Source organism: Curcuma longa, chromosome 1 (assembly GCF_044706935.1).
Source record: "Curcuma longa cultivar G26 ecotype Majalengka, Jawa Barat chromosome 1, ITB_CL_G26_1.1, whole genome shotgun sequence".
In the NCBI taxonomy this organism is placed as follows: domain Eukaryota; kingdom Viridiplantae; phylum Streptophyta; class Magnoliopsida; order Zingiberales; family Zingiberaceae; genus Curcuma; species Curcuma longa.
In genome coordinates, this window is record NC_133861.1 from 12,586,340 (window position 1) to 12,721,036 (window position 134,697).

General features: G+C 39.6%; 23 protein-coding genes, 1 non-coding gene and 3 pseudogenes across 42 annotated transcripts; 13 read left to right on the plus strand and 14 right to left on the minus strand.

Moving 5' to 3' along the window:
* Positions 1–2,290, minus strand: part of LOC141837947 (AP2-like ethylene-responsive transcription factor ANT) — a 2,867-nt pseudogene extending 577 nt beyond the window's left edge.
* A 14,621-nt stretch (positions 2,291–16,911) lies between these two features.
* Positions 16,912–26,593, plus strand: LOC141833669 (uncharacterized). The gene is made up of 5 exons (XM_074721159.1): positions 16,912–17,109; positions 17,299–18,525; positions 19,408–19,793; positions 25,665–25,725; positions 25,828–26,593. The coding sequence occupies exons 2-5, from the start codon at positions 17,377–17,379 to the stop codon at positions 26,362–26,364; spliced, it is 2,133 nt and encodes a 710-aa protein (XP_074577260.1). The 5' UTR covers positions 16,912–17,109; positions 17,299–17,376; the 3' UTR covers positions 26,365–26,593.
* A 1,861-nt stretch (positions 26,594–28,454) lies between these two features.
* On the minus strand, positions 28,455–29,015 carry LOC141813035 (uncharacterized). Its single transcript, XM_074700948.1, has one exon. The coding sequence runs from the start codon at positions 28,971–28,973 to the stop codon at positions 28,455–28,457; it is 519 nt and encodes a 172-aa protein (XP_074557049.1). The 5' UTR covers positions 28,974–29,015.
* A 2,220-nt stretch (positions 29,016–31,235) lies between these two features.
* Positions 31,236–35,063, minus strand: LOC141837043 (lysine histidine transporter-like 8). Its single transcript, XM_074724525.1, has 5 exons — positions 34,618–35,063; positions 33,464–33,597; positions 32,260–32,687; positions 31,964–32,095; positions 31,236–31,859 (listed from the first exon to the last, which is right to left on the minus strand). Exons 1-5 carry the CDS (start codon positions 35,046–35,048, stop codon positions 31,374–31,376), a joined length of 1,611 nt encoding a protein of 536 aa, XP_074580626.1. The 5' UTR covers positions 35,049–35,063; the 3' UTR covers positions 31,236–31,373.
* Positions 35,064–37,763: 2,700 nt separating this feature from the next.
* LOC141845187 (protein STRICTOSIDINE SYNTHASE-LIKE 3-like) lies at positions 37,764–40,153 on the plus strand. The gene is made up of 4 exons (XM_074733245.1): positions 37,764–38,119; positions 38,227–38,502; positions 39,352–39,516; positions 39,599–40,153. Exons 1-4 carry the CDS (start codon positions 37,788–37,790, stop codon positions 39,990–39,992), a joined length of 1,167 nt encoding a protein of 388 aa, XP_074589346.1. The 5' UTR covers positions 37,764–37,787; the 3' UTR covers positions 39,993–40,153.
* A 637-nt stretch (positions 40,154–40,790) lies between these two features.
* Positions 40,791–50,206, plus strand: LOC141833465 (uncharacterized). Of its 6 annotated transcripts, XM_074720951.1 has the most exons (13): positions 40,791–41,002; positions 41,080–41,130; positions 41,501–41,567; positions 42,528–42,779; positions 43,315–43,436; positions 46,159–46,267; positions 46,369–46,408; positions 47,009–47,098; positions 47,192–47,291; positions 47,834–47,964; positions 48,592–48,694; positions 49,188–49,594; positions 49,710–50,206. In XM_074720951.1, the coding sequence occupies exons 4-13, from the start codon at positions 42,641–42,643 to the stop codon at positions 49,963–49,965; spliced, it is 1,497 nt and encodes a 498-aa protein (XP_074577052.1). In that variant the 5' UTR covers positions 40,791–41,002; positions 41,080–41,130; positions 41,501–41,567; positions 42,528–42,640; the 3' UTR covers positions 49,966–50,206. The 6 variants fall into 6 exon arrangements, with proteins under 6 accessions (XP_074577052.1, XP_074577030.1, XP_074577038.1 ...); XM_074720929.1 differs by lacking the exon at positions 41,501–41,567; XM_074720944.1 differs by lacking the exon at positions 40,791–41,002 and having other exon boundaries at positions 41,013–41,130.
* A 3,930-nt stretch (positions 50,207–54,136) lies between these two features.
* Positions 54,137–56,706, minus strand: LOC141847122 (transcription factor bHLH30-like). Its single transcript, XM_074735106.1, has 2 exons — positions 55,933–56,706; positions 54,137–54,793 (listed from the first exon to the last, which is right to left on the minus strand). The coding sequence occupies exons 1-2, from the start codon at positions 56,455–56,457 to the stop codon at positions 54,272–54,274; spliced, it is 1,047 nt and encodes a 348-aa protein (XP_074591207.1). The 5' UTR covers positions 56,458–56,706; the 3' UTR covers positions 54,137–54,271.
* Positions 56,707–60,328: 3,622 nt separating this feature from the next.
* Positions 60,329–65,131, plus strand: LOC141836084 (bZIP transcription factor 46-like). Of its 2 annotated transcripts, none has more exons than XM_074723496.1 (5): positions 60,329–60,425; positions 60,690–61,737; positions 62,985–63,056; positions 63,621–63,650; positions 64,925–65,131. In XM_074723496.1, the coding sequence occupies exons 2-5, from the start codon at positions 60,721–60,723 to the stop codon at positions 64,997–64,999; spliced, it is 1,194 nt and encodes a 397-aa protein (XP_074579597.1). In that variant the 5' UTR covers positions 60,329–60,425; positions 60,690–60,720; the 3' UTR covers positions 65,000–65,131. The 2 variants fall into 2 exon arrangements, with proteins under 2 accessions (XP_074579597.1, XP_074579603.1); XM_074723502.1 differs by adding an exon at positions 64,271–64,333 and having other exon boundaries at positions 60,329–61,737; positions 64,925–65,009.
* Positions 65,132–66,153: 1,022 nt separating this feature from the next.
* Positions 66,154–67,516, plus strand: LOC141840460 (sterol carrier protein 2-like). Of its 3 annotated transcripts, none has more exons than XM_074728466.1 (5): positions 66,154–66,538; positions 66,634–66,694; positions 66,793–66,892; positions 67,004–67,099; positions 67,150–67,516. In XM_074728466.1, exons 1-4 carry the CDS (start codon positions 66,416–66,418, stop codon positions 67,083–67,085), a joined length of 366 nt encoding a protein of 121 aa, XP_074584567.1. In that variant the 5' UTR covers positions 66,154–66,415; the 3' UTR covers positions 67,086–67,099; positions 67,150–67,516. The 3 variants fall into 3 exon arrangements, with proteins under 3 accessions (XP_074584567.1, XP_074584552.1, XP_074584559.1); XM_074728458.1 differs by having other exon boundaries at positions 66,155–66,538; positions 67,004–67,086; positions 67,150–67,514; XM_074728451.1 differs by having other exon boundaries at positions 67,004–67,516.
* A 1,386-nt stretch (positions 67,517–68,902) lies between these two features.
* Positions 68,903–73,768, plus strand: LOC141840438 (protein WEAK CHLOROPLAST MOVEMENT UNDER BLUE LIGHT 1-like). Of its 3 annotated transcripts, none has more exons than XM_074728440.1 (3): positions 68,903–69,181; positions 70,766–71,197; positions 71,801–73,768. In XM_074728440.1, the coding sequence occupies exons 2-3, from the start codon at positions 70,766–70,768 to the stop codon at positions 73,616–73,618; spliced, it is 2,250 nt and encodes a 749-aa protein (XP_074584541.1). In that variant the 5' UTR covers positions 68,903–69,181; the 3' UTR covers positions 73,619–73,768. The 3 variants fall into 3 exon arrangements, with proteins under 3 accessions (XP_074584541.1, XP_074584533.1, XP_074584525.1); XM_074728432.1 differs by lacking the exon at positions 68,903–69,181 and adding an exon at positions 69,698–69,908; XM_074728424.1 differs by lacking the exon at positions 68,903–69,181 and having other exon boundaries at positions 70,643–71,197.
* A 344-nt stretch (positions 73,769–74,112) lies between these two features.
* On the minus strand, positions 74,113–76,688 carry LOC141843621 (galactoside 2-alpha-L-fucosyltransferase-like). The gene is made up of 2 exons (XM_074731672.1): positions 76,318–76,688; positions 74,113–75,652 (listed from the first exon to the last, which is right to left on the minus strand). The coding sequence occupies exons 1-2, from the start codon at positions 76,547–76,549 to the stop codon at positions 74,196–74,198; spliced, it is 1,689 nt and encodes a 562-aa protein (XP_074587773.1). The 5' UTR covers positions 76,550–76,688; the 3' UTR covers positions 74,113–74,195.
* A 675-nt stretch (positions 76,689–77,363) lies between these two features.
* LOC141837233 (putative 4-hydroxy-tetrahydrodipicolinate reductase 1, chloroplastic) lies at positions 77,364–81,782 on the plus strand. Of its 3 annotated transcripts, XM_074724688.1 has the most exons (10): positions 77,365–77,516; positions 77,599–77,717; positions 78,173–78,380; positions 78,623–78,860; positions 79,245–79,378; positions 79,479–79,553; positions 80,328–80,429; positions 81,195–81,304; positions 81,395–81,482; positions 81,561–81,782. In XM_074724688.1, the coding sequence occupies exons 3-10, from the start codon at positions 78,201–78,203 to the stop codon at positions 81,627–81,629; spliced, it is 996 nt and encodes a 331-aa protein (XP_074580789.1). In that variant the 5' UTR covers positions 77,365–77,516; positions 77,599–77,717; positions 78,173–78,200; the 3' UTR covers positions 81,630–81,782. The 3 variants fall into 3 exon arrangements, with proteins under 3 accessions (XP_074580783.1, XP_074580789.1, XP_074580776.1); XM_074724682.1 differs by having other exon boundaries at positions 77,364–77,717; positions 78,161–78,380; XM_074724675.1 differs by having other exon boundaries at positions 77,365–77,717.
* Positions 81,783–82,072: 290 nt separating this feature from the next.
* Positions 82,073–83,244, minus strand: LOC141844944 (E3 ubiquitin-protein ligase ATL31-like; annotated as a pseudogene).
* Positions 83,245–85,667: 2,423 nt separating this feature from the next.
* LOC141812832 (uncharacterized) lies at positions 85,668–86,438 on the plus strand (annotated as a pseudogene).
* A 1,913-nt stretch (positions 86,439–88,351) lies between these two features.
* On the minus strand, positions 88,352–91,438 carry LOC141836063 (F-box protein FBW2-like). Of its 3 annotated transcripts, none has more exons than XM_074723472.1 (3): positions 91,378–91,438; positions 89,990–90,330; positions 88,352–89,198 (listed from the first exon to the last, which is right to left on the minus strand). In XM_074723472.1, exons 2-3 carry the CDS (start codon positions 90,295–90,297, stop codon positions 88,526–88,528), a joined length of 981 nt encoding a protein of 326 aa, XP_074579573.1. In that variant the 5' UTR covers positions 90,298–90,330; positions 91,378–91,438; the 3' UTR covers positions 88,352–88,525. The 3 variants fall into 3 exon arrangements, with proteins under 3 accessions (XP_074579573.1, XP_074579588.1, XP_074579580.1); XM_074723487.1 differs by lacking the exon at positions 91,378–91,438 and adding an exon at positions 91,336–91,354; XM_074723479.1 differs by lacking the exon at positions 91,378–91,438 and adding an exon at positions 91,117–91,309.
* Positions 91,439–95,231: 3,793 nt separating this feature from the next.
* On the minus strand, positions 95,232–96,275 carry LOC141834148 (protein PHOSPHATE-INDUCED 1-like). Its single transcript, XM_074721605.1, has one exon. The coding sequence runs from the start codon at positions 96,251–96,253 to the stop codon at positions 95,318–95,320; it is 936 nt and encodes a 311-aa protein (XP_074577706.1). The 5' UTR covers positions 96,254–96,275; the 3' UTR covers positions 95,232–95,317.
* Positions 96,276–98,655: 2,380 nt separating this feature from the next.
* LOC141833088 (protein PHOSPHATE-INDUCED 1-like) lies at positions 98,656–99,792 on the plus strand. The gene has a single exon (XM_074720487.1). It carries the CDS (start codon positions 98,761–98,763, stop codon positions 99,685–99,687), a length of 927 nt encoding a protein of 308 aa, XP_074576588.1. The 5' UTR covers positions 98,656–98,760; the 3' UTR covers positions 99,688–99,792.
* Positions 99,793–100,429: 637 nt separating this feature from the next.
* On the plus strand, positions 100,430–100,832 carry LOC141824415 (EPIDERMAL PATTERNING FACTOR-like protein 1). The gene is made up of 2 exons (XM_074711702.1): positions 100,430–100,531; positions 100,614–100,832. Exons 1-2 carry the CDS (start codon positions 100,430–100,432, stop codon positions 100,830–100,832), a joined length of 321 nt encoding a protein of 106 aa, XP_074567803.1.
* A 185-nt stretch (positions 100,833–101,017) lies between these two features.
* Positions 101,018–104,820, minus strand: LOC141835673 (putative protein phosphatase 2C 41). 3 transcript variants are annotated; one of them, XM_074723059.1, is made up of 5 exons: positions 104,603–104,820; positions 103,662–103,901; positions 103,298–103,574; positions 101,450–101,604; positions 101,018–101,367 (listed from the first exon to the last, which is right to left on the minus strand). In XM_074723059.1, exons 1-5 carry the CDS (start codon positions 104,789–104,791, stop codon positions 101,227–101,229), a joined length of 1,002 nt encoding a protein of 333 aa, XP_074579160.1. In that variant the 5' UTR covers positions 104,792–104,820; the 3' UTR covers positions 101,018–101,226. The 3 variants fall into 3 exon arrangements, with proteins under 3 accessions (XP_074579160.1, XP_074579146.1, XP_074579153.1); XM_074723045.1 differs by lacking the exon at positions 104,603–104,820 and adding an exon at positions 104,243–104,479; XM_074723052.1 differs by lacking the exon at positions 104,603–104,820 and adding an exon at positions 104,243–104,479 and having other exon boundaries at positions 101,018–101,378.
* Positions 104,821–107,849: 3,029 nt separating this feature from the next.
* Positions 107,850–109,225, plus strand: LOC141822282 (transcription factor MYB93-like). The gene is made up of 3 exons (XM_074709724.1): positions 107,850–108,047; positions 108,134–108,263; positions 108,367–109,225. Exons 1-3 carry the CDS (start codon positions 107,915–107,917, stop codon positions 109,049–109,051), a joined length of 948 nt encoding a protein of 315 aa, XP_074565825.1. The 5' UTR covers positions 107,850–107,914; the 3' UTR covers positions 109,052–109,225.
* Positions 109,226–112,010: 2,785 nt separating this feature from the next.
* On the plus strand, positions 112,011–112,083 carry TRNAR-ACG (transfer RNA arginine (anticodon ACG)). The gene has a single exon. It is a non-coding gene; the product is annotated as a tRNA-Arg (tRNA).
* A 212-nt stretch (positions 112,084–112,295) lies between these two features.
* Positions 112,296–113,420, plus strand: LOC141824425 (succinate dehydrogenase [ubiquinone] iron-sulfur subunit 2, mitochondrial). Its single transcript, XM_074711712.1, has 4 exons — positions 112,296–112,562; positions 112,633–112,871; positions 112,949–113,161; positions 113,258–113,420. The coding sequence occupies exons 1-4, from the start codon at positions 112,296–112,298 to the stop codon at positions 113,418–113,420; spliced, it is 882 nt and encodes a 293-aa protein (XP_074567813.1).
* A 686-nt stretch (positions 113,421–114,106) lies between these two features.
* LOC141822291 (PLAT domain-containing protein 3-like) lies at positions 114,107–115,086 on the minus strand. Its single transcript, XM_074709736.1, has 2 exons — positions 114,899–115,086; positions 114,107–114,802 (listed from the first exon to the last, which is right to left on the minus strand). Exons 1-2 carry the CDS (start codon positions 115,001–115,003, stop codon positions 114,323–114,325), a joined length of 585 nt encoding a protein of 194 aa, XP_074565837.1. The 5' UTR covers positions 115,004–115,086; the 3' UTR covers positions 114,107–114,322.
* Positions 115,087–115,522: 436 nt separating this feature from the next.
* Positions 115,523–120,713, minus strand: LOC141821197 (uncharacterized). 3 transcript variants are annotated; one of them, XR_012601204.1, is made up of 5 exons: positions 120,394–120,713; positions 120,165–120,291; positions 116,758–116,920; positions 116,189–116,531; positions 115,523–116,102 (listed from the first exon to the last, which is right to left on the minus strand). XR_012601204.1 is itself a non-coding variant. In XM_074708602.1 (5 exons), the coding sequence occupies exons 1-4, from the start codon at positions 120,646–120,648 to the stop codon at positions 116,309–116,311; spliced, it is 768 nt and encodes a 255-aa protein (XP_074564703.1). In that variant the 5' UTR covers positions 120,649–120,713; the 3' UTR covers positions 115,523–116,102; positions 116,299–116,308. The 3 variants fall into 3 exon arrangements, 2 of the variants coding, with proteins under 2 accessions (XP_074564703.1, XP_074564692.1); XM_074708602.1 differs by having other exon boundaries at positions 116,299–116,531; XM_074708591.1 differs by lacking the exon at positions 115,523–116,102 and having other exon boundaries at positions 116,146–116,531.
* Positions 120,714–123,673: 2,960 nt separating this feature from the next.
* LOC141821189 (putative trehalose-phosphate phosphatase 6) lies at positions 123,674–125,738 on the minus strand. Its single transcript, XM_074708580.1, has 11 exons — positions 125,505–125,738; positions 125,277–125,417; positions 125,108–125,179; positions 124,947–125,042; positions 124,798–124,854; positions 124,625–124,726; positions 124,444–124,521; positions 124,269–124,338; positions 124,068–124,138; positions 123,883–123,975; positions 123,674–123,742 (listed from the first exon to the last, which is right to left on the minus strand). Exons 1-11 carry the CDS (start codon positions 125,736–125,738, stop codon positions 123,674–123,676), a joined length of 1,083 nt encoding a protein of 360 aa, XP_074564681.1.
* Positions 125,739–129,752: 4,014 nt separating this feature from the next.
* Positions 129,753–130,848, minus strand: LOC141843648 (chlorophyll a-b binding protein CP24 10A, chloroplastic-like). Its single transcript, XM_074731706.1, has 2 exons — positions 130,568–130,848; positions 129,753–130,476 (listed from the first exon to the last, which is right to left on the minus strand). The coding sequence occupies exons 1-2, from the start codon at positions 130,789–130,791 to the stop codon at positions 129,927–129,929; spliced, it is 774 nt and encodes a 257-aa protein (XP_074587807.1). The 5' UTR covers positions 130,792–130,848; the 3' UTR covers positions 129,753–129,926.
* Positions 130,849–131,680: 832 nt separating this feature from the next.
* LOC141824434 (chaperone protein dnaJ 20, chloroplastic-like) lies at positions 131,681–132,124 on the minus strand. Its single transcript, XM_074711724.1, has one exon. The coding sequence runs from the start codon at positions 132,122–132,124 to the stop codon at positions 131,681–131,683; it is 444 nt and encodes a 147-aa protein (XP_074567825.1).
* Positions 132,125–134,697: the final 2,573 nt, after the last annotated feature.

The following is a 134,697-nucleotide window of genomic DNA, read 5'->3' on the forward strand; positions in this document are numbered from 1 at the left end:
TATTGCAGCAATATCATATGCTTCAGCTGCTTCCTCCTGAGTACCTGTGAGTTCATAGATTCTATGAGAATTATGAATGCTTTATGGCATTGCAGCAAGTATTCACTTTGGAATTTAGCTAATAAACCAAGACTCACTATGCATGACTAACTTAAGAATAATTGCACCTGGATAATGTCAGGTTTGAGTAGTACAAGAACAATAAAATTTGTTGATGCCACTTATAAAAGTTAATAAAGGATCTTATATATCAAGTTTTTTAGGAATCTTACTGAAGGTTCCTAGATAAAGATCTTTGTTTCCAGCAACTCTACCAATTCGAGCTTGCCATCTTCCATGTTGGTGATGCCTGTAGAAAAAATCTAAAAATTACCAGACGATCTAAAGATTCTTGAACTAATTCGAGAATCTGACTTTTATGAAAGATCACCTTGTTACTCCACGGTAAATCGAAGCTCCACGCGAAAAACCACTGCTTTTCCTGCAACCGTACATTGGCCCAGGAAAAAAATGAACATTATAAATAGTAAACAACTATTGAACAGAAATCTAGGTGAATTTTACCTTCTTAAGTGGGCAACATGCTCTTGCCTGCTCATGTTCTTCATTTCAACCAGTTCTTCCTGATAGCTTTCCAACTGCACATCAAACCACAAGTACGGAACTGTGTTAGCAATCCAAGCATGCATGGAAAAGATCTTTAGGTTGAAGGATCATACATACAGGGAAGTTAATATGCGTCGATGGTCCCCAATACTTCAATGCCGCCAAGTCATAAGATCTTGCAGCTTTCTCCTCCGTGTCATACCCCCCTGAAGGAAGCAAAACTCGATGCTAGGTGATAATATTATGGAACAAAAAATTGGACCAGAAGCAATATTTTGTTTGAGTTCAAGATACCTACCGAGATATACTGCACGAGGGCATAATCGATATCGCCACGCGTAAAAATCACAAACCAAGAACCATGGAGTTGTTAGTGATGACTACCTAAAAAACTTGGCAGTAATATTGAATATGAGAGTTGCACTTATAATATATTCATGTTTTCTACTAACCTTGTCTTCCTTTTCTTGTCTGGCCTTCTTTCTTGCAGCTATTGTCCCAAAGATGTGCTTCATATCTCCCAGTCCATCTATGCCTGATGCATGGATAGTCACATAAACATGACATTTATATCATACTTTGTCTCTTGAACTGAAATCATGAAAACTCAAAAGATTATAAGATATGCACTATTGAGTACTGACCTAGTAACACCTCTATACTGAGAGGTTCTCTGCCCAAATGTATCAATGGACTTCCGGTGGACTGTCTGCTTCTGGCATCCTTTACCAGGCCTTAACTTCTTTTTTGCATCAAGGACAATGCGGTCAGTTGTTGAAGACTCTGGCAGTGGAGCCATGAAGCAATTACTTGACTGAGAACCAGGGCTCATGGACAAGCTCAGGGATTGCAACTCCCCGAAACCAACCACATCTATAGACCTACGGCCAATCCCCCCTTCCTCGGCCAGCCCATTGTTGCAAGCTGTATAGCTTCTAGGCACCCAACTTTTGAAGCTCGGAAGGTCACCATGTTCCACCATGGCTCCCACCTCCAGCGGTCCCTGATACATCTCATGTTCTGGTATCCCAGAGCACATCCCTTCGGGTTGCAAGAACAGTTGGTGTTGCACTACTGGAATCTGCTGTCCATGGAGGGTGCTGTCGGCGTGTGAATTTTGGTAGTAGTAGAGGCTGTCCAAGCTCAAAGCCATTGCTTCCCTTTCAAAGTTGCCGTAGTGGTGATGGGCCCCCGTGTTTGGTCCGCCTCCCAAGAAGTCTTCGAGTTTCCGGGTTGGAGACGGGAGGATTCCTTCACGACATGAAGTAAACGGAAAAGAATCTGTCAAGTACTTTTGGCAACGATGTTGTATTTGAGTTTAGCGGGAAGGAGAGCCAACCAACGAAATAGAAAGAAGGATTTGAAACATACCTGAGTGTTGTGATCTGGGGATGGCTTCCATGACGCCAAGAGAGCCATCAGATTTCAGTGGCATGACAGGCAACTGAGAGTAAAGCCCTGCGGCCTCTCCTTCCCCTCCATAGCAGAGTCCAGATGTGGGAGATTGAAAGAAACTGCATGGGACTGCAGAAGAAGAGACCCAAGCTGTGGCAGTCGGTTGAGACTGGTGGTGATGATGGTTTTCATGATTCTGATGGTGATGTGGCGACTCCGAAGAAACCTCCATGTTCATATGAGAAGAGAGGGAGAAACCAAGCCAGTTGCTATTGTTCATGGAGTTCATCTTCGACTATCGCCGCTGCTTATCACTGACTTTAGGAAGAAGAGGTGGGTAATTTACCTCTCTTCTATACATCACTAAAATAGACAAATAGCTAGCCCAACCATCGTCTTCGCCAAGGTATGTAGTTGCAGGAGAAAGCTAGACACTGAAGGAGAATACTACCACAAGCACAAGGCCCTTCGATCTAAAGTAATAGGAAGGAAGTCTTCTAGGCAAGAAATCTGGATCAATACAAGACCTTGCCGCACTCCATAGGGATCTGTGTCGCGATTAGCTGGTAGCTTGCTTCCCACCTCTCTGCTTTTCTTAACATCCTTAAACCATGCTAAAAACCTTCGTTAAGAAAGACGGGCAGAATGCTGCGAGCATTACACCCACAAGCAACAAGATAGGCGTTGCAGCAACCATTAATAAGGATATTGAAGACACTGCCTTTCGAAATGGCTAAATGCGTGTTAGCTACGAACCGAGGAGGAGGTTACTAATTGGTAGCTAAAGCAAGGTTGCACCTTACACAGTTTGGTGTACATGAGAAGGATTGACAGGGGAGAGCGAGGACAACTGTCCAACCAGTCGCTTTAGCCCAGTACGAGCGTCTACCATAATCTGCAGTGCAATCCAGAGCCCCTCATTAATTGATTAAATATACTATTGTGTTACTGTTCATATTTTATTATTTATCTACAATAAATAGAGATCGTTTTTTGTACAATTATATTGGTTCGACCCATACCCGAGAGTAAGAAAATAATACTCCTTACTAGCTACTTATACTTACATCACATGTGACTTTAATACGTATTTTAAAGTGCTAAGTGTGTAGTCAACATCTGGTCCCAGCCAAAGTGGGATAAGTGGTGGTTTATGACAACCTTGATATATTCCAGGAATGATGGGAAGAAAAAAAGCACAAAGGGCAAAAAGAACCCCATACGCTATCATAAATGTACTTGATCTCTATGATATAATATAGTTTCTTAAGAGGCATGGTTATGCTGTTAATTGGCTTGCAATAAACTTCTTACTGACACCAAAAATATGCTTATAATTATGATCACAACAAGACTAGGAGTAAACTAATCAATCTAATAGTAGTAGTACCGTGACATAATCATGCTTATGATTGTGATTTCTTTTCAATTAATTAATATTCGAACTGTTGGATCCTTGTCGTGCTGCTGCTGACATTAATCATCAAAATCATTGTCCAGTAAATAGTAGAGTGGCTCCGCTTAAGAATTGTAGTAGCCACATGAATTTTGAACCTTCCAAGCAGTAAGTTGTCATGGTCCATGAAGCTTCTATATAAAATTTTATAACATAGAGCAATCAGTAGCGTTCTTATCTCCTCAGCATATATCCTAATGGATTTCTTGGGCCCTGGACTATATATATGTTAGATGGTGATGTTATCATGCTAAGGAGATCACATATTGCTTCTATCAAGGCTTTTCTCTGCTGTGCATGCAGAGGTATGCATGGCTTTCATGGAGACAGATTTTCCAGCAACAATGATTCGGTAACAAAAGAGCATGCATGTGGAATGGAATGAAGATAGAGATTGGGAAAGGAATGAGGAGTGGAGGAGAAGGATTGAGTTCCAACGTAAAGAAATCAACATCCCTGATCCTTGTTCCTGACTCTTTTCTTATCATCGTAATCATGAGTGCATCCACCAACTATATCAAACCCACAGCACGCACTTTTGCTCGGTATGATGCCTCCTAAATGGTGGCAACGTCCGCATCATTTCATGATCCTCTTCCTCTCACTTTCATCAATTTCACTTTAGTTACTGGGTCCAAATCTGCGTTCCTCCAAATGATGGAAGTCAAAGTATATAAACATATATACCGTGGAAAAACAGTGCAACAGCTTTGGGAAAGAAAGAGCAGAGAAAAAGACGCAGGCGACCATTAAAGCTCCTAGTTCAAATCAAAGAAAGGGTTTTAAGAAACATACAAACCGATAAACGCCTGTATCTCAGTAATGCTTTACGAGCAAATCCAAATGTTTCACGTTAAATAGGTAGGCAAGGATATAGATTGTGTATGAATAATTCCTGCATCCACACACACAGGTATGATTACTTTTCTTTAAGAAAGAAAAAACGTGTGTGGTTACTATTAGTACACGCAACTATGCACAGAGAGACAGAGAGTGAGGGTACAAATAATGCTAATTCCTTTTCAGTGGTTACAGTGATGAAGATTTCAACAGCCAAAGACCTCGAGGCTCGAGCAAACTAGAGTCAGGCATCTTTTGAATGCCAAACTTTCCGTTCGACCTACCAAAATGTAATTTAGTTCGATAATTCCATCTGTAAGCTACTTGGCCGAAGTTGTTAGTTCTGGTTTCCCTTAAACTTGACAAGCCAAAACAATCTTTAGCTTTCATGAGATAAGCATTTGCCTCTCAAAAAGGCTTAACACTTTCTTCGTTGAATGGAACGTTTATTTGGGCCAGCAGGTTAATGTCCAAGCACTGCTGGGAACCGAGAATATTTGGTACATTGCCTCAGATAAAGGAATAAATTCAATTGAAAGTGGAACACTGGGTGTTCAGATACAAAGAACAGTAATGCAAAGCAATGCCAGTTAATGCTTAAAAGACAAAGGTCAGCGTTGAAGTATAATATCATAAAAGAAGAATCCGTGTGAATTCCATCAGTCGGCGAAAAAGGAGAATTTGTCCCCCTTCATGTAATTTATAGTACAATTTAGTACCAAGATAGTTTTGGCCTCTGGAGTCTGGAGGTACAGGACAGCAGGATTACAGCATAAATAGAATTTATTCATAGAGCGCACCTTTTGAGACCGTTGTTATACGGTCAGAGGGAGGGGGTGGAAGGGGAACCAATATATATACGTGTCAGAGTAAGTCATTGAGTCAAAAGTTCAATAGTTGGAGGTCAAAGTAGGTACTAGATTTCTTCCGACTCGGACCGTCCAACTCCCTCAGACCGCTAGACTCGGGCCGTCTACCCTCTCCGATTCAACCCATCAAACTCACTCGCCGCCAACCTCTTCAGCTCGGGCATTCGCCTATGTGATTTACTGTATCATTTTTCTAAAAAACATGAGTAACATGGTCATTTTATCCTGGAAGTGTGAGTAATGTGGCAGTTTTATCTCAGATGTGGGCAATGTAGCTATTTTATCCCGAGAATCACGGACAACGTAGCTATAAATCTTGATTCTCTCGAAGATGTGGATGTTGGCATGGGTAACATAAGGGCATTGCTACAACCCTTTAAAAGGTCACTTGCTCATGTAGATGTAAGTATGCGTACATAAGCATCCAAACTCCCTTTACTATTCCATTACCTACTATACTTTTCTTTGGCTTTTGTGCTAATTTGAGCATCAAAATAGTCCCATGGAGTCCAACCTGAATGCTTATTCAAATATTTGATTGAGTGTTGCAGACATCTCAGGTGTTCTGTTTTTCATCAAAACCTTTGACATCTACCTCTCAGCAGTTGTCTTTCGTTGACTGACTTGATCGTGATCTTAGATAGGAATAAATTGACGTCATCTATAAAAAATGATTAGCACTGAGACATTGAGATAATGGAACTTGAGAGAATTGGCGATGGTCCTAATTTTGCATGAGATGTAGCTCATGGTGAGACTATTACCATGACTAAGGAAGAGTTTCAAATATTGATCGATTAGGTGGTACAATAGATTCTTTTGCACCCTTTGCCAACTTCAAGGCCACGTTATTATAATACTTTGCCTGTAGCAAGCGGTACAATTTGACGTCTCTCAACTTGTTCGTCTTGAACTAGACAGCTAAGGAGAGCCTAACAGATTCTATACATCAATCTAAAAAAATTGCCTTGGACGTGTCCTCAGACAACTCTAAAGTATTTATCAGTGCTTTTTCTCAAGGTTTACAAGAAGTACATCTTCCAATCTTTGATAAAGAAGTATCTGACCAATTTTGGCCTTCTTTTGGGTCGTGCATAGAAGCATATTACAGTGGAGGAAGCCCAAGCCCTAAGAAAGAAGAAAGTTATGGCACCGACATCAATGTTGGCTCGATCCGAGTGCAAAGCCCATCTGCCAACTATCCCAATGCAAGGATCAAATTTTCTACTTCATTCCAAATTTGGTTTACACTATCTAAGGTTTACAAAAAGAAGCATAAACAAAACAAAGCTAGTCAAAGTCTGCCTGATCCCCCTGAAGCATATCATCACAAACCTTTCGCACGCTCATAAAGCCTAGGGGAAGGTCAGTTGAGATGTGCTCGGCTTCTTGGATCTGACGGACAGCTCCATCAGAATCGTACTTGATCATTTTGAGTACGCGGTTGTGAAGTAAATCATAGATCTCTTCCCTCTTGGTTGCCCAACGTGCCTCTTCTCAACTCGATAGGGTTCAAGCTTTGCTTCATTGCCCTTAGCTTGCCCTTCTTTGCTTCCAACTCAACCTTCAAGACCTCCAATTCCACCCTCTGAGTCTTGGACTGGACCCACTTCTTGTTTAACACAATCCTTGTCGCCTCCAACTCCGCCTTCTGAGTTTCCAACTCAGCCTCTGTCGTCACTAATGTAGTTGAGACCTTCTTTTCCAAGTTAGAGTTTTGAGTCTATATAAATCGTTATCTAGTTAATGTTAGAGAGAAGTTTTGGTTTAATAGATAATATTTTTCAACAATATCATTTATTTTTTTATCTCTTATTTTTTTCTGAATCAATAAGTTTTAGAAGATTATTTTTAATGTTAGTAGTCGATTAAAGAATTCAATATTATCTGTAGAATAATCGTTATCCGGTTCTACATCACAATTGTATTTTATTTTTATTAAAAAAAATTACAAGAGGAAAGCCAAAAATACAGGTCGAGCAATACTTTCGAAAGGCAATACTATTTAGTGTGGTGTTTACGTTTACACGAGGAACAGTAAATCTAAACAAAATCCAAGCAACCCCTAAAAGAATTGCGGATTGCCTAATTTGTGTGTGTGAGAGAGAGACAAGTAGCTCCAGCTCCCATATTGCACTTTAAGTAGCTCCAGCTCGCAATTAAAGTTCTCATTACAGTCTCTCGCTCGACTGACCTCTCTGGCTAGCTTCTGCACCCGATCGAGCATCTTTCTGAGCCGAAGCATTGCATCTATCTATCTATCTATCTCTTTGTTATAAATGTGAAATTATGCGTGAGATGTCAATGTCCAAGAGCAACTGTCAACTGTTCAGATCATCCTCTACACTTGTGTTTCCTACGACTCATTAGTCCATAAAAGCAAAGATACATTGGTCATTTCATCATTAGTTTTACTTTACCCGGACTATAGCCCGGGTGCTCCACGGCGAAACAGTTTAAATTTACGTAAGAAATTTTTTTTTTAAAGAAAATATAAGAGCCAGTCCGGGTAAAATAACAGAGCTCGTCGGCATAGCCCACCGTCGGAGATCATTTCACCCGGGCTGGCTCCGCCATTCCTTGGCGCTCCTCCCCTGCTGAGGGATCCTCTATAGTTAGGTGGGAAAGAGGATACACAGTATTACTGGCGGGTCCCTTCCTGCTGCATTTCCCCATCAAAAGGATGAGCGGAGATAATAAAGCCATTCATTAAGAGAAGTAGACAAATCAACAAACTGATCGAACTTCTGCGTCAAGGGGTATCTCTACAGTGGCGGGGCTGCTGCGTCTGGCTTCTTCACATCAGTCCGCTTTATTCGGATTTGGGGTCCTAGTAAAAGTCCAAAAGGATTTGTGCATGCTTCCGCATTTCCATCCGTTTCTTTGCGATTAAAGAAGCCTGAGTTGAGGACAGTGCCTCTTTCAGCCCTGCTATTCTGCCAAAGCTATAAAGAAATGTATACTTTGCCATCTTTCTCTTTTCCAATTTCTCAAATACAAATATAAAATACTAGAGATGCAAAGTATTTGTAAGCCAGGACAGGTTGAGGATAGAGATTCTAAGTTGTGATGTAGGTGGGACTGGAAGAGTCAAAGTAGATAGGATACTGGGATGCGACGATCTAATGAGATACAATTCATAACAGTATGTGACAAAAACGACTAAAGACTTCTCCCCACCGTTTCTCTTCCTCGCGAGGAAATGAGGAAGAAGAATACACATCATCGAGCCACTATGACTGCCCAGTCTTCAGGAGATTGATACAACGCAATTTCCATCTTTATGTAGTGTCATTTCCAACGGAGATACGATGCCATACAACGCAAATTAATTTATTGCAAAGTGAAGCACGTGAAACCTCTCCTCCTTGATGAGGCACTGTCATGCATGAAAACGAGCAGACAACAACTACTTTGAAGAATCCTTCAATTTGCCCAGGTCAGTCAGTCAGACTAATGTCCTCAAAGATTTGAATGGAACTATTTTCATGGATGTTGTGCCTGGGTTCCACCAGTCAAGAAGTCATCAGACCCTAAACTAGAGGTGTAAAAGGTGTTTTGCTCCGGTGGAACAGCTCAGTAGAAACCACACTGAGCATGGTTCAGGATAAACCATATTATCTCGGGACCAGCAAGACTCAAGCACTACGATAAACTATCTCGTGCTTGGCCTGCATTCCACGGTCCAATTTTATGCCGAGCCGAAAGTGTTAGAGTTAAAATTACTTTTGGGAAGAAAGTCTGTCACGCTATCAATTGTTATGCAACGCCGAGCAACAGAAAATAAAATACAATACAGATGCCAATAAAGCATATATAATTAGTCGATGATGTATAATTAATAAAGTGATATATACTCAGACCTTGTAGGTCAGTCGTTTGCAATCTGGATTGACAGAATGACTGCTATGGTCCATAGCTTCCGAGCTATCGTCTCAAACACAGTCTGGATGCGAAGGGAATCTCCCGTGGCGACCTGCTCAAGGCTACGCAGTCCGCTCACTACACATCCAAGCTTTTACTCTCTTGTTTCTGCATCTCTGTCATTCCAGAGACATAGCAGTACCTAGACCACCCTGGGCGCCTGAAATTAAACCTCTTGCTTCATCGGTAAGAGAATTTATACATGCTGAAATTGCCCAGGCAAATATGGGTGTAATCTAACCTAGTAGAATAAATAAAGAGTTTTGGAACGGTTCAGTTCCGTTTAGTTCGGTTTTAAAATGTCTCGTTTAAAAATTAAACAAGTTTAGTTTGAACTTGATTCAAAAATGATTCGTTTAAAAAATAAACAAGTTTAATTAGTTCAAATTGACTCATTAATATATATATATAAACGGATATGTTCGCGAGTTCATAAATTAGGTACTGTTAAGTTTGAGCTTAGTTTGATAATATTTTTAAATTCAAAATCAGACTAGAGTTCATTCGTTAACTTAATTAAACAAACTTGAATGAATATTTTTTCAAATCAAAATCTGAATAATTTGCGAACGACTTGACTCATTTACTCCCCTAGCGACAACTACGGACTAAATGGTGCAGTATATATAGGACCACTGCTGAACTGAACCAGTTGCAGATTCACCATGGATCTACTTCGAAGAGCTCTAGTCTGGAACCGTAACATTATCAACATTTTCTTGTGTCCTTTACTACCTACTAAGCCTGCAAAGCTTGGCTCCAAAGTGTTAGGCAGAGTTGTTGGTGTGGGGGATATCGTTGGGCTTCAAAGTGCCCAGCCCAATCCTATCACTTCAAAGTGCCCAGCCCAATCCTATCGCTTGTTTGACAAACACAATTCCAACTCACTTGACAATGTAAAACTTATCTGAGTGTTTAAAAAAAAAGAAAAAAAAATTATTAGTATAATATTATATATTAATGGCATATCAGATAGTTTCCCTTTTTCTTTGCTTTCCACTCCTGCTTACTAGTTGATATTCATGAAGCAAGTGTTCTTAAATTATTGATTAGCTTCTAATCCGAAGACAATAGGGTCGAAGAAAAAGGCACTAGCACTACAATGGCCATAAATGATTGCCTTGCGGCTCGGAAAATCCCTCTTTTAGATATTTGTTTTGTCGCTTGCCCTTGCGATTACGATATGAAAGCATGAGCAGACCACTAATTTCCCGTATCCATCAATAACAGCGAATTAATTAACCCCAAAAAAAAGAGAAATAGTTCGAGAAATATACTCTTCAAGCCTGCCAGGTGCCAAAGTCTCGGGTCTCGGTTGCCTCCCCCAATAATTCCAAGCAGAGACGGATGTTTTCCTCGAACAACGCCACACCAGAATGAAGCAATCTCCACGCAATCCACTGTAGTAACTAAAATAGATTCTTTCGATTCACGGCTGCGACAATTTTGGTCCCAACTCTTTAAAGCCATAAAGTTCAATCTCTGCAGCCATCCGGCCAATCGCATTTGCAACTTGCCCTGCGGCCTCATCCTTTTACGGTCACCGGATTGGCTGCAGCAGCCGTCGATTTGACAGTAAGTCGAATTGCTGTCAGAGAGCTCGTATCCCAACAGTGGCCGAGGTCGCTGTCTTCCTCGCCGCCGTGGGACCATCGACACACCACCGCTGTGGATCCTCCTCCACCCACCCGCACCTGGTGGGGATCCACTAACTGATCGTATATGCACGTAGCCATCCCCATCACCTGAGCATTCATTTAGTCCCTGCCTTTCTTTCATCTACCGCATTAAACCAATGCCCATTCTCGTCGCCCAGCTCGGCGGTTAAAAGAAGAAAACTACATGACGGATCACAGAGCTAGTGAATGCTGTACTCATGGCGCCGGTTTGGTCCTTCCCTTCCCCTGTTCACATGTAACAGTAGCTGTCGTTCGTGCCATGCAAATTACGGCCGGTGAGGCGGTGAGTTTGAGATTCCCACCGCCAGTCACGTCGGATTCAGGCGAGGACAGGTTCAAAAGGGACAGCACGCGAAGAAGATAACACGCCGGAATCCGACAAGGCCATGAGCATTCTCACCTCAGCGGAGTTTCAGAAAAAAAAAAGGGCCTCAATTTGCCACTGGAAAAGGACAATACGGCGGGCCCGCTGTCCTAATGGCGCCGGAGCAGAACAGCTGCCAAAAAACGAGTCAAGCGGTGGCGGCCACCGTCGGGGCGCCAAGAATGGTGGTGTCCGGGAAGGTGGACCACGGCCGGACCACCCGGGGCACGTGGACGCGGGGCCAGGGCTGTCGCCTCAGAGCAGCGAGTGGTCCACGCAGGCCGCGCATCGATATCGGAAGTGCCATCGGCTTTAATAATTGCACCTCCGTCTCTCATTTTAATTATTTACGTGTGTTATAAAAAGAATAAATACAAAAACTCTTTCCATAATTCTATTGCGCACCAACAGGTCCCATCGCCACTTTTCTAACCTTCACTGTATATTATTGTTCCTACGCGATAGCCTTTATATTATTCCTTGACATGCACGTTGAAAACCAGCAGTGCTTTGTTCACGGACCCAACCGATCTGTTTTTGAAGAGTTTTTTTTTTTTTTTTTTTATTGATTTTGATCGATGGCATTAGGGGTAGATTGGGGCCGATATGAGCAGTGGAATGTTGTGTCGGTGAATGACTTGAGGTACCCTGGGAAGACAGTGACTAACTAGGGAGGACGTTGGGTGATGCCACATCGCCAATAGCAACAGTAAAAGCAACGAAAATTAATGGGGCAGGAATAAAAATAATAATTATTAAAGGGCCTGAAAGAATGTGTATCTTCTGCCTCGGCACGTTTCTGATGTGGATGGGCGATGACCATCGAGAAACTTATTTACCTGATGGTCTTAAAGCATCAGGGGAACTAGTTGTAAACCATAAAAAAAAATTATTTAAATGTTGATTTTCAGAATGATAATCTTGGCTCTTCCATGTATAATTTTATCAGGGTTTAGCATACTTTGATTTTTATTCAATTTGAAGCTTTAGATCTTCTTAGTTAATGAAGATATTGTCGTACTAAAGCTATAATTGAGATGTGATCCAAATTCTATCAACGTAAATTAGTCTAATTGAGTGTCGGCATCATGTCTATTTCAGTCGGATTGTTTTCTAGGATTTGCTGTCCATAATCGACAATTTGCATTAAAATTTGGCACCATCGACATTAATTAGATAAGTTATAAGTTATAAATGAAGATGAATATATATATATATATATATATATATATATATATATATATATATATATATATATATATATTGGATCAAACTGCAAACACTGGCATCATAGAACATGTAACCAAACTGGTTACTAAATGGACGATTCACTTATGGAAGATTTATAAAAAAAACATGAGTTCTTAGATGATTGCTATTTCATATAAATTATAAATATAATCATATTAATAATAATATCAGTGTCTTTTAAATCATTTTAGGTTTTTTTTTTTTTTGCAAAGCTAATATTGGTACAAGATTGGAGTAGCCTAAGATCAATCAAAACACAACAGAATACATTAGCAATTGAGTTATAGGCATATATGTTAAAGTGCAAATTACTGTAATTCTCTCTTCTTTGTATGTATAATTCTGATAGACCTAACTCTCTAAATCATTTATTTTCAAAACTTGCTTAAGTTTAGATGCTCGCTTCACTTGGAACAATTAGACCATGAAGATAAGTGTGGCTAAAGAATTTTATAACTATTTGTAACTAAAATTGCAATTTTGATTATGTTTATCAACTTGGTCCACCCAACTTCTTCCATACCTTGCCGAATATTATTAATGAATCTCTTTATCGGACATTCAATTTGCTCAATTTAATCGGATCGATCATGTCACCCAATATGACTAATAAATCAAAACTGGACCATTAATCGATTCAATATGCACAATTGACTAGTCATCAACCAAGTTTTATATCTAATTACATTAATCTCACCTTTAAATTCGCTAAGATAATACGATAATTCCGCACGACGATAAAAAAAAGTGCAATAGCATGAGTTAAGTCGGACAATCCTACTGAAAAAAAATAATAATGTGCTCAATATTTCTGAAAGAAAAAAAATGAATATTCTTAATAATGCATTGAAACCTTTTTCCTTGCTAAAGTGGCGACGAGAGCTAGCGCCATTGACGATTGATTAATACATCACGACTTGAGACGTAATTATCCCACTTAAAAATGATGCGGGCCCCGTTAAAGATTTTATATGTCATGAGTGTGACACATTAAGAAATTATGTATATTCCTCATTACTAATTTCACAAGTTAACATTAAATAAAAGGAGGAAGGTCAATTTCAATTTTCTCGTTCAATGGCAGAGGAGGCTGAATCATGAGGCCAAAGGGTTTGGTGAGGAGATTAGCCATCATCCCTGGAAACCAGGTAAAATAATATTCACGATATATTTTTTTTTAAATGGATTTAATGATGTTATGACATGTTAATAAGGTTATACAGGGCATCAAGTTCATAAAGAAATTTGTTGCGTGCATGTGAAAACCTATTATATTTATTTGCATAAATTTATAAAATTTTAGGCTATGGTACTAGTTATGGTACGATTTATTTAGAAAATTCATTGACGTCAAAAAAAAAAAATATGTGAATAGTATGAAATCTCACTTCTATTTTCTATATCTTAAAATAGAAATCTTATAAAATATACTTTAAAATTTATTTTAAAAAAATACCCACATAGGTTAATAACATTTTGTTTGGATCTGTGTGGACGGAAAACTTATTTAGGAAAATCGAACAAAAATAAAATTTGGTTGAGAAAATGACAAATTTAACCCTTAATCTTAAACAGATATTTTTTTTTTCAGGGACGAAAAAGTACTCATAACTGTTTACATGATCTACGCTAAAGAGGTCCCGCAAATAAATGTGACATGGAAAGGGTTATTATCAATTTAATTGATAATTTGTACACTTTTATATACATCCAAAAGTCTAATTTAATGTCCCCGGACACAGTGCAACGATAAAATATTCAATTGTTTATCTAATTAATCATGGTTCAAATTATTGAACGAGAAATCACGTTTACGGATGTACCCGGTAAGTACAACCTTGGCGAGTGAATTAAACGATACTAAAGAAAATTCAAAATCTAGTATCAAGAAGCAATTTATTATTTTTTCGATCTTAATTATGTCATATGATGCACGGATACTGTGAGATTCGTGCATGAAACGCCTTTTGCTTCATTTGTAGTAATCGGCGACTCGAGATGAACAGTGGGGATCACGCGTCAGAGGTGTTTGTAAAAGTGCCGGAGCACACTGCTGCTGTCATTACTGTCATATTCCAATCACTTATTGCTTCCAATCACGCAGGGCCAAACGCTTACCGCAGCAGGCTGCAGAGACGACGAGGAAAGAGGAAACTGCTTCAGCCAAATAATTTATCATGAAACTGCTGCAGCTCCAACCCTTCCTTTCAGCCCTACAAAATCTTTTCAGATTGTTTGCTTCTGTGCATGCACACGCGTGCTCGAACCCTTTCAGCTCAATTTCCCAACTCAGGCTTGCTCTGCTCTCTCTTTAAATCTCCGATTAATCGTCGCAAAGAAGACGTTGGTTAATTTATACGTACGGACGTTCACAGGGCATTTCACTTCGTCGTGCGAGGCATTCATTAATGGGAGATATTTGAAGATAAGTTACCTGATCGCGATGTCTCATCTGACCAACGCAATAAAAAGTATACGTCGACTTATTTCTAAAATTTATTCGTCTTGTGGGCCAACGTGTTTAATATTTTATTGCGAATTCGTCTCACCGCCTAATTAATTAAGTTCACAAGAAGACAAATGGAAATTAAATTTAATTCAAATAATAAAAATTCAAGATTAGCATTATATATATATAAAACAACAGTTCATCCTCATTCACCGGTCCGGCTCTGGATTTCGTCGGAGTTGGTGCATGACGAGCTCGAACTTGCGTTGAATCGAAGGTTCTAATCGGATGCCGATGGATCCGGCCGGTTTTGTTCGTTTCCATTTCGTAGGGAATCTTGAAAAAGGATTTAATTTGTTTATAATTAAATCCCATCAGATTATATATCTATTTTTCGGTGGCATGAATAATTACGAATTGCGTTAGAAGACGGATGAAAAGGACATTCCGATCTTAATAAATTTCAAGTCGCTTCAGTTCGCCCTTTGTCTTTATCGCCATTGGGCGCAAAATAAAGAGATGGTGAACAGAGTGCCACAGCCACACGCGTGCCCAGCCGTGGAGGTTGAAATTGGAACGGTGTTATTGTTGGGGTCCACGAGTGGGGAATTGTGGGTCCATTGTGGGCCAGGTAGAGCCATTAGAGGCCCAATAAATTATTTTTGTACATAATATTTTACATTTTAGGAAATCAATTATGCCTACGACCTCTCCTTCTGCTATATATCAAAATTAATTAGGCTAATGCCACACCACACCTTTTTTCTTGTTAATTTTTTCTTCTTTTTCTCAAGCTGTTCCTTTCATCTCGCTGATCACGGATCATATTAAATGCAAAAAATATCGATTATTACAAGTGTAAAGATTCCATTGTTGACGAATAATAATAAGCAGTGGAATAAGAAAATAGGTTGTTGGTGTTGCTGATTTATACCGTAAAGCTGCAAGAAGGTGGTAACAAGGAGCGACAGGTGGCGCGGAAGTCACGCATGCTGCACGTGATTTGGGAGATGGATTGTAAAATATCGTGTGATTGACGACGATGCTGATGATAGCAGTTGGTGGTTGTTGGTGTTAGTTTATTCAATTAATCTATTGCATGGGACGTTGTAAATGAAAACTAGACTTTGGTGAGGTTCCTGTGACATCGATCTAAAAGGTGTAATGGACCAGCAGAGAGACAGAGCGAGATGGCATAGACAAAATCCGATCCGATAGGCTGACGGATCCAGTCGTAGGCTAGAAAAATCCGTAACTAAAATGTGGAAGCATACGACGGGCAGTTATGTGAATCCCTCGCTCTAGTTCCTATCGTTCACGTGCGTGATTAATACTGACGCCCCCCGGCGGCGTCGCTGCCCGGATGGAAATGGCAAAATCTAAGCATTAATAGCTTACCAGATTTGCTCGAAGAAGGTGGTGAATTCGGCAAATTATTGATAATTTCGGATCCAAGTGGATGTCGGATCATGGCCCGTTAAGCGTGACCGACCGACAAAAGATAAACACCCACGCCCACCAAATTGCGACGGGGACCACAAAGGAAAACCGTCGGATCAAAATCGAACGGCGATGGCTCAAATTATGGCTCAATTTGGAGGCCCTTTAATGGTGGTGGTTTGAATCTCATCATAGCCTTATCTTCTCCTTTGAGCTGGGCCTCGGGTGCAGGTGGCGGAATGACGAAAGTGCCCTCGGCTTCTAACTTCCCTTCTCCCGTTGGTGGCTTCAGGCATTTACTAATGGTAACCCAAGTCAAACTACTCAACAAAGTGGTCAGGATTAAAATCTGCTAAACGGGAAAGAATTAGGTGTGCAAGATTTGGTATTTGCATCGCAAAAATGGTGGAAATAGGAGGTGAGCATATTGGAAGAAGGGTGGGGCTCAAATGGTCATTTGACGCCAGTGGAGTGGGAGTCAATTTGCTGAAAAGGAAACAAAGAAATGTTAAGGAGCTAAATTGAGAGAGAGAGAGAGAGAGAGAAAAGAAGAGGAATAGCGACCTGTTCTCTTTTTCTGTCTGCTATCGGCCCTCGTTCTTTTTAATTTCTACCTTTTCTAAATTTTATATTAATTCTTGCTCGCTCTTCCCTTTCAGAGGGCGATTGTAGGCGGAGGAGAGCAGCAGCCAGCAGGAGAAGCAAAAAAGGAGACAGGAGCAGACAGAGATGGAAGCGCCATGACTGATGAGGAAGACAACGATGTGATGATCATGATCTAAATTAGTCGAGAAATCTTTTCCCTCTCTTCTTCCCGGAAATAGAATTCAGTCACAGTAAGCAACAAGCAGCTGCATGCTCTTAGCCCTTGACTGCGCGCCTGAATTAATTAAGGATGGATGCTTTGTTTTTTCTTATTAAATAGTTTTTTTTTCATTATTTGGATTAATTGTTCTTGTTGGATTCTTTGTTTTGATCGATTTTTTTCCTTTGGTTTTTTAATTGGTTGGTTGCGATGGGTGAAGCTTGCTTGGGAGCCGGCCAGCGAGAGGGGAATTGGACGGGCTGCGCTCCATGATGGTGATCAAAGAGAGCGCAGTAATATGGGATCGCTAACCACGCCGTTCACCTTCACCAACCGCCTCCTCGCTAGCCCTCTTACATCGCCGGCGCCGCCCATGTCCCAGGGCTTCCACCAAGGCCTCTTCAACTTCCAGGGCGCTGCTACCGCCAACCGCGACCACCAACAGCAGCACATCAGGCGGAATAACAAACTCCGGGTGCAGCAGGGCTTCGATGCGGCAGGACACCCCGCGCTCGTCCCAATCGATGACCATGCCGACGATGAAACCAGCATCTATGACTCCGCAGCCGTCGGAGATGCCGCTGGTAACATGCTCTCCGAGATGTTCAATTTCCCGCCGCCTGGAATGGCGGCGCCGATGGACCACATGCACCCCAACCAGATCCCGGCAGGTGGATACCATGTGACTTCAAGATCCATGGCCATCGGCGCCGGGTTCCCCTCCGTCGCCGCAGGCGACTGGTACGGCGCAAATCGGCAGCCCCACGACCAGCAGCATTCCGTAGCGGCGGGTTTGAGCGCCGATTCCGCCGAGGCGATGCAGCTGTTCCTAATTAACCCGCCGGGGATGCAACCCCCGCCGCAACAGCATCGATCACCGTCTCCATCATCGGTCGCTCCTCTGCACACGCACCAACCCTTTCATCAGTCCTTCGCGGAGAATCCCTTCGGCGCCACCGGCCGAGTAATCGAAGGTCAAGGCCTCTCTCTATCCCTATCTTCGTCTCTGCAACAGCTGGAGATGGCCAAGGCAGACGATCTACGCGTGAGACAAGGGGCCGTCATATACTTCAACAACCAGCACCAAAGCCAGCAGCCGCATCTGCCTCCTCCTTTGCACCTGCAAGGCCAGCAGTTACACGTTGGGTTTGGCGGCGCCGGTGGCGGAATGAGCGTGGCCAACATGTTAAGAAACTCCAAGTACGCTAAGGCGGCGCAAGAGCTATTGGAGGAATTCTGCAGCGTGGGTAGGGGGCAATCGAAACCGAATAAACTCGGCAAGCGCGGTGGCACTATATCCAGCTCTAACCGTAACCCTAGCGGCAGCGGCGCTTCGACTTCGGCGGCCGCACCGGCGTCCTCCTCCAAGGACGTCCCTGCCTTGTCCCCCTCCGACAGATTCGAGCACCAAAGGAAGAAGGCCAAGCTCATGTCCATGCTCGACGAGGCATGTATATATCTCATATTTATTTATTATTAATTTTATCTCAGCTAGCTTCTTCGACTTCTTTATTGTGCACGTATTAATGCCGGTAAGTTGGCCGGAGGGAACAGCTGCCACACATATATATTGGCATGCTTTTTGAGTCCATAGTTGCCTTAGAAACTGGTCGAGTGAATATATCCTTGGGTTATTTTTAACGATATTTTGACACATAGCGATCGGTGTACTTAAACATATCTCTACTCAGAAGGTGGGCTGGATTTCCATTAGGGGTATTTTAATTTCAACAACATAACCATGACCACCTTTCTGATTTCCCAAGCAATAGCTCGTGCCTTTTCTTCTCACCTTGTGGTCCTCTTGGCACTGAGGAATATCTGTTAATTTCCGAATTCTAACGTATATAGTGGGTGCATTACAGATCATTTTTCTCCAACAACTTTGACTGCCTAAATGAGTGTTCAGTTCGTGAGTTGATCAGTTCTGTTTGTAAGTTCACCAAATCTTAAGCCAGTAGTGCACTTAACAACTCGTGCAGCATGCATTATTCATGCAGAAGCAGCAGCGTAGAAGAAGCATGGTGGTTACTCATTATCATAGTGCTGATACGGTTACATTTGTCTTAATTTCTTCTACTATTCCATCGTTCATGCTTGTACGCAGCAGATGGGGATTAATTATTGTACTTGGTTTGTGCTGCTTGCCCAGCTCACATCCTCTCGACTTTTGGCAAGGGGCAGTTGATTCCCTGTCCTTTGCATCCGTACGTAGTCCCCATCATACAGTAGTAAAACAATAACGTAACTGCCCTAAATGAATGAGGAATTACTTCGAGTAATTAATTAATCGGCCGTGCGTGTGTTCTGACTTATAATGCCATGGCAGGTGGAGAGGCGATACAACCACTACTGCGAGCAGATGCAGATGGTGGTCAACTCGTTCGACTCGGTGATGGGGTTCGGGGCGGCGACGCCGTACACGGCGCTGGCTCAGAAAGCCATGTCGCGGCACTTCCGGTGCCTGAAGGATGCGATTGCGGCGCAGCTGAAGAACACGTGCGAGTTGCTGGGGGAGAAGGACGGCGCGGGCGGGTCGGGCGTCACCAAGGGCGACACCCCGCGGCTGCGGCTGCTGGACCAGAGCCTGCGGCAGCAGAGGGCGTTCAACCAGATGGGGATGATGGAGCAGGAGGCCTGGCGGCCGCAGCGAGGACTGCCGGAGCGCTCCGTCAACATCCTCAGAGGCTGGCTCTTCGAGCACTTCCTCCACCCGTACGTCTTCTTTCTCCTTAATTATCATTGATCAACAAGCATGCAATTCCCAAATTAGATTTTTCTCTAAATTAATTCAAATCTTGAAACTTTAAAAGATGGATAATCAAAATGGCTCTGGGTACTTCCTAATATAATTATCATCATTGATCTGAATTGTCCTAGCTCCCTGTTCACTGGAGAAAAGAAATCTTTAACTTTAGTATAGTTCGATGAAATCCTACTTAGAATTTGTTACCAAGGACTAAATTTATCAGATAATACAAATTTGGTGTAGTTAGGAATCATGATTAGATTTTAGAGAATGCACGTTATAACTTGATGAAACCCCGTAATGTTACTCTTCTAGATTCAGTTAAGTATGTTAATGCATGATTAACGTTAGTTATGCGACATGCAGTTGATTTGTCTCTTTGCTACATTAATTCTTGTTTTTTCTTAGTCTTCTTTGCTTTAATATTTCTTGTCTTGGAGCTTCTATATAAGATTTCTGATTCTGAGCTAAGTTATGCATGCTTCTACGTATTGCCAATATATTAACTTGTAATCGTGAAGACTAGCTACTCGTCCATTGGCCTTTTGTTCGAGTTGTGTTTAAACTCGGACTTTTTTCTTGACCTAGATTCTTGTTGGATAACATGTTCTTGTGCTTGAACAAATTAACAAAAGTTTCTCTTACTCACAAAATACACTCCTTTTGATTTTTTTGGACCAACTGATTGTAGTCATTAAATATCTTATGCAAGAGAATTTGTAGATTTTTTTTTTACTAATTTTGATAATTTTTATTTTTAGAATTTTTGATATTTATAGTAGTTTTGAAAATTTTTTATTTTTATTTTTTTATATTTTAGGATTTTAAGTCTAGCCGTTTAGAATTTTTAGAATTTCGAGTACGTTACCAAATTTTCTTTGTTTTACAAGTTAAGATTTTGGATCTATATAACCATCTTGTTAGTTAATATTTAAAGGGAACTTTTGGTATAATAATATTTTTGACAGTGCTATTTATTTTTCTATCTCTTGGTATTCTTTTGAATCAACAAGTTTTAGATGATTGATTTCTAGTGTTCGCAATTGAACAACGAAATCAATATTATCCGCAGGATAATCGTTGTCCCGCTCGACGTCATTTGGTGTCAGAGCTCTCAGATCTAATAGATCGTCGTCGTGGTTGTGACAGGCAGGTTCTGACTAAGGAAGCCTTACACCGTGATCGTAGTACCCAATACGAGATTCTTGATCTACAAAGAAAAGTTGTAAAGTTATCCCAACGTCTAACGACGCAAGATCTAAAAGATCATAAGTTCTCTTATCCTAATTCTTCCACTTTTACAAATTCTTATCACAATTGCAAAAGGTACGGTCAAAAAAAGTTGTATGAAGATATTGGATTTCCAATTGATCTTCTTGAATTTTCTGGGACTGAAGAATTTGTTGATTAACTTAATGAAGTGGAGAAAATTTTTTATTATGAAGAAGTGTCCGATCGTGTAAAAGTCAAATTGATCATCATCAAACTCACCGGTCGAGCATCAACATGGTGGGAGCAATTATGACGCTCACGAGATAGATAGGGTAAAGTCAAGATCATTGATTGGGAGATGATAAAGAAGAAGATGAAGAGTTACTTTTTTTTTTCAACTATACTCATATTGTGTTTCAACGACGTCTTGATATTGAGGCAAGATACAAGATGAATCAATGATTATACGAAAGAGTTTTATTACTTAATTATATTGAAGAAGATGAGTTCGAGGTGATTAACGAGCCGATGTATGATGACAAAATCGGAATAGTCAGTGATCCAGTTTATGACAATGCTGACGAAGAGGAGATAGACCTAGACGAAGTGTTGATCGAAATCAGAAGCTCACTTTATCCGACGACAATCAGTGGCCTAGTTCATTTATCGACGAAGTCCCAGTCTCCCTTGTCTCACTTTGCATTGATTCGACGTCCTAATTTATTCAGCATGATGAAGATGAGACCAAGTCAACTGGCAAACTAATATATGACGAGGTACTTTATGATGATGATAAAGTGGATGAAGTTGTCGATGAAGTTGATGTGGATCTTCAAATTGAGGAAGAAGCAAAACAAACTAAAGATGTAAATATATATAAGCGTCAAGATTTTTATATAGATGATATCGATGAAAAGTTTAAGTTTGATCTTATGGCTCCCCATTCTATAAAGCTATCTCCGGAGAGGGATGACTTTAATGTCTTTGACTCCTATCACAATCTACATGACCTAGACATTGAACTGATACCAAAGGTGAACAAAGATAAAGTAGATGAAAAGTGTATGAAAATTACAGTGATGAAAGATGAACATCACATCTTAAAATATGACGAAAAATATAATAACTTGAGGAAGCAAGCAGTCATCAAACAAACCTTTAATTATCAACTTGAAAAGGATAAGGAATAACTATAAGCTTCACATGTAGAAAATGAGAAATCCAAACTTGAAAGTGAAAAGAATATTGAGTCTATTGTTGATAATTTTATGCAGGATAGGGATCTTAACATAAATCTTTACATGACAGCTGATTGGGTCGAAACAATCCCCATAACTCTGGAAAACAATACAAATTCTGTAAATTTCTCTAATCTTTTTTATCATAGTCAATTTGAAGCTTCTCTTGCAACAAATTTAAGTTCACAGGAACATTGTTTCAACATATATAAAGTGTTAAAATTTAACCGATGGAATCAAAATATCTCCACAATATAATGGTATGATATTGTCCACTTTGGGCATAATCCTTTTAAACCTATGATGCTTTAGATGTGAGACTATGTTTGTACCCTTGCAACCCAACAATCCTCCCTCAAACAAAGGACCACAGGCCCCCCTCAATGTTATTTTTTATGTTTGAATTCTCGACCCATGTTATTTTTTATGTCTGAATCCTCGACCCCCACCAGGACTTTTTGGACGGTCCATGTTATTTTTTATGTTTGAATCCTCGATCCACCAGGACTTTTTGCCCCTGGTCCACCTGACCTACTAGGATTTTCCCACCTAGCCGCAGCTAGGACTTTTTGCCCCTCGGTCCACCCGACCTACTAGGGCTTCCCACCTAGTCGCAACTAGAACTTTTTGCCCCTCGATCCACCCGACCTACTAGGACTTCTCACTTGGTGTCTATCCTCTTGATTCAGAAACACCCACTTCCTTTGTTTAAGGTTCAAATCACATGGTTAGATCTGGATCATGGCTCATCCGACGGTTAGTCCGGTGAAGAGCGGTCTCGCTCTGATACCACTTGTTAAAACCGATGAAATCAAAATATCCACAATGGTATGATATTGTCCACTTTAGGCCTAAACTCTCATGGCTTTGTTCTTAGGCTCTCCCCAAAAGGGCTCATGCCAATGGAGATACTTTCCATTCTTTTAAACCCATGATCTTTTCCATGTGCTTTAGATGTGGGACTACGTTTGCACCCTTGCAACCCAACATAAAGTTTCTCTAGAATGATCATTTTCTTATGACAATACCAAGGTTATTATTACGGGAGAATTTCTTTGTGATCCACTGGAATTTCCTTGGACAATCATATTTGGGGACATCGTAGATCCTATTGAAATTAAAAAGGACAAATTGGTGTCATCATTGCAAGGAAAAGAACTGCTTGGGGATCGCGAAAATGGACAAGAGCAACATCCATGATGTCATGCTCACCAGCGGATCGATGAGAATTCATAAAGTTTAGCAACTACTAGAAGATTTTACCACATTGATGTCAGATGATCTTCTTCCTAAGCAACCACCTTACACTACTCTAAACTCGAGGATGAGTTTTTTCAATCTGGGACGACTGATGTAGGAGAATTCGAAGATTTTTATTATTAATTTTGATAATTTTTATTTTTAATAATTTTTAAAGTTTTTGATATTTATAGTAGTTTTGAAAATTTTTATTAGTTTTAAATTTTTTTATTTTAGGATTTTAGGTCTATTGAGGATTTTTAGGATTTCGAGTACGTTAAAAAATTATCTTTTCTATTAGATTTTTTTTTACAAGTTAGAGTTTTTGGTCTATATAAATATCTTGTTAGTTAATATTTAAGAGTAGTTTTTGATTTAATAATTTTTTCGACAGTGTCGTTTTTGATTTAATAATTTTTTTATCTATCTTAATATTCTTTTGAATCAACAGTTTTAATTGATTGATTTTCAATGTTCATAGTCAAACAACGAAATCAATATTGACTGCAAGAATTATTTGGTATAATCGTTATCCCGTCAAATGATAACATTAATTAAAAGAAGCTTCCAAAGTGTAAATCATAAAAATGTCATCAAGAATTATTTGGTATACTATTAGTTGTTAGGTGGAATGTTAATGACTTAGATTAAAAGAAGTTTCAATAAAGCTGAATGATTTAATTATTATATAATAATATTATTAGAAGGAATTTTTTTCAGTCTCAAAATAGTTTTGCATATAATTTGATGTGAACTTAACGTATTAATAACCGAATTAGATCTATTATATATATATATATATATATATATATATACTCTTTCAAATTAATTTCTATTGTTAATGGCTAAGGCCATCCTAACTTTTGATGTGTCAGTTGTATCTCCCTTTGGAAATATATCACCATCTAATTGAAATAAAAATATTATGCACAACCACAATTCCACTGGCACTGGTTCATAATCAATGAAAAAAATCCGTTCATCTTAGATTTCATGGCTGAAAGGCTTTCACAAAAACACTAACGATCTCCTTTGTACTATTTTCTTTATATATTCTCTTTTTGTATTTTAAAAGTTGCACATAGGTTAATTAAACATTTGATCTTCTTAATTATACTTTCAAAAAATATAGTTTTACTTTAGAACTCTCAAATATTTGTTCCATGGTCGAATTTCTTGTATATCTTTACTATATTTTCTTTTCCATCAACACTCTTTATTGCAGTGATTTGTCCCTTGCTTATATATATTGCATGAAACTTTTGAATTGCCGGAGCTCATACCTTCATCTTCTTTTTCTATAATAACCGGTCACACATTTGTCTTCTCCTCGTGGTATGCCTGCTTTTGCATATATATTATATGAAAGTTGCTCGGATCGACGGCCATGGAATTTTATTAGGTATTTATGGAACTTAACTTGAGTGAAATGCATGCATTTTTAGTTGATTGTTCTATATATGATGCCTTAGTTTCCTTTGATCATGAGATATTAGAGAGTCCATGAGTACGTACTTCTTGAGATAATTAACATAGAAATTTCATTGGATTCCTCGATAGAAACTATACTGTGAGTGTGCCTATTAGATCATCATCAACATCATGCATTGTCTAGCGAATCATCATCCTGTACTGTGAGTGTGCCTATTAGACTCTTTTCTTTCTCCATCTTGAACTCGTAATTTATTCATTGTGAACCCTCAATCATTAATCTTATACGATGCAGGCACCGAATTAGTATTCGATGATCATATTCATGATCCAAAACAGTAGAGCAGATGCGTAGATAGAATTTAACAGCCACTCAACATCTAATCGCAAATAATAAATATTGCTAATGACATCGATCCTTTCATTAAATACGACAGAGAAACAGTGTCCCTCCTCGACATTATGAGGTACAGTGAGTCCTTAGCTTGCAGCAAAATATTATTAAGCTGAATGCAAAAGCTTCTCCTGATGCTCTGCTCCGCCGGCCATTCTGCCGTCGCAATTAAAGCTTGCAGCTGGATTCCTGGAATTCATGAACTCTATTCTGCATTAATTAAGATATTGATTAAATCAACACGTATATATATCTATAGGATATGTGCCATGGTGGACTAATCTGCAGTTATTTAATTTCCAGTGTCTTGGTTTTGTTCGCAGTTATCCGAGTGATGCCGATAAGCATTTGTTGGCGAGGCAGACAGGTTTATCCAGGAACCAGGTTGGTCTTCTTCTTCTTCTCTCCCCTTCTTGGTGAGGTAATATATTATTGTATTGCTACTGATTGATTATCTGTTTCATACATACTGTAATTGAACTTTAGGTGGCCAACTGGTTCATTAACGCAAGGGTGAGGCTATGGAAGCCAATGGTGGAGGAGATGTACCTGCAAGAATCCAAAGAAGAGGACGACAAGGAGGAGGAGGAGGAGGAGCAGCCGCAGGAGTACAAGACGGAAGCAAAACAACCGCACTCATCGTCTCAGCCAACGCAACTGAGACCTGAACCCATCGTTCACGCGCCACCGGCAGAAACCGACGCCTCACCGAGCACATCTTCCATGGCCCGGCTCCACCACCGTCTCCCGCCCTCGTCCGGAACCAGCCACCACCCTCCGAGCCTCGCCGGAGACGACGCCTTCCTTGCCGCCGGTGGCCGACGCATTCGCCTGCCCAAGGCCGTGACCTCGGCGACATGTACCGGCTTGCCGGAGGAGCCACTGCTGCAGCGAGGTTCGGCGCCGGAGACGTGTCGCTCACGCTTGGGCTACGGCACGCCGGCGGCGGCGGCGGAGGCGGAAGCTCGTCGGAGAAGAGCAGGTTCTCTGTTCGGGACTTTAGCCACTGTTAATTTCGAGTAAAATGAAGCAGGATGCTAGTTAAAATTAATCAACCATTGATCTGCATATGTAGTCATCCTTCTTTAATTTGCTAGCTGCAACAAGTAAATTAAGATAGATATAGCAAGAACATAGAAATTAGTGTTTGATATAGAATCTTTTGCAGGTTTTCTTCATTATTTTTGCTGTCAATTACTTTTGTATGTGAGAATAGTTAACAAATATATATAGTGGTATTGGGAAGATATAATTATACTCGTACAGGTAATTGAATTGTGAATTATTTTTATTTCCTTCCGATTTGGAAGGGAAGACTGGAGCTTTATTTTTTTGAAATCAGAACTTTCCAAATTCTTTGATAAGTTCACATCTCTGGCTCTGGAAAGGCCTCAACTATCGATATAATTCATTGCGATCGAAAATATCTACAGCTTTATTATAAAACTTTCATCATGTTCTCATCTTTGCTCATTAGAACGTAACGAGAAGAAGCTATTCAAGGATATCTTTATCCTTAATTGTCATCTAAAAAGAAAATTGTATGATTGCCTAATTTATTGTATTAAGATTTTTAAGCATCCTATTTATTATTATTTTTTTTTTAAAAATTATGTTACTAGTTGATTTTTTTTCATAATCTTATTTTACTTTTTAGTTTTCTTCCCCTGTGAAACATGGAAACATGCAAAGCCAATTTGTCCTTTCCCTCCGTAGCTTGTGAAAACGTTTTTTTTTTTTACAAAATATTTTGTTCTAAATAGAAAACTCCAACATCGAGATCGCAGGCCCATCGTTTGGAATTGACCTTGGAGAAAAGTTTGAAAGAGCCAAAATATTTTTTTAAAATCGTACAAATTATTCCAACTTTTAAACGGTTTTTGATATCGAACACTTAATCAGACAAAGTAGTCATTCCATGACATAATCAAAGTCCTTGACTTTAATTAGGTGATTTTCTTTCCTAACATCAACTTTTCATTCCTTTCATAAGAAAATTGTTTTAATTGACAATTAATATACTTATCACATTCATAAGTTGTGCTTTAGATTTACAAGGCGAACAAGAGAAAAAACAGCTATTTAATATCAAAAGATAAATTTATTTACCTTTACTTATCTATCCGTCTATTTATGCATCCATTTAATTCCCTTTTTTATTATAATAAACAATCCATAAAGTTCGCAGCCCTTCAATCATTTATTTTCTCATAAAGAAACAGTCTTCTAATTAGTTTAATCCTCCCAAAGTTTGAACGTAAATATCATGCAGAAATTTGCTACCTGAAAATCTCAGTCATGTGGATATGCTTCTTCACAGGGCTACCTACAATCTTGATATAGTTTAGTTTCTACTCTAATTAACATATTTGTTTGATAATTATTTTACTAATATATATATATATATATACCAATATGATTAAATCAAAGTAGTCTAATTTCATCATTTGTTTGATCACTAGTTGACAAGTGTTAAAGTCCTCGAGCATGATCTTTAATTAATTAACACATGTTAGAGCTGCTTAATTACTCTCTTCCAAGTTGCATATTGATCTACTTAAGATTTGACTAATTTGTGAAACTAGGCCTTGACATTCATCACATCCCCATTTCCACCGTTCTTTTTCTTTAAAAAATGTGAAAAAAATATTATTGATCTGGACCTGATCTACCAATCAGTTTATTTTAATTTTTATTAATTAAGCTTCAGGAAATGAATGTCCATTTAAGGTTGAGTTTGGGGAGGGACCTCTTTCACTCAGAAAAGGACTCCATTAATGTTGCAATTCCAGCGGTATTCATATCGAAGCATTGAATGACGCACCTTTTTCAGCTGCGTTGGCTCATAGTTCAGTTTAAGCTGTTGTACGTTTATGCATGAGAACGACATTAAGTATTTAATAATTTAATTGATGTGAATGCTACGAAATCGATCGATCAATGACGAGAATATTCACAGAATGCGGCCTCCGTGTATTTACATTTATGTTAAATAATGCCGGAAGATGCAATGCAATGCTCGTCGGAACTCACTGTGCCACCACCAGACACCAGTGAGTCGTTGGGATCTAAGACCGAGTCCAATAGTCACTGAGTTAACTCACTCAGTGCTTCTACTCCGGAATGCCGCTTAACGCGGACTTAAAATCACGCCCCTTCCCACCTCCTCTCCGGCCGCCGGACCTCCGCCGCCGCCACCTCTGCAGTTCCGCCGCCCCCGCGGCCACAGCTAGCCTCGCGCCGGCTTCGGGGAACACGAGGGCCCGGCAGTGGCAGCCGCCCGCGCCGCCAGAGCTCATGAGCGCGGCGCTGGCCTTGACGGCGAGCGCGGCCATCTCGTCGCCGTGGAGCCGCCGCCGCAGCATGGAGACGGGGAGGAGGAAGTAGAGCTGCCCGAGCTGCAGCTCGTCCTCGGCGTCGACGGCCGACACGTAGTCGTCGAACTCCATGTCGTCGGCGCTGCACAGGAAGCAGGACGGCTGCTTTTGCAGCACGTGCCCCGCCTTCACCGGCCGCGGGAACTCCTGCAGCCTCCCGTCCAGCAGGACCAGCTTCGCCGTCGTCGCCGCGGCGCCGCCCCCACCGGCAGCAGCGGCGACCGCCGTGGCCTCGCACGAGCTGCAGATGCCCATGGCAGAGCAAAAACCTGAGTGAGAACGCTAGTTTGGGGTTTGGAAAAAGCTCACGGAGGAGGAGACGAGGGTTTGTGAGGTGCGATATATAGAAACAGAGAGGAGAGCGAACGACGCGTAGTGGCATATTAAATTTAGTGCTATTTTTCTTGTTTCTTTGGGCATTAAATTTTGTTGTTAAGGGAGAAAGATGCCAACCAAGAGAGTGTTAAAGGACAGGCTGTGGACGTGGGACAGTATACGAAGGGAGGAAGAGAAATTAGTTTTTTTAAATTATTAGATATTTTTTTTCTATTTCCACCATGTACTTAATTATATATCATAAGTGATAATTGTCGTATCTCATTACTGATCCCAGCTGGGCATTAAGAAGCAGTGGAAGCAAGTCCAATGCGTACGCTGTTGTCGAATAGTAGATAAATTGGGTGGGTTTTTACAAATAAAAAAAACTTTTGGATTTTATATTTATATTACATGAAGTAACCTTGCGCTGACGCACGCTAATTCTTCTACTTTTGATTTTTCTTTCTAGATTCGATAAATAAAATAAAATAATAACGACGCGTTTATTAATTCGTTCAGTTTTATTTTTATAGATTAGATTAAAGATTTGGATCTCATGCATCTTGCGCTTTCGCATTGCTTTAAGTTTTAATATTTTGTCAAACTTTAAAAGGAGAGCCGATATATATATATAGCTGAAGAAACTTTGATTTAGATAATGATCGAGCGAGCAGCACTTCTTAATCAGGGTCTAAATGACAAGCTCAAGTATGAACTTTCTAATTCTTCTTCTCTTTTGTTATTTTAGCGATTCCTTGGAGTAAGGTGAATTACCAATTCTTGTCCGGATGCATTTTTGGGTGCACATGTTATCAACAATTCCCATGTAGGTTAAATAGAAGGATTTATTAAATGGCATATTATTATTAGTTTTTTGAGTTTTTTGTAATAATTTTAAAGGGTTTAAATTATTTTAAAAATAAAATTGATAAACTTTAGGGATGAAATTTCTAAGTGCAAGCTTTAAGGATAACCATGCTAGGACACATCAATATCATGACCTTAAATATTTTGTTTCATGATCGTCATGATTAATAGTCAAAACTTCTACCTATCGATCCTCATCAAATTGAAGTGCCATATTTAGTCATCAACCACATGGATCACTTGATGATTCTCATAATAGTCATTCTATCATCGTGAACAATGTGTTGATCATTTGACGATCATAGTCATTCAATCTGTTGTTCAATTATAATGCTGATATATTTCTAGCATTTTGAAGTTATGTAAATAATTCTAGATTAAGCATGTCATTAATTCATTTGATCTAACTTTGATAACCCAAAAATATTTAGTGTACGAAAATAATTTAGTGTTCAAATCTACGTCGAGCACTCGATATTGTTCCAACAGCCGTGCTGGAGTTGCAGTGCTTGACCATAATGTAGATTCATGCATCTATCTGGAATGTGGGGTTCTGATCAACAGCGACATGCCCTGCGACATATAATTGGATCCTCTCTTCCCCCATACCGCCTCCATTGTCACAGTGCACTGAATCATTGCAAAATAAATGGCCACGGGAAGAACCATCCCTTGAATCTTCCTCCAACACACCTCGAACGCCCGGGTATGGGATTCACGTGTGCCCTGTAGACAAATGGAGCACGCTCCACCATCCGGATTAGATTCGGGAATCGGGATTGGCCACTGACAGACTTTTGTCTGGTGAACCTTACGTGTCCGATGAAAAGGACATAGCGTGGCCATGGACTTACGTTTAGCTTCCTCTGTTCTCTTTAATTAATCCTCGCAATGGTTCAGGTCGCAGATCAAATCTCTGATGATCTTTAGTCGGCGAAGTATATCAAACTGTTCAACTTTTATAAGTCTGCTAATTAGGAAAAGCTTGAGGTATGCAAAATTTAGAATGTTGACCAGGATTCTTTTACATCGCGGACCCCATGGACGAGCCGGCGCTCGACGTGGAGGCGAGGGAGGAGCTGGTGGTGTTCGGAGGAACCGGGGCGTTTGCCTTCTGCCCGAAGCTACGCGGATTTCACGGCGGCGAGTGCTTACCGGGTGCGTCCACCGTTTGGATGTGCAGCTCAGATTGCCGACGAAGCCACCATTCCTGGTCCAGGATGACTCTGACACCACCATGATTTTGCAGCTTCATATATTATGTAGACAATTAATTAATTAATTAAATGTTCCAGCAATTATAAAACGGCAAATCATGCCCCAATGCCTAAATTTTAAATTTCTCAAATCGCAGTAGATTATAACGCGAAGCTATTGCTTCAGATCTAATTCATCACAACATAACACATCAAAAACTACATGCACAACTTCATGTCCTTCAACTACAGTATAATCAAAATCTATAAGAGCTTAATTAGGCTTGAAGAACTTGAGCTTGAGACCGCTATTTACCATGCTCCAAACACCGCCAACAGAGAAGCCTAAGCTGAAAGCTATGCCTAAGATGCCGAGGCTCCAATTAAGGTACCAGCTGAAGCTAAATCTTTGAGGCTTCTTTATGCGTATCCACATGAAACAGGGATAAGCAAAGGTGACAGGGAGAGTGAGACCACCCAAGAGGCCCGCAAGACTAGAGAGGAAAGGAAGTGCTACTCCGATGAAGAAGGAGATGAAGCCATAAAATACTCGGAAGCCAGATCGAACCCAAATTGAGCAGGGTCGATTGGTTCGGCTTGTATAACCTGCCTCAAAACTGTCAAAAACAGGCATGGAGTATATCTGGAAACTACTGAGGCAGTTAAACACAACCAAGAGGAAGGTTGTTGCTAGAAGCCCTCTTGGGATATCATGACTGTGAAACATATAAAGGGCATTTAGTATTCCTCCTGGTGGCATCTGGGAAACATAGTTAACATGTAAGGTGCATATCGTAATTGAAAATTTGTTAAACTAGAGGCTCCTACTGTTACATAATATGCACTATCAATTAGCATACTTACTAGGTTTCCATAAGCCCAGAAGCCTCCGATGGCAATGGGGAATACGCACAATGCTATTAGAAAATAGGCGACCTTAGCTCCCCTCCACATTGGAACATGTGCAGGATGTTTGAAAGTTGAAGGCATTGTTGCCTGGAGATCAAGATACAGCAATTTTATAAAATAAATAAACAGGTAAAGAATCCGAACCTTTACCATCCTCGGCCAATCTTCTATGTAAATGCTAGATGCTATTTCAGAGAAGCAACAAGAGTTCCATCTGGTAAAATGATTACTTGAGATCACGAATTAAATACCTGGATTTCTAAAGCAAGATTGTGTCCCCTGAACGCAAATGCTATTATACCAAGAGCATTCAGGATTGAAAAAGCTGCTGAACCGAAGGAAGCTGAGGGCAGTGGTTGATAGGAGATGGAAAGGGGCCTTTCTTGGCTAACAGACAGTACCCAGGCCATGGTAGTGTATGTAATTGCTGTTACGGCTCCAACAAGAGAGAGCCCAGCAATGGAGTTGAGGTTTGGGAGCTGAGACAGGACAATGCAGAGAATTGTAAATACAAGATACCATTCAACAGTTGAAAGTGGATTCGATGAGCAAAGAGTCCCGCAGACTATCTGGAAAAAGAGTTTCATAGTTTCGCCTCCAATCAAAATCAAAGCTGTTGCAGTTCCTGCTGATAAGTATACTGTTGGAAACAACGCAAGCCAAACACCCAATTTTTCTCCTGTAGGAAAGACAATTTACTGATTAGCAGTAAGATGGGACAGCAACTTTGGTACATAATATTTACATCAGTAACATCAACACAGATAGAAGACATTTAAATTGCTCAAGGAAAAAAGGAAAAGAGGCTTATAATTTATGCATGCAATTATTCGCGTGTCCATTTCTTAGCTTATTCAACTTTAACAAACCAATCTTGGTATAAGAAACATGTCTAGTGCAGGAAATGCTGTCATATCTTCATTTGTTTAAGTATGACATTGTAAAATAATAATGTGACAACAATGCAAGACAAATGCCATTAGTCCACTGATTCTGGAAGGGATTTGCTTCTGACCAGCACAGTTAATCATTAAAATAGTACAAAACGGGGGCCAAACTATTAATCATTTGTATTTGTTAATATCTCTATATGCAAAATAAGTTAATTAGTTCAGTTGGACTTGGCTCAATAAGAAAAAGGTAATTTCGTTTTAATGACTCTTCTGTGGGTATTAACCTACGTTCAATCTGGAGGTACTATTGTCCTCAAATGGAGTTAATGCATATACCATATTAACAATATGATTTTTTTGTAGCGCTAATAGATATTAAAACGAGAAAATTGAGTTAAGCTGAACATGTTCTATGACAACCCACAAATTGAATCAATTAGAGTTGAAGATGAGGGATAGGGAGAAGCAGCGCTAGTTAACTTATGGGGTGTCGTACAAGCCAGGCACAGCTTGCGCTAGTTAACTTATTTAAAAGTCCTTATTTGAAAGAGAATAGCCTCACCAAAAGCAGCTTGCGCAAGCTCCACGTATCTGTTATATCTTCTGCCAGGCACAGCTTCATGTAGCTTAACAAGAATCCAAAGAGTGTAAAGTTGCCAAAAGTAAGCAATAGTCAGAGCAATTATGCCCCAACTCCTGCAGTGCAAAACATGGAAGTGAATCATGTGACATCTACTTAACTATTCATGCTTGAATTAAACACAACAGATTAAAGGTTACAGGTTCAAAAAGGTTATGGCCTGTATCAGCCAATTGTTTATGACTTGATTGAATGACCACCTATTCCAGAAAAGTAACGTGCTATCAAAGCAAATTTCAATTTGGTACCACAGAGAGATTATGAGTCTGAAACTTCTTATATTATCCTTCTAATATCCTGATAAATTTTTCACAATTTTCTTGACAACTGATTGTTCACACTCTTGTGGTTCACAGTCCAAACTTTATTGACTTCGCATTAGACCAGTCTTTACTTATGGAATCATAAATATCCAAATCAGCCCATTCAATTTGATATCATGCTAAGGTTTGAAAGAATAAACACGTATCCTATAAGATAGGAAAGAGATTAAATTCTATATTTATGATTTCATAAAAAAAGACTATGAACTAACAAATTCCATGTATTAGTAGTTGTAATTCATAACATGATTGTTATACTATCACAAGAGGACAAAAATTCTAGAAAGACATCATTATGCTTAATCACGATAAACTTTAAAGTTGTAGAAGGTTGTCATAGGCTAACGAGTGCATTCCTAAAGCACTGGGTCTAAAAAAACTAGGTTGTGGAAGACACTATGCGAGGTGATATTGGCGTATCGTCCACGCCAAATTCAATGAAGCAGGTGCCACACTGAAATGACCTGAGAATCACCAAAAGCAATTTTTATCCTCCTCGTGAAATTCAAGGACCACACGCAAAGATGCGGTCCCATCACATCAATACCACGAAGTCACAGTGAACAGTTGCATCGTCATTCATAATTTACCAATTTACATGCCCATGAACATGGCGGCGAATCATAACATTAGTAAACGAAGAGACCAATTTCTGTTATATGTTGCCTTTCTAATCATCAAGTAATTTTGCAATCAAAAATCAATAGGGCTTGCTATTAAGGAGCAATTAATAAGAGATGAGAGAAGAAGGACCATCCGAGTAAGGCGAAGGCGACGGGAAGTAGGAGGGCCTGGAACCCGATGCCGGCGTTGAGATTGTGAAAGGCAGCGTAGTGGGCGTTCCCGTTGCGGGACTCCGTGATGGGGAGCCACGCGTCCTGGTGGTTGAGCTTCGTCAGGTGGCCCACCTCCTCTAGGTAGCCCCGCAGGTTCACCAGCACCCGTTTCATCGGCGTCCCCACCGCCGACGATATCGACGGGCTCAGAAACCGTGGAGATATCATCGCCGGCGTCGGCGTCCACGACTTAGCCGGATTAGACCCGGCCGCCACGCTGCCTCCCGCCCCAGGCCGCCGGGGGGACCGCTGGCCGGAGGGAGTCACCGTCTCCGGCGTAGACACCCCACGCGGGGTCGCCGGGATCGAGACCAGCTCCGACTCCATCCCCATTCCCCTTTCCTCCATCTCCTCTCCCCTCGTCCGCCGCTGCGAAGAGACTGGAGTTGGCGAGTGAGAATGGTGCGGTTTCTAATTTTTCTGGGTACTTGAATGACAAAAACACCCATTCACTAACCACTCGCTGCAACTCAATAAATCATGTATTACTAAAACCTCGTGACCGCATCGGATTCCTTTCCTACTAAAAGTCTCCAACCGAGTTGAGATCCAGCAACTCTGACTCGTTTATCGGATTCGGAGCCAAGAATATGCGAATTTTAGATGATTCATAGGAGGGTAGGATTGTAATTCAACACGTAATTATTTGTTACAACAGAGAACCAGAAAATGGGGCCCATAACACGACGCGACCCCCCTTTGAAAGATACCATCGGCCTCTGCACCTGACGAGGCCCCATCACGCGCGGGCCAAATGACGACAAAGCGCCCCAACAGCTGCTGCTCTTCCTCGTCGGGGCTCGCCGCTGGAGGGTGCGGAGGTCCTTTTGGGATGCTTGAAGAGGTCGCTTTTCCAAAAGCGTGCACGAACGTGAAGGGGACAAGCGCGTAAAAAGGAGAAAGAAAGCCGAAGAAGTGATGCGTTCAAAGCAACACTGCTAACCTCATATTTTAATATCGTTTAAGACCGGTGCATTTCAGTGGCTCTCTCTTGCAGTTTCCAATTGTCGAGACATTTTAACTTTGGTCATTTTCGAGGGCCATGGTTGTCGGACTTGTAAACGGACCAGTAATGAAGGGGGTGGGAGCCACTTTGGCTTGTGAGTTTACGACAGCCAAAACTGGCTATTAAAAAGCCATCTATTATTGGAGTGGAACAGTATTATAAGCCAAGCAATTCAGAAACATCGTTGCAAAACATAATCCTGAGGGACGCTGTTCCAGTCGCTGGCATCATTGTAGTCTTTCATCTTGTATACGAGAAGCATGATGACACCACATTCTTTTAAAAAGACATTAATGTTTTGTTTGGAAGGAGGTGAGGGAAGGAGAAGAAAAAATAAATGAGGAGAAAGAAACTTTGAATCTTATTTGAAAAGGAGTGAGGAAAGAAAAGGAAAAAAAGTAAAAAAAGATAAGTTTTAACATTTCTTATCTTAAAAGGAAAATTTTCTTATTTACTCTTAATTTTGGAATGTAAATTTTCTCTTTTAAATTTATTTGAGCATTTTTTAAATTTCTTTTTGCTCTTTTATTACATCAATATATTTTTATAAAAATATATATATAATACTGATTTATCCTTTGTCGTACTAAAGTGTACAGATTTTATATTTCACATGTTTATGGTATATCTATTCATTATATTTTTTTAAAATTTTATTTATTTAAATCATAAATAATAATTTTAATTGGTTTCACAAGATAGTTTGACAAGAAGCTATACATATTTTTTTTATACATTTTTTTTTCACATATAGATTTATTTTAAGAAGTAAGAGTATTTTTATAATTTTATATATTTAACTTTCATTCTTTTTCCTTCATCTCAAATAAAATAACACATGTTACCTTAATGAACTTTCCGCTTCTCTCCAACAAAGAGAACATAAATATTTCCCTTCCCCTCTCTTTCCCTTCCTTTCCTTCTCTTTCCTTTTCGTTAATGAACCTTCCTTCACCCCATCCAAATAGAGCGTAAGAATATATATTTGATTGATAATTTTAGTTGAGTTAATTAATAAATTAAAAAATAATTAAATACATCGAGAAGATTCATACAATACAGAACCACTTAAAATAAAATTAAAATACTTAAATGGTACATTGTGAGAATAAGTAATCAAGCGTGACCCCGGCCCTGATCAGTAGTTCACTCCTCCCATCCTCCACGACCACGAACACGCCGGAATCGACCTCGTCTATGAACATGTTGCGCTCCGCCAAGTCCTCTGCCTTCGGGTTCACGATGTGTTTGTCCTATTAATTTGAATATATGTCGTGTCAATTAACTAAAGATCCATAAAATTAAATCCCAATAACAATTGCACTTTAATTTCTTACCGTGAGACGCTGGTTGATGCCTGTAAGATAAACTCAATATCTTACATCTTACTGGGTAAATTCATTTTGGTTGGTAATCTTAAATGTTTGTCGGTCAAATTCAATTGGACGAAAAAATCTAGATGATGATGAACTCAATCAAATTAACACCCTAATTATCGCGCATCCGTTTTAAAAAATATATAATTATGGGCCTAAGCTGTTACCCTCAAAACGTAGATGAAATCATTGGAAAAAATCACAAAGGAAAAGAAAAACACAGCTTCAGCCGTGGTTTTGAATTGCGGCTTTTGCAGCTGCGAATTGCAGCCTGAGAGAGTCGCAAGCTAGGTTGCGAGCTTGTAGTGTCTGCGGCCACTAATTGTGTGAGCTCGTGGCTTGCATGACCTGGCCGGCCGCGAGCTTGCAGCCTCTGCGCTGTGGCTGTGATTTTGTCATGGGAGTTGATTACTGCAGTTCGAGGAGCTGCGAAGGTTTCTGTTGATTATCTCAGTTCGTCGGAAAGTTACTGAAGGTTTCTGTGGATGATTTTTAAATGTAGTAAAAGAGGAATTCTATCCGATGGTTACTCGTGAAATTAATTCAATTTTGGTGGTGCTACCGCTCGGGAGTAAACAGCCAGGCATTAAAGTCAGCAGCTCATTATTGAAGGACTTGTTTCAAAACTCGCGAAGAATCCCCTCGTCGTTCTCCACTGAGCACACTGTAAACAAAGAGAGCAACGTGGTCAGAGAAGCTCCGTTAATGGTGACTCCGGCTGTGTTTCTCGCCGGAATAGTCCTAACCGCAGCGCTTTACTGCGGGCTGGACCCGTTGGGCCGAAGCCCCATGGCGAATTTCCCCGGCTTCGAGACGTACCCCTTCGAACTGCCGCCGTGGTCCGAGGTCCCCCATGTGCGGGACGAGGGCGACCGGCTCCGAGGAGCGGAGGTCAGGTTCCTCCACCAGGTGAAGGGACCGGAGAGCATCGCTTTCGACCCGCAGGGCCGCGGGCCATACACCGGCGTCGACGACGGCCGGGTGGTATTCTGGAACGGGGAGTCCTGGTCCGATTTCGCCTACACTTCGCTCAATAGGTAAGAAGGTTCCGTGGTTTTGCTCAATTTCTCTCCATTGGCTCCATTAATCAACCAAACAAACATGTTTACAAAATGCAGTTCAAGATTTTTCTTTTCCTTTTCAGGACAGAAATATGCAACCCGGACCCAGCCCCTTTTAGTCACATAAAGAGTGAACATATCTGTGGACGACCGTTGGGTCTTAGATTTGATAAGAAAACAGGAGATTTGTATATTGCTGATGCCTATTTAGGCTTGCTCAAAGTAGGCCAACAAGGTGGCATTGCTGCAACGCTAACAACGGAAGCTGAAGGGGTTCCATTCGGGTTCACAAATGACTTGGCTATAGACGAGGAAGGTACTGTTTACTTCACAGACAGTAGCACTACCTACCAGAGAAGGTATTCCTTTCCTTTCCTTTCCCCGAAATTCTAAGAATTTGTTTGTATTTATAGACGTATTGGCTGTTAATTATATAGCCCGGAGTAATTGGAAGTATTGCGTGATAATGCTTCTCTTAAGCTCCATTTTCAGAAGGATATCATTTAAATACTCTTTATGGCTAATGGCTTGCATCACTATCCATCAAGTTCTTGTAGCATTTGTTTTGCAGATAATTTGTTTCCAAAAAATGAAAAGTAAAATATTATCAGTTTTTTTTTTTTTTGCATAATTAGCTGACATAAAAAGACTATTTGTTCTCTACAACCTCATACCTTATAGGAGAAGCCATTCTAAGCAACAAACAGAGATCTATAGGACCTGGCCTTTGCATTGCTTCTTGATCTTCAGGCTGCATAAGCCTTAAGCAGCTTAGTTTCGCAATTTTAAATGCTCGCTTTATTTTCTTTTGTTGTTTTGTCATTAGTTTCTGCATTATATTTTTCCATTATATTCTTTTTAATATTGAATTTCTAGCTCTGAGGCCCAACATGGTTCTTTGCGTTGTCACCAATCCTCCATCACTCTAGGAATAAACAAACTTTTTTGGACCTGCATTGCTGAATTACCATTTCCTATGGGTATAGTAGATAAAAAAATCACCCCATCAGTATCAGAATCTGTTTCTTAATCACCTTTCAAGGTCCACGGCAAAAATCTTGAATTGCTACTCAGATCTTCCATTTATGATTGTTGGCATATATTTTAATGAGGATCTGATAAATTCTGCTGGACATCAATATTTAACTTGCCTATCGTTTGTGAGCTGTGAATTCGTAGGAAAAGTCAAATCACATGTTTGTTTCCAGGAATTTCTTGCAATTAATATTTACTGGAGAATCTTCTGGGAGGCTTTTAAAATACGACCCAACTACAAAAGTGACGACTGTCCTTCTTCGGGACCTTCAATTTCCCAATGGTGTGACTCTAAGCAAGGATGAATCATTCCTTCTGTTCTCTTCTGCACCTCTGAGGTTGGTCTCTGACTATCTCATTCTACTTATCCAACTGCATAAATTAAAAAACAAGAAAAAAAATCTGCAAATGCAAATGTAGGTTGACCAAGTACTGGCTGAAGGGAGAAAAGGCAGGGACCTCAGAAGTTTTTGCTATCCTTCCTGGATACGCAGATAATGTGAGGACTAACGAAAAGGGTGATTTCTGGGTTGCAATTCATTGCCATCATAATAAGTATATAGATTTCCTCAGCAAGCACCGGTACCTGAGGAAACTTCTACTCAAGCTTCCTATTTCGATTAAATATACCTACCTTGTACTGATTGGAGGCAAACTCCACGGGGTGGTCGTTAAATACAATCCAAATGGGGAGATAATTGAGACTTTGGAGGACAAGGAAGGAAAAACAGTTAAAGCAATCAGCGAGGTGGAAGAGAAGGATGGCAAGCTTTGGTTGGGATCCGTCCTGATGCCTTACATTGCTGTCTACTGATCATATTCCAGGCTTAGCACGATTCACTGGTTCAAAGCTACGCAATAAACGTCGAAGGTGTTGGTGCTAAGATGCTGATGGTTTGTCAGCTGTTCAAGTTATTTTAATTGTACAAATAATCAGACAAACAGAGTCAGTATTAGTTGCTTGCTGTTATTTGGGCACGGATAATAAACTTTAATTTATCCCATGATTAGCCTCTGGAGGCATGCTTGTAATTTGTTTCCGTGGTGCTAGATTCGTTGAGTTGATCTATTTTCTTGGAATAACTAGCTGGAAAGGTTGATTCCTGGTTAATAGCATTTTGCTTTCTTCCTGTTGACGCTGCTAATCGTTCATTGGATCCCCACAAACAATCAGCAGGTTGCTGAAGATGTTTTCTTAAGAAAGAGAATCAGAAAGATGAAGTCTGGAAAACAAATTTTGACGTTTGTTCATCAACTATTATATCCAATTATATGTACTCGTAAATATTGGTCCTAGCTCATTCAATGCGTACTTGAGAGTTTGTTGAGCAACCAACTGCAAACCTGGAAATGAATTAAAACAAAAGGGCCAAAAAATTAAAGCATGAGCCGACAATCCGATTCGGCCTAAAATTTTTGGAGAATAGTCCGGTCCAGTCCATGTAGCAGGACCACTGAGGGTGACGTAATTACACATCTTTTTGAAATTACATTAACACCCTTGAACAACAGCTCAGCAAGCCAACTGGTTAAAGCCGTGTTTTGACTGTGGGGCTCTGTGGAAGCGAAGCAGCCAGACAAATTTCGTCCTCTCCCTCGATGGACTTTTGGTGCCATGAAGGCTTCTCCGTTCTGCGATCTCGCACGTGCTTCGCGATGGTCGTTGATGTGGTAGTTGAGCCACTCGTCGGTCCTTTCGTCATCGTTACTACCGTAGTTTGATGACCCAATCCTGGTTCGCTGCCTCGGACCTTTCAATTTCATCGAACTCTTGGTTGCTTATCTCTCAAGGGATCGGGGCGTCAGAATCTACGTAATTTCTTGGTGCGTGCGAATTTGGTACCTTCACTTTTCAATCGTCGAGAAGTGGCTTCCAGGATTTATTCTTTTCCATGGATTAGGGTCCAGGTCTGAAGTCTTGCAAATTGTGATTAGCGGAAATTGATTTGCAGGTGGGAAGTAACTTATCCTGCGTGAAAGATTTGATTGATTTGGGGTTTTTTTGAAATATGAAATATCTTATTGCTGATGACAAAGGAGTAATATTTGATCGTATATTTGTTCATCTCAGTGTTTTGGTTGGAACTTTTCTGTTAGCTTGACTTTTGAAATCTGCGTGTTATACGGATTTGTTTTCAATTTTCTTTGAATACTAGTTTAGTGAAAAATACTGCTCGTTGATTCATAAACCCGGTGTGCTTGTTATGATTATTATTGGTGTTTTCTGTATGCCTACAAAATGAATATTTTTGGTACTACACGTTCAATTCGATGCTATAATCGAAGTAAGGATCTCATCTTTTATTTTGTGAATGAGCAAAGATTGATCGCCTGCAAAGAGAGCTTATGCTGGTGATGCTGTAAAACAATTTCAAGATTTGTTATTCGGGTACGGTAGTTTACTGGATTCTATAATACATATCAAACAAGTCCAAAAATTAGAATTGGGTCTCCCAAATGCTCGATGTTTCCTGTTGATTGAGTCTCGTTTTTAATTAGAGTCAGGTCGAAATTGTGCATAAGCTTCCTCTTGAGGAATGTGCATGAGGTATGCATACATAAATTTGTGGAGATCTATTGTCATTTGAAGTATCTTCGCAAGTCCCATTTATTCTCTTGTTTGCAGAAGGAGCCTATTCTACTCCAAACTTTTGCATTACAAAAACCTTAAGCTTCTTCCTTGCTCTAGTTTGCTGCAGGGGAAAAAATTAACATCTCCCCACATAACTTCTTGTTTTAGTAAACGCCAGCTTTAATACAGCCATAAAGTGTCAATGCTATTGGGCTGTTCTTCAGCTGGATAAAGTAAATTCAGAAAGGTTAATTTTCTGGGATAAGTGTTCTACCTAGGCACCAAAACGTTTACATCTAATGCTATTCATCCTTAAATTGTGAGAATTCTAGCTCACCTTGGCAGATTGTTGATGTTTGTTATGCTTCTAGAAATTGAGCTTACATAAATGTTGAGGACCGTTTGGTGATTTCATTTCTTATAATCATGTGATAGTTTTCTTGGTTGATTTTACCATTCTCTCCTATATCATTTATCTGCTACCGTTTTGAGTCATCTAGTTTAGCCACACATCCACTATTAAGCAATGACCTAGTCTTTTGTCTAGTGTCAGCCTCTCAGGTGAGAAAAGTCATGTATTTCACCAAGTGATGGATTAATCTAGTATGAGTGACATGGTTTATCTTGTAACTTTGAGCAGACCAAGGCACACAATATGTGTGACTTTTAGCAAGTTGCTATTTCTAGGAAACAAGTGACTTAATTAACTTTTATTTGTTTCTCAGAAATGATTGCCACTATGCTTTTCTTCACATTATCTTAATTTCTGCTTTCCAGGGAGCATACTTTTTCATCTCAATAGTTATTCTACATTAAAGGGCGATACTTTCAAGGCGGGTCTTATGCTTCCCTGAAAAAAGAAGATATTTAATGCCTGTTATACCATAGAGATGGAGAAGAAAAGGAAGATTCTGGAACTAAGAGAGAGGCTGGACAAAACTCTTGCATTGCCTGATCTTGCAAATGAAGAGTCTGTCAAGTTACTGGTCGAGAATCAACTTCGTCGCTCATCTTTCTCTCATGTCAAAGGTTGGTTAAGTATCTGATGCATCTGCAGGTGGTCTCTTTTCATTTATTTGATTAATTCATGGTTTCTACTTGTGTTATAGAATATTGGTTAGGTTGCTCATCGATTCTTTGATTATTACAAGTTGGACATAACTTTTCCTAGTCGGTGTATGGATCTTTTATAATATTCTGAACACATTCATGAATTGCTATTCTTTAATTTTTAAGTGTGCAGATGCTGTGGTACTTGATTTAGCAGAAGTTGAATATAATATATATCTACATCTTATATAAAAGTGTCAGTGTATTTGAAGTTAATGACTATGCAAATTCAGTGCCTTCTGTAGATTGTAAGGTTATTAGTTCAAGATATCACCAATATGAATATTGGTTATTGTTGGAAATTTGATGTTAGATAATAGAAAGTCACATTTTCCCCCAAAAAAGAGTAAAACCTGTAATGTCCTTTATGTTATGGTCTACTTGTCTTGGCTTATACCTTATTGGAATTGCATTTATATGCACTTTATTTATCTGGTTCTGTATCTGTCTTTAGCATCAGATTTTGAAGAAATTGTTGGAAAGAGGACGAAGGAAGTCTCTAATTTTGTTGAAATGCTTCGGAGTGCTTCTGAAAATGAGCAGAATAAATCACATGAGCTACATGCTGATTGGAAGGTAAACTAATACTCTAAATTCGCTTGAGATGCTTGAACCGGTTTATATGCGTCATTTCTTCTCTCTCTCTCTCTCTCTCTCTCTCTCTCTCTCAGTTATTCATTTGGTTTCCCAACTTTGTTGATGCTTTCTATATTCAATGGCACCCCCAACCATTGTTATGATAGTTCTATGCACTTAATCTTCACCTCATCATCTTTTTTTTTTAATTATTATTTCAGAAGAACAATTCCTTATCACAATCTATTTCTTCCTCTAATTCAGTGGATCTATGTCATCATTTCTAGTAATATTGCCTCTGTTTCCTTTGCTTGCAAGTTTCATTATCTTTATTGGATGATAAAATTGAACCTATTTAACTTGGTGCTTCATAAAAGAAAATTAGAAGTTGTTAACCAATATATTTATTTATTTGCATCATCCAACTGATGTGGCATGGCTGCAGTTACTTTCATTTTATTTTGGATGTGAAGCTTCTTTACTTGATGGAATTGCCTTATATCGACTCTTTATTATGGACCTAGGAACTTAATTTTAAATAGCACATGGTATATATTAAATACCACATAGTATAACAGTATATGATAAGGTGTAAAGCTTAAAGTTATAGTATTGAATATAGATATAGGTGAAGGGGATTACCTAGGGTAAGAAACCTTAATAATTTTCCCTATTACTCCTAAGAAAGTTCCAGAGTTGTGGTTCCCATCTTCCTTGTTTGAACTATAACTTGTCTCCGACTATACTTGTGAAGTTCTCATCCTGCATTATTACGGTGCCTCTTCTGCAACCTGGATGACTTGCTTGCTATTCTCTGGCACAACTGCCGCACCCTAATCAAAATTGAGTGACAACTGTGTGTATTTTTTTGTGTGAGAACATTGTTCCATGTGAGATTTATTTCGACACCTACCTCCATACAAGACGACGCATTTTTCTTATCAACAATGATGAACCTCATTGTTTAAAACATGTGCAACACAAGTTCTCCACAGTGACACCCCATAACATGTATACACCTTCCAGTAAGTGATATTCCTTGCAGGAAATCCTTTGCACGATCAATTCTGACAAGCAACCCACCTTGCTGTCGCTCCCTTTTGCAAAAGTCGCCACCTTGGTTCTGGCTCCCAGCTTAATAGGAATCCTCATTACTCTCTCTCCTTTATTTCTTACTTGTTACTGTCTCAATGTGGCTTCCATTTGTTTGTGAGTAGTGGCTGACCAAGAACCACAAACTTCTGCTTTCTTTTGACATTGAGCATCATCTTTTCACTTGGCAATCATGATTTCCCTTAAAAAAATGTGGGACTCATCCTCTTAATTGTCTTCCACCTTTGATCTTCTTTCGTGGAAGTTAAATAGGAAGAACTATGCTTTGTGGGTTGTAGTAGTTTGAGTTTGGTTTGCGGGGCAAATTTAACATAAGCACTTCACCACTTAGGATGCATGAGGCTGCCAGAACCTCATGGGATCAGATTGATGCTCAAATTACTTGAACTTGTTTGGCAATCAATTTATTTCTGCTTATGAGTATTTATTATTGCTTCTTCTATACCATATACTATAGGGTGTAAAGTGTAAAGTTGCAATGATGACTATATACTATAGGGTAAGAAAACCTAAAATTTTTCTCCATTACTCATTGCATTCTTTTCCATTCTAGTTCTTATTGCTCAAGTAATGTCATGGGATAACATAGTAAACTTAATTACTCATTTACATGTGAGCTCATTTACAACAAACAAATGATGACCAAGTTGGGGCATACTCCCACAGAGCTTATGAGGCTATACCGTTACAATTAAGTTATCATACACATACCTCCTAGTCTAGTGTGTTCCATGACATGATAAAACATAGATTGATTGTCTTTTCTTGAGAGAATGTGGAATCAAATATTCGTCACTTTATTTGTTAGCTTCATCAGTGATTTGCTAACCAAATCCTTAAGTGGTTCTACAACAATAAGATGTTTGTTTGAACTAAGTTAAGGGGGAGTGTTATGAATTTGGGGATCTAATTTTAGATATCACACAGGATTGGGTGGGAGATATAAAGTTATAATAATAAATATACTAACATGTAGAGGGAACTACCTAAGAATCCCTAATAATTTTTCCCTATTGCCCCTAACACACTTTCCCTTTCCTTTCTAGTTTTTATTGCTCAAGTCGGATAACATAGTAACTAATGACTCTTAAAGTGAAGAGAATAATTGCTTCATTAGCATCAATGTATTTTTTTTCTCTTGGTAAGTGAGTTTGATAGGCTGAATATTACTGAATCTAATCCATGCATAACAATAGGTTGCATCTAACTAGATCTGAGTGCACGGAAGCATTAAGAAATTACATTCTAATAAATGGATGCAAGTATTTCAATTCCACTTGATACATGAGACAGTGTATGATGTGCCTAGAGTTTAGCTTATGTAAATTTTAGAAGCAACAACTTGGTTAGCACATCTATTGCCACAACACTTCTTATATTTACAAGGACCACTGTTCTTTTTTTCCCCCTCTTTACTTGATAGATGAGTTTTATTTTTTCTTCTATGCTAAGTTTAATCCTAGTGATGATTATTCTGAATATATATTTCGGCTTGATAGTAGAAAATGACTTAAATTTGCAATTCCTATTAGATGAGCCTTCAGCACAATCAGAAGTAGTTTTATTTCATACTTCTCGTAATAAGCATACTCCAGTGCTAATTTTCCAGATAAAACAAGACACTGATCAGCTCCGTGTGATGTATCGTGAAGGGCCCCATGGTACTCCATTTCATACTTTACTTTCTGAGGGATATGCTGATGGACCTATTGATGTCTGTGAGTCCAATATTTATGAACCATGGAGACACTTGTCCCCAGTATATTTGCACTGATAAATATATTTATCACAAGAGTTTTTATGGTTTTATTTCTTGCAGGTTTATGTGTGTCGTGGGAAACAAGCCTGTATAGAAAATGGTAAGTCTGTGGGTTACATTTTTCAGTTGTTAAATGCCTTTTTTCTACTATTCTTGATGTTTCATGATTTTATTCTCTACCTGTGAATATAATGCTATTGTCTTTTCATTATTTAAACTTTAGCATGTGAGTCCTTTTTTCCGTCTGTCATGTGCAAGGTGACGAATCTGAAACTCAACTAATATTGTCTTTTCGTAGCTGTTATAAGTGAAACTTGCCAAGGACTTTTCACAACCTTGTGGTGTTAACTGTGGGCTTGCATTACTTTGATCTTTGTGATGGAAAGTCATGGTGCTACTAAATTCATCATGTTGACTTGTGTCTTCCCATGCTAACATCACTGTTGAACAGGTTGTACATTGAATTGGGATTCAGGACTGGACATGAGGGAACCCTAAATTTTTGCCATTCTATAAAGTATTATAAGAAATTGTTAATTTTTAAAAAATTATTACACATTTTTATTATTTTACCCCTTGAAAAAAAATAGTATAATCTCTCCCCCTCAACTCGTAATCCTGCATCACCACTGTTGCTCCCACCACTGTTGGAATTCTTATAATATCATCCAGCATACCGCTTAAATCCATTTCTTTCCAGGTGGCCTCAATATAAACTACCAACTTTTAAGATTATCATGTCTGAATGCTTGCACAAAGTTCGGGTTGGTGAAGAGATCTCTTTAGTAAGGTTAGTTGTTTTCAACTGGTGATTCTCAATATCTGCTATTACTTTTTAGTATAATCTTGTATTAATTTTGCCTTTTCACTGTTTGGAAGAAAGGGTGAAGGTTCCTTGGCCAGTTTCAGATAGAGAAGCTCTTCTGCATTACTTTGAGATTGAGTACTTAAAAGAAGATCTCATCCTTGTACTTATTAATACGGTAATAGGAAACCATGCCTTTTTATACATGTATATCTTGGGAAATTGTTGAAATTTTAATTGTTCATGACTTTTTTTTAATTAAATGGGAATATAGGGTGCCTAGCCATCAATTAATAAAATAGACTACACAGAGGAATTAAGGAGAAATGAGTGGGAATGTACAGTGAGGAGGATGGTAGGATAATTGGAAACCAGTTTAGTTGGTTGCTTGGTTGTTAAGTGGAAACATTGCTACAATCCAACAATGCATTTCATCCCTGGAATATAGTGATGTAATAATGGAAATTCTCATTATTTTTCACCAAACTTTTATACAGACACATAAAAAGATACTAATTAACTTTTCTGGAAAACCTACTTTTATGGAGGAAAACACAATCATATAGTTATTTTTTATGATTTTTTTATTTAGTCAATGGTTTTTTTTTATCTTTTTGGAAACCAGCTTTGCTAGCAGCTTAAGTTTCAATCTCATCATTTCTCATGGATATTGGATAGAAAATGTACATAACAAATAATTGATGGGAAATTTTCTTGTAGATTTCAGACACTGAGCGTATAGAAGTAAGCAATGAAGATTTAAGTAGGATCAAAGCTCCTGAAGCTATCAGAATAGATTTGGTTGGTGGTTTTGTGCTGCAAAAAATTGATCACAGCAGAAGTTATTTTAGGTATGTAGCAATACTGTCTTTTAGCACACTATTCTGTGCTAGATGGTTGTCAGGAATGTTGCCATCCTTTTGCTAAATATTTTTTGTTTTTGTAGTCCCTGTTTCGAGATTCCTTGCTAGATAATATGGAGTAACTAGTGTAATTTTTCTACTCTCTCTTCCTTGAATACTTTTTAGCATTTTAATTATGAGCTAAAATCTAATTTTTGAAAGAATCTTTGGATATTGTTCACAACTTTATGAATGCTTTTCCACTTTGAATCAGTGCATAACTAATAAGTATAGCTAAGATAAGGTTTTCATATTGTTAGGATAATATCTGGTAACAGGCAAAATATGATCAGTTCATGTAATATAAACAAAAATGTTTTAGGAAAAAAATCAAGAGGAAGTTAATGTGTTAAAATACCATCTTTGACATCTTCTCCTCATGCTAACATAAAGTCATTGGAATCCATTTGGATAGCACAGAGTTGACTAGGAAAGATCTGAATCAATATTCAAATGATCAAACTGGATATAGAAATAAGCTATGCCGAATTACACAGTTCTTATTGGTTAAAAAATTGACTTCAACGTGAATTGAAGATACAGTCATCTAATTGCAAGTTTTAAATATTTTTTCAGGGTAATAGCAAATATGGATATCAAGCTGGATTTTGTACCGCCGTCACTTATAAATTTCATTTCAAGGCAACTAATAGGTAGTGCGCATAAGCTATACCAAAAGGTAAGCACCATGCGGTTCTTTTCTCAAAGTAAGTTACTGTAAACAGTTGTATGAAGTTAGTGATGCCTTTAGGATAAGGGTAGTAGTATATTTGGTTTAATATAATTAAGAGAAGGGGAAGCCTTGGTGCAACTGTAAAGTTATTGTCGTGTGACTTAGAGGTCACGGGCTCGAGTATCGGAAATAATATCTTGTAAAGTAGGATAATGCTGTGTACAATAGATCCTTCTCCGAGACCCCGCATTGGGGGGAGTTTCGTGCACCGAGCTGTCTTTTTTTTTTATATATAATTAAGAGATGGAGTTTAGCGAGTTACATAATGAACATTGGCATGCTAGAATATTTGCCTTTTGTTTCTATACACCTGTATTCTGGTGTTTAAATTTTCAATCATCTAAGAAAAATAAAAGTGTGATTAACTTGTTGGCTATAATGGTATATTGGTATTACATTTCACTTTGCTTCAAACTAACAACAGCATATGCCTTTGCAGGCAGTCAGTACAGTGGCCACAAGTGATGAGGATTACAAGAAAGCTCTAGAAGGACCTATGTATGCTCGGATTCGTGAAAATAAAACCAAGGCATATTTAGTGGGTCTGGATGAGGAAAAGATGGGTCAAAATGCTACTGAAATACAAGCAGTTAGAGATGAAACATCTGTCACTGAAATTGTTGAAGAAGATATAGAACAAACCACACACTCAGATCAAGTGAATGATAGCCATGTTGCAAAATTGATTCCCGACCAGGGAGATCTTGTCCAAGAGAATTCTTATATAAGCCCGGAGGTAGAAGCTGCTCTTGGCATCTTAGACAATGCCATTGCAATACTTCGTAAATGTGGTCCATCCAACCCCCAAATCAATGGCCCATGGGCTAGTGAAGTATTTTCTTCCATGTAAGTATGGTTATTACATTGTCTATCACGGGGGATTAGTGTTTTATTTATTTAGTTTCACATTTAATTTGATATATCTCTTTATGATTACATTTTTCATCATTTCACTTTGCAGGTCCAATAGAGAGAGTCCTTCAAAGGAAAAAAAGCTTGATGTTTTGAGCTCTGAGACAGTTGATTTAAGTTCTTCCGATGGCAAGCCAATGGAAGGTACTCCTGCAATGACAAAACCCCCATTCATGGAGAGCATGAACAAAGTCTGCGATGAAGGGAGCCTCAAAGCTAACGGTTTTCATAACAAGGTTCCTCCTAGTGACAACTCGAAGCATGCCAAGGGAAGGAAGAAATGTCTTTGTTGTGTGTCTTTCTAGAGGATAATTAAGTACCACAACAGCAGCTCTTATGTAGAGCTGCTGGCACGCCCACGCAAAGAATACAAACAATACATGGGAGGTTAATAACCATGTGAAGTAGACAATTTCTTTGCCATTTTCTGGAGAAAAGGCATTTTAAAGTGCGAAATGTAAAAGACAGCCAGCTGAAGAGTCGTTTGAGCATGACTCACCTGCGGTTATATTCCCCTTTTGGAAATTATGAATTATGTCTTTGATATGCTACTAATGTTAGGATGTTCTCTATAAGGAATTAATATATTGTAGGATTCAATTGTAGCATCTTGGCAAGGATTGCTACATCTCAATGAAAATTTAGATGTAGTGTTAAATATGTAAGATCTCTCCTATCATAAGTTTTGGGTAAGAATAAATATTATAAAAAATCTAATTGACTAAGATTTGAAATATGCAATTTAGGAATATTCATTAGTAAAATAATGAAAGTAGTAGATATAATGATTAAAAATTAATATTTTATTTGTATAAGAGATAAAATAGATAAGAGAGAAGATAAAGATGATAGAAAATTTGAGTTTTAAATTATGATATACAAGAAGAAGTAAAAAAAGAAATGAAATAGGTATTGTTGTTGATAATTTATTAAATGATGAAGTAGTAAGAGTAATTAGAAAGAATATAGGATTATAATTTTCAAACTAATGATGATGAAAGAAATTATTAATGTAATTAACATATATCTACCTCAAGTAGGATTAAATAAACACATCAAATTTATATTTTGGTATGACCTAGGTATTATAAAATATTCTGTTGATCGATCGAAATAATTTTAATAGGAGGAGATCTAAATGGACATATAAAAGTGAAAAATAAGGAATATGATAGGATGCATAATGGTTATGAGTTTGGAAAAAAAAATAAAGAAGAAAAATATTATTTTAGATTTGTGATAACATATAATCTTATGCTAGCTAGTTAATACGTTTTTTAAGAAAAGAGAAAAATAGTTGATCACATTTAAAAATGAGAATAATAAATCACAAATTGACTTTATTATAGTTAAGAAAATGATATAAAAATTTATAAAGATTGCAAAGTCATCCTTAGAAAAAACTTAACTATCTAACATGTGATCAATAGAATGAAAATATGCACCACTCCTAGAATTAAGGAGTGGAAGTTAAAAGGATGAGAAATAAAATAAAATATATTTAAGGAGATGATACAAGTATAAGTATTAGGAGAAATATACAACGATTCGAATACAACATGAGATAAGATGATGTCAAAGTTAAAAATAGTAGCTAAGAGTGTACTTGGTGAGTCAAAAGGATGTGCACTACCAAATAAAAAATTTTGGTAGTAGAATGAAAAAGTATAAGAGACAGTGAAAGAAAAATGAAGAAATTATAAGGTATTATATACTTGTAAGAATGAGAAAATTTTAAATATATATATATAGTAGCCAAGAAAATAGTGAATGAAACTAAAAATAAAATTTTTGAACATTTATATCGAAAATTAGATATAAAAGAAGGGGAAAGATAATATTTATAGAATAGTTAAAGTGAGAAATAAGAAGAAGAGATCTTATTTCAAATAAGATATATTAAAGAAGAATGAAATAAAGTACTGATAAATGAAAAAAATGATGAAAAAATTATTTTTATTAAATTTTAAATTAGGTTGAGGTGATCAGCTTAACTTAGGTAATTTAAATAAGTCAAATAAGTATAGAAATTTAAATTTTTATTATAGAATTCAACTTCAAAAGTAGAACAAACTTTAAATGGAATGCAGGAAAGTGTCAGATATCTTTTATGCTCATAAACTATCTTTAAAATTTAAAAAAAAAGTTTTACAAAATAACGGTTAGACCTGTTATGTTATATGGAACTGAATGTTGAGCTATGATTTGAGCACATGAGCAGAAGATGAAAGTTATAGAGATAATGATATTAAAGTGAATGTGTGAATTTACAAAGATGGACAAGATAAAAAAAAATAAAAATATTAGAAAGAAAGTTGATGTTGCATCTATTGAGGAAAAACTCAAGGAGACACGTTTAAGATGGTATGAACATGTATGTAGACGATCAATAGATGCTACAGTTAGACGATGTGAAACTATGACAAATATGCACATATATTAAACGAGAAAGTGAAAAACTAAAAAAAACTTAGTTAATAATAATAAAATAAGATAAAATTTATTTAAATATAAATGATGATATAGTAGGGAATAGAGTCCAATGACATAGAAAAATCCATATAGTTGATTCTAAAATTTGATTATTATTGTTGTTGTCTCCTTTTGATATACTTAGAGTTCAATTTTTTCCTCAAATTAAATAACTTATCTAGAAAAATAAGATATAGCGATAAATGGTACGTATTGTGAACTTTTGTTTCACAATTAAAATTTCAAAAGAGGCAGCGAATGCGGATTATTTCATTATAAGTAACTTGATGGGACACGATGACTCCCTTTATTTAGTTGAATTTTATCTTTTATTTATCATTTTATAATTTGAGATAGGGCCTTAATAAAATAAATAGTTTTATTATAAGATATTATTATTTTTACGTGTTTCAAGCATACAGTCATAATTTATAATAAAAGGAGAAATTCCATTTTACTTTCTTTTTAAAAATGCACCAAGCCGATAAAATTATCAAAATGCTCTAAATTTTGAATACTCGTATATATTTTTTCGTTACTGAAAGTGGAACGATGATGTAATAAACTCTTAACCTGTGGTGATGATTACGATCTTGTAAAGTAAATCAACGTAAATTGTATTATAAGTGAGTTCATATCCATGTAAAATAATATAAAGTATTATTTTAAATATTTGCTAATTTTAAAATTATTAAGGCATTGTAAAAATAATAATTTTTAGATTAATTTATCAAACTTGCTAATTATAATTGAGAATAAACAAAACATATAATTCTCTTTTCAATATGCTTTGCTTAAGGAAACAAGTTATTTTATAAAATAATTTAGATCACATTTTTATTAAAATAATTTTTTTTAGAGTGAAAGCATCCAATTCTATTCCCGGTACTTAAGAATTTATAATGATTAATATTTTAATTTTGAAGGTGCAAATTTATTTATAACACAATTTGTATTTTGAAGTTTCAAATAAAATGAGGTGCAAATTGATTTATATAGATCAAATTATTCACCAAAATAATTTATTTTAATTAAAAAAATTTAATACATTCTAATTAAGGTGTATAAAAGGTCTTAATATTCAAAAATAATAGTTTTAATGGTGTTGATTAGTAAATTGGTTTGTTATAAAAAAAATGAATTTTGAACATCATTAACACTAACATTAGATACCTTAATGATTTTGCACATTACAATTTGTTAGAAGAGAGAAGTTTCAAAATTTTATACAATTACTTATTCAACTGAGTTTTTTATTCTTTTGTTAATAAAATTATTCTTTTATACGTGTGTGTATATATTTGTTATTTTTCAAAAAAATATTTTCTCGTAGACAATCAACTTGTCAGAAGAAACAGACAAATAGAAAAAAAAAAGAATAAGATTTTTTTTAAAAAAATAATCTTTAAGCTCTAATATAAACTTTATTTTATGTAAAAAAGAGTTTATTCAACCAAATTAGATAGAAGCAATATTAAAAATATTAAAAATATTTTCTAATTTTTTTCCTTTTCCTTCTTAACTTTTTTCATCAAAAGATTTTTCCTTCACAATATGATTTTTATGCTATAATAATCTTAAAATAAGTATGATGAAAAATATGGATACTTTGACAAATATACATTCTTTACGTATAATAAAAATACATAAGTATATATTGTCTTAGAAGATTCACTATATATATATATATATATATATATATATATATATATTCTAATGTACAACTATAAAATAGACATAGAGGGACAAAATTAATTGTGAATATGCAAGCATGTATAGAAATTGAGACATAAGCATTTTACTACATTTTTTGTGATTTATTTTGGTAGGCTTCTAGGAATATAATTGGATGAAATTTATTAAAGATGCAAAGTCAAAATACGTGGGAAAACCCATTTGTGGGTCCAAAATGCAAGTAACTTCCTGGTTTAAAAACTTACCAGTCTTCTCTCACTCCGAATTAATCCCTTAAATAAAACCCATGATCACAACAAATCCTTGTTGATTTAGCTACGACACCCAAATCACACCTCTGTAATTAATTAAGAACTTAATCGTGTATATATATAATATATATATTGGCTGCTTAGCTTCCTGCATTGCATGCAGTCTGCAGAGAATATCCACCGGCCGATCGAGTTAATATAATTGATCACTCAAAACATTGGAGCTGTGCTCAATCATGCCTGCCGCCGATAAGCCGGCCGTCCGCTGTCGCTTAGATCCGCCGGATGAGTGGTCGTGCTTCGCCGCCTGCTCCAGCACCGCCTTCAGCGCATCTTGGACGGCGACGATTAGCTGCTGCTTGTGCTCTCCGTCGTGATCCATAGCATTGATATAGTCCGAGCGGTTGTCTTGCTCGTCGGCGTGAGAGATGAGGAGGGCGTTCTTGACGCGGCCGCCGACGGTGGTGATCTCGGCCTTGAGGACGCGGAGCCGCAGCGCCTTGAGAGCGCCGATGAGGTCCGGGAGAAGGTCGGGGCGGTCGTCGCAGCAAAGCGAAGCTCTTACGACATGACTCCCCTCCTCTTCGCAGGCGGACTCCACGGCGATCTCGTCGGCCTCCGTCGGCAGCGGGCTCTCCTCCGCGATCTCCGACGTCTGCCGCTTCAGCTCCTTCACGTGCTGGATGACCTCCGCCAGCAACGATGCCTTGTCCGTCTAATCAATGAAATAATCAAAAAGGATGAACTAATTGATTTGAGCAATAACATTAGGAAGCGCAAAATCCTCAAAGCCGGCCTCTAATTTTTATTAGTAGGTGTATAATTCTTGCCCTTAATTATATCAAAAGTAAATATCTCAAATACTATTCTCTCTAGCTAAATTAAATGTCTTTATTCTCTGCCACTATCCTCCTCTCTGAGTTCTCAATTTTAACAGATGCCACTGGCCTTCTAGGACGAAGAGGGATCACAAAAAGAGCATGTCGAGGCCATCTATCATTAGTCAAGTACTTGTCGCCCCGCCGACGACGCCCCGCCATGTGGAGCACTGCAACGTTGCCAGGGCACAACGTGAACTGCATGCTTCTCGAGTCAAGGTAGCGGCCGGGCATGATCAAAGGCATCGGAGAACCGATCGATGTTGCGATGTTGGGGAAGGATTGGTTGGTGGAAGTAGCCGTGCAGAACGAGGAGCGGCGCAAGGCGAGGTTATATTCCACGATTGCGATGGCTCCAACGCCACGAAGATCAGCTGACGGAAGCTCCAGCATATAAGAACTAAAGGAAGCCTCATCGCTGCTGGGAAAAATATAGAGGATTGATGTTTGCTGACGGAGAAAGAGATGGAAGAGAAAGAAGAAAAAGAAGAAAAGCTAGGATAAGGATAGAAAAGGGGGCAGAGCTCACGTTGATGGATGTTTGAATATTTCTTTTGGGCTCGAAATGAGTTTAGGAATAGAATATACGAAGTTGGATAGACACTTTGGAGATTTTTCCCCGAGTTAAATTGTAATGAAGCCTTGGCATGCGCGTGCATGCTTGATGTTTCCACTTGTGATTCGGTAGACCAAATGGCAAACTTAGGTAAGGAGATAAAGCTGCATGCTGCCCTAGTGCTGCTTTTCTTTATAACTTTCTATTGGCCTTCTGACAAAGAGTGCGCATGTTTGTCTCTCTCAGAAATACGCCTACATTCTCTGACAATGCACTATTATTTCCGCTTTTTGGTCTTACGAACTACCTATACATTAATCTGAACTTAATTTGATGTCTAATGCAAGATAAATTTCAATTTACTTGCAAATCAAATAGGTTGTATATGATATCAGTGGTTGGTTAATATATTAATTATACCTTGGTGGTGTTGGGGAGCATGCTGCGGAGCTTGGCGAGATGGCCGTTGATGCGCTCGCGGCGGCGGCGCTCGGCCTCGCTGTGATTCCTCGTGGCGGCGAGAGCCTTGGCGTCCATGATGTCCTTCGCCGTTAACTTGCCTAGTTCGGCGTGAATGGTGCCGAAGAGAGACGGGGAAGCGGAGCCCTGATCCGTCCCTCGTCGGAAACCATTCAAACGCATGAAGGCACTACCGCCGGCTGATTCCATTAGCCCAGCATGTGAAGGATCCGAGTACACGGCACCAGCTCCGTAGAGGGAAGGGGCGCAAGGAGGGAGAGTATTAGGACATAGGATGAGTTCTTGATCTTGGTGGAGGGAAGCTGCAGGGTTTGTGGAATGAAAGGAAGGCAGCAGAGACCATGGTAGATTGCTAGAATTAATAACAGCAGCTGCATGATCTTCTCCAGGGAGGAAGCAGGCCCCGTCTCCTCCTCCATAGCCATGAACCATGTGATATGGAACTTCCAGTACTTGATTCTCCATGGACGATCGCTGATCGATCTCTTCTCCACAAAGTCAAGTCAGCTGTTAATCTCCGGCCGGTCACACACACACGCTGCAAGCTCTTTAAATGCAATCTTTTTCTCCAAACTTTACCACTTGGCCTTCACTTTCCCTGAGGACAGTACGGCACCATTTTATAATAATAAGCTGCTTCTTATGGGTTGAGAGACGAGGCCGTACCTGTTGGATATATAATCACACTCATCTTACAAGTTACTGACGCTTATTGAGAGGCTGCTGGGACAAGGCAGAAAGCGGCGACGGAATTAGAACCGACCGAGCCTGATGAGATAAAAAAGACGGTGGCTACGACTCCGGGCTAGCCAAAAGAAACACATTTTAATATTAGAAGAGCAGACAGTAGCCAGGGATTGTGTGCAGTGCAGGGGAATGAAAAATAATTATGGCTCCAGACTTAATTTACTGGCTGAGCCGTGCCACACGTCGTGTCTCTTCTGCGCCTGCTCTCTCTTTACTTTCCCTGTTCCACGCCAACCTTCTCTGGAACCACGCAATCATTGCGATGGTGCCTATCGTTGAATTGAATCCACGAAGAAGATCTATGAATTGGCAGTGGCGCTGTTTGCGTGAGAGAGAACGTAATGCAGAAGCAGAGCATGGGGAGGGGAAATTGTTAGGCGGAGGATGAAGAGCAGTCGAGGCGAGCGCGTGGGTGGGCAAGCGCACGCACATGCCTTCCTCGAGCCGTTTAATTTAAAGGATGTGGAATGATGCGTCCCCCGCGGCATGCACCGGCAGGGGCAAGAAGACCACACCACCACCCACCGGAATGGTAGGGACAAGGCGGCAATGATAATGTCAGACCCACGCGCGAATGACGTGGCTCGTGAGACCACACTACTAATTAATTTTTCATGGAAACTAATAATTTAATTTCATTAATCAAAGTGTGGTGGTTTTCTAGCCCTGCCAATTACTTTAATCTACAGTTATTAGTAACTGCACCATGAATCGTCTGAGTATTCACTTAATTCTATAAGCAATTTGTTTTCTTTTGGAGACGTATAAGAATTGCTTGTTGATAGTTGTAAGTTTCTTAAAACCCGATGTTTACCAGGTCCTAGAGCACAAAGAAGATTTCCAACTTTAAAGAATTTACCAACTTCATCAAAGAATTGGAAGATCTTTCACATACTTCAGCTTCTTGAAACCATAATTAACGCCCTTCTGCTGCGATGGCTTAGATCTAGGAAATGCTCAGATGAAGGCGACCGACTAGTCTTTGATCGATCTAAGAAGAAGCGATGTATATTCAAAGAAAAGACATGAATATGGAACGTAGAGAAAAGTTATATACTCGATATCGTTATTTGATTATATTAAAGTTTGTGGTTTTGCCCCTTTCCTAGAGCATGTCATGTGGCTTGCTGAGGCGAAGAGGACAAATTTTCTCCCTAGAATCTAGTGATTAATTTGAATTCCTGCACTTTTTCCTTTGTGCGGGTTATCGAATAATAAAATTGATGATGTCGTTTTCGTTTGCTCGGGCTCTTCTTCTCCAGAAATGTCTTTTGAGTTGAGATTGCGGTAATCTTCTAGTTTGACAAGCTCCAATGGCTTGTGAAGAGATGTACATCAATGTTGCTAGGCATTATCAGTATGACCATTTTGATGTTCAAGTCAGAATCAAATCAAAGAAGAAAACTCTGAGATGAAAAAGATAAAAAGATAAAGAGTATACATGGAGAAGAGTTGTCTTTGCAAAATAAGAAAAAACATACTTTTAATTTATCTTCCTTGGCTGTTATATAGTCGATGAAAATAGAATTTTTACGTGACTGTCCTTAAAAAGACGGTTAGGAAATCAAAAAGAGACAACTGTTGAGTTGTGCCTTCAAAAATGATCACATAGGCAGCTAAATCTCTTTCCAAGTGGCGGTTAAAGAACAATCATTGAAGAGAATCTTTACATGGGATGTTACATACTCATCAGCTATCCACTAGCAGAGCAGTTAGGGGACTAAGAGGCAACGCTGTTGAGGAGAATCTCTATGTGGATGGTGCATGCCCGCCAAGTCGTCGAGAGTTGAAGTCGAGTACCAATTTGGTTGAACACCTAGTTTCAAGATGCATCTTCTAAACCGAATGAGTTGGCATTGGATGAACGCTAAATACTTTGGGGAACAAATCCCAATTGACTTTCCCAAGCTCAAGTGGGATCGATGTTGTTGAATGCAAATTAAGTGCTCGGAGAAAAAGATTGTTGAGTTGAAAGTGTTTGGGAGTGCCAATTTGGAGACAAACGTGTTTAGTGGTCAAGAATTCCGACTTGGAGAGGAGCATTTGGTGGTTGGGAATTCCAAACCCAAGTCAATTTTCAGAAACAGAATGAGACATTTTTAGACGAAGATTAAGTGTTTCAGATAAAACATCGACAAGTTGGGAGTGCTAAGGAAATGAGCTTGATTGGTTGAGAAGCGAGGCTGATTGCTCGATAAATAACCCGAGTACCATAAAAAAAATAATGAAAAACAATGACGGAGAATTGAACGTGCATATATGAAAAATGATCCAAATAATCACTAAAATCAAAAGTTCCTGAGGCATGGGAAAATTGTCCGAAAGCACATTCTTGTGAAAACCATCTTTATCTTACGAAATAGGATTTCACTTATATTAGTCAATAATATATATTATGAAACCTTATTTGAATTAGAATGATCATTAACAGGATCATTGCATAAAATAAAAGAGATGAAGACAAAAGTAAACAAATGAAAGCTGTGATATCTTTCAGATGGGCTTTTAAAGTGATAAGCCTGGTATATATCCAGTAAACTGTATTATATGGTTATATCTATCACTAAATACACAATACTACTACAAAAATTCAAACATTAATCATCAACGTATTTATGGATAAAAATACTAAAAGTGATTATATTGATATAAAAGCATCAATTTTACAATAAGTTTTTTTCTCTCTTCATTTTGCCTTTCTCTGACTAAGTGCTATTATATTGATATATTTATGAGTGTAAACGCATCAGTTTTACATAAGCTATTTCTTTCATTTTTTTCCCTTTTTTCTGTATTATGTTCTAATTATCCTTTTATTCAATTAGAACATTCATGTTATGCAACACTCTAATTTCTTTACATCAAAATCTAATTAGAACAGAGACCTTGGTCGTTTCCTAAAACAAAAACTGCGTTTTCAATTTATAATATATATTTCAAAAATCATAGCGTGTAGTGGATGGAGCAAACAAAGTTTGTTAAAACTCAATTTGTTTATCCTTTGATTTTTTTTGTTTGTTTTTAATTCAATCATGCATTTCTCGACCTACAAAACTCATCTGATAGATATACAAGTCTTCCAAAAATCACATCGTGACGTCACGCCTCATTAGCCACCATGTATAGTCGTGCATTATTTCCATAAAATATGGATTGCTTGCAATCAATAAAATGAGTCTTCCACAAGCGTGGGCCAAATGAGGGTAAAAGATCTCTCCAGCAACTTCTTTGTTACAATCCCTTATTGTAGCCGCTGGATCGAAATCTGAGGGCGACTGACAGGTCAGATATCCTCTCTACCACGGGTTTCTTGCACCGGATCCGTATCCGTCAGCTCATGCATCATCCCGTGCAATTAAAAACATCGCGTGCAAATCTTGGCCCTTGTTGTGGGTGCGGAATGGACGGCTGGGATAGCAGAATGTGGCGACTCGCGATTGGATGAGGCGTCGTCATCAGACGTCGCTTCCCGCATCCGTGTCGCGCCACGTCGCGGGCGAACATAATTTGGGCAGATGCGTCTCGCCGTTCTCTTGCTCTTTTTATATGGAGGCAGTACGCGCACCGCTGCTTTACGACACCTGGCCGTTCTCGACGCCGCGGATCACAATTCACAAGCTACGGAACGGCGAGCGACGGGCGGAGGAGTTATACCTCTTTCGCTGCTGTACACAAAAACAAAACAGGTCTCTCTCTTCTCTTCGCTTTTTTCTCTCCCTTTCTGACGCAGTTCTGGGGAGTTTATAAAAACTTTTGAATTGGTATTGCTATATTTGGCAAGTGCGAGTTGCTAAGGTTCTTTTAAGACTCTAAATCTGGTAAAATTAAGGGCAGCGAGTGTTGTCGCTGCTGGCTTGTTTGTGTCTGTGGGATGATTTTGGGGTTGATTTGTCGAGGATTTTGTCCATGAAATCTAATTTTTTTTGTGATGTTGTTGTTGGTGTGATTAGAATTGTGGGAGATTGTAGGAGCTGAGGAGGGATGGATTTTAAGGGCATGGGAGGAACCGGTGGGGAGGCGCTGCCGTCGTCGTCGACGACGCCTCTGACGCGGCAGGGCTCGATCTACTCGTTGACGTTCGACGAGTTTCAGAGCACGCTCGGGGGGATCGGGAAGGACTTCGGTTCGATGAACATGGACGAGCTGCTTAAGAACATTTGGACGGCGGAGGAGAGCTACGCCGTGGCTTCGGCACTCGGTGATTCAAGTGGAGGAGCTGTGGCCGGACTCCAGCGGCAGGGATCGCTGACCTTGCCCCGAACGCTTAGTCAGAAGACTGTAGACGAGGTCTGGCGGGATCTCGTCGGACCTTCCTCGTCGTCCGGCCAGGGGGCGGGTTTAGGTGGAGTGGACGTCTCGCGGGAACCCACCCTTGGGGAGATGACGCTTGAGGAGTTCTTGGTGCGTGCTGGGGTGGTGCGGGAGGAATTGGCTTCGTCGCAGGCGCCGCAGAGGCCAGCAGACAGCAATTCTAACAGTACCAACTTATTTTTTGGTGATTTGTCGGGTGCCAAAGTGTCCTCTTCTCTTGCTCTGGAATTCAATCAAGGTCCAAGCCGAAGTGATGCGAAGATAATGGCTCCGATTCCTCAAGGTTCAGCTGCCAATTTGGGGATGAATATCACTGCGGCTAGACCTTATGCGCCTACCATGCCATTGGGAAATGGCGTGGACCTGGGGAATCCGCAGGGAATAGCAAGTGGAGGACTTGTTGGTTTTGGCCAGGCTGGGTTGAACAATGGAATGATGGCGGGAATCGTTGGTCTTGGCACCGCAGGAGTCATGAAGGTGTCAGGATCACCAGTTCATCCTCTTTCATCTGACGGACTTGGCAAAGGCAATGGGGATCTTTCATCTGTATCACCTGTTCCATATGTGCTCAGTGGTGGAGTTAGGGGGAGGAAGTCTAGTGGAGCCATCGAGAAGGTTATGGAAAGGAGGCACAGGAGGATGATCAAGAACAGAGAATCAGCTGCAAGATCACGTGCCCGAAAGCAGGTGACCTTTCTCTTCTGTTTTGCAGGACTGTTGATTTTTTAAATCCAATGGCATTCGTATTCAGTTAGAAAGGAATTGCCCTCTCAACTAGTATTTATTAATTAGTTTGAGAGATATGATAATATTGGAATACTAATGAACCACGACCACGAAATGCTGGTTAAGGTGTCGAACCACAATTTCAAGTATTAGAATTTGGAACTGAGTTTCCATCATGAATAACAACATTCAGCAAAACATTCAATGATTTGCATTATAATTATGACTTAAAAAACATTTAAGAGATATTATCTCACTTGATCAATTATTTCATTTGGTAGACTTTAATTCCATTAGTTGTGTAATATCATCGGGTTATGTATTCTAGTCAAACCATCAACTCCATTACTGCTAGTTGGCAAGCCTTTTGAGACTGCATAAAATGTAAATTAAAGAGTAACAAAAAAATTTTGACCCTAAAACAATATGGAAAATTTATGAGTAACTGAATTGTTGGAAAACAAAGTCTTTAAGATATTGATGATTTCATCTTTAAGCTATGAACCATGTACACAACTCAAGAAATCCTATGCTATAGTTTTCTCTGTTGTTACCGAATCACAATGTGTAGGAACATCAATATTTTTTGAAAAAAATGGGTCGCATATAGAACATCACATACTATGCAAAATAATATAGAGTAATAGGGATACAAAGAACAGTTAATGACTTAATGTTAAGTAAATAAAATTAATTAACTAGCATTTCTGAAATGCACTTAGCTAAAGGTTTTGTGTTGTCATCATAATTTAGAAGTGTAACATCAATTTGATAATCAACATTACAGAATAAATAATATTATATTTGACTACTAGATGTGTTAATAAACAATTGAGCAAGATGATTTGAGGAGGTATGCAAAGCATATTCTGAGTGTACTAAAGCTTCTTATTCAACATTCTTGCAATTTAAAATGAGCAAACTTTGAAGAACTTGTGCTTCATAGTTTTTCACACCTAAGACTAAAATTGAATTGTTGCATACAATGTCTAAGATGTTATTACTTTTAAGCATAATCAAAGAGGTTATCCCATGTAGCCACTGTAAACAATAGTTCTCTTCTGTTGTACTTCTGTTATACTTAAATGGATAAAAAAGAAATACATATATGCCCTCTTTCCTGTTGATCTTATGTATAATGTACATGTTGATGTTGAATTTTCTTTTGTATGTTGTAATTTTTTATTGTCAATTTTATATGTTTATAGGCTTATACTTTGGAATTGGAAGCTGAAGTAGCAAAACTCAAAGATCAAAACCAAGAATTGCTTAAAAAGCAGGTGCACTTAATTGAACCACCTAAATTATAATAAATGTGCTTGGATTTCTCCTGTGTGCTGCAAGAATTATCTCTTCTATTTCCCCTGTTTTGTATGTTCTATCCTTGTTTATTTTGCTTGGGTCTTTATAAACCCATTTGCAACTCCAAGGCAACTATCTCAGTTATTGAGTTTACAATTTGGTGATCAAATTAAATATCTATTTGATATATTTTCCTCGAAGCATCCAGATATGAAATTTTAGTAAGGTGATGTCATTATTGCTTTTTCATTCTATTAGAATTTTGTGATGATAGTTGTGGAAATTGTCATATTGATCCTGATGCTTCCAATTGTAACATCAACATTTTTTTTACTCTATCAGATGTGCTATTCAACATATAATTTAGCATTGCTGTTGCATCACATCCTGTGAAGTTTTACTAGGGCCAACATGTAGGCACAATCTGTGTCATTTATCAGCCATATTTTTGTCATTTGCATGTTTATGAATTAGTATGAAAATTCGAAATTTTGTTGTTAAATAATTCCCTTATAACCTTTGTGACATTGTTGTTTTTTCAGACTGAGATGATAGAGATGCAGAAGAATCAGGTAACTCTTTCTCCTTCGAACTTTATGTTATGCCTTCCCTCTGGGATGCTTAATTTATGGGTTTTTTATTTTGCCCTTTTGGCACATTCTAGTAGTGAGACAATATTATTTGTCAGAGTTCTCATTTGGTTTTTTTTTAGTCTTTTCTGTTGGAATGATTTTTATTTTTTATTGTTTGCTTTGCTATGCTGTTGATTATGAGCTGCCTATTTGTGATACCCTGCACTGTAATCATGTGAGCCTTGCCCTTAAAATTAAAAGAAGAGCAGGAAAAAAATCATCTAACACTACTATAGTTGTACAGGTGACGTTAAGACTATATAATGACTGGGTATGCCACAAATGTAACCGTTATATTTTATCCATCTATGCTTGCGATAAAAAGATTTAACAATAACCTCGCACAGCTGCCGTTAAATGTTTGCTAAATTTCTTGGTGAAGATTTTTGGGAAGAAGATTCACAGTTTGCTTAAGTACATACTAAATTTTCACTATTTGGTGATATGGAAATTGAGTCTACTGAAGCCTGATGAGTCTTCTCACTAGAGTTGTTAATGATCTATGATAAACAGCGGTCCATTTTTTCCTTATCACCTCATTCTCCAATTTTTCTATCTAGAATGCTGCAATTGTTTCATGGATATGGTCTGCATAGGATGCCCTCAATCTGCGACATTATAAGGTGAAACTGTGATTTTCTTCTGAAGTGGATATCGTTTGTAAGTTTTAACCTAACACTTTTCCACTATTCTGAAAAAATGTGAACCTTGCCTCTGGCCCATTACTCATTGTTTCAGGCCACTAGTTCAGAGTCCTTGTTCTCAGTTGATTTTATGACTAACTCCAACTTGCACTTAGGAATGTGTTCAAAGCATAGTTCTTATATTATCTGCTTTAGAATACTCGCAAAAAAAAGTCATAGAAACCTTCAATTTCATAGCTTTCAAGTCATACTAGATATCCCTTGTTAACACCTCTATCTTTTCGGACTCACAATCACCCAATGCACTTGTCAATCTTGGCTGTCAGATTCTGAGAATCACACTCACACACATGAGTGGTGCATGATCCATATACAACTTTGAAAATCACATTCCATTTTCCATTCCATCAACAAAGCATAAATATAGGTTAGGCCACCTGTTTTGACTATATGTATGCTTGGAGTTTGCTTATGTTGTATTATGAATTATTTGTTGGAGTTACTCTATGTTCCTACTTTAAATATTTGTGATGACAAATATACTTAATAAGGCTTATTTGCTCGTAGCAGATCCTGCAGATGATCAATCAGCAAAATGGACCAAAAAGGCTTTGCTTAAGGAGGACACAAACAGGTCCATGGTAGAGAAAGGCATCAGAAATGCTAGTGTTTACCATCATTGTTTCACGAGCCGGGTAATTTTGTATATTTGTACGAGTTGGATCACTTGATGTAGGCTACAAATAATTATCTTGTAGAAGTAGCTGCTCACCTGTTTCTCTTCTCCTGGTGATCTTGTTTGTATTCTCCATCTAGAGGGCTTTTTTCCTACTTACGTAGGATTAGTTATTTCCATGCTCATTATGGCCTTCCCCACATGCAAAGACCACGTTTTAAGGATCACATGCTAGAAACTGGCAGCCAAAGAGGAGCATGTTGATTTTCCAGTTTCTTGGCTGTGCCAGTTTCTTGTTTATGTGGCTGAAGCATCTAGGAAAGATGCATATGAATGGATAAGATTAGTAAATTGTGTCGTCTGGACCACCGCCACATTGAGTTTGAAGTTTGTCCACTCCCAGGAACTCAAACTTTTTTTCCTCCCTTCTAGTGGTTTTTGGATACGTGACCATGTGGCTTTATGTGTTAGCATTTGGCAAACAGCCATACTGTGGAAGTCATTGTTCTCGAAACCTTTATGCTTTATCTAATTTGTATTTGCTTTGGCTGGTTACGTACTTTGTATTTGTACACTGTTATGAATAAACTTCTACGGATCGATCCTTGTGATTTTATGTTATCTTCCTGTTCTTTTCCCGTTTCACTAATTTCCAGTGAATATAAATGTTACCCAATTTCCGATCATTAATTTTTGTGATCGTGAAAATATGCATGAGCCATGCATATTCATGTACCATTTGTTTCCCCACCTATCTTTCTAAGAAAATTTTGCTTAAATATCTGTTGATGAAGATCCAAGCTATATAATAGTAGTTTATGAACAGTAATTATGCTGTAAAGATGGATGTAACTGGATGTTCCTAAGATTTTATATAGAGATTATATAAGTATTAGTGTTTTAGGTATTAGAAATCAGTATATGAAATACTTATCCTCGATTATTTTTCTTGATGTTAACCAACCTGAGACATTTGAATGCTTGATATTCCAATCACACACACAAGCATTCAATTTTATTATTGTTAATATTATTTTCAACTCAACGCAGAAAACTTTCTTCAATAATGTTCTTTACTTTCTGAAAGTAAATAATATAATAAATTCAATCGTGAATGACTACTCTTCTCCCTCGAAACAAGCTTACGGAATTAAGCCATCCCCTCCATTTGTGCGAATCCCCTCGTTCCTCTTTTGGAAATCCAATTTGATTTTCATAAAATTTCATCTCGATTTGTCTTGTTCTCGATCGCGCCGCCTTTTCTGCGATTTCCTCACCTTATTTTCCTATTAAACAATCCTCCACGTACACTCCAGCAGCAAAGCGTCCCCCTACAGATCTTATCAAACAGCGGAAGGAGGCAGCGGCAACTGCTGAAGGAGGCCATGGAGAGCTCGCTCAAATCCGCTGACCTTCTCGGCCAGATGAAGCTCCACCTCTCCACCGATGCCGGCAAGGAAATCACCAAGAAGATCGGTCTCGTCTATCAGCTCAACATCGCACCAAAGGTCCCTCCTTTATCGTGCCCGTGCTCTCCCCCCTCTTTTATATAAATCGTAACCCTAGGTTTTGTTCTCCTCTGTTTTTTTTTTTGAATTTGCAGAAGATTGGGGTGGATGAGGAGATCTTCGTCGTCGATCTCAAGCAAGGAAAAGTTACCCAAGGTCTGGCCTTTCCCCTTTTCCTTCTATTTACGCATTGATCGCTTTGATCTGTGGCTCGATGCAAGGGAATTGATGATTTTGGAAATTATCTGTTTTAGGCCCCTACGAGGGGAAACCAGATGCTACCTTTTCGTTCACGGATAAGGATTTCCTCTCTATTGCAACAGGGAAGATGAACCCTCAAATGGCATTTATAAGGTGGAATGAGGATGCCTAAGTTTTTTTCCTTGGAACTTTTCTCCATTAACAAAACGATTTTGGAATTGTGTCTGATCATTGATTTTGTATTTGTGTTATTTTGATGTGCAGGGGAGCTATGAAGATCAAGGGCAGTATAAGTGCAGCCCAGAAGTTCACGCCAGAAATCTTCCCAAAGCCTTCAAAACTCTGAAGTTTGAACTAAATGTTTGTTTACCTTTTCTCTATAGTAATAAAATTATCTCAGTACCTGGCAGGGATACATGTTCAGGGGTTCCCTTCAACTTACGTGGAGCAAAAAGGAAAACAATGCAATTGGTATTCATATTTCAAAATCTCAACCAATTCCCTTCTCAAAAAACTTGAACATATCCATTCAGATTAGAAATCTAGTGGAGTATGGTTTCTTCAAACATATTATTATTTGACATTAAATTCTTCAGAATTCATATTTCTTTCTAATAGCAAAGAATCTTTCCTTTGGAAATTGGTTCTAGTTGCTCAATGTGGATACGGTTACAATTGCTTGTGTTAGTTGTTGATTCTAATTCTTATTGCCAATGGTAGATGTTATTTTGACTGGTAGGTGATGGATTGGAAGTGATATACACGTTCTTGCCTTGATTAAGGACAGTGAAAGTCGTAATTACTGATGGTTAAATCTTTTTATCATCTTATTGGTTTGGGCCTCAATCATGCAATCTGTGATGCTAACCTTCTCGACCGCTGAAATTATCACAATTGTTTTTTGGTTTGAATAATATCAATTGTTTGCGTGCTTCGAGTTGGATTTTAAGGTGCCAAATGTTCTTAATTGTAGTTTTTATGTCACGCAAGTCAAAATGATCTGGTATTCAAGTCATTTGAGCATTATATTTCAACTTTATGACGAGTTTGAGTTTTGGCTGGAGAATCATACTATTTATGAATGTGAACAGTCATTTGAAAATTTAATTAAACTCTAGAGTTCATAGAGTTCCTTGTGATCATTAAAATGACAAAATTACGACACATCACAACATTAATAAGTTGGCCGCAATCGGATTTATGATTTTCCTAGAACAATCATTTTTATTTATAAGATATCTGTATGTTAAGTCAATTAATCTTTATATGTATAGTCTGATCTTATATTGTGCCTCATTGATTACTGTAGAGAGGATATTTTATAGATTCTATTTTTGTTCATTGTAGCAATATTTCTCCGCTGTAGTCATTACTCTGCGGTAGTCAAGTCAAGCCAGCACAATCATGCTATACATCGTATGTTATAATTTTCATATAATAAGTATATTATCAATCTTTATTAAAAAAAAGAGAGAATTTATCATCCTAGCGGTCTCACAGTCGATCCTACGATCATTTATGAAAAAGATAAATTAAGAAATTACAGTTGATCACGATGTATATTATCAATCTTTTTCTGTAAAAAAATGAAATCTGTCATTTTAGCGGTCTCACACGATCGGTCTCATAATCATTTATGAGAAGGTAAATTGAGAAACTGTAGTTGGTCACGATGCAAGAGGGAATTGTTTAGGTTCGTCAGGATTCGAACTTTTGCATTCTTCTGCAACTCTGATGTGTCATAATCAACATCAATCTTAAAACTTATGTACAATGACTTGCACTATTTGATCAATACTAGTAATAAATTTATGAGCAATTTAATTGTGAAAGAAGGCATCCTTCGTAGAAATCTTTATGAATATTTATAAAATTGAGTAAATCCGAATTGATAGATCTGTTATAAAGTGAAAAGCGTATGATAGATTTGTTAAACATTAAACAATGGTCTCGAAAAGAAAATTAATGTTGCAATATCTTAATCAATCTAACTATTTGCCCTTCTCTCGCACTATCATTTTTGCCTCTTCTCGTCGCTGTTGCCGCCGCCGCCGCCGCTTGATCGGTCGACAATAACTCCTGCAGCAATGCAAGCACGAGGCAACACTGTGTCCTTGGGTCTCTCATCTTGGGTTCTATACCATCTCTATCGTCGTTTACTGCCTCCTCCCGAAACCCTCGCGCTATCTAGTCGTCATCCGTTGCCCCTAATAATGGATGCCCTGCGGTGGCCGGACCGAGGACGCGCATTCTCGCACCCGAGATATTTACTGCCGTCGGTTACACCATCTCCTGAAAGCTTGATGTGGTCCTAGATCAGCGATGGCATTCTACAGCTTCAACAGCCGAATCAGTCGAGAAGAAAAGGGTGGCTAATTGTGCCGTATCGGCTAGCCGGCGGATGGGCCAGGCAACCAACTGGTTGAACACACGGATCTAAAGGTGCCTCCTTTACCAATTTTATCTGTTGTTTATAGATATAACAAAGTCTATGATTATTTCATCCAACAATTTGATTTACCCTGATTTTCCAATTCCTATCTTAGAAGAAATGTTTTATGCCCTGATTTAAAAGGAATAAAACCAGGAAATAAGCGTTGTGACGATGCTCTGAGCATCGTCCTTACTCCTTATGCATTTGCATTTTCATCGCACAAAATAATCAAACAGGACAAAAACCGAAGGTAACGCCAAGCATTTCATTTTCCTCGCGTACTACAAACATAATTATCTCATTCTTCGTGTGTGAACCATAACTTTACATTGTTTATTTATTTATTTTTTGAGGTGTTTCCGCTATAAAGATCAAAGAAATCATCAAAATTTTCAGCAGATTTTTTTTGGGGCCTAAGAAAACGATAAACTATTGATGGCCAAGAGAGTAGAGAGAGGATTTGGAACGGATTGGGCAGGGGGCCGACTCGTGACCTCATATGCCATTGTCTAGTATGGCAACCACTTAGCTTATTTGTGATCTCAAAATTTCTGATTGGAAATTGTGGCGCATAAAGAAACATGCAAGACTTTTATTTACAAATTTTTATATTTCGTCTTTCTGTTGATATGTATTCTCTAAAGTTCTAATCCTGCATGTATCTGTAGTTACACAATTGTCAGGGCTGCAACTATATTCGTAGAAGAATTTTCTGTAAAGCTATTTAGTCTTCTGGTAGTGAATAATTGCATGAGATCTTCATGTGTTTGCCTTTTTCTTCTCATTTTCTTCTTTGAATTACCTGTTTGAACTTGGAGTTATGCATCGTTTTGCTTGTTTTGTACATATGAAATTGCTGATGATTATGAATAATGAGTCAGAAATATTCCCATCATTTTTTTTGGAGCTTCGAAAATGGCTCATGGTTTTTCCTCTCTTAAGGACTCTATACTCAGCTATTCTGAGTTAGTTTCAGCTGTCATATCTCAAACCCTATCAATTAGTAAATGCTCATATAATCAGGTTTGTCCCTCAATCTCGTTTTCTTCTTTAATTCTGTGTTTAGTTGATGTTCATGATGTTATTTGCTACTTTATCTGGCTATAATAATTTTTCAGAAACCGTAAGGTTCCTATTCCAGTATATAGTAAAGCACTATATTCTCTATCGTGTAGTAGAAAGTTTAATCCTGTTTGAAGTTCATAATCCAATGAGGTTAAATCAGATTGATGGATGAACATATGCCAAAATGTTGGAAATGTGATAAAACTCTTGATTTCCTATGAACCGATGAGATCAGATTATGTATGATTAGATTACTACTCCTAGTGCATGGTTCCCTGGTTAAATTATGCATTGTCAGGCTTTATGTTATTATGACATTGTGGATTAACTTATAGTTAGGTATTGCAATTTGCAAGAATCCAATATCTCTTCTGAACATTATAAATGATCATGATTAAATTCAAATGAAACAAGGTGCAACCTCAATTAATTGCATTTCAATTTATTTGTTACAGGATTCAGTTATATGCTTGCTCTTATCTTTTCTTACAAAGAAATTAATAAGTAGATACTCAAATTTTCCTCAGATGGAGGAATCAACGTTCATTGAAGAAAGGACAGATCCAGCTAATTCATTTTTCTCAATGGAAGGTTGTAGTCCAGAAGCCATTTCACTCTTTATCATGGGCCAGCAAGATAATGGTAATCAACATGCAATATTAGGAAAGAATGAGAGAACTTCATCTATTACCAATGATCTACACCTAAAAGGAATAAAATTTAATGAGAAAGAGGGTGTTTCATCAGAAGCTCATAATGTTTCAGCAATTCTTACTCTTGATGAATTAAAAGGAGTTGAGGTGCCAAAACCTAGGGATGGAGTATTAAAGAATTTAAAGGAAGATGATATGAAAAGAAGCTTCATTGACACGGCAACACCTTTTGAGTCTGTTAAACAGGCTGTATCCAAATTTGGAGGGACTGTTGATTGGAAAGCTCAAAAGGAACTGATTAAAGAGGTCAGTTCGTTTATCATTTTAGCTATCCTAATCCTCCTGTTTCTTTTATCTCGACTCCAAGTAAACTTTTCCATTTGTGATTATAAAGATGATACTGGAATGCTTGCAATTTGCCCACAAGTAACAGGTTATACTGACCAGAGTAGCTTATTGGCTAGGGTTAGATTAATAGAATCGTTTGCTGTATGATATTTTCAATGATTAATGTTTCTTCTTTTTTGTATATGTATGGTCTACTTAGCCTAATGCTGTGGTGTATTTTGACTTTTGTAGCTAGAAATACAATATGTTTTAGATCTCTAGTCAAACATGGATCAGAAAGCTTGATCAACTATTTCCTCTTACTATTTTCTTCTGATGCTCAAACTGAAATCATTGACCATCGCTAGTAGTACTAAGCATTTTGTTCTACACTATTACGATAAGCCTCAACTTTTGGGTTCTGCAGTTGGTTCTACGCTAGTTTATTATTGTACAAATTTCAAAATTCTGTGGCTTTGAGATGCAATATTTGGTTTTATCTTACCACATTTTCCCTCTATTATGTTGTTGGCAGATTCTAGTAATACATAGGTAACGAATGTATATATTGTTTGTGTGCAGAAGCACAAGCATGCCCAACTTGAACTTAAGAAAGTACATGAAAAAATCCCAGTATACAAAGCACAATGTGAAGTTGCAGAAGCATTTAAAGAACAGGTGCTAAAGGAGCTAGACTCTGCAAAAAGACTCGTGGAAGAGCTTAATCTAGGTTTGGAGAAAGCAGAAGCTCAGGAGGCAGAAACCAAACAAGACTCCGAACTTGCTGATCTACGGCTGAAAGAAATGGAGCGAGGAATTGCTAACAGTGCAAGTTTGGTTGCCAAGACACAACTAGAGGTTGCCAAGGAAAGATCTGCCAGTGCAGTTGCAGAGTTGAAATTGGTAAAAGAGGAGCTAGAATCCACAAAAAGAGAATATGATTCATTAGTTCAGGAAAGGGACATCATAGTAACAAAAGCTGATGATTCTGTTTCTGCATCGAGGGAAATCGAGAAGGCTGTTGAGGACCTGACCCTCGAACTTCTCATGATTAAGGAATATCTTGAGTCTGCTCATTCTGCACATCTTGAAGCAGAAGAACAAAGAATTGCTGCAGCCTTGGCCTTAGATCAAGATAGATTAAACTGGGAAAAGCAGCTGAAGCAAGCTGTAGGAGAATTACAACAGCTTAACGAGCAACTCCTGTTGACACATGATCTTGAATCAAAATTGGACAGAGCTTCTGCATTATTTGTCAGTCTAAAAGATGAATTATCTTCGTACCAAGAAGCACAAAAGGACCTGGGAACCAAAACCACTCGAGAACAGATGCCAGATTATGGGGAAGGAAATATACAGGAGACAGAAACAAACACTCAAGAAACATTAGCCTCAACTACTAAAGAGCTCGAGGAAGTTAGGTCCCATATTGAAAATGCTAAGAATGAAGTCAATTGTTTAAAACTCGCAGTTTCTTCACTCAAGAATGATCTGGAAATGGAGAAAACAACCTTGACCGCCATGAAACAGAGGGAAAATCTTTCATCCATTTCAGTCTCATCACTTGAAGCTGAACTTAACAGGGTACATACTGAACTGGAGCTAATTATGAACAAAGATGAGGATTCCAGAGAAAAGATGGTGGATCTACCCAGTGCACTGCAACAAGCGGCTGAGGAAGCAGATCACGCTAAATTGGTGGCAAATTTGATGCGCAAGGAACTAAAGAAGGCTAAGTATGAAGTGGAGCAAGCCAATGCTGCAGCTAACACGATGGAGAAAAGACTATCCGCAATTATGAAGGAAATTGAAGCATCCAAAGCTTCCGAGAAGTTGGCTAAATCAGCACTCAAAGCATTGGAAGAAAGTGAACGGGCAAACTTGGAATCTGACAACTCGGCAATTGGAGTAACCCTACCAATTGAAGAGTACTATAAACTTAGCAAGCAAACTTATGAAGCCGAGGAGATTGCTTATAGCAGAGTAATTTCTGCTTTTGAACAAATTAAAGCTGCCAAGGAATCTGAGTCAAAGTGTTTAATAAAACTGGAGGAAACAAATAAGATGATTAAGAAGAAGAAAATATTCCAAATAGCTGCAATGGGAAAAGCCAAGATGGCCAATGAAGAAAAACTAGATGCAGAACAGGAGTTGCAAACAATGAGAGCTGAGCTTGAACAACAAAGAAAAGTTAGCAGTGATGCTAGGGGCCTCTCTGATCTAGAAGGCGCAATCAGTGAAGTAGATGCTGCTTATGAAAGTTCATCAGGAAGTCCAAGACACTATATACCACAATCAAATACAACAATTGCCCTACGAAATTCAAAAAGGAGGAGATCCTTTTTACCACGATTGGTAACGTTTTTAACCAGAAAGGAGGTTCAGACGCCGAAGTCATAAAATAGCGTTGATCTTCAAGAGTACTAAATACTCTCAATTTTATATTTATCTCATTATGGCAAAGTTAATTATGCCATCAACAGAGAGCTAATATAGTGAAATAGATGACTGTTTTCTTATCATATTTGGCTTGGAAATAGTTTTCTGTGCGGATTTGTACAAATCGCCTAACATACCATGCATGACCTAACGTAGAGTTTGATTCACTGGACAGACCAAGTCAGGTGCAGGTGCCAGATCCTCAAAGTAGAGTCTCGATCTTTTCCATTTATCTTAGATCAATGTTTTTTTTTTCCTATAAGAACTCGTTTTATATAGGTCTTAGTTGTCTTGGGATCCAATTGGGTTTTCTTAATCTGTTTGTTTGTCAAGATCCATTCAATGGCAACTACGTGGTTTCTTACTTCCAACCAGACATGAATTTGTAGCATTTTGTACTTAAATCATATGGTAGGAGAAAAATAACTCCAACACATAATTAAACAGGAGCTGAGTATTTAAAATTACAAGAATATACCAGATTGTTCACTAAATGATAAATCATGCACTAGTAATTGGTCTTGGGGATGCCCCTTGCCTAATAAAACAATTTTATGCCATGAGGAAAGTCTTCACAGTGCCTCAAATATGGAACTACTGATCCGAGGTTCATTTTCCTTCTTGATTTGCATTCAAAAGATGGAGGGAAGTGAAAGCAAGGTTCCATCGTCAAGGATTGCAGGCAAAGATTGTCCTTATCATGCCTCACCAGCATCCACGGTCTTGTACCACCGAGACCTTGTGCCACATACCCAAAGGTAGAAAATGGAGTAGTGACCAACGAATCGCTGAAGCTCAAAAGATAAATGTCTGCAAGAGCCTTCATGTTGTGATTGAGCTTCTCGGTGTGCTGTCGCTCTTCGTGGCTGGGCTGATAAACGCCAATCACCTCTCCGGTCACCGTTGCATGCTCATAGTACATGTCTCTTAGCCTCTCGAAGTATCCATTGCTCAAACTCGTCACAAGAACAGCTTTTGGCTTCGTTCCAGTGATGTTTGGAAGAGCACTACCTTTTGTATCAAGGCCGGGCAAAAGCTTTTTTGTCAGTGCGCAGTCAATTATATAACTCGAGTGGCTGTTGAAGTCGACATCTCCCAAAATTCTTATCTGGATCCCTAACCTTTCCTTTGCATTTGCTAGATATGCTTCGTAGTACCTTGTTATGTAACCCCAGACTGAGTTGGATGGGTGGAACAGGTATCTTCCCAGGAGATGGAAGACGGCCGTCCTCTCATGGAAGAGTAAGCTTAATTCCTCCTCAAACTTAGGTACGAGGAACAAAGCAGGCACAAAATATTGATTCGACCTCAGCAATATCCAGGGGAAATGTTGAAGCAGTAGCTGAGCATCTTCACAGTAGAACATCTTATCGTAGTCGTCGTTATCGTGAATGAGATGAAGATAGACAAAAGGCGGCAGAGAAAATGAACCTTTGGCAATGCTCATGTGATTGCTGAGTAACTTTTTCTTCAGAACGCTTCCAAATCGGTTTGGATCTTTATCAAAGCTCCAGATCCATCGGATGTTCTTGATAGGGAAATTGGAAGGCAGAGCCCAAGTTGTTTCAGGAAATGGCTCACAGAAGAGACCGTTCATGTCTTCTGAAAGGGACAACAAAAGGACCTTGTTATTGAGGAGAGCGTAGAGGAAAGCTGAGGTGATGCTAATGATCCTGTTGCCTAAGCCATCAGATGGCATCCATATCACATAGTTGCACTCCATCGGCCCCATGCTGCGGCTCGACATCAACTGCTCTATGCTCTTGTTGTAGAGTTCAGTGTTTGGGCCACATTTTTTGTGGAGAGCTTCATAACTCCGTAGCTTCTGTAAGAGATACGGAGAAGGGGTGTGGTTTGATGGCTTCCACAGTCGCGCAGCCTCGAAGCGGCTCCGGCAAGAGGCTTCGTCAAATGCGCTGGAAAGCAGACCAGCAAGTGACTCGTCTACTGGAGGTTCCTCAGTGGAAGAATTGGCAGTGCAACTCGTATTGGAGACTGAACATTTAGCACAGTAAGCAAAAGAAGGAAGTTTAGTTAGGCGAAAGAGAAGAACTATGAAGTTGCATGTAAGAATTGTAAATTTATTTTAAAATCTTGAATTATTTTGAACATTGTTAAGATTATATTAAATAAAATTTTAGATCTCCAACATCTGGCGCAAATAATCATGAATGGTGTCGGCGATGACCGAAGCGACTTCCCTGGCCTGGTGACGAACCGCCACCGTGTCCCTCTCGAAACAGCCGATCCGTGATCACGGCATGGAAACCGAGGCGTGCCCACAGGCCATGTTATCGTGCGTGTCTCACGCAATAGAGGATCCACGAGATCCGCCGATAGCGTCGGTTGTCGAAAAACATCCACATCCCGCTGGGAGTGGAAGGAGAACGATGAACTGAATCGATGATCCAGCTTCATCTCTACGCCTTTGTCCCAGCGATCAAACCCTACTGCTATCTATGCTATAGGCAAATCTTACGCCTCGGAAATGTAAACCATCGATTCCAGGAATAAGAACAAGAATGAACAAGACACTGAAGTTTTTCTAGACAAAATAGTCTAAAAGGCATCAAGGATATGAATCTGCCATAGTGTGGTTCAGAAATCCCATCTAAATCGCATGCAGGTGAAAAGGATTAGAAAGGGAACAAAGGATTTACCTCCTTGCGAGACCTCTGTTGGCCTCGCGAACACCTGATTGAGAGAGAGTCTTCTTTGGGCTCCTGAAAGCACAGTGAGAAGCAGGACGAAGGTGAACAAGGAGAGTACCACCAGCATCTTCGTCTCTCCAAACCAAGCATGCACCTTTGCTCCATTGTTCCCTTGCTCCTTGAGTTCAGGTGGCTCAGCCAGCGCCGGCGGAGCCATTCCCATCTGCTTCGTCATCTCCATTACAGTAGAGAGCCTCCTACTTCAGCAAGACTTAGCTATCTAGCTCCACAATTTAATCTCCCGCTTGGAGTGCAAAATCGATGTCGAAATCATTCACACAACGTTCTTGTGATGGTGGCGTGTTGATTATCGCTCTTGATTGGGAAACAGGAGAGGAGATGCAATTGGTGCCGTCGGTGGGTGGTGGTCAATTCAATCACAATGTTCATAAATGTCTGCATCTGGATCTCCTCGACTTCGGCGGCTATCGTGCCGCTTATGGTAGGGCTGACTCACAATGTAAGACGCTAATCAACAACACCGTTAGATCCATTTTTTATTTTTCTTGAAAGCTCCAATTTCATATTTTATCTATCAAATAAATTAAAAAATAAGATAATTATTTCAATATCATTAATTATTTAAATATTTAACCTTAATTATGTACTATACGAATTTTAAATCTTAATTATTTTTAAAAAAATATCTTATCTTTTATCATCACAATAGAATGGTGCTATATTAAATAGTGATATAAATTTATTTATTTTTATGTAAATTAACTTTTAAGACCTTTTTAACCAGTAGTTTAATTATATACTGAGATAATATACCCAACAATAATGTTTTAGAAAATCTTGATTTTCCACCCAATTAATAATCAAGTTTTATTCCAGATCGATTATATGGAAAACACCTCGTCAAGTTTTCCATTTCCGTGAAGCAGCGGCAAAATCGAAGTCAAGTCGCGTGCTGTGCAAGTGACCGGATTTTGAGGGTAGATTTAGCATTTCATCATTCTCTCAAGGTTCTATCGCAAAATTTCACAAGGGTTTTGTGCTAAAGGAATGGATGCCTGCGGATTTGCTGGACACGGGCACGGCTACGACGGTTCCTCCTCCTTCAGCACCGAACGGCGGACGGCGGACGGCTGAAGGCATCTCCAATCTCCCTCTCGGAGGACAGTAGCACATCATCACCCTCTAGTGTAGGCATATCCCTTCTCCAATCGTTCATCTCACCCAGTCCGCCTCTCCTCTCGACCTTTCGGCTCTCATTCATCCTCTCAGGAAGCATTCGCGACAGAAGGTGACAGCATATATCTACCGTACTCCCGATTCCGGGGTGGCCGCTCGGCTCTCACCACTCTCCAGAAGCATCGGCGACAAGTGACCGAACGCAAAATTAGGCATGGAAGACTTTTCCCAATAAATTAAGTCAATATTTTAGAGATTATTGCTGTGATTTATTCTTCTAAAATATACAACCTGATTTCCCACGTTTCTAGCAGTTCACAGTGGCCTGAATGAATTAATGAGATCCGTAGTTAAATTTAAGGGAGAAAAATTAGTATATTAGCTTAAATATTATACTTGGCAAATTTGTGTTAGATCCAATCTCTCGTTCAATTCTGCTTATAGGTTTCACCTGCTCAAACTACTTAATATGTTCATTTTTATTGTTATTGGTATTATTAATAATTATTGCTTCTCAGGTGATTATTGCAATATATTGAATCTAAATTTTTTACATTATTTTTTTGTATTTTAATTGTCTCAACTCTTGAACTATATTTGTTATGTTGATGAAGTAAATATATCATGTTGAAATATTTTTGATATAATTATGTAGTGCTGCATCTAGGTGAAAAACTAGTTCCAACACTGCGGCAATGAACTCCTTGCTGCCCCCGATGACTTCCACCTACTGTCTAGCAAACACTGGCCACCAGCGCCCGCTTTTAGCTCGACGAACCCGCTGGCAGCTCCCTCCACTAGTTTGTACTGCCATAAGCCATTCACAGCCCACATCCAATGTTGTGGTGAATCCTCGTCGGTCTTTCCCTATTCTGGTATGTGCACAACTCATTTGCTATGTTATATGGTTTTAGAGATTTAAAACTGATCTCTCAGAACTACAACTCAAATGTTCAAGGCTGAAACTTTTAGTATATTAATATGTGGTTCATTAAAAATGTTTTTGAATAAAGGGTGGCCGTGACACTCCTCCAAACTGATAGCTTTATCAATGTACAAATGTTATAGGCTTGAATTTTGACAGGATAGTTTTGCTTAATGAGCGTCATTCGCACAGGTAAATGGATGCACTGGAAAAATGGGGAAAGCAGTTGTAGAGTCTGCACTTTCTGCTGGGCTTCAACTACTTCCTGTGTCATTTAGTAGCATAGAGAAACCTGGTAGAATTATAAAAGTTGGCTCTACTGAGATTCAGATACATGGTCCATCTGAAAGAGAAAGTCTGCTGTCTTCTATCATTCAGGAGCATCCTGACCTTATTGTGGTGGATTATACAGTGCCTGATGCTGTAAATGGTATTGTTTTCCATTTAGCTTTTGTTGTTTAATATGACTTCTTTCGTTGCTAAAATCTCCAAGCCATATTTATGCAGGGAATTGTAAAGACATATGTCTCAACAATATTCAAGATTAACCTAGATTAGGAGCAATACTATGATCTTTGCATCTTGATTAACATGCATAAATCATGCTTCAGTGAAAGTAACATAACTTTACTTTGAATAAACATCGCCTTTGGTAACAAATTTTCAGTAACTTACAGGGGTAGGAAATTTTTGTGGTATTTGTTCTTGGTTTACATTTTGCATGATTCTTTTTTATTTGCTTATGTATCAATTTTTATTTGCATTAGTGAATTAATTTTATCTCAGTATACATACCTGTTTTTGGTTAATGCAGCAAATGCTGATCTTTACTGCAAACTTGGTGTGCCATTTGTAATGGGGACAACTGGCGGAGACAGATATATGTTGTACAAAACAGTTCAAGATGCAAATGTCTATGCAGTTATCTCTCCACAAATGGGGAAACAGGTGTTTGACGAAATCCAACTGAAAAATGCCATTACTATTTTATTTTGCTATAGTCATGAGGGCATCTTGCTTAACTATATCTACTTCTCTTTTTCATTAGGTTGTAGCATTTCTTGCAGCAATGGAAATCATGGCAGATCAGTTTCCTGGAGCATTTTCAGGTTATTCTCTAGAGGTATATGAATATCATTTTTTATAAGTTCTGAAGAGTGCTGAATCAGTTGAAAGTAGATTACACTAGTGGAAATTAGATAGAGATCATTTATATTATTTACTAGCAAAAATCATAAGTTAGTAAATAGGGTTTGTTGAATTGAGGATTTCTACTTTATCATTGTAGCTAGAAATAAAAAAAAGATAACTATAAGCATGTTATTTCAGGGTAGGAATTCTGACCATGTATCATTTTAGCATTTCAGACCGATGCCTATAAATTAGTTTGAAGTCTTGGGAGATTGTTGTCAATGTGTTTTATTTAATTCAATCCAACTAGCTGATCATACTTTCGACCATTTGGATATATATGAGCATCATATGTTAAGAGACGTGGAAGCTTGATTGGTTGATATTTTGTTTCACTGTTAGTTCAGGTCAAGTATAGATTCTTCATTTTGTTGAAATCAACTTACTTGTCTCTTGAAATGGAAGGATTGTTGTTTTAATTATGTGCATCTAACCAATAGGAACTATAAACTTCTGAATTTGTGGACCACAAATCAATTGATTTTAGAATGATTGTGGATTGTAAATGCTGAAAATTTGGTCAACTGTCAACTTTTTAATAGCATCCTTCATAATAGTAAAATTGATCTCCTTTTTATACTCTGTGCTTTTAGTTTTCTTTTTGGAAATGAAATAAATTAAATATGGTTAATATTTATCAGACTGTGTTTGTTTATAGCCACCACGATTATGATAGTGCCCATGACGAGCTTTAAGCATATTTCAGGTGATGGAGTCACATCAAGCTAGCAAATTGGATACTTCAGGCACAGCTAAAGCTGTCATATCATGTTTTCAGAAGCTTGGTGTCAATTTCGATTTGAATCAGGTACTGTTATGGCTAAAAAAATTTATTTGAACCATGTGATTCAAGCTTTGGCTTAAGCATCAGTTACATTCATTTTTCTTTGTTACCTTTCATTTACATTTGAGGGAGAAATTGGTGGTCACATTGAAAAAGCATATTTTTGCAACTGAATTCAGTTTATTTTTCAAATAATTGATATTAGTTAAAGATTTTTAGTTACATTGATTAGAAGGACCTTAGATTTACCTATACCTACTAAAATTACAAATGCCCTGATGCTATATGACGTTGATGACCACTGTTGCACTATGCTAGTTCTCATTTTCAAAAACTAAACACAATGTGATATTATTACCTCTAGTACAATGTCATATGCTGGAGTTTTCATCCCCACAGTAGAGTAGCAGACACATAAAAGGAACGAGAGCAATATACGGTGGTTCAACATAAGCTTAATCCATAGAGAATAATTTGGTCATACTCTCGAATATCATTGTTAATGAAAAACTGGTAAAAATCATAATTTTGTTTCAGCCTCCATCACCGGCCATCACATAGGAAATCCCCCATAAAATCGTAATGAAATCTATGATATGGGGCAGCAGCCAACACCGACACCAAAGCAGTCCAAACAATCCTCTTAAAACTTACAACTTGTAGAACCTTTTTGTTTTTTTTTTTTTGTCATGACCATGAAGAGATGTTCTGCACCAAATTGGATGATAAACTTGTACAACTCTTTTTTGGTTCGCATACTATGTTACTAATGAACCCAACGTGTAACAGATTAAACAGATCAGAGACCCCAAGAAGCAAGTTGAGATGGTGGGTGTCCCTGAAGAGTACCTTGCAGGTCATGCATTCCATTTGTATCATCTCACTTCACCTGACCAAACGTAATGAATCTTTCAATTTCCCACTGAGCTGCTCTCTTATGAACTTCTCCAGTACAATTTTGCATAATATGTATTTGATTTTCCGAACAGTGTTTCTTTTGAGTTCCAGCATAATGTCTGTGGTCGCTCGATCTACGCTGAGGGTTCCATCGATGCTGCTATTTTTCTGCACGAGAAGGTATCATCTTTTTTTTGTTTTTGCATCAATTTTTGCAAATTGAAATAACGTTCAAACCCAAAGGAGTGTTCGATGCAGGTCAAGTCAAAGGCTGAAAAAAGAATATATGACATGATTGACGTCTTGAGAGAGGGAAGCATGCGATAATCATCTTCCATGTATTCGTTTTACTTGAAAACTAGTAGAGGTGATCGAAACAAATTGATTGGAGTGTCCAGAATTGCCTAGATCGACCAGACTAATTGACTCACTCAACTCAATTTATCCAACTGTCACATTTTACTCATTCCAAATCTCGTCTAATTAGTCCGTGGACTTGCGCATATACCTGCTGAAACTTAGATACAAAGAAATTTCTTTTAAAAAAGTCAACTCTTGAAAAGAAATTTGATAAAAAAAGATAACTTTAATATTCATAGTTTTCTGATTTTTTGCATTGAATGCTTAAAAATTTAAAAATATAAATATTTAGGCTAAAATTCCTCAAAAACTTTCCTCAGACGTCATATTTTTAATATCTTAGACGTCACATCTTGGAAATACTTCCCTGCCCGTTGTGTTCTTTTTTTTTTTTATCGAATCTAAATCGATTTAAAGGTTTTTCTTTTATAAAATAAATAACTTATTATGTATGTACATTGCGTATCTATACTTCTATCTAGAGAGATCTTCTAGTTGATGAAGTAATACAAGGAAAAATTGAAAAAACTGGTAAAGTCAACACCAAAGAATAAGAAGAATAGTGCTGCTTCCGCTACTTGTCAAACTTGCGACGGCGGGAAAGAAGTGGAGGAAGACCCGGCGTCAGTAACGGCAGACGACCTACCTCCCAAGGAGTTCTCCCCCTCCTCGTCTCCCCTCCTCCCCGCCCACGCCGGTAGCCTCGCCGAGAGAGACCGCAAGAAGACCGATGGCCACTGGTTCCTATCGGCGATGACGACCCTTTCGACGTCAACACCCTCTTCCACAGCCGTTGGACGGACGGCGGTCGAGTGCCCGGTCGACTGCGACCGCGGTAACCACGTGGTCGGACGCCTCCCGGACGTGGACCTCGCCTCCCGCCTCTGTCTTCCGAGTCGCGCGAGTTCCACCGCCTCCTCTGCTTCGTCCACGACGATCGTCGTGTGAGCCTGCGGCTCGCCGGCGGTCGTCGTCTCAGCTGCCAGCTCAGCAAGGTTCGCGCGGCAGACGGGGCAGCTGACGTGGGAGGCGAGCCAGGCGGTTATACAATCAGCGTGGAACACGTGTCCGCACCCCGGGAGGAGGCGCACCAGCTCCTCGTTGCCCTCGAACTCGCTGAGGCACACCGCGCACTCCAGAGGGACTCCCTTCAGCCCCTTCGCCTCCGTGAACCTCATCCTCGGCAACTTGTCCAGTGCCTCCGTACTCAGCCCCTGTCCCCGCCGGCGTGAAAGGGACCCTCCGCCATCCCTTCTCACGGAGCCGCGGAATAAGCCGCCGGCGAAGTCATCTTCTCCGCTGCACCGGCGGATGTAGATAGCGAAGAAGGCGAGGAAGAAGAAGGTGCTGGCGATGACGACGATGACGATGGCCAACGTCGGGTTGAACCGCCGCCCGTAGTAGTTGTAGTTTCCGTTGCGGTTTTCGGTGGATACTTGAGCCACGGAGCACCGGAGATGGAGGAGGAGCAAGAGAAGAAAGGCCACCATTTTGGTGGCCATGGACAGAGAAGTTGTATCACTGAAGCATGTGGCCGTTGTTAACTTATAACACAACCATCGAATGCCGCGGATGAAGCCATGAAAGTAAAAGATAAAAGTCGCGCGTAGTTATTGATCGCGGTGGACATTTCTATCCACCCACTCGTTTACCTTCCCATTGATTCGAATGCAAAATCTCGATTTGTTGTGATTAGCAATCGGTGACTTATTTGAGTCGACGAATAAAGTCTAAATAAGGGGTGGAACCGGAAGGTTGGTGCATGGATTCGGTTTCGTTATGAATGCGACGTCGTGGAATTTATACGGTTCCAGAAACGCCGGGTTTGACCGGGATGTCCTTGTGTACGATGGGAACTTAAGAATAGTTTTGGGGGTTTGAATATATTTGTTCATGTAATGTTTTCCAATTTGAGTTTGAATTAGATTTTTGACCTTATTTATTAATTCCAAGATCGAATCAAAAGAAACATCCATGTAGTAAATATTCAGTATTATATAGTGGGGACTGTTTTTTTCCCCTTATTTTAGTATTAATGTGCCGATCTGTGTTTTGTTTTAAAAATAATAATAATAATAAAAGTTTGAACAAGACAGGACGATGCCAAGTTGTCTTTTAATTGTGAGTTAAGCCAACGGGAAAAGCGCAGCAAGTGATTCGAAGTACCGTACGTCGTTGCGCAATCAAATCTTTCGTGAGTGAATCGGCCAGCTCAATATCATGATTATTTTTTTAGGAAAAAAAAAACTATGTGAAAGTTGTTTTAATGAAATAAAAGGCAATTATGCATCTCAATTTTCGTAGTGAATTTATCTGATCAGATTTGGTCTTCTATGATAAAGAAATAGTACAAGTGAAGACAAGTGAGGGTTGATTTTGTGAAACCAAATCACTCTGGATGCCAAATTGTCAACCCCGTAATTAGTTCATAGACATCCTCTTCTCTTTGAATTCTGAAACGCTCGGGAGTTATTTTCAATCGAAAGAAAAGTCAGCAAGATCAAGTTTCCGAACCAAAAAGATTGACCAAAAAAAGTAGTTTGTCAATTTAACCAAGCACTTTGCAGATCCCTTTGGCAATTACATCACGTCAATTGCCAATTGGAGCAGCAACTCCCTTGATTGGAGTTCATCACAGATTTGGTCAACGGAAATGCCCGTCGAATCCGTACTGCGCCGTACGAATTTGCGTGTCGGCTGTGATCTTCCGTCGAACTGAAGCAATAAAAATGGAGTCGCCATCCATTGTCAAACTAACCTTCCTTCACGAATTCTTCCTGATCCCCGAATTCGCATCTCAGGATCTTCAGATCAGTATCGGTAGCTGACCGATCGAGCAATGCAGTCGTCCGCCTGCAAAAAGCGAAGAATATCCAATCTCAATCTCAGATGATCACCTTCTTCCATTCCTGAGACTTGTTCCGGTCTGTGCAACTTAAGTTGTTTAATTTCGATATGATCATTTTTCTTGTATCTATAAGCATTGATATCAGTCGGGTTTTCATGATGCTATTAGTTCGAGAAGATCAATTGGATGATGAATAAATTTGAATGATCAGAGCTTATAATTGATTAGAACTAAATATGTGCAGTCGATAGTAATTGAAAGAACATTATTTTGCTATAAAGATGCTGATTGGATTGTGCACGTCATTCGGAAAATCCAAACAAGCTACTCGATCAATGAATGATGTACATAAATATTCAGAATTAACTTCGTCTTTGTACAATCATCACAAGCTAACGGGTGTTGATACCCATCCTTTCGTGATTATCCAACAAATTCAGATCCAAACGTCAACGTGTGTCTCTGCTGTAAAGTCGGCGTATCCAAGTAAATCCTTCGCCGTACAAAAATCTAACAATTTATTTCCATGCTCGCCAGGCAATGATGGGGATCCGCTGGGAGGCGGGGCCAGTGGCACGTGAAGGGACATGGAACGTGCCGCAAAAAGGAATTACGAGGTGGAGCTGCGACTCCGAACGAGGACGAAGACGGGGCCACGTGCACAACTTTTGAGGCGTGAGAAAATAGCTTCCGCTTTCGCGCCACTCCGCCGGCCAATTACTAAACAATTCCAAATATGCTCAGCCCACCCAACCACCTGTTCTATCGTTGGTTTCGTGTGCCGTCCTTGTGAATGATTAATTAATTTTTCTTCAATATTGTTTTTTTTTAACTTTTATTTTAAACGTGTAATCGGTGGGTCAAACAGCAAACAAAAAACGATCGTAATCTGCATGTTAATTGTCGACAAGGAAGGTGTTTTGCGATTGATACAACCGGAGCGCTCCATCTGACTTGACTTGGAATTCGTCGCCCTGACGTGGGCGCCGAGTCCAAGTCCAACCAACAAGGATTTGGACGAGTCAACGTTGTTCTCATCTCCGAAGTGTCCGCGAAACTATTTTGATCGATCCAAGGCACTTTCGCGCCTTCTTCTTTCCCTTTATGTTATAACTTCCCTCTGCTCAGTTGTAGCAGCATCTGATGTTAGAAGAGGGGACTGATTAATTGATTGATTGATGGGGTGGCCGTCGACGAGTGTGGAGGAGGGAGGACGGTGCCGGCGCCACCCGAGGCACCGGCAGGCCACCGGAGTCTGCCCCTACTGCCTCCGGGAGTGCCTCTCCCACCTTTCCGATCACCACTACTCATCTGCCACCGCCTACCTCTCCTCCTCCGCCTCCTCCTCCTCGCCTGGTTCCTCCGACGACGACTCGGATGCCTCTTCCTCGGAGGATTCCTCCCCCCTGCACCGCAATGGCCTGAAGAGTACTGCCATGACCTCCCTTCTTCTCCAGAAAGAGATTAGCGCGGCGCCGGGCGGCCTGACCGAGAACCGGTTCTTGGTTTTCCTCTCCGCCGGCGGAGGGAAGGAGGAGGAGGAAGAAGAGAAAGGGACGGAAAAGGAGGAAATCAAGAAAACGAGGAAGAAAGAGAAGGGTTGGTGGAAGGTGATGAGTGGTCGAACAAGGAGGAGGGCCGTGACGGAGCTAGTTTGATGCATCCACAGACCTTCAAAGAGAAGCATTCAGCCAAGTGGATCTTGTTTGCTTAATTAACTAACAAATGGAACTACTCAACACTCGTTCTTTGTTTCTTTGATTGATTCCTTCAGTGTGCATTTGTTTCGAATTTATCTCTGGAGCTTTTTCTACTCGATCGTTGCGCGTTGTACCCCGAAAGGGTGTATGTGTTTCTGTTTCTTTCTTTCACTCGTACAGAGGATGAGGAATGAAACATTGATGTACATGAAAGACCATTTTCCTATTTGTCTTTGATTTGCTTTGGATTTGTCCTGTGCCTGCCGACCATGCTATAAAAATTGTTGATATCGTCCCATTATTATTCGTTTATTCTAGAAATTGAGATCGATATTGTCGTTGTTAAACTAATATTACATTTAAAATAAATAGCCAATCAAGTTCTACTAATAAAAAATGACTAATTGGAGCATTCAAGCCTTCAATTATAGTGGTTGCTACTCCCAAAAGGTTGCTGAAATCACACACCAACACTGCCATTCTACCAAGTTAGGTTGGATGCAAAGACGAGGTTTCGTATTAATTGCATTGATACTCCCATCTCCAGAGCTTATGCAGTGTGTTTAAGACAAACTCGGGCAAGGATATTAGTTGGATCAGCTGACAAATTCAGATTGAAAAAAGAAAAGCAGAGCATCCTCTCTCCTGGATTTGCTTTGCAATGATTGATCGCCTCGTTGGACCTTTAACAAATTCAATTCGGCCAATTTAATTCTTGCCTGAAGGAGCAGGAATAAACTTTTGTAGCCAAAGAGCAAGAATCCAACATAGGATTGAGCGTAGATTTTGCGGCAGCAACTTGTTTCTTTTTTTAGGTTGAAGACTGTAATTATCCATGAGTTGTTATTCGTTGATAATGAGCCACATTTGGATAAGTTTATCAGCAAGAGCAGTTATTTTGAGGGAACGCAAAGCGGCTCAAATTAAGCCATTGCTCGCCCGATTTTGGATCCATTTGAAATCTCTAAGCTTGCACTTTTATAGTCCCATTAGTGTGGTCCTCTTCGGCAACATCTGACTTGGTACTCTCACCAAATAAAATTAAATAAGCAATAAATTATGATTTGAAAAGGCTCAATATAAATGTCTCGTAAATCACCGGTTATTCGTTTCTTTGACGTATACAGTGCGCTATGTTAGTCCACCTCATTTAACACTTGAGTACGATGGATACTTCTGAAACATAACTGAGTTTATTACGATCCAATAGAGAAGAATACGATAGATCCCACAGGATATTTCTACCCCGTGACGAACACCCGCTAAGCTCACCCAGTACGATTCCTCTGCTATCTGCCTATGAGCGGGGCCCACCCAAGTCATGTCCTATCTGGTGAACAAGACGCATCAATCCCTAATTCCCAAATACTAACAAAGACTAAACAGTATTATTTTTGGCAGAAAAATTAAGAGTACGGTGCAATTTTGATAAATCTGCTTCAGGAGGAGGATGATGATGATTTTTCAAGAATAAACTATGAATGAAATATTGTTTTAAAAGAAATTTTTAACACAAAAATAAGTATGTGGATACATGTATAAAGTGATTCGATAAATGCGAGACTATACCAGACGGCGATCCCACCACGGAAGTCTCGTACGAGTGCAGCAATAATTCAAACAGTAGAAGCATGCAGTGCGAAGGACGACATGCATCGGCGGCACTTTCACTTTTCTTGTAAGAAACTACAGCCGCTGGTCTGATCTACACCTATCTTTCTAGTTTAGAGGATCATACGTTTGGGCCACACAAATCTCACCATCTGCCAGCTTCACTTTTATCCTGCTGCAGTTTACCACAGAGGATTCCCTTGCCATTTAGATGCTCGTGCTATAAAATAGACTGTAGCAAAAGAAAGCGAACTGAAAGCTAGGGCAAGGAGGTGGCTGATAATAATAATAAGAGAAAAAACAGAGGCGACTAGTAACATAGACAAGGATTCTTTAATCAAGCGGCTCAATCGAGATGCCGACTAATGATGCAACTTTGTGGATACTTTCAGAAGGTTGGGCAATGGAGAAGAGCCAAGTTGTTCCTAGATACAGGTGTTTCAGGCTATTTGAACCAGAATCATGCGTGTCAGTACGACAAACTCTTTATCAGATTGCAGAGTTAAAATAAGAGATTCTACATTCACATATTAAACAACAAAAGCTACCTCAGCCTCGGTATGCATCCCATTCAACACCCAAAACAAAGTTACAATGGATTTAAACTTTTTCGTTACATTATCTGACGGACTTTGATGACCAAGAAAAACCCAAGCATTGCAGCAATGATACTAAGTGATTCTCAGAAGCATGGACGATGATGCTTATGGAGATGGAGGCCAATCGAACCCAGTGGCCACGCCGCTAAAGCCACCTCCATAGAATCTCACTTGAAACCCGTCCAATTCAATTCCATTCTCATCCTCCCAAACGACGTCATCATCAAAAGCCTCCTCCTCGTAGCCATCTTCATCGCCATCCATAAACTCCCATGAGTATACAGAAGAATCTGAGTAGGAGTCTGCACAGTCAGACCAAAAATTTTGCTCATAATGGTCGACAATGTTTGGTCCCAGCACCTTGAGACCGGAATGCCTCTCCTTGAGGTACTTCTCATCTAGTTTCACATCCCAACAACCTCTTAGGTCCAAGTACTCAAGATCCCTGCACTTTGAGAGGATTTCTAGGACGGCTTGTGTCGTCAAGGGTTGGTAGGACATTTCCAAGTGGCGCAACTTGGTCATTGTTTTGGCAATGGCATATGCCTCTTCTTCTTGGCAGTTGTAATTTCTGTCAACCTCCAATGGATGCATCGTCCGGCGAAGGACAACTAAGGATCTACAATGTTTACCAAATGCTTCAATCGCACAGGCACCTAGCTTTGAGCAGTAGCTGACATCCAAGTAAGTCAAATTGCACAATCTTGGTGCAACAAGCTCGGCAATGGCATCATTCATTTCACTTCTTGGAAGCTCCAATCTCTGAAGGGAACCAGCACTAGACGGATAGAAGAACAGAAATAATGACGATCAGTCATCAAAACAAAAGTTCACCCAAATCTTTTGGAGGACTTAGTTCTCACCTAAACTCAAATTGACCGACTAACAAGGAATGCATGTGTTATCCTCCAAACAAACAAAGAACAAATGCGCCAGAGAGATGTCATCTAATTTGTAAGTTACAGTGTGGTAATTGGTGAGAGGAATTTTTCAACAAACTAAAAGAAAAAAATCAGTATGAGGGAAGCATATAAAGAGGATTATCCTTTGCAACTCTAGTTGTTACTCATATAGGAAGTTACCATGATGTAGATGGCAAAGACAAATCTAAAATCGACCTTCATTTAAAAAAAACTATGAAATTTCAAAAAGAAAGCGACCAGAAACTCAATGGCAAAATCACTATTGTCACTGGAAACTGTTACCAACACTTCCTCTCCCTGTTACTCTGCATGATGATACAGAGAATACTCCAGATAAAGCACTACTTCATGCGAACTTTTGTCATTTTGTAGTACGAACTTGAGATCAACAGTAATGGCGTCGTATTCATGTGCATTTGTTCATCAACGGTTTATATAATTGAGAGTGATTGTGATAGTGATAGACATACTAATTAAGTCATCATTTCACCAAGCTATCTCCATGCATTAAGCAGATGCATTAAACCTAGAACCGAACTTTTGACAACCACAATGCGAGCCAAGCGAATGTTGATGGATAAAAAATGCTTGAAAGCTATAAAATTCAAGGGTATTAACCAACTCGGATGAGATGAGATCTACATACTGGTCTGCGATTAAGGTGAACATGGATTCTGTATGGAGGCCGGAAACACTGAGCCTGCGGAAGGAGCCACAGCTGCGATCTATGAGCATGTGAAGCATTTTATCGAGTTGCTCTGGTTTGCAGTGCTGGCTCCACTCGTCGATGTCGATTTCCTGCCAGCAGTAGGGGCCCAACACTACCCGCGACCAAGATTTGCAGACCCTAGGAATGACGGTGAGGATCTCTTGGAGAGGGAGGTTGCGGAAGATGAGGGCCAGGGCATCGGGGATGAGCTCCTCCCATGCCCTCGCATCACTCCCTTCAGCCATGTCGTCGGCGCGGGGAGGAATCAACCTACATTCCTGTTCGAGCAACCATATCAACCGGTGAAATGAAAAATCACGATTTAAAGCAGCAAAATCAGACTTTGGCATAAGAGTGCGAGAGTTTGCAAATGAGGTGAAGGTAGATTCACAAGAAATTAGGAGCCAGAAACAAAATCCAGGAAAATTATAAACAAATAAGACAAATGAAGAAATCAACTAACAGATCCAGAGACATTGGAAAGGAACCCTAACACCTCCGTAATGGAATAGAACTGCCCTACTGACGGCGGGAAAAGGAGCAAACTAAGGGGAAAGCAAAGAGCTTGTGTCGAATTGAGCACCTCAAAGTTAAATATATTAAGTTTCAATGTTAACAACAAAATAGGAGAATGGCTTGCAGAAGGGATCTAAGACGCAAAATGAAGAGATTCTGCCCTAGAATGCGCGAAGAACTGATCGTTCCCAACGTATTTTAGAAGGAAAGCTCCTACATTAAAGAAACGTGCTAATGGAACACGCAACCCCAATTTTGGGAAATGCCTGCAACAGCCAGACAAGCAAGCAACAAGACGATATTTTGATCCACGATGAACAACAAATGCAAACAAGAAACGAAAATGGGGCAGAAATCGAGCTTTGCTTGATGAGCGTTCAATCTTCGGTTACCCAAACCAGACCGAAAGAGATCGCCAGCCAAAAAGAGGGAACGCCAAAAGATTGCATCTTTAATCATTTTCATTTGTCTAATTGAGAAAGAAATGGGGAAATCAAGGCCAAGTACGATTGCTGCTTCCGACTCAAGCGAAGAACCTGCCGGCTTACCAATCATGAAAAAAAGATACCATCTTGAGCATTGCAGCCATTCAAGAGAAGAGAAACCCTCGCGGAACCATATTTATCATGGCAAAAAGAAAGAAACACTGGAAATCGCGTTACAGAGGACGGACGGTACCAAACATTAACCACGCAAGAAAAGAAGAATTTTTCGACGAAATCAGATGCTGCGAACAAAAATGAGAGTAGAGAAGAGAGGGAAAACACCCGCGGAGAGAGAAGGTGAGACCAGCCAGGGAAGAAGCTCACACTGAACCCAAGAACGCAGAGAGGAAGTGCAGAAAACTGGCAAAGCCAAAAGTCGGCAAAGTGACTTCAATATTACAGGGGAGAAAACACATCATAATTAAAAAATATATTACATCATAATTAAAAATAGATACTTGAATAGGATTAACTACGAAAACTTCTTACACCATCCTGTTAGAATTTATTAGTTTTTTTTTTTGCTCTTTCTTGAAATTGAATAACCAGATTTTGCAAAAAGATAGGAAAGTTAAAGCGAATAGATTTTAGAATTTATCAGTGTATTTTTTTTCTTAAAACTAAATAATTATCAATTCGTATATTAGAGCTTCTAGTTGCGTGGAAGAAAATCAATTTTGCAATATATATTTTTATATATGAAGCGTATCAGTGTATTTTGAAAAAACTAAAAAAACATTGAACAATCGATCCAGACGTCAAAGCTTTTATTTGCGTGGAAGAAAATTAATTGCGTAGAAAGCACGAAACCCATGATACAGACGTCAACTGTGGAAATTATAGGTGCATTTTTTTCCTCTCTTAAAATTGAATAATCAATTCTGATGCTGGAGCCTTTATATGGAAGGAAATCGATTCCAAAAAAGGTACAGGATTTAAGGCAGAGTCGACCCCAAAATTTATTAAGATTGAATCATTGATAGAGATCATCAAATGTAAGGATCTGCACTGCATGAAAGAGGATGGATTTCGCAAAAATAATTAAATAGCAGAAATTAAATACAATTTCAAGCCGTTTTTGTGAAATGATTTTTGGCCCGAAATGCAATAGCTCAAAACTAAATCAAAATGATGATTTTTTAAAAAGTCTAGACGAAAATGTCATATTTGCCGTCATCTCAAGCACTCTTCTTCCTTTCGTAATCGACGACCGTATAATCTTAGAAGAGGAAGAAAGCAACTTGCTGTTAAAAATGTGAATAGAAATAGAGGTGAAATGAATGAAAGAAGATTTTATTATGAATTGGACTTTAGTCTCGTATTTATATTGTTACACACAGTATGTTTATTGTGAATATATACATGGGAAAAAACTCTTTCTCACGTGTTGACTCGTATGTGAGATGACCTGCGCACGTTAAATGTTGGATCAATTAAAATAAAATTTATCAAGTGAATGAACACACTCATGAGAAGTGACTTGTATCAAGGAGAGTCCTAGGTGAGATATGTCAATACTTACACAGACAGTAAAAATAGTTTAAGAACATCATATCTACTATCAACTAGTAAGCAAATATGTCTTCATAATGGAGTGTTCAAAAGGATGGTTTAAAGCGTAAAATCTACTTATCTTATATTGGACTCAACTACTGAATACTATCATATACCTTGTTTCTATTCATGTGGAAAATTGTTAGAAATGTGAATGTAAAGAGAGGTAGAATGAATGAAAGAGAACTTCATTGTGAATGAGATTTTAGTTCTACATTGAAAGTCTCAAGGTTTCATGGTTGATTTATATTATTTTCCCAGATATGTATCTAGTGAAGATATGCATGAAGAGAGATTCTCTCTTATTTAATTCCTTCTAGATGAAGTTTTTGTAAGGCAAGGGTGAGTTTGGGAGAGGCTAAAAGTATGGTAACTTCATGATTTTTTTTTGTCTCTCTCTCTCTCTAACGGCATTGAATCTTTTTAAAAGAGTCCCCTTCAACTATAATCATATAAAAGAGGGATATTTTCTATCTATGCATGAATTTATAGTTAGTTTGTGTAAAATTTTGAAGTTTAACAAAATCGTCTATGGAAGTGGACTTCTTCCTCCGAGGGTCTCATGGACAATAATATAACAAAGTTGCTAATATACTCATGGTCAGTCTGCCATAAAGAATTCTTCAAGGTATTCTTTCATTAGTCATTCCCTTTTGGATCGAGGTTGGAGTATACCCAGACCAGCTTTGGAGATCTCTTTCGCTATAGAAATTCTAAGCTACTAGGCCAGCTATTCCATGAAGCTAATCCATATCACAGAGTTGTTAAGGATCGACCATTTTTCAAATTATTTTCAGATACGGTAGTTCCCCAATCTATAATGGAAAGAAAGCTTCCTTATATTTGCCTTTGAAATTGCAACCCTTGATCTTTGGGCTTCATCAAGTGCAGTTTCTATTCATGTTTGAAATTCTCCCCCATACGAAAGGATGGCTAACCTTCTCCAGTTTATTGCATGAATAAAGTCAGAACTTAAGAACTATGTCAGTATGGCTGAGAGAATCAGCTGTGTGAGTGTGATGCATCTTGGCAAGGAATGGAAATTTCCTGTCTTCTCCATCAAGTGCTCATTTAGTTTCTCTTCTAGAAATTAGTTTGAAGTCCAAATATTGATCCAACACTGTTGTTCTTGTTGAAATCGATTGATTGAGTTTTTATAAAAGTTTAAGTTTAAAGTATCATTTAATATGAATATCAGACTTATTTTATATAAGGACAACTGAAGAAGCCTGCTAGCTTAAACACACCCTCTCATGCCTAAACCCTAAAACTGCAATTTGATACTTTCATTTCTACCCAAGACATTATACGTTGGCCATCTTCGTTTGAATATATACACTGCCAAAAGCTAAGAACCATCTCGATGCAAATCCATCGGGCTTTGAAGACAAGGGACAACGTTCACTATTCATCTCCACGTTCTAAGCTGAGACAACTTAATCACGAGTTAACTAAGCCGCTCCAGTTCTCCAGTAAGATCACTATAAATATTCATTTCCCTACGGCAACTTGTCCAACATTGATCACTAGAAGTACTGTACAATCCAATCAAATAATTAATTTTGAACAGTTCATAATGAATCTTGCCATTCGCCTTGTCGTCCACCGACTAAATAACTACGTACTCATGCCAACAGCTTGTCAATTTTCTTCAGTACTTTGATGAATCCTGTCGTCGTGTAATTGAATAACTACGAGCAAAGACAATACTCTCGGTCTCGGAAGGAAAAGAACATGTAAAATATATAAAACTAATAGACCATTGATGATCATTGGCCAAGTGAGAAAAAAAAATGGAACTCAGAAAAACATTAATCATTAATTAATGAATGGCCTGCGTCTTCAAGAGCTGTAGCAGCTTTAATATTGATCTTGACAAATCAAATGGCATTGAAACTCAAAAACCTATTTCGGCAGCGATGGCCAGGTGAGCTGAGCGCACCAATCTTAATGAATTGTATTGAAAGACGGAACGTGAGCCTGAACTTATCTGCAATGACAAATTTATGACGAGGAGAAAGAAGCTCAATGAGATATACAATTCCTTTATAACTAGTTATACAAAGTGTACTTCTTTCCATGAACGAGTCAGTAATTTGAATGCTACGGCGCCCATTTATATCTTCTTCGCTTCCCTAGATTGGCAGATAAAGCAGCTACTTCATGCATGCCCTCGTCCCCCATTAGTAATTAATGAGGTCCACACTGTTGAATTTGCAAGGCAAGAGTCATTAGAGGCTGTGTTTGAACATTTTGAAAAATTAAAAACAGTGGAGTATTTACATTACTCCGCCTTCATTAAATTTACACCAGCCAGCTTTAGAAAAAGAACAGATGCATAGAAGAGAGAAACTTTGCGGCCAGACAGGCAGCAACTCTTGTACAAGCAGGCCCATGAGTGACTCAATTGGGCCATAATGCACGAGCTCACGACGACACGTTCAGTATGCAAGCCCAGAGTTTTGCCTGTTATTCAATTACTCATTAGCTTTATGTCCTTGTGTAACATATTTCTCTATAAATTTATAAAAATTATAGAAAATAAGTTGATAAATGAAACTTGGACAAATTTAATAGCAAGATTATTCATGAAATACCCAGGAATAATCTTAACAAGTTTGTATGTTAAGATTAAGTGCAGATATTTTGTCACAGATATTTTTAATTAATTAAAAAAATAATTTACAAGGCCATAAATTTATACACAGGCTTAAACCAGAGTGGAGCAAGTGGAGGTGGACGGGTCAAAAAGCGCAGGAAGCAGGTATTTCCTACCGTCGACCCCATTCGCGTTGTAGCTGGCCCCGGTGGAGGGTTCCACACTCAAGTCGCCGGGATAGCCCGGATAGGACCCTTTCGCATACACCCCAGGGCACGCCGTGGCCGCCTCCAGCGGCGCCGATTTCGGCCCCTGGTAGAAGCCGTCTCCGAACGGGTTCGTGACGGCGCCGGCCAACATGCTCGCCAGGTTGATCACCATGCCGTCGGCCCCGACGTCGCCGTTGGGGGCGACCAAGGGCGGCATCTGTGGGCCATAAAGGGGCTGGTGGAAGGGCCAGGCGCACTGGCCCGGGCAGTGCTTCGCTGCGTTCCCCACCCAGATGTAGGCCGTGCCGGACTTCCGGTTTGACCAGTGCGAGGCGCACCGGTTCATGCAAAAGCCCTCGACGGCCACGTCCTCGGCCGTGAAAACCACCGCGATGCCTCCCTTCTTCGGACCGGCCTTGGCCGCCAGCTCCGACACCTGAGACATTTTCAGCGACTTGCCCAGCGAGCATTCCTCGTCCGACACTTGGCTGGCGACCACGATGCTGGTCCTCTTTATGTTACCGGCTTTGGACAGGTAGAGTTGGTCGATGGTGCCCCACCATTGGTGCACGGAAGGGGCTAATGGCTGGGTCTGGGAGGTGAGCGTGAGGGAGAGGAGGAAGTCTGAGATGATGGCCTTCTGGGAAGGGGTAAAAGCCCCGTACCACATCACGGAAATAGGGATGGCGCCATGGAGCACAGCTCCATTGTGGTACGTGAGGAGCTCCGCTGGCTGCTGAACTAAGCTCGATAGCCTTCTCGCTCCCAGGCTCACCTGAGCTAAGCTCACAAGGACAAGTAGCGCTACGGTTGTTTTAGGAACTTGCAGAGAAGCCATTTGAGGGTTGAAGAGTCGGAAACTTGAGTTTTGGTGCCCAGTGAAAGGGCGAAGGAGAGGAGCATTTATAGGTCAACGAGCACGAAGCTTCATCTCATTTTCCTGCTACATAACTATTAGAATGAACACCAGGGGACACGTCGAATGTATCATCGCGTCAACTGTTCCAGCCTACTCTCTGCTGGAAACACTCGCGTGTTTAAAATATTGAGGTGGTCTAAAAAGACAGGCTTCAATAGAGGAGGCCGATCACGCAGATTCCGCCGCCGATTTATGGTGGGCGGCTGAGATTTTCATGTGCGAGCGGAACGTTTCCTACGAGCTCTCCTCCACAAGCCATGCACATTTGCGCGTGAATAAAGTGACACGCACGCCAAATTTTCCAAAATGCAGAGTCAGCGATCCATTATTCTCGTGAATATATATTATAATTAATTAACATCGGAAACAGAGCAGAAATTATATAATAACAGGAAGCATTAAAATCATGGTTGATGGACAGCTTTTGAACGCGCAATGTCGGCATTCCATGGACTATGCTGCAGGTCCGCTCTTCCCCATTCCAATGCTCTCAACGTGGGTGGCATGGCAGCTTCACTACACTCCAGTTCAAAATGCATGAATTCACGTTAACACCACGCCTTAAATCTTGTTTAACAGGATCGAGAATTTAGTGCAGAGAAGTGCATTCTAAGGGGAGCGTGTGCAATGAAACAGAATTTAACACTCGATATGGTCTCCTTAGAAGGATCCCATGAAATCTTTTCTTAGATTACATACCCATACATTATCTTTAAACAAAAAATTAAGAGTGGAGAAGATAAGGTCGAGGAAGGCACGTGTGCAGTGCAGCTGTGCAGAGATTCCCTTTCACGAGTTTGCCTTAAGGCTCCCCTCACGTCTGCTAATCCATTCCAATCACTCAATCAATTAAAGAACGAGACAAGTATGCACCCACTGGTGTTTACGTCGAGTAGTTGATGGGCAAGGAGACAAATTCCAGCTACGGATCGTAAACCACGGTCGCTTTTGCCAACGTGATCTTGGTCAAAGTGCATGGCACCGCCCAACTTGTTCCTTCCTCTTTATTCCATGAATCATATAATTCATAGTGGAGTGGAGTTGAGGTCGGTTCGCCTCACCTTCCTGTGCTTAAATGACTAGTTTAATGTCTCCACAAAGCTTATCTATATAAAAGTCCAACCTCATCATCCATGTCACCCTACCTGTTCAACCTTAATTAGGTTCTGATTAGAAATTTATTTCAAATTGCATTGTCAAGATCATGAGAGCAAGGGGATCGAAATTTGATATTTTTCATATTATTCCATATGAAATTAGTATTCCTATCTCGTTGATAGTAATAATAGGAATATTAGTATCATTATTTAATTAACAGTTTTAGCTAGTGTATAACCTGACCATAAAAATGGCCCACTCTCTTGTATACATAAATCATCCCGGCGCGCAATTTGTTGTATATGAGCTGTATGAATATGTGAGGATGCATTTCATGTATTAAACATCCTAGAAATTGGAAACAGCTACAGGCTTGAATGGACTGTGTTTCCGTGACGGTTCACAGCGACAACTGTGAACAGATAAGACTCCATCTGTTGACCAATAGGATCACTATTGTTATAATCCGCTGTAAAAGCTGTCGATGGAGTAAAGAGATTCCACAACAAAGCTGTCGCCACCGAAGAGCCTTCTAGCTAGCTAGTTAAAGTCTCCCAGCCTATGAAGCTTGCACCATGTCTTCCAATGACCTTTGTTCCAATTCATGACAGTTCATGAGTCTCCCAACCCACAATCCCCTGTTAGTTTGGTCCACGAGCGTTGGGCATTGACTTGGGAATGAATAAACCATTGCAAGATCTACTATGTTAGTTAACTGAGTCCAGATCCTATCAATTTGTTTCTTTGGAAAAAAAACTAAAAGCTTAAAAATAATAACGTGAAAGGGCTGAAACAGTTTGAATGTGCCCTCATCTTTCTATAATTTCAATAATATTTTATAAATCAGGAAAAATAACTGATATTTTGATAACCAAGTTGGGACGAGATGCATGCATATAATTAATTATTCATAAAAAATCTGCATTTGCATGGGAATCATCGCCGCCTATGGTTTCTTAGCCAGCTGGTAATTTTATTTAGTCAATTTAATATATTTATTTAATTTTGAGTATTTCTAATAAAGTTAAATTACTTTAAGATTTGTCAATTTAAATAACTCATTCTTAGAATAACTAATGCATCCATATCCTAACCCAATCGTGATAATTAATTAGTCGCTGCCTCTCCCACTCACCGGCCAATTTAAATTAATTCCCCCATATTAAGCAACTACGCGGCATCATGTCCCAGGAAGCCAACTCGAAGCTTCCTTCCTGCTCTGTTCTCTCGACAGACCGCCTATTTTTAGTCCCCTGCCTCCGTTTCGATCCTCCACCCATCTCCGATTCAAGCTTCATCGTCCCATTCTAGCCTTGTACTCTTAATTAATGGCTTCTTTTTCTTCAATCATCGCACTACTTGTTCTTGCGAGCTTAGCTCACGCGAGCGTGGGAGCAAGAAGGCTAACGAGCTTAGTTCAGCAGCCAGAGGAGCTCCTCACGTACCACAATGGGGCTGTGCTCCATGGCGACATCTCTATTTCCGTCATGTGGTACGGCGCTTTTAGCCCTTCGCAGAAGGCCATCATCTCAGACTTCCTCCTCTCCCTCACGCCCACCTCCCGGACACAGCCATTGGCCCCTTCCGTGCCCCAATGGTGGGGCACCATCGACCGATTCTACCTGTCCAAAGCCGGGAACAAGAAGAAGACCAGCATCGTGGTCGCCAGCCAAGTGTCGGACGAGGAATGCTCGCTGGGCAAGTCGCTGAAAATGTCTCAGGTGTCGGAGCTGGCGGCCAAGGCCGGTCCGAAGAAGGGCGGCATCGCGGTGGTTTTCACGGCCGAGGACGTGGCCGTCGAGGGATTTTGCATGAGCCGGTGTGGCTCGCACTGGTCGAACAAGAAGTCCGGCACGGCCTACATCTGGGTGGGGAACGCGGCGAAGCAGTGCCCGGACCAGTGCACCTGGCCCTTCCACCAGCCCCTCTACGGCCCTCAGACGCCGCCCCTTGTGGCGCCCAACGGCGACGTCGGGGCCGACGGCATGGTGATCAACCTGGCGAGCATGTTGGCCGGCGCCGTCACGAACCCGTTCGGAGACGGCTTCTATCAAGGGCCGAAATCAGCGCCGCTGGAGGCGGCCACGGCGTGCACCGGTGTGTACGCGACGGGATCCTACCCGGGCTACGCCGGCGACCTAAAGGTAGACCCCTCCACCGGGGCCAGCTACAACGCGAACGGGGTCGGCGGCAGAAAACACCTGCTGCCTGCTCTGTTTGACCCTGCCACTTCCACTTGCTCCACTCTCGTCTAGATTCTGTTTCCTAATTTCTATTCGCCATTGCTGTACATGCTGCTAGCTATATCAAAGATTGTTTAATTCTTTTTTGTTGGCTATTAATAAAATATTTTCTATCTTTCGAACTTAAACCCACGATCAAATATACAATTACTCCTGTTGAATTCACAAGTGCTACTTTATGGAACACGTCGTACAGATTCAAATACACATGACATTTCCTGAACTATGCAAGTTCAGTATCATAGAAATCAATTGCATTCTCCAAGACATCCAAAAGGCGATTGCTGGCTACAGTAGGCCCCTGGCGTACTGTACGGACATATTAACCAACCACCGAGTTCAACTGTAAGAATTGACTCAAAATAAGCTTGTGATCAACCATAGCAATCAGTTATGGGATATGGTGAGGAAGTTCAACCAATCACTGTGTTTGTGTATGTTCATTTCTGAAAAAGACGATGTTAAAATGTGGTTTTAATCCTGGAGGACGATGTCAGGTGGCCTCATTTACTCGGTCAAACTCCAATTCCGAAGTCGATGCAAGGGTTGGTGTCCTTCCACAATCCCTGAACTGATGATCTAGCCAGACATCTGTCACCTGCATGTACCTCTATTGATGTGGAAACATCCCATTTGTTGCCATTCCTACGCTGTGCTCTTTGGACTATACTCTCTCCTTCCCTTTCTCCTTGGCATTTACAAAAAGACAGAGTAAGAAGACCATGAAGTAACTGAGCCCCTCCCTCTTCACTCCATGACAAGTTCACTTCCCAGACATGGCTTCCTAATTCTTCTTCTTGTGCTTCTCTGGCCGGCCTCCTCGCTCGATGAGTCGCTACTGATTTCCTCTTCCCAGGTACACATCTGGCTCCATTACTTGTTGCCCCCCGGGTCTTCTTCTGTGCTTGCTACCGTTGGATTCATGTCATTGGCAGCAGGGAGTGCTGGTGGATCAAGACAAGGCCCGGCTGGGGTCGGCGCCGCCCAACTGCCTCAACCGGTGCAACCAGTGCACCCCATGCACAGCGGTGCAGGACCCGGCGCTGCCGTCCGGGTCACGGCCGAGGGATGGCTGTTCGTTGCCCATCGACAAGTACTCCAATTACAAGCCGTTGGGGTGGAAGTGCAGGTGCGGCGATCGCCTGTACAACCCTTGATTAATTTGATGTATGGTGGTTAGTTGGAGAGAATTCTCCCTTATTGTACTATTTTTCTTAATTTCAGTTGCAGAAACCATAAGAAAACAAGTGGCCTATCTCTTACATATTTCCAAGCATTTGCAGTCACCTATGACTATTTTCTTGACCATCTGAAAGCAAAGGATTTACCAACGGGAGTTCACTTACAGGGAGTTCTTGATTTGTATCAGAAATTTACAGAAAACCAACATTTATACAGCAATATATGGTCAAGAGCATATACGGGTATACAACTTTCACAACGAGCAGCTGGGTCTTAGGAAACTCGGACCTTATTGGCTAGTAGTTATACATTTTTTTAAAAACAAATTCAACCACTATATAACCATCTTCTTCCATGTTTGAGTGAAGCCTAACATTTGAATCGAACAACAATGCATGATATGTCATCTTTACTTCCTCTGTTGAAGGCTTCCAAAGTCAACCGCCTAGCTGCTGCTAGTGGATTCTTAATTTTTCTGGCGAGATCAACAGCCTCTTCATTGCTCATAACCTGGTTAAAATCTACAAGAGTAAAGTTGCATCATATGTAGTAAACAAATATGATTACAGGTGCTCGAAGAATATTAAACAACCTTCCAGAGGCCATCACTAGCAACGATGAGCAGCTCTGTTTCAGAGTTTGTATCTTGAACTTGCACATCAGGATTTGAACTTATAAGTGTTTTGAGGTTCTTGTCCCCAAAAGCCCGTGAAACGGCTAATTGCCCGTTAACTCTGGCACAGTCTCCTGAAAATTCATAGCAGCAATCTAGTTAATCATCTAATAATGATAATAATAAAGTTGTTATTAGTCGTCAAGAAAGGACATTAACAATGAAGAAAGGTCTCTTTTGTGAGCAAGCTATGCCTATGAAATGTGTCAACCACATTTTTCACCAATTTATTGTAAAATATAAATATACCAACTTTTCAAATATTAGAAATGAGATGCCGCCGACAGAAAAATAAAATCTGCAGAGCCATTTTTAATTGGGCTAAGTCACTTTCAATGTTGAGAAAAAGATAGAAGGCGATACTGCTTCAAAAATTGTGCATAAAAGAGACCTCACGAGTCAAAAGGTTAAGAGGTTCCTCATGCTTTAAGCAACAAATATTTAAAGCATAAATCTGAGACACTTTTCCTCTTGAACAAAGTGTGTTGCCATACTACATCTTGGACGGTTCCTCATGATTTAACCTACAAATATCTAGAGCATGATGATTCTAACATTGCTCCTTGAAGATTAAGTTTTAACATACTACTTTAGTTTCAAATTCAGGGTGGTAGGCTAACGAAGGTCTATAAGCTTATATGACTGTTTACTGTTAGTTTGAGCCTTAAAAATTTGGATGGTGGTTCAGCCTTACAAAGTTAATAGTTCCAACCAAGAGTTGCAGCTAATGAAGCTTATATTATTGTTAGGTCAGTGTTTGGACTTATTAAATTGTTGGGATCTCTCATCTAGGAAGAATGCCGAATTAAAGACACCTACTTTAGTCACACATGGGCCAATGGGCTATGTTGGTTGAGTCAATGATAATTCAAATGGTTTATCTACTTGAGGGGAATATTGTGGACAATCCCATGTCTCTTAATATCTACAGAGTATGCGTTGTATGAATGTATTACACAAGAGTTCAAGAGAAATTCAATGTTGATATGCAACACTAGTTTATTTTTGAGTGCTTCCAAAGAAAGTTAGAAAACAGTTGTCTTCACAGATCACAAGTCATCATATAATTCATTGTGGATTCTATGCATCTCAGTAGCGTAACGAGTACAATGTTGCCTTTTTTTCTTATTTTATTTCATAAACGTAAGAATCAACTAGGAATATCCTAATTAATAGAAAGTAATAAGGGTAAACGCCCTCACGGGCTTGCTCACATGGTTAGCGCAGGGCAGTTGCTTACAATGAGGCGATGGGTTCGATCCCTCCCCTGCGCTAGCCATGATGAGAAAAAGGCCAAAATGGCCGTCCGTGATTTACTCCCCTAGACACCTGTTAATACCTTTTTGCTTACAAGTAATAAGGGTAAACGGATTAAAGCTGAAAGCAGTAAGATAGCATAGAGCATTGTTCCAACAAGTTTTTGAAGTTCATCAGAACTCAGAAGTCAATACACATACATGTACATAAATTTTTTTTTAAAAAACTGAGAAATAACAAATATAAAGTTAAGAATAACCAGGAGTTGAAAAAAAAATCCAGTAGAATGTTTGAGAATCTTTTAGACCTTCACTAAATGCTTCAGTAAGTTGGTGAAAACCTTCAACAAGTCCGGACAATAGTAAACATCTTAAGCAAGGAAAATGAATTTGAACAAATGCACCCTTCACTTTATTTTGAATGAGGGAATACATGCAAATCCATTTGTTATTTTTAAAATATTGCTACCCATGAGGTATTACTAAACAAGTCCTTCAAAAGATGTCTAACCTGGCATGTTAGTAACAAAACCACCCTTTGTTTCAATACTCTCTCGTTCAGAATTTGGCTCATGATCTGTTGACATTTGGATAACCTTTCCGCGCTTTGCAAGAACAGCTCGCGAATCACCCACATTGGCTACCCATAATTTGGTGCCATTTACAAGGATTGCAGTGACTGCAGTGGATCCTCCTCTCCCCAAATCACGACTATGAGAAAGTATCTCAAGGTCAGTCTTTTCATAGGCCCTTCTGATGGCTGTCTCAGGATGGGTCCAAAATTCTTCCTGCAAAGGAACAAACACACATAACATCACTCCACCATCTGCATCCAAGAATTCTTAACAATTCAGCACAGGAAAAATGGAAATTACCTCCTCCAAAATATTAGCAAATAAATGCTTCTGTAAGTGGGCTGGAACAGTATCTCCTAAATGCCCGTCAAAGACAGCAAATAGACCCAGTTCCTGATCTCTCGTAAATATGAATTTGGCCACATGATAATCCTCTATAGGATGATCCGCTGATCCTTTTAGCAGACTAAAACCATAGCTAATCCTGGTTTGACCTTTTGAGTTCTTACCTTTACCAACAGTTAATGACGGACCTGCAAGCTGGATGCCCATTTGTGCCAGCCAAATAAACATATACGGGATAAGCCATCTTTTTCTTGCAATATAATATAGAAATAATGATAAAGCTACATCGATCAAACTTCTAAATATTACAGTGTCTCTACTCAAATGAGAATGAAGAGAAGCAACAAGAGACTAAAATATAAGCATTCTCTCTGTTCAAGGCATCAAAGAAGTACGGTCAAGCAAACAAGCTGTATCAGATGCCTAATTATGATGAACTTCACTACTCTTGCAGTAGAACAAATCATCAGATGAAGAAATAAGGAACTAAAATGCGAACAAACAATATCATAATTCTCCACAAATAGAGAACTTACAAAGCAGCAAATCTTATCCATGAAATTTCTCACAGCTCAGTCCCGGCCCTTCAGATCTGGGACAACTCCCACTCCCAAAATCTCAAACTTCGCCCAAAATATCAACAACTTGCATCTCAAACCCCCAAATCCAATCGTTTACAAGTGCAACGCCTAAAAAGATGCCACCCGACCGGTCTCCTCGCCGAATCCCCAAATCTGCTCCTTTCAACACCTTAACGAAGCACGAGATTTAAAATCCGAATTTTAATAGAGAAATCCACGACTTGGATCCGGATAACTGGAGAATTAAGCAGAGAATTCAACGATTATAATTAAATCCGCTCCGAGAAAAATAACGGAAAAAAAAAATTCTCTCACCGATCGAACGAGAGCCCTTTCCAGAGGCATCAAGAAATCCACAGAGGGGGCGGCATGGGAAATCGAACCGCGGAGATGGAAGCTGCGCGTTTGGAGTGAGAAGTGATCGGTGGTGGGTCGCTGTGAGGAGCGGTAGGAGTCGTCGTCGGAGTCGTCAGCAGCGAGCCAAAGGAAGAAAGGGAGAGCCATAAACCATAGAAAAGGCGAATGATTTAACACGAAAGCTTGCGCCCGTTGGCTTCGACGGCTCTCGTTGACCTCACGCAACGCCTTAGTTAAAAGACTAACAGCCAATACTAATTTCAAAATAGTTAGAATATATAAATAAATTAATCTATTGTGTATTTATGTATTTTTGCGACAAATTCTTTGTTTATATCTTAATTAAATTAATTTATTCAACCTTGCTAGTTGGTTTACAATATGATTTTTGTACAAACTTAATTTTTTTTTAAGTTTCTTCAATTCTAAAGCTCATTGATAAATATGCTTGTGGCATTACGTGTTTGACCATGCTAATCTTGTATGGCATAAATTGACACAAAGAAAATGTGCAGCCTCTCTCGATCATATATATTTTAAGAATTAATTAGTAATTTACAATCTGATTTACAGTTTGTGACATAATTCGTTTTCACAAATTTAATGTTTTTTCTTTGAGTCCCTTTCAATAAAACATGTGATTAGGTTTCGATATCTCACGCAACTAGATTTGGCTTTGAACACGAGAGGTGTGATTTAGCAAAAACTAAATATTGGGGAGTGATTTGATAAATACAAATGGGCTTTAATAATTAAATGAGGCCCTATACTTTCATTTTACCTAATTATGATCACTCATAAATATTTAGCCTACGTACGTTTGTTTTTCTGGAAAATTATATGTATCAAATATATACTCTTATTTTATTTTCATATATATTTGACAAAGACCTTAATGAAAAAAATAATTTTATCACTCTTAAAACATAATTTACTCAAAATCTAAATTCCAGCATTTCATTTTTTTTTAAGTCAATTTGATTCCTTAGATTTGCCTTAAAATTTCTTACTGCTCTTATTTAAATTTATCAAACTCTCTGATGAACACTATCAGTGATTATTTTTCAACTAATTAATATTTTAATTCTTCAACCTTTGAGTATCTAAAGCATTCATACAATTATTTTCTTCTTGATTATGCAATCATGATTAATGGTCAAGATAAATTAATCTCTCTATTTAGGTAATAACCACTGTTTAGGGTTCGTCACATTGCTCCCAGCGAAATCAGAAAGATGCGATGAAGTAGTGATGTTAGATCTGTAGGCCCTGCCCTGTCCGGCCATTTTTCATTTACAGTTTAATTAATTTGACCGAGACTATTCTTAATTTAATTAATGGATTTTATCTTATTCTAATTAAAGTGGATCCATCATACATTGCATGAAGGAGAACTATGCACATATTCACGTCCTGTTACTCTTCATCATCCCAACTTAATTAATTATAATATGCATGAATTATATTCATGCTTATATATAATTAACCAGCCGCCATTTCTGAATCTGATCATATAGTTTTAACCTACCCAGAGTTAAAACTGGCACGCCACTCTCATTCTGCAGCTTGAATTCTGTCAAATATATTGTTGAAAAATAAGAAAAATAAAAAACCAAAAAACAAACATGAATGAAGTAATTATATGAAATATACAAGTATGCATGCTCAACGTGTTTATAGATGGGGGAGCAGAGCTAGCTAGATTCCCTACTCAACCAGCAAATCTTTTGTCTAGTTAATTGTGATAATTAACATCGTCAGCTTTTGTCCATCTAAAAGTAAGCAGGCTTTCTTCAGGCTGCTGCTTAACTTGTTACCGACACCAAGTGATGAAATTAATCTGGAAAAAAAAATTGAAAGCATGCAAAGAGACAAAAGAATATGGAAAGAGAAATTTTCATTGCAAGGATCCATCAATCACAGTGATGTCACCTCCAATATTAATTTGTTTGTAGGTTTAGTTGGTCTTTGAAATTTGCCGATGCAACTAATTAACCTTTGGTTTCAAACAAAATTACACACGAACAGCTTCCTAACCTATATTTATAATTCACCCAGTGTTTCTGGGGCGACTTTCGTTTGTTTATTTAGAATAATTATTACCTCTCATACTTTAGAAAATCTATGCAGTTTCTAGACAGTGTCTTCGATTAGATGTTTTGTTTGCATGATTAAAGATATAGAAGTGGGGATGGCTGTTGTACTAACTTATGCTGTGTTCTGTTCTAACTTGTGATGCTGGAAAACAGTGTCAGCGCTTAAGAGAATGGTTTAAAGAAGAGGTAGAGGAGATTCTTGGAGTTGGCCATATAAACTCCATGGCTAATTAACATGTAAAAATGTGTGGACTCTTTAATTTCTCTGACCCTTAGCTTCAATATATCGTCACACGATCAAAGTTGATGCACTAGGTAGATGGAACAAGTATAAGGCATGCCCTATAACTATATTACACGTGCTAGCTAAATTTAATCAGATCGGGATTCATCTTAATATAAATATAGCACGTGTGACCTGTCATTTTGACTTCCATTTCCAAGCTTACATAGTTGGTAAGGGTAGATCAGACTGTTGAGTTCCTGCGATGAACTGCTACTAGCTAGTTGTATGTGATTGATGAAACATACATTAATTATTCAATTGACTATATAGTAAATGAAATCTCCCCGGCTGCTACCTAGCATCACTTTTATTTGAGTCAGATTTACTAAGAAGTCCTATGTCACGCAAGCAATAACGAATGAGAGTGACTAGTCCTAGTAAAAGTTAAAGCAAAAATCAAGGTGGGTGAAAGGTGACCATGGTTCCTTTGGCTTCATGCTCTATATTGCGTGCATGGGGAAAATTTGTGACGTCGAGAAGCTTTAGTTGGTGCCCCGTACATGCAAATTCTTGGATTTTAGGCTCTTGAATTATGAAACATGAGACAGGAACATGCAATGAAGCTCTATTTTCTCACATCGATGATAACAAGAAAAAAAAATACACATTAATCTATCCTTCAAGCCAAGTAGAAAAGAATACTTGTGCCCTAATTAACCATCCTTTTCTAAAGCTATATATTTTAGGGGAGCCCCATGCATGGCAAGTGGCATGCTCCAAAGTCATACGAATATTTTAATAGAGAAGAGCGACCAAACGATAGAGCTAGTGTTTATAAATAAGCTCTTCTGCAACTCTGGTAAGAAAGTGGAGTAACCAAGGATCAGTACTAGTCCTCGGCTAGCTACTCCCCCTACCTCCATCACCCAGCTTGATTCAATTCCTTCGATGGGGAGATCGCCCTGCTGTGATGAGAATGGCCTCAAGAAAGGACCTTGGACGCCCGAGGAGGACCAGAAGCTAATCCAGTGCATTCAGAAGCATGGCCATGGAAGCTGGAGAGCCCTCCCAAAACTTGCTGGTGACAATTCATTTCTTAATTAATTACATGTTTATATGCGTCTATGGCAGTCTGGATTTCATCCTTCTTATCGAGATATTATACAGGACTGAATAGATGTGGAAAGAGCTGCAGGCTGAGATGGACCAACTACTTGAGGCCAGACATCAAGAGAGGCAAATTCTCCCAGGAAGAAGAGCAAACCATCCTCAACCTGCACTCCATCCTAGGCAACAAGTACTAACTTTACTGAACCATACCAATTATATTCCTCTCTAGCTTGGCTAACCCCGTGTATGCATTTCGTATTTGGTCCACTATCTGAATTTGATCCGTTCAGGTGGTCCGCCATTGCCACGCACCTCCCTGGACGTACCGATAATGAGATCAAGAACTTTTGGAACACCCACCTGAAGAAGAAGCTCATCCAAATGGGGTTCGATCCCATGACTCACCAGCCAAGGACTGACTTTTTCTCAGCTCTCCCTCAGCTGATTGCCCTTGCTAATCTCCATGAATTGCTCAATGGTCGGCCATGGGACGACAACGCTGCACGCCTCCAAGCTGATGCAGATCAGGCCGCGAAGCTGCAGTGCCTCCAATACCTGTTGCAATCCGCAAGCACCATGACAAATAGTTCCAATCCCAGTGGTCTCGGCACCACGTCCGCAGCTGCTGACTTGGAGACCACGAGCCTGCTTAGCTCTCAGATGACTTTGCCCATGCAGTCTTCTGGTCTTCAGAATATCAACAGCCACAAACAGCTTGACCACTTTTCATCCGTCTTGTTTGAGCCACCTACAAGCCAGGAGAACATTGAGTGCTATACCACGGCTGTGGGGTTTAGCCAGGGAGAAAACAGAACACAGTACGTTTCTCCTAATGCATCTCTTCCTCCTCTCGCTGATGCATCAGTTGCTCACCAGGAGAATGCTTGCAGCATTTCTAGCTCTAATGAGAATGAGACCCACTCCTTCTGGCCTGAACTTTTCATCGATGAACAATTCATGGCTGAATTTGCTTGATGATTCATCGCGCGTAATCTTCAGTGTCTAGTTTTCCTGGGAGGGTTTGGATGTTCAGATGTTTGCATACAATGCAACCATTAATGGCTGCTAAATTGGTTCTTGATACCTGTAAATGTATAAAGTCACATATGCATACATATATAAATACTTATTCCGCAAATTCTGTAGCTGCTGCTATTTTCTACGTACTTGGCTTTTATCTGTACTAATGATTGATTACTTATTCTACTGGAACTAAAATAGCTTTTTCTTCCTTGCATCAGCAACATTACATTATCATATAACTACTTCACAATTTTTTATTAGTATAACAGTCGACCTTGAAGGTAGACCAGAAACAGAATAACAATAAATGCACGACTGTGAATCCACAAGGACATACAGTGAATCCAGCTCATACTTAAGTTCATGCACGTTCAGAAGGAGCCAGGGATATTATATTGTAACTTTGTTTTTTTCAGACAAAACAAATTATCTTTCAACATGGTTATAGAAAATCTGGCACATTAATCATACAAGAGAGAGTTTCAACTGCAAGCGCTGGAGAAGTAAGAAACCAACTATCCTACTAGAGGTAGGCTTAGCAACGATCGAGTTCTCGGAATGAAATGAAAAAGACTAGTCATTTTCAATTTCAGACAAAATACAAATTCAGGAAGAAGTAGATTACATATGTTCAAGTGTTCATACTCTGTTAAAAAAAATCTGAAGTCATAAAATTTATACATTTAAGTAGTCTACCGAGCCGACCAATCATTCTTTCAGCTAGAGAGGTCTGACATGCCAATCACCATTCAGAAACATAATACAGTAACACTTGAAAATTCAAAGATAAAGTTAATTAGCAGTTGGAACGAACCAATTCAAAGATAAAGTTAATCAGCAGTTGGAGCCTATATCTTTTCTTACAAGGAATAGACCGATAGATATGACCCCTATTACTTGACTAAGTCCGCATGCTTAGTTGGATAATAAGTTATTATATGACTTGATTGTGGTTTCTGAGAAAATCTTTCACAAAAATATAAATATGTGAACGAGAGTATTTTAAATAATATAAGAAACATCACACTACCTGATCACTGTCCATGGGTTGTAGATTAGAGTAAGTATCCCATGTCACTAGTTATATAACAAATATTTAGACCACACTGCCGTAATTGCATGGCAGCAAACATGGCAAAGTTGGTGGCTGAAAGAAGGAAACCATGGCTAGGAGCTGAATAGCAGAGTCATAACGGATGGATAATTCAGCTTTGGTTTATAAGCGTGGCTTTCACAGAACAAGGGTAATGAAAATCTAAAGGCTGGATAATTCAACTTTAATAGTTATAAAAAACAACTCCAATTAACCAGTTGCATAAATTACATACAAATTTGTTTAAACCGTGTTGGTTTCTTGTGCTTTGGTTTTCCAAAGAATTAGTAAAAGAGATTTGTCAAACAAAAGTGAAAGCATACTTTATTTATCTAAGCAGAGAATTGAGATTATGTTTATTTCATAACCAGAGTAGATAAAGCTACATCATTATAGTAAAGTAAATTCAAGTTCTATTCACTATAGTAAATACAAATTTCCTTGGTAGAGCAGAAATTAAGCATTAAGTTCATACTAATGAGTATGTATGTACTTTGAATGGCAGACAATATGCAATTAGAGTGATTAATTTGTTCTTCCTGAACAAGCATGCAAAAAGTCAAGCACACGTACAATTCCAACCTACAACACTGTCATCGAGTTAGTTTTTACGGGCCGAGGTTCAGGCAGAAAATGGGAGGTTAGGTAGAGAATTGACCTGTGCAAATGAATCTAATGATGGATATTAATTTACAGGAGCATCCTTATCGATTCGTGTTTTTCAACTATCAAACTCAAGTTAAGAACGATCTTGTTATTTGCCTCGAAAGAAAGATAATTAAAAGTTGTGGGGTTCTCATCAAACCAACTCCTATAATAAATTATCTTTATCTTGTTTAGTTACTAGTCAATAAAGACTTGCTAAATTTTTAATTTTCGTTATCATCGATTTTCCAATGAGATATACGACTACCAAATCGTTGGTATCTTCTCTGACATATTCAATACTGAAACATATGTTGGATACTGAAACAGATTCAATACGGCCTTGTTTGGCCTTATGCAATGACATAGGAAATAAAAGCAAATCATGAATGGATCCTCTTCATAAATATTTTGAATAAACATGAGAAAAAATTATGTTTAATTGGACAGACTTGGGCTTCAAAGATCACCTGAACAGATGAAACAGGGAAATTATGGTAGGAAAACAACAATGACACATCCAGTAAAAGAACCACAGAACATACACCATGGAACAAAATCCTGAGAACTAGCTTTTGGAAAAAGAATAGCAATCACCTCACAATTTCACTGAAAATGGGAAACCAAGGAAAAACAACAAAACAACATTTTGCTTCGAAAAGATAATAATCTGAATTGATTAGCCGAGATAAAGTAACAGGTTTGATAAAGATAATTAGGAAGAAATTTATGATTTCATGATTAACCATTGTAATGATTTGAAGTAGTTCAAGCATTAAGTTCAGCGACTAATCAATGAGAACTATAAATATGCTTGTGAAAGTTGGCCTGTGATGTTTCCTCTGTTTCTGTTGTGCTTCCTTGCTTCTTCCTCGGACAGAAAATTATGATTTAACATTCTTCAATTTATCTGCACTCATCTATCTGCCTCTCCTATCGTCGACATTAGAAAGATCAGAAAGTAGCTCACGGTATTTACCACCTGAGGCACTCATCTAGGAATCGCCTATTCAAAAACATCACAATCCAAGTGCACTGAAGTGCGCTATTGGTATGACACTTTATCCTACCACCAAGGCACGAAGACGGACACAGTGTGACAACAAAGCAAGTGTTCGATCCCCAACAGGAAAGAACCTAATATTAAATAATAATTTAAGAATTTATCACAACGACTCCGTGGCCCAATGGATAAGGCGCTGGTCTACGGAACCAGAGATTCTGGGTTCGATCCCCAGCGGAGTCGCTTGTTTATTTTTTAAATTTGTGTTGTTCTTTGATTTGAAACATCCAATGCTCGCCATCTGTCCAAATTCCAATATACGTGCCACTAGTCCCTGCACTCGCGCCGCCTCACCGACTTCACTCCGTTGGCTGGCGGCTGCCGCATCCTAAATCCTCAGTAAGCGGAGCAAGATTTCCGGCGCACCCAAAATGTTTAAGAAACGAGGGATCTGGATGAAGTGGATCAAAGACGGAGGCGCCAAGGTGGCAACCTTCCTCAAAGGAGATGAGAAGCGACTCGACAAAAACTTCCCCGCTCTGAAGGACCACCCCAAGGCTCGGGAGCACGCCGCGCAGGCCGCCAAGCTCTCCGCCGCGGTGCCAGAGAAGGCACCGACGAAGACCAAGAAGTTCGAGATCTACAGGTGGAACCCGGAACAACCCCACAGAAAGCCATTCCTCCAATCCTTCTTCGTCGATCTCAGCACTTGTGGCCCAATGGTACTCAATTATTTCAAGAAATAATCATAATATAACAGGACGATACAACGCTAATGTTGATTTGAAACAGGTGTTAGATGTGCTTCAAAAGATTAAAGCGGAGCAGGACTCGACCCTGTGCTACAGGAGGTCCTGCAGAGAAGGAATCTGTGGCTCCTGCTCCATGAACATTGATGGAAATAACACTGTGGCTTGCCTGAAGCCAGTCGACGCCGACACCTCGAAGGCCACCATGATCACTCCTCTTCCTCATATGTTCGTGGTCAAGGATCTCGTTGTCGATCTCACCAATTTCTACCACCAACACAAGTATGAATTAACAGATGATATGAGTGTGGTTCTTTTTAATTTCTAGCTTTTAACTCTGCTTTGGACGACGTGTACAGGCTAATTGAACCCTGGCTGAAGCTGAAGAAACCGTCGCCGGCGGAGGGAAGAGAGTACTTGCAATCCCCCAGCGACCGGAAGAAGCTTGACGGGCTGTACGAGTGCATCCTCTGCGCATGCTGCAGCGCGGCGTGCCCTGCCTACTGCTGGAACTCGGAAGCGTTCTTGGGACCTGCTGTGCTGATTCATGCTTGTCGATGGGTTGCAGACAGGTGACAAATTAATCAAAACGTTACTACTCATCCAGCCTGACAAATCTCTCTCTATGTGCTTGTTCTCGCTTATGTATAATTTGTTGATGGATTAAGCCGCGACGACTTCACGAAGGAGAGGATACAGGCGCTAACAGAGGACGAGTACAAGATGTACAGATGCAGGACGATCAAGAACTGCACAGCCACTTGCCCAAAGAGCTTAGATCCAGCGAGGGCAATTTCTACTATGAGGACTCATTATCACAACAACATATAGTATTACTGCACATCAAAAAGGCTAGACAAGCATGAAATGAACTACTTTGCTATATTTTTGTCTTCTTCATCATCATCCCCGGCCATCTTCGCCTCCTTGCTATTGGGTTTAAGTTTCCAATGACGCTAGTCTTATTTGTAAAGAAGCCAACAATAGTCGAGCGCTAGCTGTTTCTTTCGTTTCCATTATTCTCGATCATCTTTGCATATTCCCTTAGTTCAATCACCCGACTTTGCTAACTTAGTTTCGCTAGACGTCAACTTGATCACTGTTGGTTGGGATCCACATCCTACATGACTTATCGTATGATTCTTCAAACGTATGATTCTCTTTGAAGAACATAGGTAATGTAGCCGTTTTTCTTGGAAGACGCAAGCGACATAACTATTTCTTCCTAAGGACGTGAACAACATAATCGTTTTCTTAAAAAAAAAAACATGGACAAATGCATACAACCCTTTACCCTTTAAAAGATTTCTATTTTCGTAGGTGTAGATATGTGAATGCATACATTCAAATCTTTCTACCATTGCATTGCTCTAAACCTTTCTCCAAAACCACGTCAAGTCCAACTACGACATCCATTTTAATCTTGATTAAGTGTTGCAGAGAACGTAAATATTTTTTTCATCATCAAAGCTTTTGATATCTCCACCTCAATATCGTCAACTCATCAAATCGCGATCTCAAACAAGCAGGAACAAAGAAATTTCATCACCGGCCTTCAACGTTTTATGAAGCATAAATTCAACATGACCAACACAGACACCGTCCGTTTTATTCAAACTTTAGTAGACTACGACACGATACATCAAAACAAAAGGGCCCAGAAGCAGGAAAAGACGGGCGATGACAAGGTCGAAGAGAGGGGCCCATCGAAGCGGTGGATCCTGATCCGTTCATCACTGCCCATGCGTCACGTGCCTCCCCTTCCCAGACGCGATGGCGATCTCGTCGTAGCATAGATCGCGGGTGGCGTAGAGGCTGTACGGACTGGTGTCGAGGGCGAGCCACTGCTCGACGGTGAAGACCTGCTTGCTGCATCCCATGTGGGGCCCGGTGGTGGTGACCTCGACGTACTTGCAGTACCAGCCGTGGCCGCTGCCGGAGCCATCGGAGGTGAGGTTCATCCAGCAGGGCGGCCAGGAGGACATGCAAGGGCCGCGGCCGCTGAAGACGTCGAGATTGCCGCGCTCGAAGTAGTCGTGGCGGGGGCCCATAAGGCCGCCCCACGACTCCAGGTCTTCGATCAGCACGCCGTAACCGTCTGCGCCGGCGATCGCAAGGCTGATGACCGAGTCCGTGCCGCCCTTCCAGATCGACCCCGTCCGGACGTAGATAGTGTACACGCACTTGTAGTCGTCGTTGCTATCGCGCACGACCTGTCCGATCATTTGCCCCAGAGACAAAGTAAGTGAAATTTAACCAGATCTGGAAAAAGATGTATGATGGTGAAAATGTGATGGAAGAGTACTTACTTTATGAAGGAAGGAAGGGGTGATGGAGGTGACAACGGTGATCAAACAGCAGAGGAAGAGAAGGATGATGAGGGAAGAACTGTGGACTCTGCTGCTTCTCGCCATGGTTGCCCTCTCTCTTCCTGTGGACTGGGAGTGGATTAGGATTAGTGGAAGATTGAGGGGAGGCTGAGGCAATGAGAACTGTGATTTATCTATCCCACTTGGGAAGGCCCTTCGATAATTTCTTTAATAGGCAAGGGGGCATTGTTATTATTATTATTATTATTTATTTTATTGAAATACCTCTATAGTTTCAAATGTTAACAATAGAAAGATAAATCAGCAACTAGAAAATGCATATTAAAAAGAGAGTGGAGATAAAGGATAATATAAATGACACTAATAAGACTATAAAAATAATTATTAAAAAGAATAAAAATTATCAAAATACAGTTCATTTTATTTTCCCACAAAATTCTTATTTTTATATACAAATTTATTAATTTTTGAATCATAATTAATTCTTCAGCAGCCTATTCCCCTCCTTAGTATATATATACAGAGAAGTAGTCATTGTTGTTTGAAACATTTCAATTTGAAATGTAAATAGTTAAGTTGGGTGAAAATCATGATTGCAGCTGATTTAGAACATAAAATTTTATTCCGCCCTCACATTCTGCCTATTAAGCAGGATGGAACAATTGCAATGGGATTGACGTGGATACAATTAGGGTCGGTGACACTGTCATTCCTATCCATACTTTACCTTTAACAAAACCACAATTCAAGCAATTTGTCCCTCATTGTATCGCCAAGAACGACTGAACGAGGCGAGTAGAAATAGAAGGCGAGGATAGAGAGCTTGTCTTAATGTCAATGCTGATTAGAAGGCATCAAATGACATTCTTTATAGAAACTCTAAACATGGAGATGAACAGCCGTCAGATAAAAAAAAATCCTTCGTGTATCAGCTTGCATTTCAGTATGAAGGCTGATGTTTACTATAACCTTCGAAATGTTATGATTCATCATCGTGGGGTCCTGTCCCTATAGCATCATTCATCCTGGCGGAAGTGTGGAGACTGGAGTCTAGTAACCTTCTTGTCAAGAATTACTGACTTCAAGTGGCATTCAGGATATAGGATAGCCATCGCTCGAAGTTCTTTAGTACGCCTGTATGTGCTAGCAAAGAATTACTTGCTTGGATCCCTAAACTTGCTTACTGAAGATGAATAGAGAGAGGCGTTAGAAACAGATAGCCCAAGTTTAACGAATTCACTCTTGACAAGTTTAATTTTGTAGTAGTACCAGCAATAGCTACACCCGAGTATAGATCAAGCTCTGCATTGGGATGCAGAGTCCAATGAGCTGCATTGGGATGCAGGAAAGCAAACGGTTACAAATATAACAGCTATTACCTAGCATCCTCTAATCATATTGCTGCCTCAGTTGCATCTCTGTCTCGCTCTTCCAAGTGGCGTGGCTTGATTGCCCTTTCATCCTCTTTATCTTCTCCTTGTCCTTAATAACTGATCCCTTCTTTTTGTCTGGTTCATTTGTATGTTCAGCAGAAGGACGATCCCCGCACAGCGGACACACCATACCACGGGCATGAGAGTATGTTTTAGGAACTCCACACTGTAAACATACCCTAAAAACGAAAGAGCATAGTATTAGGCAGGTAGCAAAAGGACCTCTTTTTATGGTTCATCAAACAAAATAAGAGTCATGCACTATAATATAGTTCATTACACAACCTTCAGCTAATTCTGAATGTGAAAAATCATGCAGTTGCATCATACAGTTAACTTCATATCCAAAAAAATGACATGAGCTAGATTCTCTAACTGCAATTGACTTATAAAACAAAAAAGTACCTTAACAATTCTGCAGCATCTTTTGGGTCAGGATTTGTTGCAGAAATTATTCTCTTGTTAGCAGGAACTATCCCAGGAGTTGATTTGGGAAAACTTCCTTCTATATCATTTCTTACTCGGTCACGAATCCCCACTAGCTGAGCTTTGGCCTCAACAACAGCACCTGAAATGTCAGATTTGGGTAAATGCAAATAGAGAAACAAGATGGAGTTAAAGGTAAAAGAAAGTAAAAAATAATACTGGACATGAAAATGTACAATCGAATTGAAGTATCAAACACACATCTATCATACTATATTTTGTCACCAAGTCAAACAGTCATCCATGGTAAGATATTTAATCTGATCCTTCAGGGGACTACAAAAGTACCTTATTAGTTAAATCTGATTCTCAAGTGACTAAAAAGCAACTTTATTAAATTAACTTTTTATACACAGGATTTATCTTTCAGATGCGGAACAATCCAAAACATAGAGAGTTGATAGCTTTTTTGCTAAGAGTAATTATTAACAAACATTGTACGTACATGGCCAAATTGGGTATTTCAAACAGAATACAGGCACTTATACCAGCTAAGAGGTTTGTATCTTATTCCTCCATCTGTGCACTGTAAGGATAGAAGAGTAAGCAAGGTACGGACATAAATTGTTGGTGCTTCTGGAGAGGGCCACAGTGATGTTTCAACAAGACGAGCAATACATCCAATAGATCAAGAATGTATGGAAGCACAACTATACAGAAGTCACTATTTAAATAGGTGGCACTTGCTGGCTAATGAATCTTTAAGGGCAAGACAAGACAAAAGCAATATATGATACTGATATATAAAAAAGGAACGTAAATTCTGGTTTAGAATCACAGAAAAAGAATGTAACAAAGATGTATGCAAATGTATGGAAGTGTGAGTTTCGAAATTGTCCAAAAAGAGAGAGTTACAGATAATATGAGCACATTAAATTTATTATCACATTAATCGTGGAAAGCTAAAAATCCTTCACAACAGTATTACTCAAACACAAATATGATGCTTTAATCATACACTTCACATTAAATCAAAATCCAGAAAACACTAACATCCATTAAGAAGTCTTCAACAAGATAAGAATGGTGGAATGGCAATAGGGTGAGGCAGGGAAACGTAAATGCAACAAACAAAAGAAATAAATGTTAACAAGAGGTAAAAATGGGCTAAAATTTTGGCCCATCCCTATCTCACCATGTTTTGAGATTATATTTCTCATCATATTCTAATCCTATTTGTGTTGAGGTGAGGCAGGTCCAATTGTCATCCCTACTGTAAGTCCAACATAGTTAACAAGACATAGATTGCATACATCTTTGTGGCCTGAGTTTGTCCGACATACTTGAGCTATCTACTACACCAATAAGCCATATATCTCAATTATATAGGATTTTTGCTAAATGAATCTTGTCCTCCAAGTAACAAGATTAAGATTCATTCTCACAAGGTTTTAACATTGATTTTGTTGATTGTTAGGGCCTAGTGAAACCTTCAAAAATTCTCATTTGGCCATGGATCCATTGGAAGTTTTATATTTGGGCATGGATCTGAAGTTGGAAGTTTCATACTTGTAAGGGAAAAATATATTGATTGAGCCATCTTGGTTGAGATGAGTTTTTTATGCCCATAAATAATTTATGGGAAAAAATTAGGGCTCAAAAATCAAGCACAATTAAATTGTACACAAACTAAACTCTAGTCTAGAAAACTTGTAGGCTTGTCTAGATGAAATCTACGGTGTTTCAAATTAATTATTAATTAAGTTGAAATTTACTATGCTTAAATACAATGAGCATTATGAATATCCTCGCCTTGATGTAGGCAATGACAGCATTATGAATATCCTCGCCTTGATGTAGGCAAGAGGAACAAAAATAAAAAATGGCAATAGCAGAAGAAACAAAAAAGAACTAAAAAGATAAAAAAGATGAGAATATAGAGAGAAACAAGATGAAAGAATAAAAAGAAAAACAAGATGAAAATGTTTGACAGGATAAAGGGATTCAATAACAAAATAAAGGATGAAAATATGGGATGCAACAATGAAGAAAGAAGTAACATGAAAAGAAATGCAATCACAACAGAATGGAGAAAGAAGAGCACAGAAAGAAGAGAACGGAAGAATTCATAATTATCCTTGATCTTGATATAATTGAACAAGACATATTTGTTATGCCATGCACAAAAGGGTAGGCTTTAAAATCCAAATATTAATTCTTCATAGTTGGGCATGTACAAAATTTGAATATGGCACAAAATTAAATTTGAATTGTCAACCAAGAATGCATTGAACTGTCTGAGAAACTTATTTTTTAAGGTATAGCATGCCAATATAAATTTGTCTGAAGTATCCCTTTGATATTCAGGGAATCCCATGTGAATTTATCTCTTTAATATGAAGCTTCAGATTAAGGAGAGAGTCTTTGATGGCATGTCAAAATGTTGTTACAAATTCTAATTCTATAATATTGCAAATTATAATTTGAGGGTTCCCACATGTTCAATAGTTAATTGCAACATAACATGATTGATGTTTTCTTAAGTCAATCATGCAGTTTCTTACATGCTTGTGAAATTGGAAAAGATTTGATATTTCTTTTGAAGTTCTCCGATGAAAATCTATTCAGTATCCGCTTTATAATTCATGCTTCCTAGATGGTCAGCTACATCAGAGGGTCTCCTTAAAATTGCCACCCTCACTTGGATGCGATCACTATAACTGCAGTCTCCTATCGGACCGGATACCAGCTTGAGGATGTTTAAGGGGATAAGGAGGGCCAAGATTGCATGCCTTAGGTGTCTTCACCAACCTTAAAATACCTTAGGAATTTAGATGGCTTTGAAATTATACGTACTTACTCAAATGATAGATAGGATGTCTCCAACCTACTCTTTGGTTAAATGCCTTAGATTTTGAAGTGGTTCATAAAATGCTAAAGAGCAACTAAAAGGTTTAGGGGTTAGCCTTAGATTAAAAGATAGCTTTCATAATTGATCATATAATCCATAGATGTTAGGGATAACATTAATTAAAATAAGGTACACCATCAAGAAATATCATAAATGAAGACTCAGTTAACTAAAAGGCAGTATACTCGCATTTCCTGCCCACAATTGAGCACGAGATCAACACAACGTTTGACGATAGTTAAGATTACGATGTAGATTTATCACAAAAGCCACCAAGTAAGCTCACTTAGACTAATCGCAAGTGAGAAATATTTTGCAAAGCAGTATCGTATAGGTAACAACAATATAACGCTAAATGAAATGTGGGCACTGAATCGACTATCTCCAAAGGAAAAGAAGGCGAGAAAGAAGAAACATCAAGTATCTACTAAGAAAATAGATGATTGAAAGATTCTAATGTTCCGAGAATACTCACCGGCAGGCAGATCCTTTTTGTCTCTCCCTGACCTATTCCTAGCCTTCCGATCGAGCACTCCAAGCGCCTCGCGAGTCTCCTCGGGCGCAGCCGCACAATTATTAAGGAATTCCGGAGGTCTCGTGATCTCCAAAATTCCAAGAAAACACGAAAGGCAAGATTCTCACAACCTCGGAACAGCAACTAAAATGGAGAGCTAAAGTGTAACGATGAGAACGAAGTGATTTACCTCGTTGAATGCATCTAGCGCAGAAGGGAGGAAGGAATTGGCGGGCGGATCGATAGCTACGTCGAGTGACCGCTTCTTCACCTTCCCCCGCTTGGAACGTTCCCTTAGGGTTTCTTCACCGCTGTCGCCCTCTCCTTCGTGGTACTCTTCTCGCTCGACTCCGTCGCCTCCGAGTGAAGAAGAAGAACCAGGAGAGGTTGTTAGGTCGCCCTCTTGTTCATCCGAGGAGTAGCCCTGCAGCAGTGTCAGGCTCATCGCCGTTGCCCTAGTCTTCTCGGCTTCGCTTGTGCAGCAAGACGCCGTAGCGGGTTCCAAACCGTTTTATCGCCCTGGGATTTCTACGACATGATGACTCAGCCGTGTTATTACGTAGGTGCATTTATTCAATGGAAATTTAAAATAGTAATATTATTTTTAAAAAAAACATCTCAAAAATAAAAACTTAATTTCCTTCTAGGCTTCTTTCGATCGAGGCCCATACTGAAGCCACGGATACATAATGGGCTTCTGGCCCAACCAACTAAAATGCTCACGAGCATTCAATGTCAGGCAACACTAACTTGGTTCATCCATTTTTGCTTCAAAAAAGAAAAAGAAATAAACAATTTTGTAAAAGCAGACAGCAACATGATCTCTGTCTTCATCGAAAGCTAAGAAGTTGGAAGTCAGGATGGATATTGATCTCCTCCCTCTTTTGTTTTCTCTGGTCAGCCAAATCTATTGGAAAAGCTGAGGTCTTCCAGTAAAAAGCCTAGCTTCTAGTACTGACTTGCATCGGAGAAGTAATCAGCACTTCGAAACAGAACCACCTGCCATTTTTTGGCCATGACTGCAGCAACAAGATGCACAGTCCTCCACAAGAGGGGCTACAGCTCTTGGCACTATAGCACCATAGCTAATCATATTACATGGCAGTTCCTATTCCCCCACAGCTGCAGCACAACGCAAGAGGCCATCCTTGCTACATGCCAAGGCCCCCCTCTGCCCTCCTGACAAAGAATATGGAAGCCAGGAGAAGAGCCCTTTGTCATTAACCGCTCTAGCTAGCCTGGGGACCCCTGAAGCACCAGCCCGGAGCCTCCCCCATACTATGCACTCCATGCAACGTACGTATGACGAGAATTTACGCAATCCGAGTTTAGTTGTTGATCCGTCGACGTGCATTAACTAACCGCCATGTGTGCACATTAAATGATGTAAAGTTCCCTTGTCTTTGTTTGTTTTCTAGCTAGTTCTGTTGCTCATATTTCAAAGGGGCCTTCTTTCTTGGATTTCGACTTTATGTAACCATCTACTCCACTGTTCCAAAACCGGTATTCTTTCCTGTTTTCTATGGGCTCGATCCTTGCATGTCGCTTGCTTTTCGGTTACTGCCCCGGTATCAGAGATTCCTATTGCATTTTTGGGAATTATTTACTTAACTTAGACACCAATAATGTGCTCAACAGAGTGATCAGCCTCTTTCCACGCAGTAAAAGGTGGATGAGAGCTCTGTAAGTGGCATGAAGGCTGAGTAAAGGCATGCGAGATGAAGTGGAATCCAACCATATAGATTCCTTGGTCAAGGATATTGTATCACATAAACGAATAAAACAAGCAGGAGCTACTGGAGTACTTGTGATTCCTGCTAAGAACCATACTTTACTTGAAGCTAGCACTGCCTTTGTCTCAGATTTCAAATTAAAAACCAGCTCTCTTTACTTATCTTGCTCAACATCTAGTCTCATTTTTAATTATCCATATTCATTTGGTCATCATTGTGGAACCGATACGCGCGGTTGCATCAATTCCATTTTCCTAACAGGTTGATGTGACTTGGTAATGGGTGAAAGAGGATGGATGGCGATGGGACTATTTTTATACCCTATGCTACTCTACTTCTCTCCTTCACCCATCGTCTTCAAATCATAAGATGCCATACCTTCTATGGCATCAGGCTACCATCACCAATAATTTAAGTTCCTCTCTTGGGCACTGTTTTAGTAGCTGCCACCGAAAGCATGCATCCCGCTGAACTTAGCATGAGAAGGCAACTCTGACAGCTTCCGTTCTTAGAGATCTATCTTACATCTTCTCTTCTCCAGCACAAGATTTTTGTTCTTTTTCATACTGAAATGTCGTTAGATTTCACTTAAGGGATGCATGTGCATAAACAGAGGTCAATTAACATGAAGTTCCTAAAGCTAGAGATGTTAAGTTGGTAGGTGTTTTCTTTTCTGCTACTAATTGTTAAGCTTGAAGCTGATCTAGCGCCGCTTTGTTGTAGTTTACTCCTAAAAGAACAGTAGATTATTGATTACATTCAACGAAGATGGAACTTATGAGGAAACGAATGTGGATCGATCGAGAACGATGCAGGTAGAAATGGGAGTCTGCAGTGGATCAAAAGGATCATGCATGATTGGGAGCCATGAGCCATGACCTGAAGGAGGAGCAGATGTGGAACTTCTCGATCATGGATGTGAGAAAGGAAGGAAAACTGAAGGACCACCTGAAAACTACAGGAAGCACAAATTATAAGCTGCCACACCTTTTTTAACCTTCCATGAATAATTCAGAACGTGGATCTCTGTTTCACTCATGTTCAGAATCCTTCCAATTCTAGTTCCATAGATTTAGATCACGAAAATGAATATGTCAGCATCAGTAACCTTATATGCAACCAAGCTAGTGCAAATTCTGAAACATGTGATGATTGATGGTGTGTGACATGGAAGAATCAATCACTTAGTTTGCAAGTTACATGCCATGGTTTCTTGAGAACTTAAGTAGCCGTATGACTTTAAAGTTCTCAAGTCAGCAATATTTATTAAGTTGATTTCTTCTGGGAACCATGTCCGAGTGATGTATATGGACTGATGCAAATTAATAAAGGAAAAGAACTAATCCCAGGTTGTTGATTGAGATATGGTGAGCTTAACGAGGAATATGGAACACCATCAAGCATGAAGTATATGTATTCATATAAGCATTACAAAATCTACTTAGTTGGGACCATAAGCTGCATTGGTTTGAGGAAAACCAAGATGAATATGGCAGCAGAATCAAGTCATGTCCTCGTACATCATATCACTTGGCAATCAGTTTACTAATCCTATTTGTTATATATGGTCCATGAAAGGTAATTAAAGATCGAAATCAATCGTTATTCCTTCTTTCTTGAATGCCCATTACTTACAAGGTTCTACCTCTTTAATTAAGAGGAGTGCTCGGTTTCCCGAGTGATTACACAGACCGTACGTAATTCAATCCCATAAGCTTTCATAGGCGTCTTCTAATCCTATTTACAAAAACGAGCCTTCATCGACGCGCGCTTCCACTCGACGAGCCGCACCAAGAAGTCCTTAACCTGCACAAACACATCAAGCTTAGTGCCATAAACGATTTGGCACATCATTAATTGTTGTTTTCAAGTGGTCCCTTGAGATGAAGTGGAGCATCATTATATATCAAAGAGCGTAGGAGAGAGGAGCATCCATGAGCACTTGCCTCAGATGGTTCTTGGAGGGAATAAGTGGCATATGTCTCCTTGGGGAACTTTGAAACCAGGATTCCAAAACCTTGTCCTCTGTCCCTCAAAACCTATTATTACAGAAAAAAGATGATATGTTAATGTTTGCACCACTAGCTATTTAACTTAGCTTGCAAACTAGCACAACTTATATGAAGCTCGCCTTGAATGCATCTTCATCAGTGCGATCATCGCCGATGTAAACCGGCATTACATTCTTGCAGTCAGAGTATCCTGTGAGGGAAAAAGAAGATTGTTTGGAGGTTAGTAAGGGCTGAAAAAAAATTGATGGTCTTGGAACTAATTTGAGAATGAACCAAAATGATGGATGTGATTTGATGTTAACGCATGCTTGTGAGCATACCAAGTGATTCCAATAAGAACTCTAATGCCTTCCCCTTGTCCCACTTAATAGTGGGACGAATCTCTAACACCTACAGTTGAGGCCACCAATAAATCATGTCACAATCATATAATAGCTAGACGGTAACGTGCAATGCTCCCTTGTCCAGTGAAGGATGCACAGAACAAAATCACACCTTTCTTCCTTGAGTGAGCAGCAGTTTGGGGTACTCCTTCAACACAGACCTCACTTGCTCGAATAATGCACTCCATCCCTGCCAAATAGATCGGAAGAATTTGAGAAAGCAACAATGATTTGTGTTCGTCCCGTTCTTGCATAAGGGAGGATGTGATGCCAAATTTGATGCAAAATCCAACCTTTTCATCCACGCATCTGAAGTGGACAGATACGCAGAACTTGTTGTTCTCCACCCTGGCGCCGTCAGTGGACTTGGTTCTCTCCAGCAATGCCCTGTAAACCTGAGGAAGCGGTGGTGTATTAGTCGACAGGAAGGGTAGATGCATGAGGAGGAGAGAGAAGATAGACGAACCGCATCTATCATTGGGAGGAATTCGCATGCTGGTTGAAAGAGGACGGGCTTGGTAGCCTGAACCACCCAAAATGAGAGGTGAGAATAAGCACCAAAGCAGAAAGTTGTGTGTGAGAGGAATGTGAGAGTTGGATGCGCAATTCGCTTACCCTGGACTTGGTGTGGCTGGCCTTTGCGGGGCCTTTGATGTCCATGCCGTGGCTGCCAGCGTAGTATAGTCCGGTAAGCTTCACGAAGTTAATCACCTGAACGGCGTTTTTGTAACGGAGTGAGTAAAGAAACAGTGGACAGATTGGCAATCGAAATGTACCTTGTCGAGGCGTCGCCCGCTAACGATGGCAGTGGGGAAGTACCTAGCAACGTTCTTGACTGCTTCTCTCATCTGATATCCGAAAATAGAGAAGAAAACAGATCGATATCGAATCCTTGCGGAAGGATGAAACATGGGAAGAGGAGAAGAAGAAGGACAAAGAGCTGACCGCCGTCGACATGAAGGCGGAGTCAGGATCGTCGACGATGGGCGAGAGCGTCCCGTCGTAATCCAAAAACATGACGATCCGCTTCCCTTTAGAGTCTCTCACGATCTGCTCGAACATGCTTAACGCCGAGGGATGCCGCATCTGCCAAAACAGAGTTAGTGGCGAACAGGACGCATGGTCATGGATGTGATGAAGAGGAATCCCGAAGGAGAACCTGACACCACTCACCACCCACTCTGACTGTTCGTCGACGTCGGCGTCCTCGGGAGGCGCCAAGTCGACGGCCGCCTTGGCGTGAGTAGGGGAAGAGGCCTTCATGGACTCCATCCACGAGTTGATCACGCAGCCGCCGAGCTCGATTTGTGAGAGGTACTTCACCCGGCTTCCGGCGCGGGGTGTCGGGTACGAGAACATGGCGGTGGCCGCCACGGCCTCCGCCGGTACGACATTCTGCTTCGTCATGGATCGACGAGACGGAGTCGCAGCGGTGATCGTGAAAGCGAAGGAAAGACGGAAGCTTCCGCTCTCCGTTCGGATAAAAATCGGATTTTTGAGGGGTGCGAAGTTCGGGGTGGAGGTGATGGCGGGGGGCAGACGAAGATTTATAGGAGGAGACGGAGGGTGGAGTCGAGGAGGAGGGCCCGGAGCCGAGCACGCTCGAGGCAGGGGGTCCGTGGTAGACTCCCACTGCACGTGCGACCTCGTTGGTCCCACATGGCCTGTACACGTGTTGGCTTCCGGAAACTTCCTCCTCCCATGCTCGAACCCGAACAGCTGATTCGGATGCTGATCAGTCGCTTACATGTTATTTATATATTATTTTATTATTTCCATTTCTTGTTGTTAGTATTTTGGTCAATATTCATCACGAGTGTGGTCAATCGTACTCATTATCAACGTCATTAGTACTAACAATCAGCTATTTTCCTTAACGACACTTGTTTATAAAATCAACATGTTCTGTCATACCGAATTGGTAAAAATAACTCAAAAAAAAAAAGAATTTAGAGTTAAGGCACAGTTGAGCCACACTATGTGCTGGGCAGTCGCTTCGGGCTTCATTATCCATCCATTTTATCTTTATGTTCTGATCAAATCCTTCTTCTGCCAAGGATTATTGATGTCTAAATAATAACTTGAGTGATATCAGAAAAAATATGATATCTCAATGAATGTGAAATAATGCTCTCCTCCATAATGGTCAATTGTAACTTTTCAATTTACCTTCTCGTAGATGATAATGAAATCAACTGTACTGAAGTGATGAATTTCATTAAAAAAAATGATAACATAAAAAGGAATTGTCTCTCTCTCAGTTAATAGATCATAGGAAATCAGGGATACAGTCCGTTTTCCTTGAATATAGAGAGAAAGAGAGTAAAGGAAATATTGATCTAAATACACTAGCCAATTGTCAGATTACGACCAATGTTGGAAAAAATTATATTACACGAATACTTTATTTGTTTTTTTTTATGTAAAAAAATTTTATAGTTAATCTATTAAGGGTAGTATTCTGTCCTCCAACAGAAATATCAATCTGAGAAGCTAATGTGGCTAACCAAACCAAGAAGCTAATTAGCCAAACAAATTAAACTCGTCGAGCCAAGTGATCAGCGCGAAGTGGTTGGATTGAGTGGTCCAAGCAAATCGAGTAGGCCTGATGAGTTAAGTGGTTCACATGGGTAGGAAGAGTTGAGCAATAGAGGTAAGTCAATCAGGCCAATCGAGTGACATAATTGGTATAAAGTCAGTTTGGTTGATTTAGTATTACAATCGAGGGTTGTCGATTCGATTAAGTTAGTTGGGTTAGGATGGCAACTGATGTGGATTGGGGCTAGAGGGTTGGTCAAGTTAGTCGTTGATTCCCTTTATTTGAATTGGTGAATACGTGCATTCAATTGGCCAAGTTAAATGAACTAGCTAGTTAATTGGGTCGATTTGGTGGTCCATTTGATTTTTTTGCCAATAAATTTTAATAAATTTCTAAGAACATATTAAGCTAATAAAAATTTATTTTTTCAAATAAATAAATGATTTATTTCTATGAACTAGTTAGCTAGGCTGTTTTCTAGCTAACTCCCCTCCACAGCGGCTGCTACGCTGGACAATGTTTGGTCCTCCAACATGATAGAGTTTCACGTGGTCGCAAGCTTAGCTCCAACTGTTGAGGACAGGCTAAACTCATTAGGATAAGGTCGATTGTGCATGCCTACTACAATCCAAATTGATCATTTAAATCATGCTGAGCTTAATTAACAAGACTTCATGATCGTATTCAATATCTTAACCGGCGATATAATTAATTAATAAATGTGGTCTTGATCACAATATAATATATATAATAATAGCATTCAATACTGCTTTTAACTTTCGGCAAAATGTCATTTTGCAGGCTGTCTTCGGTCTCCAATCTAACCATCACATCGCACTTCATCATTTTCGAAGACGTTTTATAGGAGGAGCTAAGATAGATCGTCCCATTAATTACTGAATTTCAAAGGGGGTTAGTTTTTATTCCCGACTAAAAATTACTTCAACAATTCTGTCGTCATAATTCCCTGAAAGAAAACTTTCATTCTTCCCTGAAAGAATTGCGAGGGGCACTAGCTCGCTACCAACATTTTTTAAGAATGATCTGTGCCATCATTATCGTCGTGTCTCCTCAAGTTCTTTATGTCTCCCTACAGAGGAACCACGAGCACCACGCAGTTTTCGTTTGAGATTCGCGACGCCTCCGTGCATCTGCTCCTGCGGATGCGCCTCGTCGTCATCGCTGTCTCACACCTTTCGACGGAGTATTGGCGGCTTCCATTCGACTCGCTGGCCTTAAGCTCTGCCGCCGGTTCAGTGGAACCACATGTACGTACGTACGTATTAAAAGGTGCATGTACATTAATACACTTAATTTTATAAAAAAAATTATACATGTCGTAAAAGTATGTGATGATTATATTGGATATCCAACAAAAAGAAAAACACATCGGCCGGCAAAGATTTAAAGTGAGCATTTGGAAAAAAATGGTAAACTTTAATTAGCAGAATTAAGTCATGGTATATAAAAAAATGGGATTCATCTTCACCAGCTACTCATCTCTGTGATCTCAAATTAAGCCATCGTTTGAGGTTTTATGGTCCTACCACATAATTAGCTTTAGTTTCCCAATTTATTTCTCTCGCCACAAAAAAGAAAAGGAACTAATTAAAAGAAACAATCTATTCATTCGGAGGAATCTAATTGGAGATCTATATCAATTCACATCTCCATTGTTCCTCTAAGTTCGTTGTCCATCATTATCAGATTATCGTCATCTCATTGGACATCATTTTTAGCACTATATACCTAGACTTGTTTTGACCAATGAATAGTTTGATGATGAAATGCCAAAATAAAATCTGCGAGAGGGTTAATTAGGATGGAATGAAATAAGAATTGTGTTTCGATGTCAATTCTTTTTTATGTTTATTGTTCCATAAAAGAGATGAACATTATTGAGATGATAAAATCTAGTAAACAGCCGGTCTCTAATTTAATTAATTAATTCCGCTGTATTAAATGTAAACATGAAATATTATATTACAGTTTTGTCGTCTTGTAGACATCTTTCGGCTGAAAAAGTGCACCTATTTGATCCATATATATCCCATCGCGATCTAATTAAGATGAAAAATAACATCTAATAAACAACGAGCGTATCTGTTTGATACAAAGGTGGACTCTTAGCAGCGGTGCAAGTGGCTTCCTTTTGATGTTTAGCTGTTCGAGCACATGGCGAGCTTTGTTTGGAAGCTAAGCAAATTTCCTTTGATCATGTTGTCGTCGTTTCCAGTGGTGCAGTTGTTTTATGCGTTTTTCTTCCCCCCAGTTTGAATATGAAATATTCGGTGCAGAAAGCCCACCATACATATATACATATTACTTTAAGCTGAGAACCTGAGGTAATTAGTCGTATATACATTAGTTACGTGAACTTGGGCAGAGCAAAAGGATGATGGTATATAATTGCAGCTGGTTTAGTCTATTTTTCAGATAAGGATCGAGTGAGAAAACATAGGCTTCTGTCGAGCAGTTTTAACCTTATTCACTCGATCGGCGGCCAGCCCGAGGAGAATTGAAGGCAACCGTAGCTCCACTCGTCCGTCTTCTTGGACACCGAGCTAGCGGATGTGCAGGAAATCCAGCGGCGACCTGTAGCTCACCGTTCTATGGACCGCAAGCGACGGGAGACACCAGAGGCAGAAGGCCGTGGTCACTAACCGCGCGTCGCTTGGGCTACTCTGTGTGCCACTTTCAGTCTGGAGGCCAACGTAAATGGGCTCCTGTTGGCGCCTCTTCCTGTTCAATTTGATTCCGACAAATAATTAAATCAACTCCATAATGTAATCAAATCCATTATGGAGCCATGGAGGGGGCCTTTTCTCTTGTTATCAAATCCGTAATGTGCCTCAAATTTGTAAACACAAATTAACTTCTAATTTCCCACATAATAAATAGTCTGTAATTAAATTAATCACAGCAATATACAAGATCTTTTACAGGAGAAGACTAAGTGCTGCCTTAAGTAACTCTAGAAGTGATACAATTATGACCACGATGACACATTAGAGTAGATTATAATACATTTGTCGTCCAAGCCTCATGTTTACAATTTACAATCCCAGTGCACCAAGTGGGGTCTTGCCCTGTCCGGCCTCGAAGTAGAAGATGAGCATAGCGAGCATGGCGATCCTGGCGTGCTTGATCTCGGCCAGCTTGAGCCGCTCAAGCTTCTCGAAGTCGGGTACGTACACGCCGCCCTCGATGGTGCCGGCCAAGCCGAGGGGGTCGAAGAACTTGCCGCCAGGGTATCCCTGTTCGCCGGTGGCATTGGCGAAGTTCTCGGCAGTGCGCGACCACGGCGTGGCCCACTCCACGGACTGCGAGTCCTGGTCGAAGAAGTCTACCCACCGCTTGGACTCGACCCATCCCATGAGGAGGAGCTGCGTGCCGAGGAGCGAGCCGAAGGAGAAGGGCGCCACGGCGCCCGGGTCTGCACCGGCCTCAAACCACGGTACGCCGCTCCACGCCTGCCCCACGAAAATGCCCACCACCGCCGCCATGGCCCACCGCCCGTGGATCAGTTCTGCCTCCCTGTACCACTTCAGGAACGTCGGGTCCTTCCCCAGCCCCAGCGGGTCGAACCCGTAGTCGCCCGGCAACCTGTACTCATCATACGGTAGAAAAGACGACGTTTCTTCGGTCAATCCCCATTTTTTGATGATGGAGATGATGGTGAAAGGGGAAAACATACGAGCCATCGAGCCACTCTGGGTCGACGAAGTTGCCGCCGCCTCTGACACCAGGGAGCCAGGACTTCTTAGGGGCGGCCGCGACGACGATGAGCCGACGAGACGCAGCCGCGGAGGACCTCCCGCCGATGGTGGCATTGAGAAGAGTCCGAGAGCCGGAGAGGAAAGGGGTGGAGAGGCCTTGGAGGACTACCGCGGCAGAGGTGGAGGCCATGGCCATGGCCATTGCTGATGCTGCTTCGATTAACGGGTGGGTTGAATTAAGGGGTTGAGGTGTGGAAGAGAGGGGTCTTAGTGAGTGAAGATGAACGACTGGGACGCAACAAATCTAAGTGAGATCCGGGATTGGAAGAGGATAGATTGCACACCAATGGGAAACTTCAGAAGCAGCTCTCCATCTGCTGACACAGATCTCTCTGCCTCACACGTGGATATCGCCCTCCAGTTTTTATGAAATTAGATTGATATGCGTGTCTATATGCATATTTAAAAAATATATAAAGAAACTAGTTTTTTTTTTACCATAAAAAACAAAACTACTTGTTCCACTTCGATCCCAGCTTGATACGTCATAAGGGTTTCCACCAACTAATAAGATCAACCCATCCTCGCATTTATTTGATATTTATACTCCGCTAGATTGAGCATATACCACTTATCCTCATAAATGTCGTGTGGCACTGACCGTGTAAGACCGTTGAATTAAAATTAATTGGCTACAGCCTACAGGGCATTATTGTTTCAGTCGAACTGATAAAAAATAAATCTGCTGGATTAAGCATATATCTTCTATATTTACAAAAATATTAATCTCAATACATCTCTCAAAACATATGTACCGCGAGTCAACTGTCAAAGGCTCACCGTATGGATGCCTAAAATATAATCCATCTATCCACCTGAATTATACTGCAATCCACTCGTACGATGTAGTCCAATAATTACAAAGCACAAATTATCATGTTTATAGGATATACGAAACTGAAAGTTACTGAAAACAATATCTTAGTCACTATATATATAGATAGCTCTTAGCTCATGCATTCAGCTGTAAATTATTGACGATTCTTATAAAAATCATTCAAAAACAAACACGTTTTTTATATTTTTTAATTTCAGATTTTTTCACAAGCACCCATCTCCTTCCTCCTCGCTCGTCTCCTCGACCTCCCCTTCAGTTCCTGGACCTGTTCCATCCACACCTCCCTCGGAAACAGCACTCTCCTCTCCTCTTGCTCCCCATCCGCTGCTAAATCCAGCAGCCCCAACTGGTGGTCGTACTTCTCGCGCAGCACAGGGTTGGACAGCACCTCGTACGCCTTCTTGATCTCAATGAACCGCCTCGTCGCCTCCTCCTTCCCCGTCAGCGGGCACACGTCCGGGTGGTGGCGCCGCGCCATACTCCGGTAGGCTCTCTTGACCGCCTCGACCCCGTCGACGTTCTCCGGCTCGAGCGCTAGCACTTGGTACAAGTTCTTGCTCGCTCTGGGAGCTGCGGGCAACCTTGCATTCATGCTTGGCGGCATCAGATTGCCATAAAGCAGAGAACTGGTGGCCATGGCAGTGAAGTAGAGCTGTGTGACCACTCGATGAATGCAACATTGGGCACGAAAAAGGTGCCTTTTAAAGACAATTGTGGAAATACAGCACTAAGTTCCAAATGTCAGTCGACGAGCAACTTGATTTTGTCTGTTGTCACTGTCCATGCAGGAGCAAAATGCAGTGTTTTACTTTTACCGGTTGGTGTCTGGAATGCTTTCTCGCTTAAAATCTTTTTCACATGATCACAAATCTCTTTTGTGGGATGAAAAATGAATATTGCATGTTAAGTGAGGAACTGCGCTTTTATATTTATTTATCGGTTTGCGGTTCGTAGGCTGGATCCCACTTTTACGATTAATCAGATCAGTTAAATATCTGAATTGTAAAAAATAAAATAAAAGACGTTCAGATTTAAATTATTTATCATATTTAGATGGTCTATTGATCGATCGGATAGCATGGAATTAAAGTTTATATATATATATATATATATATTTCAAAAAAAGAAGTTTATTTAAAAAGAGATCATAAATTACAATTTTATCTTTTTGAATTTTCATCCTAACGCACATTTATAAATAGCTCCTCTTAATTAGTTAGTATTGATAGAGACATGATCAATATTTTGTTTTTATTTTGTAAATTATAGAGGATAAGATATATATAGTATTCGATTAGAGAAACAAGATGGAAAAAAAAAACTAATTATGAGGAGTAAAATTATAAATTTTTAAATTTTTTATACAGACCAAAAGCTCATGAAAGAAAGTTCCTGCCCCTTCACTAAAAGACTAGTTTATTAGCTACACATTTTTCTTTTCTTCCATGACCTAAATCAGCTGTGTTCTTAATTGGGAAAAGGGATGGGGACAATGGCCGGCCATGGTGCCCTAACGGAGATGATGTCATTCAATATCTTCACGTGTATTATTTACACAGTAGAAGACGCAAATCTAATCTTCATTCTTTTGTTTAAGGATATCGTTATCCATTTGTCTTGGATATCTATGGAGAGAATAGTCAATGTTCACATGAAGCCATGAAGAAGCCTTTTACATATTAGATCCATATTTTGTTTCTTATTTATAATGTATCTGGATCTTCTTAGCCAACTAATCCTTAGATATATTGTATGACTACATTTCGTATAACAAATAAATTCAAAAAATAAGATACTCTTGAGATATAATGCTCTAACATTATTAATTGTTCAAACACTTAAAATTCATGGCAGAGTCACACCATGTGTGCGTGGTGGCGCTTGCAATTGAACAGCAAACTCGTAATTTTCAATCAAGTAAAACAAGAAAATATTTTTTAAAAAAAGATAATTAATAGAGAGGCCGGTTGTCCACTTAGTCGTGTCCAGTTATTATGAACTAAACAATAATTGAAAGAGAGAAAATGAGCTGTTTGAACATCCGGACATCATAATAAATGTCATCACCTTTTGTCTTAATCTCAGCAGCACACATCTCCAATCTTGCTATTATCAACACGTTGAAATTATTCTTGCTAGATTGCCAGATCGATCAGGAGATTCTCTTCCTTGCATTAATTGATCACAATCAATCATCAGTACATGAAATTTCAATCCTATTGACTATCTAGAGTAACCGGCCTAGCTAAAACCACAGATAATGGAATACACATAACATGTTCCTGACGGTTTTATAATTGAGAGATTTTTGTAGCTACAAACTGCTGCAAAATGATAGAGAGCACAAAGAAGAGACCTTTTACAAAAATTACTTCTCTTTTTATTTCGAGCATTATAAACAAAGACAACGAAGTTCAAAGACAGTCAAACGAGATAGAGCATCTTCCAGAGCAGGTGTTTCCTGTACGATCAGAAATAATTAGCAAAAACATACACAGTTGAAATTATGCTCTGAAACTCTCAAGAAGTAGCATAAAGTGCATATCAAGTATTCCACATTTCTGATTTTTTTAGTAGTTGATTGAGAATTTAAATCTACATCTCGCATAAAATTTTATAAAGAAAAAAAAAACCCTCTACATCCGCAAGAGAAGAATATATATATATATATTCCTGAAAGGGATACAAGATTCAGGGTGTTAGCATACCTACACATTCATGACAATAAATTTTGCTCATGTGTTTATCAGCAAATCAAAAGATCATAGTTCTCTGTAATCCTGGTTCAACGTGTTTGAAGTTAGAAATTGTTTTATACAATCATTGTATGAGAGAGTTATAGCAGCAGTCAAATATAGCAATCTTCTTCACCAGTGCTGTCTATTTTTTATTTGTTTTCAAGGTTATTTAGAATCAAACTGTGTTTCCACGTTTACTGCTCAAACCTTATCGACAAATGAAAAATCTAAACTGTCATTTCCAGAAGGTCATGTTATTCATAGCAAAGTGGGGCATCCCAATAAAATTGAGTGAAGAGTGCAAAAATAGACCTTATCTCGAACAAACATGTATGGGCAAAGAATCTTTAAAGCAAAGGAACCATGCTTTAACAGTGCTATGGTAGCTTTCAACATCAGTAATACTTTCACATACTGATGTTTAAAGCCACAATCACTTATCTTTTCTCTAAGTCGTTCGCATTTTGTTTAT

Excerpts from the sequence above, each read along its gene's own strand:
- LOC141833669 (XM_074721159.1), top strand. The coding sequence starts at position 17,377 with ATGGGATCGCTAACCACGCCGTTCACCTTCACCAACCGCCTCCTCGCT. Across the intron at positions 18,526-19,407 it reads TCATGTCCATGCTCGACGAG|GTGGAGAGGCGATACAACCA; the intron begins GCATGTATATAT and ends ATGCCATGGCAG. Across the intron at positions 19,794-25,664 it reads TTCGAGCACTTCCTCCACCC|TTATCCGAGTGATGCCGATA; the intron begins GTACGTCTTCTT and ends TTTTGTTCGCAG.
- LOC141813035 (XM_074700948.1), bottom strand. The coding sequence starts at position 28,973 with ATGGGCATCTGCAGCTCGTGCGAGGCCACGGCGGTCGCCGCTGCTGCC.
- LOC141837043 (XM_074724525.1), bottom strand. The coding sequence starts at position 35,048 with ATGGAGGAAAGGGGAATGGGGATGGAGTCGGAGCTGGTCTCGATCCCG. Across the intron at positions 32,688-33,463 it reads GCTTGCGCAAGCTGCTTTTG|GAGAAAAATTGGGTGTTTGG; the intron begins GTGAGGCTATTC and ends TCTTTCCTACAG. Across the intron at positions 31,860-31,963 it reads TCTGGGCTTATGGAAACCTA|ATGCCACCAGGAGGAATACT; the intron begins GTAAGTATGCTA and ends TATGTTTCCCAG.
- LOC141845187 (XM_074733245.1), top strand. The coding sequence starts at position 37,788 with ATGGTGACTCCGGCTGTGTTTCTCGCCGGAATAGTCCTAACCGCAGCG. Across the intron at positions 38,120-38,226 it reads GCCTACACTTCGCTCAATAG|GACAGAAATATGCAACCCGG; the intron begins GTAAGAAGGTTC and ends TTTCCTTTTCAG. Across the intron at positions 39,517-39,598 it reads TTCTCTTCTGCACCTCTGAG|GTTGACCAAGTACTGGCTGA; the intron begins GTTGGTCTCTGA and ends ATGCAAATGTAG.
- LOC141833465 (XM_074720951.1), top strand. The coding sequence starts at position 42,641 with ATGGAGAAGAAAAGGAAGATTCTGGAACTAAGAGAGAGGCTGGACAAA. Across the intron at positions 46,409-47,008 it reads ACAAGCCTGTATAGAAAATG|GTGGCCTCAATATAAACTAC; the intron begins GTAAGTCTGTGG and ends ATTTCTTTCCAG. Across the intron at positions 48,695-49,187 it reads CGCATAAGCTATACCAAAAG|GCAGTCAGTACAGTGGCCAC; the intron begins GTAAGCACCATG and ends ATGCCTTTGCAG.
- LOC141847122 (XM_074735106.1), bottom strand. The coding sequence starts at position 56,457 with ATGGAGAATCAAGTACTGGAAGTTCCATATCACATGGTTCATGGCTAT. Across the intron at positions 54,794-55,932 it reads TGCTCCCCAACACCACCAAG|ACGGACAAGGCATCGTTGCT; the intron begins GTATAATTAATA and ends TTCATTGATTAG.
- LOC141836084 (XM_074723496.1), top strand. The coding sequence starts at position 60,721 with ATGGATTTTAAGGGCATGGGAGGAACCGGTGGGGAGGCGCTGCCGTCG. Across the intron at positions 61,738-62,984 it reads GATCACGTGCCCGAAAGCAG|GCTTATACTTTGGAATTGGA; the intron begins GTGACCTTTCTC and ends ATATGTTTATAG. Across the intron at positions 63,057-63,620 it reads AAGAATTGCTTAAAAAGCAG|ACTGAGATGATAGAGATGCA; the intron begins GTGCACTTAATT and ends TTGTTTTTTCAG.
- LOC141840460 (XM_074728451.1), top strand. The coding sequence starts at position 66,416 with ATGGAGAGCTCGCTCAAATCCGCTGACCTTCTCGGCCAGATGAAGCTC. Across the intron at positions 66,695-66,792 it reads GCAAGGAAAAGTTACCCAAG|GCCCCTACGAGGGGAAACCA; the intron begins GTCTGGCCTTTC and ends TATCTGTTTTAG. Across the intron at positions 66,893-67,003 it reads CCTCAAATGGCATTTATAAG|GGGAGCTATGAAGATCAAGG; the intron begins GTGGAATGAGGA and ends TTTGATGTGCAG.
- LOC141840438 (XM_074728424.1), top strand. The coding sequence starts at position 70,643 with ATGAAACAAGGTGCAACCTCAATTAATTGCATTTCAATTTATTTGTTA. Across the intron at positions 71,198-71,800 it reads AAAAGGAACTGATTAAAGAG|AAGCACAAGCATGCCCAACT; the intron begins GTCAGTTCGTTT and ends GTTTGTGTGCAG.
- LOC141843621 (XM_074731672.1), bottom strand. The coding sequence starts at position 76,549 with ATGGAGATGACGAAGCAGATGGGAATGGCTCCGCCGGCGCTGGCTGAG. Across the intron at positions 75,653-76,317 it reads AACAGAGGTCTCGCAAGGAG|TCTCCAATACGAGTTGCACT; the intron begins GTAAATCCTTTG and ends CTAAATGTTCAG.
- LOC141837233 (XM_074724682.1), top strand. The coding sequence starts at position 78,201 with ATGAACTCCTTGCTGCCCCCGATGACTTCCACCTACTGTCTAGCAAAC. Across the intron at positions 78,381-78,622 it reads GTCGGTCTTTCCCTATTCTG|GTAAATGGATGCACTGGAAA; the intron begins GTATGTGCACAA and ends TCATTCGCACAG. Across the intron at positions 78,861-79,244 it reads AGTGCCTGATGCTGTAAATG|CAAATGCTGATCTTTACTGC; the intron begins GTATTGTTTTCC and ends TGGTTAATGCAG.
- LOC141836063 (XM_074723472.1), bottom strand. The coding sequence starts at position 90,297 with ATGGCTGAAGGGAGTGATGCGAGGGCATGGGAGGAGCTCATCCCCGAT. Across the intron at positions 89,199-89,989 it reads TTCACCTTAATCGCAGACCA|TGCTGGTTCCCTTCAGAGAT; the intron begins GTATGTAGATCT and ends CTATCCGTCTAG.
- LOC141834148 (XM_074721605.1), bottom strand. The coding sequence starts at position 96,253 with ATGGCTTCTCTGCAAGTTCCTAAAACAACCGTAGCGCTACTTGTCCTT.
- LOC141833088 (XM_074720487.1), top strand. The coding sequence starts at position 98,761 with ATGGCTTCTTTTTCTTCAATCATCGCACTACTTGTTCTTGCGAGCTTA.
- LOC141824415 (XM_074711702.1), top strand. The coding sequence starts at position 100,430 with ATGACAAGTTCACTTCCCAGACATGGCTTCCTAATTCTTCTTCTTGTG. Across the intron at positions 100,532-100,613 it reads TACTGATTTCCTCTTCCCAG|GGAGTGCTGGTGGATCAAGA; the intron begins GTACACATCTGG and ends CATTGGCAGCAG.
- LOC141835673 (XM_074723059.1), bottom strand. The coding sequence starts at position 104,791 with ATGGCTCTCCCTTTCTTCCTTTGGCTCGCTGCTGACGACTCCGACGAC. Across the intron at positions 101,605-103,297 it reads TTTTGTTACTAACATGCCAG|GAGACTGTGCCAGAGTTAAC; the intron begins GTTAGACATCTT and ends ATGAATTTTCAG. Across the intron at positions 101,368-101,449 it reads CTAGTGATGGCCTCTGGAAG|GTTATGAGCAATGAAGAGGC; the intron begins GTTGTTTAATAT and ends GATTTTAACCAG.
- LOC141822282 (XM_074709724.1), top strand. The coding sequence starts at position 107,915 with ATGGGGAGATCGCCCTGCTGTGATGAGAATGGCCTCAAGAAAGGACCT. Across the intron at positions 108,048-108,133 it reads AGCCCTCCCAAAACTTGCTG|GACTGAATAGATGTGGAAAG; the intron begins GTGACAATTCAT and ends GATATTATACAG. Across the intron at positions 108,264-108,366 it reads CACTCCATCCTAGGCAACAA|GTGGTCCGCCATTGCCACGC; the intron begins GTACTAACTTTA and ends TGATCCGTTCAG.
- LOC141824425 (XM_074711712.1), top strand. The coding sequence starts at position 112,296 with ATGAAGTGGATCAAAGACGGAGGCGCCAAGGTGGCAACCTTCCTCAAA. Across the intron at positions 112,872-112,948 it reads AATTTCTACCACCAACACAA|GCTAATTGAACCCTGGCTGA; the intron begins GTATGAATTAAC and ends CGACGTGTACAG. Across the intron at positions 113,162-113,257 it reads TGTCGATGGGTTGCAGACAG|CCGCGACGACTTCACGAAGG; the intron begins GTGACAAATTAA and ends TGATGGATTAAG.
- LOC141822291 (XM_074709736.1), bottom strand. The coding sequence starts at position 115,003 with ATGGCGAGAAGCAGCAGAGTCCACAGTTCTTCCCTCATCATCCTTCTC. Across the intron at positions 114,803-114,898 it reads CCCCTTCCTTCCTTCATAAA|GTCGTGCGCGATAGCAACGA; the intron begins GTAAGTACTCTT and ends ATGATCGGACAG.
- LOC141821197 (XM_074708602.1), bottom strand. The coding sequence starts at position 120,648 with ATGAGCCTGACACTGCTGCAGGGCTACTCCTCGGATGAACAAGAGGGC. Across the intron at positions 120,292-120,393 it reads CGCTAGATGCATTCAACGAG|ATCACGAGACCTCCGGAATT; the intron begins GTAAATCACTTC and ends GGAATTTTGGAG. Across the intron at positions 116,532-116,757 it reads GATGCTGCAGAATTGTTAAG|GGTATGTTTACAGTGTGGAG; the intron begins GTACTTTTTTGT and ends TTTCGTTTTTAG.
- LOC141821189 (XM_074708580.1), bottom strand. The coding sequence starts at position 125,738 with ATGACGAAGCAGAATGTCGTACCGGCGGAGGCCGTGGCGGCCACCGCC. Across the intron at positions 124,855-124,946 it reads CCAGCCACACCAAGTCCAGG|GCTACCAAGCCCGTCCTCTT; the intron begins GTAAGCGAATTG and ends TGGGTGGTTCAG. Across the intron at positions 124,522-124,624 it reads TCAGATGCGTGGATGAAAAG|GGATGGAGTGCATTATTCGA; the intron begins GTTGGATTTTGC and ends TCTATTTGGCAG.
- LOC141843648 (XM_074731706.1), bottom strand. The coding sequence starts at position 130,791 with ATGGCCATGGCCATGGCCTCCACCTCTGCCGCGGTAGTCCTCCAAGGC. Across the intron at positions 130,477-130,567 it reads CCAGAGTGGCTCGATGGCTC|GTTGCCGGGCGACTACGGGT; the intron begins GTATGTTTTCCC and ends TGATGAGTACAG.
- LOC141824434 (XM_074711724.1), bottom strand. The coding sequence starts at position 132,124 with ATGGCCACCAGTTCTCTGCTTTATGGCAATCTGATGCCGCCAAGCATG.